Source organism: Acanthochromis polyacanthus, chromosome 2 (assembly GCF_021347895.1).
Source record: "Acanthochromis polyacanthus isolate Apoly-LR-REF ecotype Palm Island chromosome 2, KAUST_Apoly_ChrSc, whole genome shotgun sequence".
Taxonomy (NCBI): domain Eukaryota; kingdom Metazoa; phylum Chordata; class Actinopteri; family Pomacentridae; genus Acanthochromis; species Acanthochromis polyacanthus.
The window spans coordinates 29,391,757-29,534,303 of NC_067114.1; the positions used below are offsets into that span (position 1 = coordinate 29,391,757).

The 142,547-nt window shown below is 39.9% G+C and overlaps 9 protein-coding genes and 2 long non-coding RNA genes across 15 annotated transcripts in view; 4 read left to right on the plus strand and 7 right to left on the minus strand.

The window, feature by feature from the left end:
- The first annotated feature begins 355 nt into the window (after window positions 1-355).
- On the plus strand, window positions 356-16,586 carry LOC110966132 (cytosolic phospholipase A2 zeta-like). 2 transcript variants are annotated; one of them, XR_007947481.1, is made up of 14 exons: window positions 356-569; window positions 1,525-1,635; window positions 4,588-4,730; window positions 5,601-5,787; window positions 5,849-5,954; window positions 7,840-7,980; window positions 10,380-10,445; window positions 10,525-10,665; window positions 10,883-11,029; window positions 11,127-11,210; window positions 11,673-11,827; window positions 12,702-12,873; window positions 15,811-16,066; window positions 16,282-16,586. XR_007947481.1 is itself a non-coding variant. In XM_051960669.1 (14 exons), the coding sequence occupies exons 1-14, from the start codon at window positions 456-458 to the stop codon at window positions 16,331-16,333; spliced, it is 1,788 nt and encodes a 595-aa protein (XP_051816629.1). In that variant the 5' UTR covers window positions 358-455; the 3' UTR covers window positions 16,334-16,586. The 2 variants fall into 2 exon arrangements, 1 of the variants encoding a protein (XP_051816629.1); XM_051960669.1 differs by having other exon boundaries at window positions 358-569; window positions 15,811-15,979.
- Window positions 16,587-17,140: 554 nt separating this feature from the next.
- Window positions 17,141-42,822, minus strand: LOC127537726 (uncharacterized). Its single transcript, XR_007947539.1, has 6 exons — window positions 42,547-42,822; window positions 35,410-35,457; window positions 29,085-29,218; window positions 23,592-27,131; window positions 23,268-23,379; window positions 17,141-18,121 (listed from the first exon to the last, which is right to left on the minus strand). It is a non-coding gene; the product is annotated as an uncharacterized LOC127537726 (long non-coding RNA).
- On the plus strand, window positions 31,390-43,466 carry LOC127537735 (uncharacterized). Its single transcript, XR_007947558.1, has 2 exons — window positions 31,390-31,517; window positions 42,812-43,466. It is a non-coding gene; the product is annotated as an uncharacterized LOC127537735 (long non-coding RNA).
- Window positions 43,467-52,832: 9,366 nt separating this feature from the next.
- Window positions 52,833-55,282, minus strand: timm29 (translocase of inner mitochondrial membrane 29). The gene is made up of 2 exons (XM_022215394.2): window positions 55,071-55,282; window positions 52,833-53,824 (listed from the first exon to the last, which is right to left on the minus strand). The coding sequence occupies exons 1-2, from the start codon at window positions 55,174-55,176 to the stop codon at window positions 53,157-53,159; spliced, it is 774 nt and encodes a 257-aa protein (XP_022071086.2). The 5' UTR covers window positions 55,177-55,282; the 3' UTR covers window positions 52,833-53,156.
- Window positions 55,283-55,833: 551 nt separating this feature from the next.
- On the plus strand, window positions 55,834-65,525 carry yipf2 (Yip1 domain family, member 2). Of its 2 annotated transcripts, none has more exons than XM_022215392.2 (9): window positions 55,834-56,063; window positions 56,287-56,352; window positions 57,722-57,876; window positions 57,952-58,032; window positions 58,131-58,218; window positions 60,452-60,568; window positions 60,652-60,818; window positions 61,714-61,896; window positions 61,978-65,525. In XM_022215392.2, the coding sequence occupies exons 2-9, from the start codon at window positions 56,322-56,324 to the stop codon at window positions 62,056-62,058; spliced, it is 903 nt and encodes a 300-aa protein (XP_022071084.1). In that variant the 5' UTR covers window positions 55,834-56,063; window positions 56,287-56,321; the 3' UTR covers window positions 62,059-65,525. The 2 variants fall into 2 exon arrangements, with proteins under 2 accessions (XP_022071084.1, XP_051816726.1); XM_051960766.1 differs by lacking the exon at window positions 55,834-56,063 and adding an exon at window positions 56,083-56,105.
- Window positions 65,526-72,694: 7,169 nt separating this feature from the next.
- carm1 (coactivator-associated arginine methyltransferase 1) lies at window positions 72,695-105,411 on the minus strand. Of its 2 annotated transcripts, none has more exons than XM_022215399.2 (16): window positions 105,149-105,410; window positions 96,460-96,585; window positions 92,980-93,086; window positions 91,536-91,640; window positions 90,403-90,513; window positions 90,092-90,269; window positions 89,111-89,201; window positions 84,061-84,142; window positions 83,612-83,697; window positions 83,441-83,530; window positions 83,184-83,321; window positions 79,900-79,989; window positions 79,666-79,778; window positions 77,616-77,693; window positions 76,577-76,645; window positions 72,695-75,967 (listed from the first exon to the last, which is right to left on the minus strand). In XM_022215399.2, the coding sequence occupies exons 1-16, from the start codon at window positions 105,288-105,290 to the stop codon at window positions 75,828-75,830; spliced, it is 1,746 nt and encodes a 581-aa protein (XP_022071091.1). In that variant the 5' UTR covers window positions 105,291-105,410; the 3' UTR covers window positions 72,695-75,827. The 2 variants fall into 2 exon arrangements, with proteins under 2 accessions (XP_022071091.1, XP_051816635.1); XM_051960675.1 differs by having other exon boundaries at window positions 75,843-75,967; window positions 76,565-76,645; window positions 105,149-105,411.
- A 761-nt stretch (window positions 105,412-106,172) lies between these two features.
- si:dkey-204f11.64 (uncharacterized protein LOC100537752 homolog) lies at window positions 106,173-110,029 on the minus strand. The gene is made up of 3 exons (XM_022215398.2): window positions 109,886-110,029; window positions 107,129-107,255; window positions 106,173-106,976 (listed from the first exon to the last, which is right to left on the minus strand). The coding sequence occupies exons 1-2, from the start codon at window positions 109,976-109,978 to the stop codon at window positions 107,130-107,132; spliced, it is 219 nt and encodes a 72-aa protein (XP_022071090.1). The 5' UTR covers window positions 109,979-110,029; the 3' UTR covers window positions 106,173-106,976; window position 107,129.
- Window positions 110,030-111,851: 1,822 nt separating this feature from the next.
- On the plus strand, window positions 111,852-119,914 carry clpp (caseinolytic mitochondrial matrix peptidase proteolytic subunit). The gene is made up of 7 exons (XM_022215395.2): window positions 111,852-111,962; window positions 115,189-115,290; window positions 115,508-115,579; window positions 115,668-115,764; window positions 117,342-117,529; window positions 117,628-117,733; window positions 119,354-119,914. Exons 1-7 carry the CDS (start codon window positions 111,951-111,953, stop codon window positions 119,581-119,583), a joined length of 807 nt encoding a protein of 268 aa, XP_022071087.1. The 5' UTR covers window positions 111,852-111,950; the 3' UTR covers window positions 119,584-119,914.
- Window positions 119,915-120,028: 114 nt separating this feature from the next.
- Window positions 120,029-131,317, minus strand: aldh3b1 (aldehyde dehydrogenase 3 family, member B1). Of its 2 annotated transcripts, none has more exons than XM_022215397.2 (10): window positions 131,056-131,317; window positions 127,687-127,856; window positions 127,407-127,517; window positions 126,445-126,565; window positions 125,165-125,250; window positions 123,905-123,986; window positions 123,428-123,820; window positions 121,969-122,135; window positions 121,787-121,886; window positions 120,029-120,637 (listed from the first exon to the last, which is right to left on the minus strand). In XM_022215397.2, exons 2-10 carry the CDS (start codon window positions 127,846-127,848, stop codon window positions 120,450-120,452), a joined length of 1,410 nt encoding a protein of 469 aa, XP_022071089.1. In that variant the 5' UTR covers window positions 127,849-127,856; window positions 131,056-131,317; the 3' UTR covers window positions 120,029-120,449. The 2 variants fall into 2 exon arrangements, with proteins under 2 accessions (XP_022071089.1, XP_051816676.1); XM_051960716.1 differs by lacking the exon at window positions 131,056-131,317 and adding an exon at window positions 130,716-130,806.
- An 817-nt stretch (window positions 131,318-132,134) lies between these two features.
- On the minus strand, window positions 132,135-141,193 carry LOC110945615 (serine/threonine-protein phosphatase 4 catalytic subunit B). Its single transcript, XM_022215390.2, has 9 exons — window positions 141,019-141,193; window positions 139,897-140,185; window positions 138,812-138,863; window positions 138,516-138,566; window positions 137,683-137,784; window positions 136,525-136,698; window positions 136,054-136,180; window positions 135,198-135,387; window positions 132,135-132,968 (listed from the first exon to the last, which is right to left on the minus strand). Exons 2-9 carry the CDS (start codon window positions 140,004-140,006, stop codon window positions 132,839-132,841), a joined length of 936 nt encoding a protein of 311 aa, XP_022071082.1. The 5' UTR covers window positions 140,007-140,185; window positions 141,019-141,193; the 3' UTR covers window positions 132,135-132,838.
- Window positions 141,194-142,360: 1,167 nt separating this feature from the next.
- cln3 (CLN3 lysosomal/endosomal transmembrane protein, battenin) overlaps window positions 142,361-142,547 on the minus strand; it is a 22,181-nt gene continuing 21,994 nt past the window's right edge. Inside the window, exon 15 of the mRNA XM_051960720.1 lies at window positions 142,361-142,547. This exon is cut by the window's right edge and continues 1,366 nt beyond it. The gene's annotated coding sequence lies outside the window, so the exon portion shown is untranslated.

Below are 142,547 nucleotides of genomic sequence, written 5' to 3' on the forward strand. Positions count from 1 at the left end.
GTTGCGGGGGGTGCTGGAGCCTATCCCAGCTGACTTGAGCAAAGGCAGGGGACACCCTGGACAGGTTGCTGGTCTGTCACAGGGCTAGTTAAGGAATCATTTTCTACAATGATATATAGATTTAGTTTTTGGCATTTGATCAGTACAATTATGAATAAAATCAGCTTTAAACTTTGATTTTGGGTTGAGAGCACTGGTGCTGCAGCCAACTAACTCCTCCTTGTTTTTCCAATCTGGTTTGAGTTTGACATCTGATATGTGGTAGAAAATGCAGCAGCCAACACATGGGAGAAATAAAGAAGTTGATGTATGTGTGTGTTATATTTGGTAAATCTGATTTCTTGCGCAGCCTTTGATCAGACAAATGCAGCAGCAGAGAAGCAGACAAAACCAGACTGACCTGTAGATTAATTTGAGGAGTTAGGCAATTATTTAGATTATATCAACGCCCAAACATGAAAACAGGAAATACAGGTTTCCTGGTTGTGGTCGTTTGGTTGTGTCTCTTCATTTCATCATTTCTGGCACAAGAAGGTGACAACATGGAGAGAAACGCAACTGCTTCTGAGGTGAGACATGCATGAACAAAGATTTATATTGGTGTTTTCTGTTAAAAATAATCTCATTTGTAGCAAAAACAAAAATGTTAAGAGCTACTAGCTGTGTACTTTATACTTTTCCTCAGCTTCATTTCAGCAGCACGTACTGGACTTTATAGTTTTGTTTCTTCACAGATTCAGCTTGATAATACAAAGCTATAAATGGAAGCTGCTCTGCAGTATATTCAGCTTTTAAAACTATAATCCCACTTTTACCAGCTGCACCGTTACATGGATTTACACAGTAATGGATGAAAAAATATCAAATAACTTAATTTGAAATGGGGCCATTCTGCATAATTACTGATTCTACTTTTATTACTGTCATTTTTTTTATCTTGATGCTTTCATTGCTTTTATCCAGTTAAATGTGCGAATTTTATACTGAACCCCATCATATTTACGCTACCAAAAGTGTGGACACACACCTTCTCATTCAATTATTTTCTACATTTCATTATTTATACTGAAGACATCAGAACTATAAAAAAATACATATGGAATTATGTTGTAAATTAAAAAAACGTGTTCTATAAACAAATCTTCATAAATGAGGCTGAAAATGTGTTAAGTTTAATATGTCTAATCTTCTACATCTCTGTCAGAAACAAAAGACGATCACATTTCACTTCCTTTTTTATTCAATACATTGTTTCTGAAACACTAAATTGCCAGCTGGCTGAGGCACTGAGCTACATACTGACAGCAAGCAGGAAAAGTAGATGTAATCACGACTCCTATTGTTGAAAAATACTGAAGAAGTGCAGTGGCACTGGGGTAAACAGAACAGGTATTATTTTCTGTTATTTTGCAGCAGCTGCAGGAATATCTCAGATGATTCTTTCACATCAACAGTATGTATAAGAGTGTTTCAGATTCGCCTCTGAGATGAAACCAATGTTCTCCCGTCCTTGATTCTTTGCAGAAAGTCGTCCGTCAGTCCCAGTCGCTGTGTGACGGCGAGCGGGAGTTTGTTCAGAAGAGGAAACAAATAGTTCTGGAGACTCTAAACAATTTGGAAATCAACTGTACTGAGGTAAGAAAGAAACAGCTTCTTCTTTCTTCTTCCTGTCTTCAAATAAAACACCAAAGCCTGTGTCCTTCACGGGTTCTGAGCACAGCTTCATGTCTTATCTGTGTTATTTTCCTGCTCATCTTATTTCTAGTGCAGCTTTTTGACAGTAAATATTAAAATGTCTGGAAGTTTAAAGTCAAGGCTGAACTCTTCAATACAGCTTCTGGAGCAGAAACAACCAAGACGTAGCAATTAACACTGTAGATTTTCAAGTCTTATAAGTAAATATTGTCCACATTGCAAAGTGTAGAAATCACTTATTTGGTGAACACAATCCAAACAGCACTGCCACGTTCAACGGACCCAGGCCCGTTTAGGAGATGCTCCAGGTAGTGACCAGTGCCGATGCTACCAGTTAGCTAGTGCAAGATGCTGAATACTTGGTGCCAACTGCTAAAAAGTGACAAAGAAACTATACTTATAAACTCTCCAAATCTGATAATGCTAAATTTAAATGCTAATGCTAGATGCAAGACTACTTTCATGTTAAAAGCAAACTTATCATTGTCAAGGAAACTATACAAGCCAGCTCACCAAACTTGCTTGTGCTACATGCTAATGCTAACCACTAATTACTAAAATACTTCACTACTTCAGCCAAACTCACCACAGCAGACGTCATCTGGGATGCAAGTACCAGTTGCTAACTGCTAAATGCTAATGCTACCTAACAAGAAAAACAAACAAAAGAAAAAGACACAGCCACTACCTTCCACCACAGACTTACCTGAGATGGCCCATGGTCCTAGAGAGACTCTAACAGGCCATTCCCCCACCTGATCTACACTTTCTCTTCCTGCCCATGATTGGAGGGAAAAGAGGGAGGGAAAAGCAGAGTGAAGGAGAGGGCTATTTCCCTCACCGCCTCCATTTCACCCCCCAACTATTATTATTTCTCCTAATCCATCTCCACCGACTCGATCGAGCAGCGTCATCTGCCATGTCCTCCCGTCTTCCTCAGATTCTGCCACTGCGCTCCTGGCTCCCTCAAAATTAAAACAGCTGACCCTGCAACAAAGCACTGTCCTAGCCATGGTGCATTTAAACTCCTCTGTTAGACTAGATGCTGACAGCTGAAGGATCCCTTTCACACACAAAGCTACACAGCTGAAGCACCTGGGAATACCCAACCATTTCCTCATAGAAGAACTAACTAGCCTTTCCATTTTCTCTGCAATGGATGATGGGACTTCATAAATGGACATTGGCCACATTAATTTAGGACATAAACCAAACTGCAATCACCTCAACCTCAGTTTTTCTGGGATCCCTGTTTTGTCTATTCTATCCAGCCCTTCTGCAACATCCTTTTTAAATTGTACAACTTGTTCCTGATCACTGAGGTCCACATTATACCACCTTCCTGCGCTCTTAACTGACTCCCCTCTACCATCTATGAGAAACGTCTTATCACTTACTTTCCCTCTGTATAACGAAATACTCCTCCATTTGCTAGCCTTGATCCTCAGCCCATTTGAGATTCCTCTTTATCCTATCTAACAACCTCTTTGTACATTTACTGTTGTAGTTATCAGTGTCATATCATCCATACAAGCTCTGACTGGTAGAAGATGCATTCCATTCTGCCATCTCTTTTCACCTACGACCCACTTGAAAGCCCTGATAATTATCTCCATAGCCACTGTGAAAGCTTATGGCGAAACTATACATCCTGTCATACCAACCGCCCATCTTTGCCAGCCTGTTGTAATATTTCCTGTATTTGCACATAATCTGATGTCCTGGAAGTATGCTTTCACCAGGTCAGAACTTGCTGTCGTGTTCTGCCTGTTTTTAAATTTATATTTGAAATATGATTTTACTACTTTTATCCTGTCTTGATGTTTTACACAATTTTGTCATTGCTTGTCTGATCACATGTACAGTACTTTGGTCATCTCAAGCTGTATATAAATCAGCTGGTCTGAATATTGTAGGATCTTATCATTCATAGTTAATTTGATCAGATACATTTAGATTTTATAAATACAAATTTAAGGCTTTAGCCTTAATATTTAAGCTTTTTGAGTGAATTTGTTGTGTCAGATCTTATGTATCTGTAGGAAAGCACTGAAGCTCAACATCTGCTGGTTTAAATGTCCTTCATAAATAACAGTGACTTGACTACTTTGCCTGGTTTACAACCTATTACCATGCAGTGAAACGCACATTTAAAACAGTCCATGTCCCCGTTAGTGACTCTGCCAGACTGTACTCAGGCACCGCAGTGCTAACATTTACTACATGGTGCTAAAAGCAAAGTACACCTCAGGTTAAAGGGAGTGTCATTAGCTGAGCACATGTTTGTTCACAAAGCAGAGTATTTCCTCTGCTGTCATAATTACAAGTCGTAGACAATAACCTGCCACCAAAATACATCGTTGTGGTTCGCAGTAAGCAGCTTGCACACATTACCTTTTGGGTGATTTACTTTTAATGGAGAGTCATTTTGGTTCTAAATATAACTGTAACATATCTTCATAGTTCAGCTTTAGAATTCCCCAAATAAACACAACAATATAGAGTTTCGTCTTTCATTCCTTTGATTTTGTATTTTGTAAATGGAGGTATGTGTTTCAGTTTGATATTTACTGTTCAGTGTCACCTTTTCTATGGGTGAACCAAATGACTTACACCTATTAAAAACTGCACAAGTGTATCCAAAGTAGGTCATCAAGGAATATCAATGCTACATTTTATTTACTTCAACTCCAGCTCATATTCACTTTGTGAACTGCAGGCAGGTGGTTTATTTAAGCTCTGGCTACCATCCAGCTGAAGGGCAATGAGCTCATATTTCACAATCAATTAGTCCCAGGCGAGAGAATTCAGTGCAGATGGGAAAAAAAGCATACTATGATGCGCTGGCATACAGGGCAGCTTTAACTGTCTTTGGGTCATGTCTCCATCCAGAACTCGGTTCCCCACATCGCCTTGCTGGGGTCAGGTGGAGGTCAGAGGGCCGCTGTGGCTATGGTGGGTTCCCTCTATCAGCTGGAGAAGGACAATCTGCTGGACACCCTGCTGTACCTGGCGGGAGTTTCTGGCTCAACATGGTAACAGGAATCCCAACCAGAAGAGTCTAAATCCATGTTAGCTGCTGCGTTAGGGGAAATGGCAACATGCTAACAGTTTCAGCCATAACTAGCTTAGCCTGCCTCTGTTATCTTTCTCATAAAGTACAAATGTTGTCCTTTCATTCAAGAGCATCAACTTCAGCACTTCTTGTTAGAACCTTTAAACCCTTTCCCATTTTAACAACAGTTATTATATGTTAGCAAATGAGAATCCCCCATACTGGCTTTATGGTTAGTTTTTGTTCCATTTGGCTCAGAATACCAGTATCTGATGTTATAATTTACACAGAGTGAAATGTTCAGGTGTTGCTGGGCAGATAAAACATTATCTTTGGTTTCAGTTTGAACTGAGACTTTAATCTGTTAGCATTTGAGCTTTAGCAAGATTTAATGCTAGTACTAAATGTTAGTAAGCTAATATGCTGCTAAATATTAGCTTGTGTCCCTTTTTTTATATATATATATTCTTTCACTTTCAGTCTACATTTTGAAGGCAATGTGTGATTAGAACTATGTAAAACAGTTATCTAGTGAATTATTGATCATTTACTAAAAATCTAAGAGCATTACGTTCTGAAGCGGAGAACGTTCTGTTACCGCTACTGCCTGTATTTCTATAATGTCAACCACGTTCACCATCGCATGAGTCAGTCAATGAAACTTGGACTTTTGTCAGTTTTCTCGAGATGTTTTCTACCTTTAAACAAATAGGATGTGTTAAAGGGATGGTGGAAATTGTTGCTGCAGTTTATTATAAATATTTCTATTTTTAATACACGGCTTTTATTATACAGTACACACCACACTTATCTCTAACTGAGCTGTCCGTTGTCCTCTTTCCTCTGACAGGTCCATGGCCTCAATGTACAGCGACCCAAAGTGGAGCTCCAACATGGACGGAGCTGTTTCCAAGCTGTCAGGTGATGGGGTGGAGCTGGAGGAGGCCCTGGCCTGGCTGCACGAGAGGGCCAAAGAGAAACACTTCTCTCTCACTGATATCTGGGCAGTCCTAACCTCTGCTGGCATCATGAAGGAGGTAAACACATGCATGCTGCTACTTTCTCTTTTGAAATGTCACTCACTCTGTGTTTCATTAGATGTACCTGCGGCGTTTGTCAGAGGAGGCCGACAGGAATGCCACCAACCCTTACCCCATCTATTCTGCCATAGAGAAGCAGTGCTTCTCAGATGGGCCCACAGAAGGTACATACATGATATACACTTGATACACTATTTCCTGAGTGACTTATTAATATACAGTCATGGAAAAAATGATTAGACCATCCTCATTTTCTTCAATGTCTTGTTCATTTCGATGCCTGATACCAGTAAAGGTATCTTACCTGAAGAATACAATGAACATGACAAAAAATGCGGCCGATTCCATCATACTTTATGTCCTATATGACATGCTTCAGCTTCACTGTATTTCCAGGGTATATAAGAGGACATTTCATGTCATCAGCAGCACTGCTCATGTAAAGGCCTAGAGTGGTTTAATGCTGACATTCAAGCCGCAGCAGAACTCAGACATTGTCAGCTCTCATGTAACACCTAAAACAAAATAATTATGTGAAGCTACAAAGGCAGCCATCATGGCAATGCTGGAAACTGGCATGAATGAGAGACAGGTAGCGAAAAAAAACCGAAGATTTCATTACACCAAGAAAAAACAAGCTAGCTGGTCAGGAAACGTCTTTTCCTGTGTCAGGAATCATCCTCAGACCTCCAGGGACCTTAAAAATGAGTGAACACTGTGGAGAAATGGGACTAGATGGGCAAGGACAGTTGGAAACCAACTTGTTGAAGCTGGTCTGAAGTCACACAGGGCAGGAAGAAGCCCTTCATCAAGGAAAGGCAGAGGAAAGCCGGTTACTCTTTGCTGGGATCACAAGGATTGGACTGTTGATGATTGGGCTAAGGTTCTCTTCAGGGATGGATCCAGTTTTCAGTTGATGTCCACTCCAGCCAACTTACTGGTTAGGAGGAAGCCTGGAGAAGCTACAAACCAGACTGTCTGCCCCTACAGTAAAACATGGGGGTGGATCAGGGACCATCTGGGGTAGTTTCAGTCTGGGTAGAACAGGGAGAATGAACCAGGTCATTTTTGGGGCTACTATTGAAAACAGTCTTCTTCCATCAGATGGAAAACTCTTTCCTGCCTCCAATGACTGGATTTCCCAACAAGACAAGATCAGTTAAAGCCTGGATGGAGAACCAGAACATTGGAACCATGCCTTGGCTGCTCAATCACCAGATCTAAATCCAACTGAAAACCTGTGGAAAATCATCAAACGCTAAATGGAGAACCACAAACCCAAAAATAAAGCAGATTAGTTAGAATTAGTGCAACAGGAATGGCTGCTGTGACAGCAGAACAATGCCAGAAGCTGGTGGAGAGTATGACAAGACACATGGTTGCAGTCACCAGAAAGAATGGCTATGAATCAGTACTAACTCCAAGTCAAGTCAAGAAATCTTTATTGTCCCCACGGGGCAATTTATGGTGCAGCCAGCGGCAAAAACAACAAACAAACACAATAAAATGTGATATGCAACAATAAAATACACAGCAGAAACAACAACAATAACAGTAATCAATTAAAATGCAATAAGATACAAGATAAAAATAAAACCTAAGGAAAGTTAAAATGACCACAAAGCAGAGTGCCTTATAAAGGTCTTAAAAACCGTTCTTTATTAAGAAGGCCAATGGCCAATGGGACCCATGATTTTTTTAATCTGTCTGTCCTACATCGAGGCACTTGAAACCTACTCCTGTGTGGATCATGGGACTAATACAGACAGAAAAGAAAACATGTAATGCCTAAAAGCTGTTTTTGGCAGAACAATGCCACAGCTATTGATGGAAGAATTTTGGTTTTGGTTGTTAACAAGAAAACCATGGAAAACATCTAGATATAAGCTCTGAAATTAAACTTTTATGAGCTATTTTTGCTGCTGTCATTATATTTGTCCAAACAAATGTACCTTTAGTGGTACCAGGAATTAAAATGAACAAAAAACTGAAGAAAACAAGGATGGTCTGATCATGTCTTTTATGACTGTATATTGTCTTGTCTCTCAGGGAAATGGTTCGAGATAAGCCCTCATGAAGCCGGATTCCCAGCGTTGGGTCTCTTTGTTGAAACGTCTCTCCTGGGCAGCAAGTTTCAGAGTGGAGAGCTGCTGGAGAAGAAGCCAGAGATGGACATGGTCAAACTGCAAGGTGTGTGTTTCCAGGCTGAGCAGGTTACGGACAGAAGCAGCAGAGAGCAGTTTTGATGTGCAGAAACCAAAGATGTGAAAAGCAGGGCTTTAATTTGTCGCTGAGCAACAGCTTTTATTTTGAAGTCATTTAAGTATTTATGAGGCCTTTCCAATTTAAAAGAAAAAAAAATCAGCTCCATGTTATAAAGAAAACCATCTGAATTCTTAACAAGTCTGATCAGCAAAACCTACAGATCCTGTGCCTGGTAAATTACAAAAAGTGCACAAACAAGCACAATTGTTGAAAACTGTAAAGGGTAGATGCAATATCAAAGCTGGATCAGTTACTCTTTTAATACATTACAAAATGTATCATCTGTATATGTTAGTGTAATGTAGCCTAGCCACGCTACACCCACGTTTCTGACGGCACAAGGGTCGAGGGAAGCTCGACAGGGAGGGAGGCGGGCTAAAAGGTTGTCTATCAAATCCCTCTGCAGCAATTGGGTAGGTATACAACCAATCAGCGCAACGAATAGGCTGACGTAGTTCCTAGAGCACCGGCGGATTGTGGCTAAGTCCCATTAGCTTCCCAACCAGCGGAGCCAACTGGTATATTAAGGATTTGCCATATCCCGTCGGCATAAGTCCAAATACGTCTTTCTTCTCAATGAAACACTTCAGTGCCGTCCTTTGTTTATCTTTCAAGTTGAATTTTAGCTTCAAATCTTTAAGGGCTGTGGCCAAAGCCGAGTCGAAAGATAACTGTTTATTGTGCGCCGGTTGTTTCTGTCAGAATCGTCACGCCTCTGTCGTCACTTAGTTACGTCCGCCTTCTGACTCTACACTTCATGGTGATTGGTCCGGCCAGTTTTAGGAGAATCCAGCCTCGAGCCTTATGGAGGGTAACTAGACCCACCCTGGCAGAGAATTAAATTCGTTGCCGTGGGTTGTCTAGCGCAGCTAGGCTAAGTGTAATGAGGGGTCCACCAAGAATTATCTCTTAACTCTGCAGCTTTTCTATGTCAGCTCATTGCTTTGGTTTTTGGATCAAAGCCCACTTGGTTTCCAGCTGCAGCAGACAATAATTTCTAAGACCAAAACCAGGATCATCTAACAAACAAAGATTCTCATTGGAATTTTCCATAACTTCAATTTTAAGCTCATCTTTCTTTGTGTGTTCCAGATGTATAAATAGGCAACTTTCTGCTAAGATGTTAGCCATAACAACTTGATGAGCTGTCCGTGTTTTCAGCTTGTTAATTGACTCCAAGGGACAATGAATAAAAAGAATTCAAACAATTATTAAAAATAGAACCAATAAACAAGCAGCTTTAACATTAACGGCATGCTAAGAGTTGGCATAGTAGGGTACTTAGATTATTTTATTAAACATGGGAGTATTAAAGACAAATACTTCTCAAGACTGAAATATTACTGTTGAAAGCAAAACTAATAGACCCAACAGCATAGATTTTGAAGCCTCAGGAAATGTTCCAGTGTTTCTCTGTAACATTAAAATCCCCTCCAGACATGTTGGAGCACATCTAGATACTCTGCTTTGAATGAGAATTTGTGTCTGTTATTTCGGTATTCCATCAAAAAGTCTGATTAGTTGGCGACTTTAAAAGTTTAAATATGAGGGCAAAGTTGTGCTGAAGTAATGAGCAACACACTTTAAATATTCAATGCTAAAATCAAAGGTAAAAAGTCACCCGGTTGATTTTTTTTAAGGTTTAACTCAAGAACTCTGTAAATGCGAGTCATTTAAAATGTACGGCTGTGGTTTTCATTTGGCTAAACTTATCCAACAACTCGTTAATTAGTCAACACTTGGTGAACGAGCCTCGCCCACTTTGAAACACCGAGAAGAGAAAAGAGAAAAATGAAAATGCAAAACAGTTTGAAAGAATAATGCGCTGGCTAAACTGGTTTTGTGGGCGTTCAAATGTGAATCAAGTGCATGTCATAAGTCAGTTTAAGGTGGAGTTTGCATCCGTGTTTGTTAAAATGTAAAGCTTATATAATGAATTTAATGGAAAATGAATTCAAAAGGTGAACACCCAAGATTAGTGTCACCAGTTCACTTCCAACAGAAATGAAAAACAAAGTGTTTTTGCAGTGATGTCATGAAGTTGACCCTTGACCTTTTCGAATGAAAAAGGTCATGAATTTTGTGAAAGTTTGTCTATAAATTCTTGCAGTATGGCCTAAAATGTGTTTTGTCAGGTCACCGTGATCTTTATCCTCCAAAATCCAGTCAGTTGATTCTCCAGTTTGAATGACTGTTGGACAGAAGGACAACCTGAAAACACAAAGCTTTTTGGCCACAAGTGTTACTGGTGGGGAGGCTTAAAAATGAACTGATGGGATTATTGGTCATGCATTCATATCAGCCCTCATTCTTTCCCTGAGCAGGTGTGTTAGGATCTGCGATCGCTGATGAGGAGACCGTCAGAGATGCCATCCCTACCTGGCTGGATGGTAATCACAGGTTGAAATTCATATCAGGTGTCTGGGTGCTAGATGTTTTATTTTAAACACTTGCTCTCCATGTGTTCAGTGCCGGAGTATTTGGACAGTTCAGCTCAGAAGTACCTGCTTGTCTATGCTGTCCTTAATAAACTGGCATTGCTGACCAGAGGCACCATTACAGATCCTGCTGCTCTAACTTATCTGGACACGATACAGAAAACACTAAAAGGTAGGAGCGATGAGGACGATCATCTTGCTCCAAGTGCATGAAATCTTATTGCTTTTCTAGCTAAAAGCTAACTCATGAGATTGCAACTGCTGATAGTCAGAAAAGAATGCTGTCATTGTTTCAACTTTCTTCCCAATTCAACTTTTCTTTGCTCCCTGATGCAGCAAATGTCTGATTGAAAATGCCACTATGCCCATTAGATTCTTATCTTTTCCAGACATGGTATACAACAATCAGTCTGCGAGGTTGTATTCGAAGACTTCAGAGGAAAGGCAGGATGCTTTTAAAGCGATGAGCCTGGAGCTGCAGGCAGCAGTCGAGTCCTGGTGTGAAGGTCTGCAGGATGAACGTTTCAAAAGACAAGGTCAGAGGATGGCATGACAAAAACAGCCAGACTTCTGAGTGTTGTTGAGCAAGACACATATTTTATTGTATTTCTTTTCAATGATCCCCCCCCCCAGTTTCTGCCATTTTAAAACAAGTCATTCCTCTGATTCATAAATGGGAGTGGGGAACAACCAGAAACTTCCTCTATCAATACCAAGGTGAGAAGACAGACCTCTGATTCAACTGCTGCACTAAAACTCCATATTTTGTGTCTTTAAATGTGCTGTGATCAATACGCTTACATAAAAGCAATATTATGATATTCCAAAAAATGCATTTGTTCTGTTTTCTGAAGGATTTAAAGTTGAGATTGATAAAACTTTAATGAAAATGAAGCTGATGCTAGCTGTCGGTTAGCTTAGCCTAGTTTAGCACAAAGATTTAACTAGTCTTAGTCTAAAGATACCAAGATCCACCCACAACACATCTGTTATACACCGATTTATCAGTGATCTGATATTGCGTAAGTCCACCTTGCACCACCAAATTTAGCTCTGTGGAGCCTGGACACCAACCCTCTGGTCCCTGGATGATGGCAGCTAATCATAAATGGAGATAAATGGAGATATTTTTTTTTGAAACTATTAATTTAAAATTTATTACTTTCTGTTGCCCTCTAGATCCCTGTGTTCCACCTTGCCTCCAGACAAAAGACACTATCCACCTGATAGACGCTGGATCACTGATCAACGTGCCCTATCCTTCATTTCTGGGAGACAAGAGAGACATCGACCTCATCATTGCACCAGAGTACAGCGCTGGAAACATGTTTGAGGTGCTGTAAGATGAGTCTGTTTCTCAATGCGCCTGAACCTTCAGCTGAAAGTTACTCATAATTCCTACCCTATAGCGCTCATACATGAGGCCCTCTGACTGCAAGCCAGACAAGTCAAACTTATGTTGCAAGTAACAGCAAAAGAAGGAACTTCTCTTGTGAAAGGAAATTTCTTCTTATTGGATTTGATCCAACCAAGTCTAACGCCTCATGTTACACAGTTTCTGACTCAGTTACACTTGAATTTACTCACATCCTGGTGTGGCAAGTGTAAAACAAACTTTCTGGTATGTAGAAATGTTTGAACTAGACTGGAGTCATATAGGAGGGGCCTTAATAGGCTTGTCACAGTGATACTCAACAGTTTGAATGGTGATTTTGTTCAAAACTAGAGATACAACTGATTTTATAAACTTTTTTCTAATGTTTAACCGTTGCATTTGAAGCCTCTTCTGAAAAATTACAGTTTCATATGTTTGATCTTTTAACTGCTACAGAGCATCAGGACACCTTAGAAGCATTTTTAAAGTGACAAACCCACAACCATTTGTTAGAGATGCACGATTTTCTTATATTGTTGGGTATTAATGCTCATGGTGTTTAGGAGATGCTTTGCAGATTTCTCTAAATGCTCAAACGGACAAGACTGTTGTTGTTCTTACATATAAAACTATTGTCAGCCATTAACTACAGCCTAAAATACTCTTACAAAGCTCCTGTAGATGTTTTGTCTCTGTGCAGTAACAAAAAAAGATGGATGACAATTAAATCAACTACAGTCCCTCAGCTGTGATTCACTGAACTCATAAAACTGCACAAAAACTGTGGAGGCTGAAAAGTCTGAAACAATGTTCACTCTCTGCTCTCTGAACAGACTCTGACTCTTGCAAGAAATTATTCAGCCGAATTGATGAAGCCTTTCCCAGAGATAGACGACGAAATCCTGAAGGACAGAGACTTCCCGAAGGACTGCTATGTGTTGGAGGGAGGAGAAACGGCGCCCACGATCATCTACATGCCGCTGTTCAACCAACAGAACTGCAAAGGTCTGTTCCACATCCTCACTTCTTCCTTGACTGGAACTGTGCTTCAGACAAATAGAAACTGTCAAGATGTAACCAAACACAGATGCTTGGCTCAAACTGCACAGGTCCTTTTCTTTCCAGCTTCAAGGAGGCATAAAAATAACTCATCGAGCGTGTTCTTCAAACATCCGTCAAGATCAGGTATTTGGAGAAGTTAGCTGGAGAAGTGTTGGACGCTTCTTCAGTAACAGGCCGGCTTGTCGGGAAACTCGTCCAAAAGACTCAGCACTGAGATTTCTAAGTATTTGCTGCGGTTAAATAACTCTAGAAATAACTAAACTCTTATTTTACTGCAGTCAGGTGATACATACTAATGTGGAACTTTACATATTCAATGAAAGACGGCTGTAGCCGACTGCTTTGGTTGGATTTCTAAGTCTAATGTAGAATTATGAAAGAAACTGAGCAACACTGGGAGACTTTTGGCAGAAATCCTGTTCATGTTAGTCATTATCTGTTTGGAATATTCCTTGTTATTTTGTTGTTGATACCGAGTGATCTGTGATGCAGATGTTACTGGAAGCTGCCACATATATTGCACAAGAGTTCAAGTTGAGGCTTAGTTCTAGAAACAGACTTAAAACATTCTCTACAGCTGCATTTTTCTGACCAGTTTTCACCCATTTATAACAAAAATATACATATAGATAAGTAGGAAGCTACTTGGATGTAGGAAGATTATAAGCTGTTGATTTTTTAGTTTAGTTTTTGTCATTTTGCACAAAACAGACAGACGGGGAACATGGGGAAATTCCATTCAGTAAAAGTCGGGTCAGCTGGGAATCGAACCGGGAACACTTTGTGCTGTGGACCCAAGTCGTACTTTCTGCTGTTCTGCAGAACATATTTGGTCCGCTTTCTATCATTAGCATTCTGCTATTGGAAGAAAAAAATCCTCTGACTTGTTTTTCTCGAAAGCAGTCACAACCATTTTGGCTGGAGCTAAGTGCCCTCAAAATAGTGACTGGATCATTGTTTTAGTGGAGCATTTGTTTGCAAAGCTTCTTGGAAAAACATTTCCATTTTCAGTGTGGCAGAGCTTGTTGTGTCCACAGTAAAGTGGGTTTTGAAAACAGTGACACTTAAATAGCTGAAGTTCAGGAGTTAGCGTAATACTAAGCAAAATCCGTGGCCAATGGGAGGCTTAGATCTACGATCTAAATCCAGTGAGTCAGACTACACGTACCTGAACCTCTCCACTACTTTCCCCCAACCTTCAGAAATGAGCAGGACACCACACCTATTTAACAGAACTAAAGCTGAGAGAGTTTCCAATTGTGCAGAAATGATCTTAATGTACAATAATTTGGCCATTTTATACCAAGTCTGATCAATATTTGTAGAAAGAAAAAGCGTGACAATTCTGACATGGAGCATCATTTTTAGCGACATCAGTCGTTTCATTTCCGTGGTCCAGACTGAAAGATGTCTTTGATGATCCTCTGACTTTTTCTACAGCACCGCCCTGATGATTTACTTTTCTGTTTTGTGAAATGTTTCAATGACCACAGGATGGATTACCATGAAACATGGCATTCAGCTTTACTGGGCACCAGTCAAATGAACTGAAACTACTCTGGTGATTCTCTAACTGTTCTTAAAACATCGTCATCTGGTCAGATTTTTTATTTTGTGAGACACTTCAGATCATGGCCAAATAACTGCTAAACTCATGGCACTCCCATCAGACTCATCTGTACTCTGTGTTGAGTCTTGTTTGGCAAACGTTAACGTGCTTCCAGGCTAAGTGGAGATGGTGAACATGGGAGACGTGATGCGTGTTAAACAGCATTTTGTTAGCGTCGTCATTGTGAGTGTGTTTGCATGTTTGTATTTAACACAATGTACCAGCATCACTCCACTCACGGTGTAAACAAGAGAGAATCGCCTCGCACAACGTTTCCTCTTATCAAGCTTCTATTTTCAGCCCCATTTGTTTTCCTGGCAGTCTTGCAGTTGGCGTACTGGTAGTGTGTACAGTCCATGTGGTCACAAATGTTGGCCTGGACTCAGACATCCTCAGAGGGGTCTGTTGGAACCCTCGTGGACGTGAACAGATGATGAAATTTTACATCCCATGGACCCTCACTGACCTTTTGTAAACCCGTGAACACTGAAAGGATAAATTAGCCGTAATATTTACCCAGTGTCTACATTCTGAAGAGAAAAATGCACCCAGCGTGGTCACCTAAGTCCAACCTCTTCCTGTTAGCTCAAAGATAACTAAAGGTAGCACAGGTAACATCAGCTTGGCCATGAAAAAACAGAGCAACCAGAGCAGCAGTCATCCAGCAATGCCTTCCTGATTCATGAACTGAAACTGGATGGAACCGTGGACACAGTTGTGAAGACGATCAAGATAACAGAATTTAGTTCAAGATGTAAATACAAAACCCACAGATAAAATGTCAGTATCTAGAAACAGAACACAAGTTTACACCTGCTGTTAACGGGCCAATCGTATGAGTATAAGTTCATGTTTCTGTAATAACAAACTGATATTGACCAAATGAGTTGCCTAATTATACATAGCAATGTATGAAAGACCCTGGATGTGCTATAAAAGATCCAATCCTGTGTATGTTGAGCCACTGTTTCCACCTCTGGGGCTGTTTTTTCCCCACATGTTGTTGACTTGTTCTACAAGAATGCTGCAGCTGTAATCTATTAGCTTGGATGCTAGGATGATCATGGATGGAATATACATTGAATTTGGTGAATCTTGTCATTAACGTTTTGTAAGGCAGGCAACAGACTGGATACTCAGTTGTTGATGTGGTTTAGTTTGGATTTGAATGGACAGTAGGACTAAAATGGGATAATTGTGAAGTTCAAGAGGTCACAAGTAAAAGGTGGCAGGTGGCTGGAGCCTAAACAGCTCTTCACTGTTTTCCACAGATGCTGAAGAGTTCAAAGCGAAGATGGACGAGTACAACACCTTCCAGCTGCCCTACACCCAGGAGAAGATCGACTTTGTGCTGGAGACGGCAAAAGCCAACATGAAAAACAACAGAGAGACGCTGCTGAGGGAGATAAAGAAGGCCGTTCTCCGCAGAGAGAAAAAGGAGTAAGGGCGGGTCTGAGTGGGACGGGGTGTAAAGTGAGAGGGAGAGAGAGATAAAGGAATCAGAGATCATCACGCATCACTGTCAATGTAGGTCAGAGCTGAATCTGGCATCTCTTTGTGGCGTGTAATCTGTGAGCTCACTGTGTGTCTGTATGTCTGTAAAAGAGAGTGATGGATTACAAAAGATTCAGTAACAGGGTTTTATGTCATATCTGTGTGTCGGAGTGTGTGAGACTGAGTGAGAGATGTGGACTGCTGATGGATGAATAAGTGGCTCTAACATGTCCTCTCTGTCTTTTTAGGAATCCTACATGGGGGCAGAAGCTTACTTCTTGCTTGACAGGTTTGCTGTGATTCAGCATCTGTGGTTTCCTAATGATCAAAAGGCAGATGCTGTCCTGGCTTTACGTTATTGCTCTCCGCTACACAGGAGGCAGAGAAAACACAACTTATACACAGTTATAGAATGAATATACAAGCATGTCTGCTGGAAATCTGGTGGTTGGGTTTTAGTGGGAGTTTTACTTTAAATATAAATGTGACTGCATCTTATTTTTGCTCTATTGTATGGTGAATAACTACACTATTAAAAGTATCTGGACACCCATTTTTTTAAAGCCATTTTTCTTTAAGCCTTTACTGTAGTAGACAGTGGAGGGAAAGATCAGAAACATGCAGCAAAGGAACGTGAGCTGGAATCAAACCACGGCGGCTGCATCAGGAAGTACAGCCTCTGTTCAACCAGTGGAGCTATCTGGGCACCCTGACAATGATTCAGGTTTTAAAAATAAGGCTGAACAATTAATGGAAATATAATCAACAAAGTGCACTGTGGAGACGTCTCGGCCTGTGTTTTCCAGACGCACAAGACAATCATTCTTTAGTGCAGACTGCAGCAAAAATCACATCGTTTTTAGATTTTCTTCAGTGGAAAAGAAATGAAAAAAAAAAGATCCCGACCACTGCCACTACAGTTGTAGCTTATATCAGAATAGCAATAAATGTCAAAACAATAGAATGTTTTTTGAAAAGTGTTAATCCGTGGCTAAAAGTCTCACTTCCAATGAATGGAAATCTCGATAAAGAAATACCATTAGACACAAAAGTTTAGGGTCACTTAGAAATGTCTTTATTTTTCAATGAAATGAAGCTAGCTTTAAATGAATGATAAATCCAGTGTGGACATTGTTAATGTGGTAAATGACTGTTCTAGCTGTAAACAGCTGATGTTTAATGGAATATCTCCATCGGGGTACAGAGGAACATTTCCAGCAGCCATCACTCCTGTGTTCTAATGCTACATTGTGTTAGCTAATGGTGTTGAAAGGCTCATTGATGGTTAGAAAACCCTTGTGCAGTTCTGTTAGCACATGGATAAAAGTGGGAGTTTTATGGAAAACATGGAATTATCTGGATGACCCCAAACTTTTAACAGTTGTGTACATTATTTAATGTGGATCTGTGTTGTCAAAGCGGACCATTTTGCAGCACAGCAGCTGGCTTTGAGCAGCCTCACTGGAATGAAGCTCACACCTGTGAACCATGTGTTGTGTGCTGCACATCAAAATATGAAGCCCGACTCCCACAAACGACGTTCCCACACAACTGAACTGTAACGGAAAATGTGTTCTGTAGTTGAAACTACATTTAGTTTACTTTAAAACACTGATAATTCATGAGGCATTCGCCTGTTTTATGGTTATATTTGACACTAACAGGACTTGATTATGTTTAGGGAAAGATCACAGTCAGATTTAATAGCAATAAAGTACACAGACTTAAAGATAGCAGTTTATTTACATGTAAGCGAGATCTTTCTCTGACAAACAACCCAGAGAGTTGTATATTTTTGAGCCTCCATACATCCCAACAAGCCCATCGTCCAATCAGAGAGGAGGAAACAGTTTTTCAGCCGGGCTCTTTCCCTTCTCATCATATAGGCACAATTTAGCATCTAAAATACAGGGCTGGGACAGAACATACAGCAGCAGAATATATTTCAGAGGGCTCGTGTTTGTCATCAGCGCTGAACATTTCAACATCCCCAGGAAGAGCTCCTTTACAGCAACAGAGTCAGTCAGTGTGGATATAGGCCGTAAGATTCCAAATGTGTTGTTTCATGGTTGTGATGCTTTCAGTTTCCTGCAGTACAGAAAATAGAAACAATAAATACAGAGCCTTTTAGAAGGATTACGCCTTCTGGAAATGTTCTCCCTTTGATTGCTTTTCAACATTGAAGAATCTATAGAATTTGGCTTTTTTTAAACTTCACATAAAAGAGTCTTTTACATCAAAGTGAAATGAATTTCTACAAAATAATTACAGTTGGTTATATTTAAAATGTACATCTTGTAAAATAGGGCTGTGGTTAGCACTGTCGCCTTGTAGCTTGAAGAAGCCCGGTTCGTGTCCCTTCCTTCCTGGGATCTTCCTGCATGGAGTCTCCATGTTCTCCTGTACATGTGTGGGTTTTCTCCGGGTTCTCCAGCTTCCTCCCACAGTCCAAAAGAAACAAAAAAAAGTCAAAGAACCTTCCTCCAGCTGACTTCAGAGGCTCTCGTGCCTCCTGGTGAACTGAGCTTAGATTTAATAAGCGCTTTTTTAAACCTTGTCTTTCTCTTTGGCTGCTCTCCCATAAAACTTTGACTCGTGAAGAACAGGCAGCAGTTTCTGTAGGCACACACACTTCCATTTCAGCTGCTCAAGCTTCTCCAGAGGAGTGATAGGTTTCTTGGTGGCCTTCGTCACGAGTCTCTTTTTTTGCACGACCGCTCAGTTTTTGAGGACGACCTGCTGTGTTCCAACTTCCTTCTCCTTCTTAATGCCGGATTTAAATGTAACTCTACATCGTTTTTTCTAGAATGTGCAGACCTATCCAGATTCTAAGATCCATCATTTGTTTGTGCAACACTGCATTTCAATGCAAGAAATACTAGTTTAAATAATTTATCTTCGACTATAAATGTTCAATAACAGCCATCCATAGCATGGATTAAAACTAAATGAGGCTAATGAGACTGGTGGCCTTCGGTTCTTCCCACATAAACAAGATGTAGTTCTTAGACAAAGATAAAGGACTCCTCAAAGGAATATAAATATATGAGCTCTTAGGACACATCAGAAAGTACAGCTGAGGCTGATGGGAGTTTCTAATATAATTGTTGGCCTGTTGATGAAACCAGATGAAAAGCTGCTAAACCATTTCTGATTCACGCTGAAGGTAAAAATCCCATCCTCGAGCTTAAATATTTGAGTCTGGTGGACATGCTGTACACTGCTGCTCGCTCCGATTTGGTTCATGAATCCATTAGAGAACAGCTCCACAAGAACATGAAGAAACACGGTAGCAGCCTTTCTGGAAAATGTTTATTTCTGCAACTTTTGTTTTGTTGTTTTCCACAACATTGCTGCTGGTTTCCTCCATCGTAAGGAAAAGTCACAGTTTACTCATGAACCCAGGCTCAGAAACTAATGAGGACGAGGAACCAAAGACTCGGGGGGGGGGGGGGGGGGGGGGGTTCTTTACAATATGTGAAATAGTAAAGTGAACTACTATGTACAGGGATCCAAACCAAACAAAGCAGGCGAGTGAGCAGACAAACAAACTGAACTAAAGGCCAAGCTAACTAACAAACCGAACAAACACAGAGCTGAGAATCTACTGGGGAAACAAGACTTTAACCGACTAAACAAGGAGACAGGATTGCAGCAAAAAAACAAAACTGAGCTCAACAAGGCAAGAAGATCTCCACAACACACCAAGAAGAACTCAAGAACCGACTGGGTAGCAACAGAAAAACACTGACAAACTCCAGGATAAAGGTTTGGAAAAACTTACCTGGCAGATCAGGGAAGGGTTGAGCAGAAAGGTGGACGAGATGTTGTGAAGTTTCAGCAGCAGATGACCCAAAGTGAAGACATGGAAATGAGCAGAGAACAAGGACAGGAACCAGTCAGAACATCGTAAACAGGCTGAGTGAAGCAGGGGTTTAATTACACTCAGGTGTCCACACTTCCTGCTGATCAACACAAACAGGAAGTGAGGGAAAGGAGGAGGGATTCAGACAGGAAATGGGAACTTTGTCCTGCCTCTGTATTGACTTGTCTCATTTCACAGATTTCAGCCTCCTCCACTCAGATCTCTGTGGGAGGGATTAAGTTAGTGAAATGGGATGTGAGACCTCTTGATGGTTGATTGAATAGAGCAATATTGTTTATTTAAAGCGAGGAATCTCACGCTTTGAATCAGTTCTAACTTTGCAATTGTTCAGGCTTTTTCTGTTTGTTTTAATTTTTGCTTCTTTGCAGGTGAGATAAAAGCATGAAACTGAAGATACTCAAGAAGTAACTGTGGTATTGTCTGGAAGTTATATCCACTGTATGTCTGTCCAGCTGACATCAAATGAATCCATTAAAGCTATCTAAAGAGCAGAAAAAGGAAGACTTGGCACGCATTCTTGACCTTGGAAACAGAGGATTGAGCCCCAAAAATCTTAACCCGAGGTCCAATTAGCAGCTTTTCCAGAGCTTTCTCAACCGCAGCCACATTTTGTAGACTTCCTCCAGCAGAGGGAATTACACATTCGCAGCCAGATTTGATAAAGCTGAACAGTGCAGTCGGTTTAATGGCAGACTGACATGAACAGAGCAGCATCCAGGCTGTCTGGTCCGGGAGGAGGTGGAAGAGACAATAAACAAGACAAAAAAAACAACAAATAAAGTAAAACACAAAATGACAGAAATAAGACAAAACACACAAGCAAGACAAAATGGAAACACAAAACGACAAAAAGGGGAAACGAAACGACAAAAGTCAGACAAAGCACAATGAAACAGGACAAAACATTACAAAAATGAGACACAAAACGACAAAAATGAGACACAAAATGACAAAAAGGAGAAAGAAAATGACAACAAGGACAAATGAAACAAAAGTCAGATGAAAAAAAACAATAAAACTGGACAAAATATGAAAAAAATGAAATACAAAATGACAAAAAGGAGAAACAAAATGACAACAAGGACAAATGAAACAACAAAAGTCAGACAAAAAAAACAATAAAACTGGACAAAATATGACAAAAATGAAATACAAAATGACAAAAATGAGACACAAAATGACGGAAAGGAGAAACAAAATGACAACAAGGAGAAATGAAACGACAAAAATCAGACAAAAAAAACATAAAACAGGACAAAATATTACAAAAATGAGACGCAAAACGACAAAAAGGAGAAAGAAAATGACAACAAGGACAAATGAAACAAAAGTCAGATGAAAAAAAACAATAAAACTGGACAAAATATGAAAAAAAAAATGAAATACAAAACGACAAAAAGGAGAAACAAAATGACAACAAGGACAAATGAAACAACAAAAGTCAGACAAAAAAACAATAAAACTGGACAAAACATGACAAAAATGAAATACAAAACGACAAAAATGAGACACAAAATGACGGAAAGGAGAAACAAAATGACAACAAGGAGAAATGAAACGACAAAAATCAGACAAAAAACCAATAAAACAGGACAAAATATTACAAAAAATGAGACACAAAACGACAAAAATGAGAAAAAAATGACAAACAAATAGCAAATGACACAAAACAACACAAAAAGAGACACAAAAACACAAAACATGACACAAGTGACAGAAGTTAGACCAAAAAAACAACAAAAACAACAAAAACAAGACAAAATGTTACAAAAATGAGGCACGAAACAACAAAAAAACAACAAAAAATCAGGTATTTTACTTTAGGATCAAACAACTTGTCATGGTCTATAAATGATTTTAAATTCAGTTTTACTAATTTACAATCTGCAGTTAATGTCTTCTGTGTGATTTTTACGCTTTGAGGGCCGGATTGGACCCTCTGGAGGACCACATGTTGGATATGGAGTCACAGGAGTGCCACATCAAAATATAAATAAATAAATAAATGTGGAAATATAAAGAGAAATAAATCAATAAAAAGGAAAATTTTGTCTTTCCTTTTACCGTTTCAGTTTTTTCCTTTTATTTATTTATTTATTTATTTATTTATTTCTCTTTATATTTCCATATTTATTTATTTATTTATTTCTCTTTATATTTCCACATTTATTTATTTATTTATTTATATTTTGATGTGGCACTCCTGTGATTCCACAGATGGGCACCGCTGTTCTAAAGCTTTCATTGCACCTTACATGAAATAAAAACTTGCTGCTATGAGCCTTACAAGCCACCAGATGTCACTGTTCCTGATTTGTAAATGTAAAGGTTGATCTGCTGTTTCCAACATGACTGACAGCAGACAAACAACAACATGTATTATTGACAACTTTCCATATTTAGAAAGTTATAAGAAGAGTCATAAGAGGACGGAGAGGAAGCTCAGTGCAGGACTCAGATGCGTATTGAGGCTCTTAATTCATCACTCTAATTGCGTTGGACAGGAGTGACTTGTTCCATTACTGCCTTAATGGAAAATATGCCAAGCTGAAATAAACTAAAATGATCTTCTACGGGTTCCCTGTGGAGCTTCTGGCCGCTGCTGGAGCCATGGAGCTGCTTTGTTTCAGTCAGTCCTTCATCCCTTCATCCCTGTGGCTATCTTTAATTACACAGTCAACCTTTAATTATCTATTTTTAACTAAATATGATGGAAACAGTTAAAGCTGAGTTCTCTCTGAATGGTAAATACGTGGGTAACTGCTGGCCCCTGTCGTTTTCCAAATGTAAAGCCCAGTTTTCTTTTAAAATCTTTATTTTTCAGTATGATGTAGACATCATCACTCGCTGCTCCTCTCATCTCTTCTACTGTACCATGACTAATTCTTCTGTCTGTTTGATGCATTCTGGAGGCGACCGCTGATGCATAAGAAGTGATGCAACGCTCTGCAAGTCCGGATAGTATGGGCTGCACTGAGGTCACCGCTGGGTTACTAGAAGTGAAGCCCGTCAACGTGAGATCAATGCAACGATGTGCAATAATGAAAGAAACGGGGTGCATGGAAGCATCAATTCAGCTTCTGAGAATGAGGTTGATCGGACCTCAAAAAGGGCATACTGTACCAATATTTAGAGATGTATGTGTTTAAATCGGCATGACTTATCGAAGCGCTTTTTTCATGAAAAGTTCCTCGCTGACTTCCTGCCGTCTCTCTGAAGACGGCGTGCACGTCATCAATCCTTCATCTACATCACAGAAAACAACAACTGCCTGCAAAACCGCCCTGAAGAAGTCAACAAACGCACACCATGCAGACAAACACAGTCACAACGCAGAACTTCTCGCACTCATCGAAGCTTCAAGATCAGCTCGAGCGACGTTCTACATCAGCGACGTCACATCAGATCCGTTTGTTCTGGTCCAGGAGTTCTCCGCCTTCAGGAGAGGACTGAGATTTAGCTGGAGATGAAGAACAAGAAACTGTGTTAATAGAAATCAACAAAGTACGACTGATTTACTTCTGGATGTATGGATGGATGTGTGCATTTTCAGGCATGAAAAAGAGTAACTAAATGAATAAATTCACAATGCTTTTCCTCTTTTTTAAAAGTTTTCTATCCTCACTTCCCTCCTCATCCAACTTCCTCTTACTTTCATCTTTCTTTTTCTACCTTTTATCCGTCCTCTTCTCATCATTCTCTTCTTTCTTTTTCTTCATCCTTTTGCTGTTCTTTGGTCGGTCCACCATCATCAACATCTTTCTTTTTCCTTTTCTTTTCAGACTTCCATCTCCTTCTCTCTTCATCCTGATCCCACCTTTCTCTCCGTCTTCTCTTTATGTATTGTTCGCATTGTTCTACATTCTTCATCTCGATCTGCTCCATTTATCTTCTTCTTCTCCTCCTCCTTCTTATTCTTCTTGTTCTCTTCCTCTGTTTTCTTCTTCTTCATCATCTCATTCTTCTTCTCTTCCTCCTCCTCCTCCTCCTCCTCTTTCTTCTTCTACTTTTTCTTCTTCTTCATCTTCTTCTTCTTCTCCTCCTCCTCCTCCTTCTTCTTCTACTTCTTCTTCTTCTACTTTTTCTTCTTTCAGGCCCAAACTCTAAATTTCACAGAGATTGCACCAGTTATTTCTCCACCCCTTATAATTGATGCTAAATATTGTCATTAATCACTTTGTTAGTTCGGTTTTCAGCCTCATCGCTGTGATCTGCGTGCAGTAACGTTAATGTAACACTAGAGGGCTCTCTATGTTCACCATGTTTTCACTTCTATCTTTTTCTTCCATGTTGCTTCCATTGTGACATTCTGTAGAACATTTTACTTTTGTTTAGCAAATTCAGATTTGGAGCTGCTTATGGTTGTCTACATCATAACTGTGTTCCATCTCTGCACTGAAAATATATTTAAATCCCATTAAAAAACAGAAACAGTCACACTGGTGGTGACATAAACACACTGGATGATCTCCACAAACAAACAACAATAAAATTAGCAAATTAAAAGTACTAATACTACTTGTTGACCTGTAAACAGATCTAAATTCATTACCTGGTTCCATAATTGATAGGGGGAAATGCACAAACTTGAAATGATCCGTTGTGGGATCAGTCTTGTGAAGCTTCATGTCAGCCAAGCCCAGAAGGAGGACTGTGTGTTCTCTTCTCTCATCACAACGAAGACGGAATCTTTTACTTCCTAATATAAACCAGATGCATGACCAATGCAGTAAATAAAACTGTTTCAGTCTATCATTTTAAGTTCAACCAAGAACTAACATTAACAGACCGATAACTGAAGCCAAATTAGCTTCTGCAGATGTTACCTGACCTGCAGCATTCTCTGAGAGCTCAGATGTCCACCCACAATATCTCTTTTTTCTCTGTCACCGTCACAGATTTCCTCATAGTTTCCACCGGTTCTGTCTTTCTGGCTCATCTATGTCCGTTGAGGCCATTGGCTGGAGATGCCCTGCAGATAAGCAACAGGCTAGCGAGCTTCTAAAAAGGGGCCAAAGGTGACAAAGTACGCCTTCTGTCTGCAACAGGACGCGAGTCAACCCTAAGCCTGACCCCGGGCTATTATGTGGTATTGTGTATCTGTCCTTCTGTCAGAAACACATCAGGTTGTTGCACCAAAACTCCTCTCCTGTTCAGCAGAAAGTTAAAGGGTTCAAGATTCAAAGCAAAAACAGCCACGGATTAATTTAGTCTAAAGATAAAAAGATGCACTTAAATTGTATATGACGATGAGTAATATAGTGCAGACTGCAAACTAAGAAACACAAAATGAGGAAAAAAGGCTGGAAAAGACACAAAATGACTCAATGAGACACATAATTATCATATAAAGACACAAACTGACGAGAGACACACAAAATAAGTACAAAAAGTTGTAAAATGACCACAAAATATGTAAAATTACCATAAACAGACTGAAAACTATCACAAAAGAAACAAAATGAGTACAAAAACACACAAAACAACCACAAAAAGACACAACAGGACCACAAAAATGTACAAAATGACACAAAATGACCACATAAAAGCACAAAAGGGCACAGTGAGACACCTAATTATCATATAAAGACATAAAATGATGAGAGACACACAAAATAACTACAAAAAGTTGCAAAATGACCACAGAGACACACAAAATGACTACAAGACATGTAAAATTACCATAAACAGACTGAAAACGGTCACAAAAGAAACTAAATGAGCACAAAAACACACAAAACAACCACAAAAAGACACAACAGGACCACAAAAATGTACAAAATGACACAAAATGACCACATAAAAGCACAAAAGGGCACAGTGAGACACTTAATTATCATATAAAGACATAAAATGATGAGAGACACACAAAATAACTACAAAAAGTTGCAAAATGACCACAGAGACACACAAAATGACTACAAGACATGTAAAATTACCATAAACAGACTGAAAACGGTCACAAAAGAAACTAAATGAGCACAAAAACACACAAAACAACCACAAAAAGACACAACAGGACCACAAAATGTACAAAATGACACAAAATGACCACATAAAAACACAAAAGGGCACAGTGAGACACCTAATTATCATATAACGACACAAAATGACGAGAGACACACAAAATAGCTACAAAAAGTTGCAAAATGACCATAAAAACGCTTAAAATTATCACAAACAGACTGAAATGGGCCAAAAAAAGTGCACAAAATGACCACAAAAAGACCTAAAATGTCAACAAAACGGACTGAAAATAACCAAAAAAGAAACTAAATGAGCAGGTCATGTGATCTGGAATTAACACGCTGCCTGGAGAGGTGTTTTTGTAACGGGGAACTGAGTGGAAAGGGATTTAATTTGTTATTTTCCGCATAAAATTTGATATATTGCCAAAAAAGAAACATCTGTCATGATTATCTCAACTTCATAAAAGAACACAACTTCTGAATCAGCTCATTTTATTATTGTTTAGCTCATTAGAAGGTGGTTGGTATTAAATTCAGACGTTATTTAGTTGACATTTTAGTGATATCCAGTCATTTTTTATTAATAAGTGATTGTTTCCATAATAAATAATTATGGAATTTGTAAAGACATGATCATAATAAACATAAAAAATTTTTTTTTTTTTAACTTTGTATTTGGACTCAGTATATTCAGTTTGGAATAAAACAATAGATTTCACATTAAAATCTGTAGCTTGCTGCTACAAAATTATTCCATTTCAGCTTTATTTATGCAGAAAACGCTTTCATGGTAGGTTGAAACTGGCCGTTTAGATTGAAGTGGAGTTTTCTGTCTATTTCTGGCAAGGAAATGCAACAAAATGAAATTATTACAAGGCTCAAAAAAGTAAAAATCCAGCAGCAATGTCTGAGGGAGTTGGTTTGTTAGAATAAAGTGCTGGGCTCATCCTACAACAGAACAAACAGGTGCACGCTGGAAAACTAGATGCTGGCAAACAAGCTGGTAGACTTGTCAGGAAAAATCATTTGAATGGCAAAAAGAAAAGAAAAAAATCCCTTTACGGCAAGTCAAGAATGCTCTCCAGGATGTAGGCGGACGTGTTTCCTCGTCAACAATCAGGACCAGAACCTCAAAGGATTCACCAAATGATGCAAACCCCCTGTAAGCTGCAAACACAGAACAGCAGGACGCCGTTCACAAAAAGCATCCGAAAGGAGGCTGGAAGGGTTCTGGAGGGAAGTTCTGTGAAATGATAGGGAAAAAAATAAACCTTTGTCAAAATAAGCTTTCAGAATGAAGACGTGGAAAATCTGCAGTCAGTCGTTTTGACCTCCAGATGAAGGCGAAGAAGGTCTGAGAGCTTCACCAGGAAGATACTAAACGTCTGAGGGCCAGTCAACTAAACCCTAAATATGTCTTCATATCTATCCATTAAACCTTTAAGCACTGTGTGTTTAAATAACTACTTCACCCACACTCTTCTTTCTATATTAACATCAACCTCAATCCAAATCTCTGGCACCTTAACTGAATGTAAAGAAGCACAGAACCTGAAGAACAGAAAATATGTAACCACCCAAATATGTACGGTCTGGACTGTATAGATTCTTGGAAACGGGATTATTAATATGCATATAGTTTAGAGCTAATGGAAAATACCCACTAATGACATCTAACTGGCATTATTTAGTTATCTTTTGGCTCGTTTTTGGGATGCACACTGTGTTCTTTTTTGTGAAATGTGAATTTCCAGATGTTTGGTCAGATTTCAACCATAAATGACCTCTCTTAGTCTTGGGTTACACATTAGCATGCTAATGCTAGCTATTTGGCGGCTACTGCATATAAATACTTACTTGAAACTAATTTAGTGGTGCATACACTTCCATTTATTTCACATTTATGGTTAAAATAAGTTAAGCTTGAGCGTGCCAGTGGTCGCTTGTGACATAATCTCAGCAGGTAAACATTTTTCATGTGTTCTCCTAATAGTCTGCCTTAATAATAAACCATTAGCTCTGGTCAATGATTTCCACTTTTCAGTATTTCAGTAGGTCACCTATCACTATCAATAAACTAGAAGTGAGCTCTTGTCGACTGATTTTAATCATTGCTGTGTTGTTTTGAGGGGAAAAAAATGAATATATGAGTTTAAAAATAGCATAATGAACGCACATACAGGTAAGCTGTTAGCATCCCATCATGCTCTGTGTCTTACATCATACAGCCATGGCCATAAGTTTGGACACAGCATGACTTATGTCTGTTTTGATGTCTATTACAGAACATAACTAATATTTTTTGACAGCACCAGTTTAATTAGTCAACAAATCAACAAGGGATATAATATTATCAATAAATTCCAACAATTGGAACAACTTTGTTCCCAAAACATAATATTAGAAGAAAATAACAAAAAAATGCAGTACTTTCACAACCGAATTTGGTAAGAATAACAAAATGACATCAAACTCTTTGGATGTTTTTTTTAATTATGAAACTTTATATAGTTCTCAGGAGTTGTGGACTGTATTGTAAGTGACAATTTTGTGGTATTTTCTAAGATTTCTAAGAGAAGCGTCATGGTACTTGTGTCCAAACTTATGGCCATGGCTGTAAACATGCTTGACCTATGGTTCATCGTTGGGGCACAGATGGCAGGAGCTTCAGTCACAAAGATGTTCAACTGGCTGTTACAGTGACTAATGTGATATCTGCATTTAGATCTACGGAGAAGACATCAGCGACAAGTCAGAAATGTAAATACCAAGATATTTGTGTTTTAGTGTGTCATGTAAGATACAAATATCTGAGAACGTTAGCTCAGGATGTGATGAGATTGTCAGGAAGAACAGTCTACTAACGGCTACACAGAGAGGGGTATTATTGTTGCTGCATGCAGAGATGATGGCACATCTGAGAGTTCAATAGTGCAGAAACCACCTCAGGCGCTATCTACAGATGAGTCATCCTTCACCATGTTCTGAGTGAGTGCTTGTGTGACGTACGCTAAGAGAAGAGAGCAGGCCTGAACACTTGACCCCCACAGTGAGGGCATCTTGGAGGCTCTCTTACATTGTTAGGGGCAGTTTACTGGCATGGTTTGGGTCCTCTTGTCCCATCAGAGGGGAGGTTCAATGAGAATCAACACAGAGTGTTTCTGAAGGATCACCTTTGTTCTGTACTGAAACACACCTACGCTGATGGAAGGCTCCATGTCCTGTACCATAGACCCTCACAGTCACAAATGTAGGAGGGATGTTCGACCAGGGGTGTCCAACACGAGGCCTGTGGGCCAAAAGTGGTCCTCCAGAGGGTCCAATCCGGTCCTCAAAGTGTAAAAAGTCCAGAGAAGACATTAACTGCAGATTGTAAATTAGTAAAACTATAAATTTAAAATCATTTCTAGACCATGACAATTGTTTTGTCTTTTTTGTGTTGTTTTTTTGTCTTTTTTTCTCTGACTGTTGTCTCATGTTTTTGTCATTTGTTCATTTTTTTTTTATTGATTTGTAATTTTTTGGGCAAATTTTTTCTCCCTTGTTTCATGCCGTTTCTCATTTTCTGTTGTTTCTTGATTTGTCATTTTGCATGCCATTTGTGTAAGATTTTTTCTTGTTTCTGTAATTTTTTGTCTGTTTTTGCCATTTTGAATCTCGTTTTTGTTGTTTGCCCAGTTTTTTGTTGATTTGTACATCTTTTGGCAACGTTTTTTGTCTTTCTTTCTTTTGTTTCGTGTCATTTGTCTCATTTTCTGTCATTTTGTTTCTCCCTTTACTTGTTTTATGTCTCTTGACATGTTGTGTCTCATTCTTGTAACATTTTTTCTTGTTTTTTTGTCTTTTTTTTCTGACTTTTGTCATTTTGATCATAAAGTAAAATCTTGTATTGTTCAGTTCCAGGTGACTAAATGTTGTGTTCTGACGTTTTAATGTGGAAATGATAAACTGAGGCATAATACTGCTGAAACTGAACTTATTTTTCTGAACAAATTTCAGGTTGTTTATGATGTTTTGTAAAAAGGTAATTCCTTAAATGTGAGTATTTTCAAAACATGCATTTTTGCACCAGAACAACGTAAACATCTGGAGTTCTGGTTATTTACAGGTCTTTATGCTATAATTTGATTGGTCACTTGAGATCGAATGGGGCTGAATGTGGAACCTGAACTAGAATGAGTCTGACCCCCCTGTTTAGACAGCTCTCACTATCATCAAAACACCAAATGAGAGGACATCTTTTGCAAGAACGGCTTTCAAACCTCCTGTGCGGTTCCAGTGACTTGAAGGATCAACGTCAAGCAGCACTGAAGCTGTTCTGGTGACATAACTTCTAACTAAGACCGGACAGTTTGAATTATTCAAGAAGATTTTAGTCACTTTATTTAACTCGTCTGTACTCAATTCGATTTTATCCTGTTGTAGCTGTACATTTATCAGGCTTTTCCTGTGAAGTACTTTGAATAACTTGTGCGTATGATAAGATGCTATCGATAGTTACAAATCCCCAAACTGTTTAGACCCAGAATCCATCTGTGATCCGTTTAGAGAATACAAACCCAGCAGGACTCTTAGATCAAGGACTCAGGTCAGCTGGTCAGGGTCAGAGTCTGGACTGAACATGGAGAAGCAGCATTTAGTTGTTATGGAACAAACTGCCAGTGGAGATTAAACTTTCACTTTAAAATCCAGGTTTAAAACATTTCTTTTCTCATGCGCCTATGCATGAAATCTGCACGGTGTCTTTTAGCTATCTGCACCTCACCGTAATGCTCTTAATGTTTTATGTAAAGCACCTTGAATTGTCTTGGACATGAAGGGTTCTATACAAATAAACCTGCCCTGCCTTCCCTATAGAAATAAACTTGCTCGTCTCCCAAGACACTTCATGTTGGTTTTCCTTTAATTTGTCACGCACCGGTGGCTCAGCAACCTTGATGCAAAGCCTGGAGACAATATATCCACACACAGCATGGCGTCGCATCGCTTCATGTCATCTCCACTGTCCATGTAGTCTTAGCGTGTTCTCCTCCTCCTCCTCCTCCACTGTGCTTACTTTCTGTCGGGTTTTAGTCGTGTTTTTCTCTCCACATTCGTCACATTATTTTAACACTGCTTGTCGGCACACTGGTCTGATTTTCACACATTTCTGTCATTTTTCAGCACAGTGTTCTGCAGCGTTCTATTTTTACTCCGTCTGGAATAGCTTGAGGAGTGAAATTTTCAGTTGGTTTCTCGACAAGAAAGTGCAGGTAGAGCGGTTGCAGCGTTTCACAAATGACGACAAAATCCATCCGTTGTTCCAAACTCTTTATTGACGTCGTGATCCAGGTGACAAGATATTTTACTTCCACATAAATGCAAACAACCCATCACATGTGTAGATGCATATAGCTGGACGATCAAGGAAGCGCGGTCATGCATGGACACGGTTGTCATTCATCGACCGGCGAGTTGACGGCATCATCAACCCACCGACAGCGATGAATGTGAACCGGATTTCTGCGCTGGGAGAGGACTGAGCAAATAACAGTAGATCATGAGCAGCCAGTGTGATGCATTGTGGGAGACAGATGGATGAGTGGCCTCAGGGTTTTGAACACAACACAGGAAGCAGCATACATGCTTTGTAAGTACCGTATGTGGCACGCACTGCTAATATTGACCATTTTCTACATTTTTCGATGCTGTAGTTAGATTGCTCATGAGAAAATGTGACTAGACTGTTTAAAGCAGGGGTGTCAAACTTATTTTAGTTCACCACATTCAGCCCACTTTGATCTCAATTTGGTGCAGATTTCTTGCAAACAAAAATCACTCAATATTAAGCTCAATACATAATATCTACTGCTCTGGTTAGTGAGTTTTGAGAAAGCAACATTTCATAATGTGACACTTCATACAAGAAAAATGCTATCTACATGCTAACGCTAACTAATTTCTTTTCCAAGTTTAACTCGTTAAACTGGCAAATATTTTCTTGCTATAATGAGGACAGCAAAAGTTTTCTTGTTATAATGACCAAGCTTAGCATAGCTTCTGTTAGCTTAGATACAGTAACGAGCTATTAGCATGTTACAGAATTTTCCTGTCATTACAGGGTCCTTTTAATGAGGCGCTTTAATGAGAAAAATACAGCAAAGCTTTTACGGATACATGGCTTTAAAATCAGCATAAACTTCAACATTTACAAAAAAAAAATACTCACTTTAACAAGCCTTTTTCTACATGAGACATTTTGGCATTTTTTTTGCAGGAAACAGTTGAAACTAATGACATTAGCGAAAGCTCAGTTCCATTGAAAGTGTGTCAGTAAATACCAGAATGCTAAAGCTACATACACCTGTGTTTGACAAATCAAAACGCCTATACAGTTGTGCTCATAAGTTTACATCCCCTGGTCAAATTTGTGAAATATTGTCCTTTATTTTTTAGCAAATATGTTTGTTAATGGAAACATTTTTCTTTCATTTAGAGCTGGTGTTCAGACAAAGCTATTTATTGTCATGCAATAGTATTTGCTCTGCTCATTCATGTTTTCATTAAAGAATGGAGCACATTTTACAAATTCTGCCAGGGTATGTAGACTTATGCGCACAACTGTATAATGCTGCTGCAGACACGTGGAGGGTTGCTGTGTTTCGGACTGATGCGAGCTCAAGCGTTCGGGTACACTCAACACTCGATGGTTTTCTCTGAGTCACAAACTCACCGACAGCGTTGAATGTTCCCCAACGCTTGAAAAAACTCAGGCTGACAGCGAGCCAACAAACAGCACGTCCTACGGCGAGTGGACAGCCGTGACAGGACGGACGCAGGAGGACGCTAAACCAGAAGAGACAGCAGCTCTGCAGGCGGACACACATTTTAACTGATGCAGTGGACATCCTGACACCTGTTCTGAGACCGTTCTTTCATTATGGGATGGAGGATGGTTTTATTTGTGAGGCTGATATGACAACTCTGTGTGCAGAAGGTGTAAAATCATGACCTTGGATTATGGGACTTATTTATGTTCATCTCGTGGTGGTAATAGGTTTAATTTGCCAATATTATTTGGTGTGTTGCAGATATTTTTTAAAGGATTGGTTATTACACTAAACAAAAATGCTAAAATGGTTGCATCATGATACGCTTTGTGCAAGTTATAAGGCAAATTGTTTCCACTGGCATGAATTTGCTGAATTCTCTCGGTAAAACAAAGATATTATTGAGCCTAAAACCTGAAGGTTTAACAGAGGAAATGTGAGCTTTGTGTTTCTGGGAGGTAAATGCAACTAAATTACAAAAATATGCTTCTAAACCCTCCTGTTTGTTCTCTTTTTTTTAAATTTAAATGTCCAGTTTTGAACTTTCAAAGAATCTTCTGTCCACCTTCTTCTGAATTTCCACCTTGAGCTTTAATTCCACACTGGAAAAAAAAATGCCCCTCTCAAAACGAGAAAAAAAAGTTATTTCAAAGAACTTTTACCTTGAAACAAGTGAAAAAAATCTGCCAATAGAACAAGTGAAAAATGGCTTGGTAGGATTTCTTGAAATAAGATGTGATATTTAGAATATTGGGAGCTTAAAATTAGCTGGAAAAACTTATTTAAAGCCATATTTGACCAGGATTGTCAAGCTGAGGTGGCTTAACTCTCCTGTTGTCTTCATTTACGGCACTAAAAAATATTGTTGCCTTGTCTGAAAAAAAATTCCAAAAATTCAGCAAAAGATTCCTCAAATCTTCAGGAAGAAAATTCCATCAAAGTTTCCCTTGAAAATTTTATTTTAAAAAAAATCCCCAAATTTGGCACGAAAAAAAATTTTTTTTAAATGTAAAAATTGTAAATATTTTCAAAAAATGAACAAAAATCTTTCAAAAAAATCCTAAAAATATCTAAAGGGATTACATATATATCAGTAAAACGTCTAATATTTTCTTTAAAAACATTCCTAAAAAAAATCAACCAAAATCCAGCTAAACTCGCTGGATTTTGGTTGATTTTTTTCTGAATGTTCTTAAAGAAACATTTCTTTTAACATTTCTTTTTTCCACCAAAAAATATTCAAAAATTTCGCCCAAACTTTTGAAAAACTTTTCACTGTGAATATATATATATTTTTCCACATTTATAAACATTAAAACAGTTCAATTTGACACGCAGGACGACACGAGGGTTAAAACAAGATAATTTCAAGATTGTTTTCTGAAGATATTTAAGATGCGTTCTCTTAAAACAAGTCCCTCCTTCTTGCTGAAATGTCATTTGTTAAGTGAATTTATCTTAAATCAAGTAGGACGAGACATTTTGGCTAAAAATAAGACAAACAGACTTGCTAAGATTTTGAGTTTTTGCAGTGCATGGTCAGTTTCTTGATCCGTTCTTAATCAAAGTTCACTAAAGCTGCAACCTCAGCCTTCCAAATGGTGTTCAAAGATCTGCATTGTTTTTCCTCACTATAAATCTGAGAAGTTCTCAGGTGAGGAAGGAGGCCAGCTCATATATTCGGCCAACTTTGAGACCTTTGCGGGTAAGATGAACATTTTAGGGCTCAGAGTTGTACTGTTGCAGACTAATTTCTGTAACACTGTTTGAGGAAACTACACTGCCTGGCCAAAAAAAAAAAAAAAAAAGGCGCCACCTGGATTTAACCAAGCAAATAGTTCAGATCCTTCCATTGGATAATTACTGCAGTGATGGAACCGCTTCTTTAACCCTAGCTGATGCAGTGAGGAGCTTCTCAGTTCTTAAATGTTGGAAGACATATCCCCTGGTTCAGTTGTTTGTTGCCCCAATATTCACATTTCAGCTTGACATCATATTTCTAAACACTTCACATCTTGTACTTCTGGACACTCCAGATATCCTGCAGTTCTTGAATATTGTAGCTCTGAAGGATAATGGCTTCCTGGCCGCCTCATTTTTCTCAAGGCTTTTAGAGTTAATTTGTGCCTTTTCTTCTCCAAGCATTTTTTTTTTTTTGACTCTTCGCGGGGCCTATTTAACCCGAGGTAATGCAGCTGCCTAATAATTATGCACACCTCAAAATAAGCCGAGTTCTTCTGTAGGGCACATCCACCTTCATCACACAAATACACCTGAAAACGATTAAATTCAAGACGCAGTCAAGTTCATATGCATTGCAGTCAGAAAACATGCATGGAAATATTGATGAGGTCAGAATGCTCACTTGTTCTCTTAATAACTGTGCATGCTGTTTGCCTTCAGTGCATCATGGTGCAATATTTTAGCAATCTCGGTTTGAATTTAATACCACCGAATAGAATAGGAAATGCAGAGTCTACCCTCGTTGCTGTAGATCCATGTCATTGTGGGTGAGCTATCCTGGAAAAACCTCACCCCACTTACTGGAATGACGACTCTGGGTTTTCTCAGAGTCTGATTTTAAATGTGATAGTGTCAGTTTGTCTCACTGCAGCTGACGTCATAGTATATATCGTGTCATATTTTGGATTTTATTCCCCCTTCTACTCCTGTGTCATTTTTATCTACCAATACATCCCTGGTTTGACTTACCCACGCTACACTTTCCACGACAACTCGAGAGTCTTCACATAGATGCAGCTGAAACACAGTAACAAAGAAATGACAGATAATTGATCAGTGGAGGCAGAAATCAATCAAGCACACATGTAAAGGCACTGAGGAGGAAATAATTAAGATGCCTTTATGTGAATCATGCAGGAACACTGCAAAAGTGTATTTATTAATCTAAATTATGGGTCATCTGAAGGTGAAGACCTGGTTTAGACGGTGCAACGCAAAGCTAAATCCAGCCATATTAATTTTTGATGAGACGTGTGTGAATTACGGATCAAAGCTCTGTGGAATAGAGGGCAGCGTGGGATTAAGAAGCAGCAGAGAAGCATAAAAAGAAAAAAAAGACGGGGTCATAAGTTGAAAAATATTTACTTCACGGAAGTTAGGCTGAAAATCTGCCGGGAGCGTCGCAGTGACAGTCTTTACCTGCCACGGATGAATGCGGATCAAAAGATTAGCATTGCAGTTTTTTAGGATTTATTTTTTTCCACATCTTCTGCCTCCAAGACTATAGATAGAAACCGAGTAGAAGTGCTGCTGAGCACAAAGTCGCACCAGTTGTGGAAGAGAGTGCAGCTTGTGTATTTGCATAATGTTTGCTAATGACAAAGCTACTCGCCAGCTTGTAGACGACAAGAGTCACAGCGAAGAGCAAGAAGTAGCAGGAAGGTTCTCGCATAAGCTTTTCTCCTCCAGCAATGCAGTGAATTTTAGAGCATGTAGACGCAAAAACACGAGGGAAAAACATTTTTTCCAGAGTGGTTCAAGACGCAGTTGTATTGAAAATGAACGGCAACTTTGCTAAGCTAAAGACTTGCATAGTGAAAGCAGGATGTTAAGCTCGAGACACACATGAATCCTAGCTGAAACCTACAAAAACTGGAAAAATTACAAATTAAAGTGTGTCTGCCAACTTGCAAAGCAGACACCTTATGACTGAGTAAATATACTGAATGGCTGTAGGTGTAAATCCCTATTCTTGTGTGTTCGTGTACTGAAACAAACATGGCTGACAACCAGTGACTTGAAATTTGCTTGGTTGAGATTCTGGATGGTGAAGCCAAATCTGCTCTTTCATTACCTTTTCTTAATGAAAAAAAACAGAAAATAAATCCACTCTTCTTGTGTCGAACACTCTGATTGGCTATTTAAAACGACAAATTTCTGCTCCAGCTACACATATAAATAACAGTCTGTTGTTGTTTTTGTAAGAATGATTTTGCGGTCGAGCCCTTGACCTTTTGAAATGATTCAGATTCTTCATCGTAGCTTCAGCAGACACTCAAGTCCTGTGGAGTTGATTCTGTAAAACCGAAAAGCAAATTCATACTTCTTTCGTCTGCACGTCCACAAGAATCCATATGATCTAGATTTGTTATCTGTACTTAATTGGACTTTGGAAGTACTTTCATTACTCCACCAAGGAACGGCGGAGTTATGTGGCGATCGGCGTATGTTTGTCTGTGTCTGTGCAAAACATTACTCAAAAACGGACCAAAGGATTTGGAGGAAATTATCAGGGAAGGTCAGAAATGACACAAGGACCAGATTTCTGCATCATTGCCAGATAGCGGCACGGCGTCACTGTAACCATGACAACAGGTGAACACTACATCAGCTGATTGTGATCCTACTACAAATCCACCTCTGAGGACTTATCAGGACTTATCCGTCAGAAATGATCCAAGGAACAACTAATTAAATTGTGGGGGTGTTTCTGAGTCCCACCGATTCCCACCGACCGCTACATATTTAGGTGACATGATTCGGTGTCCGTACATAACGTACACATGCAGAACACACGCATGTGCTCAGCATAAGGTCATTTCATTTGTGGGTACATCTGTATTAAATGGTGCCGTGATTTCTGATCATCAATAACTAATAAACAAATGCTGCATTTCTGACATACGGGGGAATGAGCAGCCTTGGAGGAGGACTGATCTCTGTTTTTGTAGTAACAAGCATCATTAATCCAAGAATCTAACAAAAAATGGCCTAAATTTCACGATGAGTGCTGCTTAAAGGCATTATGGAGGATGTTTTTTTTGTTTAATTTGTCTGATTCACATAAAATGAATATACTGACCTTTAGTGGGCTTGTATGTATGGTTTCTAAAAGAATTTAAAAAAAAAAAAAAAAAAACTGTGGACATGGCAGGACCTGAAAAACATCAGCCAATCAACGCGCTCGGACTGAGGCGTTTGCTTTGCTCCCTTTCCTGTCAGTCAAAAATCTTCCGGCTCAGGCCTAGTTACGTAGATTACGTACGCCTTGGACTTACGTGTTTTCTGTATGTGTTGCTTTGGTATAGCTTCGTAGTTAGCTGGCGACTTGTTTTGCTCATCTTTTTTTACATAATGGCAGATAAAGATCCAGGGGGACCCAGCCGTAAAAGAAAGCTTCACGAGTCCTACGCAAGTTTCTGGAGGGGGGGCGTTTCTTCGTAAATGTTAAGAGGGGGGAGGTTAGAGGGGGCTGAGGGAGAGGTTGTATGTGCGCATGCTACGTTCAAAGTCGTAGGAAATTAAATCTCCTCTAATGCCTTTAACGAACAGTTTAACCCAAATGTACGTCACCAACCTGTAGTTTAACTATTATGGGGTTGCTTGTGTGATGACAGAGGAGGCAGTGGGGTGGGGGGGAGAATAAGAAGGGTGGGTGGCTGGTGGTAGTGGGGGGAGCTGGCTGTCTGGGTGAGACGAGTGTTGATCGATTCCAGGCTTGGTATTTTCCAGACAGGCTGAATGGCAAAGGTCAGAGGTCGGCCGCTCTTGTTTCCTATGAAAGAGACGCTGTGTGTGTGTTGGTGTGCATCTGCGTTTGAGCCGCTAACATGCAAGCCTGTTCGCTCGACATCGCGTTAGAAGCTTTTTTTCCAAGATTCCTTCAAACGTCCAGTCATGCGAAGCCGTGCACGTAAAAGGATCCGTCTCTGAATGAAGACGAAACAAGCGTGTGTGTGTGTGGAAGCATGTGGGTGGGCATGTAAAGGTTTATAGCTGAATTCTGATTGATACATTCAGTCTTTGTTAGTTATTTATGCTGTTTTTATTGCAGTGATTTCTTAGCATGCAGTGTTTAAATCTCGATCTTGTTATTTCTAGTTTTTATAGGTGCAACTTGAAAGCTGATTTTTGTGTAATTTAATTTTTTCCCAGTGGTTAATTAATCTGAAGCAACATAATTAGAAGTCTTCATCCTTTTCTTAGAGGGTAGATCATTCTTTATCTTTTAGGACGTAAACTGTGGGCCGATTTACTGTTTCTGACTCTAAACTTTAACTGTTATCTCCCATTGGATTGCCGTGGACATCAGAAATGGCTGTAAAATCAGTTTGAACCCGTCTGCTGCTCTCATCCAAATGCAGGCATTTCTGGGTGAAGCTGAACGCTCTGAGCTCTAACAGCAGCTAATGCGGTGCGTGCAGCCAGGTGGATGGTTGTCTTGCTCAAGGGCACGTGGGGAAAACCTAAAAATAGTCCCGGCTGCTGCTTCTGCTGCTTCAAATCCAACACCTTTGTCCTGTTTGCACGTATGTGTCACTGTTTGGCTGTTTGTGCGTGCCTACATTATACTGACATGATGACAACAGTGTCCCCTCATGTGTGGCTTTTTGCTTTAATTCCTGGATCATACATGTAAACCGGAGCACACGTACATATCTTACACTGTAAAAAATGTTTGTACATTTTACGGTGAAAAACTGTCAAACCATGACGGTAAAAATCTGTGAACTCTAAAACAGTTTGATGCAGTTTAAGCAACACTGAATCACCTTAAACAGACTAATCAGGAGAAAAGTCTGTTTTTTTAGATTATTTATCTCATGAAAAAGTACATTTCCCCGACTCCTGCAGTTTTTAATGAAAAAATACCATAATATGTAGAACAATACTGTCATTTTTGCATTTAATTCTCAAAAAGAATACAGTTTTTCACAGTTAAATGTACATATTGTTGTGCTGATAATGTAAACATGCTGCAGTATTTATAGCAAGGAACATTTCTGCATCTATCACATGTAAAAAATACAGTTTGTTACGGTCAAATTATGTACTTTTGTGTTAATAACAGACATATTCTTTAATATTTATGACAGCTTTAACCGCAATTGTTGCTAAAAAATACATATATTTAACATTAAATACACTAGCTGTTGTGCTGTTGATGGAAACATGCTGTAATATTTATAATATATGGTATTTTCATGTCAATTTTCACATTTTCAAAGGTTAAAACTTTTTTTTTTTACAGTAAAATATGGAATGACGCACGTTTTTTTAACCCTGAAATCAACATCATCGATACATGTCTTTACCATAAATGTAGGAGTTCTGGCGACCACAGCTGCCAGATTTTTACCGTAAAAACAAGTTTTTTTACAGTGTAATTTGACCAAACATCCTGCTTTCCCAGCACACTTCCTGTTTTTACATCCTGTCCTGGTCGTCTCTGTTGTTTTTAATTAAGTGAAGAAAATGTCCTGGTTTTCATTGAGGAACTAAATTGAACTGAAACTAACAAATATTTTTTGTAAGAAAGTGAGAGCTGTTTTTGTTAAAGTTGGATTGCTAATGACCTCTGAGAAGGCTGTCTGAGCTTGTGTCTCTAGTATTTGGTAATATAACTATTTTCTATCCACACAGATGAGGCATACTTTATCTCTGTTGTTGTCTTCATTTACAGGCACCAAAAATATTGTTTGTTTATCTGAAAAAAAATCTAAAAATTCAGCAAAAAAACCCTCAACTTTCTGAAAATTTGCAAAACCTCCAGGAAGAAAATTCCAATAATTCTTTAAAAGTTTCCTGAAAAGGTTTTGTTTGAAAAAGATCCCCTAAATTTGGCACGAAAATTCTTGTAAATATTTTCAAAAAATGAGTAAAAATCTTCCCAAAAAAATCCCCAAAATATCTAAAGTGATTCCATATATATCAGGAAAACTTCTAATATTAACTTTCGCTTGATTTTGGTTAATTTTTTGTGAATGTTCTTAAGAAACATTTCTTTTTTCTTCCAAAAAATGTTCAAAAATTTCCCAGAAATGTTGTAAATGTGGACATCAGAAGTTTCACTGTGAAAACATTTTTTTTTCTACATTTTCAAACTTTAAAACGAGTCAATTTTCACCTGCAGGATGACACGAGGGTTAAATGGACTGAAATTTTAAGGCGTCTTTGACTAACCTTTGAGCATAATTTGAGCATCTTATTGTCCTGCTTTTGGGTAATCAGAGTCTGGTCACCCTAACGCATCCAGACAGGTAGAAATGCAGCTCAGGTAACAGCAGCAGCCAAAATAAACATTTCACACCCGCAAGGAAGCAGGAATACCACACATGCATGCACAACAAAACACACACACACACGGAGTCGCACAATGGCAGGCTGAGTTTACGCCACGCAGGGCTGCATCTCCTGCACAGACACCACTTCCTGCACATCCTCGTGTGTGTGTGTGTGTGTGTGTGTGTGTTTGCGCTCATGGCTGCATGTGAGCGTGTCTGAATGGGAAGACAGATTGTGGCGAGGTGCAGAAAAGAGGCGGAGGGGGAGGGCGAAGGGAGACACAGACACATCGGGAGGGTGGGAGGGTTGAGGAGTGAGTGGTGGTCCTCCTCCTCTTCCTCCTCCTTCTCACTCCTTCGATCACTCTCCCCCTCCCCCACCTGGGACTTGAACCCGTGACCCCCCGGTGAATGAGTTCAAGGGAGGCACCGCCATTACTGAGGAAACCGCCAGTCGGCTGGGCTGGGCTGAGTGAGAGTGTGTCTGGAGGTGACCTGAGTCGGGTTCGCCGGCGTGTTTGTGTGCAGAAGTGTGTTTATGTCGGAGCTTTAGGGCTGATTTTCTGAACGAGAGGTTCGCTTGGAGCTATCTGTGTGTGGGAGTGTATGGAAAAGTGACACAGAGAGAGAGTGTGTGTGTGAGTGTGTGACCTCTGCTGAGTTCACTAGTGTGTGTACTCGTGTTTGCATGTGTGTATTTTTGGACAGAATTCCAGCGTTCTAAAAAAAGTTTATTTTTGCAAAGGGAGCTCTGAATGCAAGGTTTGAGGCAGTCATCAGAAAGACACACAGATATCAGCGAGTGTTTGAAATGCTTTTGTTTAGGAATGACCAGAAATGACTCTGCTTGTGTGTATTTTTGTGAGGTTTGTGCATTATTCTTATTTAATTCATGTTATTTCTATGAAAACTTGACTTATTTACAATGAGAGTTCAGAATTAGAGCGATGTTTTGCTTATCAATAGTATTAATAATAGATATTGGTGCATGTGAACATGTGCATGTGTCTGTGTGTGCAAGTGTGTGTTTTAAAATGCTCTTGATAGGAATGACCACAGATGACACTTAAACACAACATACATCCGTTTCTATGAAAAACTTCACTTTTTTTTCAATGAGAGTTCTGAATTAGAATAGTATTATTAATAGGTATTGATGCATGTGTGTGTGTGCATGCATGTGAGTGTATGCAGTCAGACATAATGGTGTTTGCCCCCCACCCCCCACCCATCCCTCGCTAAACCCCCCACCCGTTTGCTGCTGGGTGTGTGACCGTGTCTGCATCTCGATACCTGGCCCAGACTGGATCAATACTTTAATCTAATTGTCATTCACTTCCACTGGGACACACACACACACACACACACACAGACACACACACACACGCACGCAACACACTGAGCACGTTCAGCATGCATGTCTACATGAGCATCCACATGCATGCACACACACTCCTAAAAAACACTTGTAAAAAAAGAACACACACATCCGATCACATGAGAAAGCATGAATGAAAATCCCCATTGTGTGAAATCACTCGCCGCTCTGATAGCATGCAACCTCGCCGTCCTTTACTACATCCACTCTCACGCTCAACTCTGCTCTCTCTCCCCTGCCTCTCTGGGCGTTCCTCCTCGGTGTTGCATCATGCATGCACATCAGTGTCGGCAAACATCCGCTGACACACTGTCACATCGCATTCATGTCTGCCGGCGAGCAGCCTCTCCCTCACAGCCACAATGGAAAGTAGATGTCAGGAACCCGGCCGCACGCACAACAATCAGCCTGGCAAAAATGTAATAAATGAAGGTGCAAACTTACCTCCTTCATAATCTTCTGCAGGAGCGTCCCTTCTTTCTCTGCATTCCTCTATCTCTACACCTCCTTCTTCACCCCTCCCAGTCAGCCTCCACTCTCTTGATTCTTCCTCCTCCGTACTCTTCTTCCACTCACCACCTCTTCATCCAATCCCCCTACTCTTCTCTCACTTCCTTCCTCTTCCTGTTCCTCCCTGTGTGTCGTTTAACACACTCTTTCCCTTTCTTTCCTCCTCTCCGGTGTCTTCTCCTGCTGCTTTAAACTGCAGACTGTCTGGTTGGAGCGAGGCGAGGGAGACTGAGCGGCGATGGGAAGTGCAGCCCAGGACACACACAGCCTCTGTCAGTTTGAATGAATATTGTGCACACTCGGCTTGTCTCTCCTCCCCCCTCTCTTTCTCGCTCCCTCCTTCCCTCTCTCTGTCTACCAGACACCCCTCCTCCACTCCTCTCCAGCTTTGCCCTCCTTTGCTATCTCCTCCTCTACCCTCCCTCCTCGCTGCTGCTGCTGCTGCCTTCAGACACGTTCTCACTCCAAGACTGGCTGACATTATGGAGCTGCACTTACTGAACCTCCCGGACCCAGACGGTTAACCCTTCTGATGCAGCTGCAGATACCGTCTGTTTATGTTTCTGATCATCTTCCCGGTGTGTTTGGTCCTCCAGGCGCTGCTTTCATACAGAGCCGCACACGGCATCGTTAAATAACCGCTCAAGTTCACGATCCGCGGGGAATTTTTACCAGCTTCCCAAAAAAAGAACGCTTGGGAGTTTGTTTTCATCTGCGAAATCTGATATTTCACTTGTAAAATGCCCCAAAATCAGTCTCTAGCAAATTTGTCACACGTGCAATATGTTGTACACGTCAAACTAACGTGATGTCTCATGATTTATAAGTTGAATATCAATAAAAGTTTGTGCATACCTAATAGAGTTATTTGCATTTTTACAAATAAAAAATGCTTTAGAACAATTTATAAAAATATTGCCTTTTTCGTCTTTTATGCTGTTCAGCCATGGCATACGTTACATCATCCCTCTACAACAGGTCCTCGGTTTACGACGTCCTCGACTTACAGCGTTTTGTCGTTACTTTGGAACTAGTTAGTAAGTGGAGCGGATGAATACTGTAACTCTCTTCATGACTGCAGACGCAGGTAGCCCTTTTGAAATGGGTGTTTATTCTTCACAATCTTTGGAGTGACTTCATCTTTAAACACACGCCACGTTCACGCCACGATCACGCCAGGCTAATGCCAGGTTCATGCCGACAGAACTACAATGTGCATGAGCAGTAGGACTATTTAAAGAACACAATTTACAACAATAACTGTTCAGGCGTGAAAGAAAACATATACACCTCTAGCCAGTACCTCGTTGCACTGCCTGTCAGGAAAGAGTTTCCTTCTTAAAGTCCTCTGAAGTCCATGAAAGTCTCTCTAACATGTCCAAGCTGGGTCGTCTATGCTGTCCGTTACTCAAATCCGTAGCGGATCAAAACATGCAACCTTAGTTCCTACATGGAAACTTAACCCTTTTTAACTGATTGTACAATTTGCATAAATGATTTATGAACTTTAACTCATTAAATTAGAACCACATCAAATTATTTATTATATGAACATAGACCTTAAATAACATTTACAAATACTGTATGTACAGTCGTCACATGGCGCTATAAGACAGCTTTGTTTACATGTTCGCTGATGTTTTCCTTCAAAATTGTTTTTGTGCGAGTTAAAGACCATTTTCGCTACTGTAGTTGTAGAAACGTGTAAACTGATCGATATCGTGGTGCACGGAACAGCTTGGTTTACATCTTCACCAGAGTTCCAACTTACAGCGAAAATCGACTTAAAGGCATTAGAGGAGATTTAATTTCATACGACTTTGAACGTAGCATGCGCACATACAACCTCTCCCTCACCCACCTCTAACCTCCCCCCTCTTAACATTTACGAAGAAACGCCCCCCTCCAGAAACTTGCGTAGGACTCGTGAAGTTGTCTTTAACGGCTGGGTCCCCCTGGATCTTTATCTGCCATTATGTAAAAAAAGATGAGCAAAACAAGTCGCCAGCTAACTACGAAGCTATACCAAAGCAACACATACAGAAAACACGTAAGTCCAAGGCGTACGTAATCTACGTAACTGGGCCTGAGCCGGAAGATTTTTGATTGACAGGAAAGGGAGCAAAGCAAACGCCTCGGTCCGAGCGCATTGATTGGCTGATGTTTTTCAGGTCCTGCCATGTCCACAGTTATTTTTTTTCTTTTGGAGACCACACATACAAGTCCACTAAAGGTCAGTATATTCATTTTATGTGAATCAGACAAATTAAACAAAAAAAACATCCTCCATAATGCCTTTAAGTCGAGGACTTCCTGTATGCTGCCGTTCAGACATAGTTCACTTTCCATAAATGTTCTTCAGGGCTTCATTCATGCAGACCCACCACAGTGAAATGTCTACAGCACAAGCATGATATTTGCCACATGAGAAATTGGACAGAACTTCAAGTGTCAAGTAGTCCCATCTGATAACCTATCTGTTAATACCACTTCCTGCCACTTCGACTGATGCTGTGTTCACAGAGATTCATACATTTTAACAGGTCCAACCAAGACAGATTTCCATTTAGGCTTTCACTGAAAAGATAAGATGAGATAATCCTTTATTTCTCCCCATGCCAGGGGAAACCCACAAGTGAAAAGTGACTGAAATGAACATTTACTCATGAAGCTGATGCATTCAGATTAATGGCAGTGAACTTGAGTCTGAAGGAGGCAACAGGTTTAGATTTTATTTGTTACTCAAATTTGGAAGTAAATCACAGGTCAGCTGGTTCAGGCCACAGTCTGGACTAAACATGGAGAAGCAGCATTTAGCTGTTCTGTTGCAAACAAGTGGAAAAAAAAACTGCCAGTGGAAATTAAACTTTCACCAAATGCAGACACTGTTCAATCCAGGTAAAAACATTTCTTTTCTCATTCACCTATGCATGAAATCTGCACGGTATATTTTAACTTATCTAGACTGTTGCTTGCTTTTAATCATGTGAATTCAATTTAGTTGTACTTGATTTTATTATGATTTATGCAATGTCTTATGCACTTTTTAATGTTTATCTGCACTTCACTATATTGCTCTTAATGTTGTATGTGAAGCACTTTGAATTGTCTTGGACATGAAGGGTTCTATTCAAATAAACTTGCCTCGCTTGTCTGTCTGTTCACAACATTTCTCAAAAACAGACCAATGGATTTGGATGAAATCTTCAGGGAAGGTCAGAAATGACACAAGGACCAAAAAACTGCAGTTCTTAGAATGTCCACTTGAGGCCGACTCCCACAGTGAGTCAATCCCCATAGACCCCTATGTTAAAATGTCTAGCTTTACAGTAGAAGTAAACACGTTTACAGTCAGGTACAAAAAACACTTTTGGCCTCTACAGCTAATTTTTCATTCATGGTCATAGTACCAGGAGTAAGTTTTAATATAACTCACCCATTTAAATTGTCTGAAGGTTTAAAGTTTTGCATAATTAGGGGTATGATCATTTTTAGTAACAGGTGATTCAATGATTCAGCAGCCAGATTTCATTCGACTCACCTCAGCTTTACTCACACTCCACTTTTTTGCTTATTCTTGTTTTAGCGGTGAGTTAAGCCAAGATGGTGGCTTCAAAACCATTCCTTAGGAAACCTATGAATGACATCACTGACGCTACATTCATCTTTGTACACAATCAGCGGTCAGGGCTTTGGGTGCTCTAGAGAAATAAGAATTTGCATGTGATCACAAGTGCATTTATTGTGTCAAACAATAGTAAATGTGTTGCACATCTACTAAAATCAAATGTAATAACAAGTAAATAACTTGTACAATATTCATGAAGGGTGCTTTTTTCATGGTGTGAGGATAAAGTGTGAATTTATCCAACAAAGCAAAGAAAATACAGATAACTTTCACGAAAAGCATGCGCTCGTCTATGGACACTAATCAGAAATGGCAGCGTTGTGCGTCATCTTCTGATATTTCTTTGAACATTCTTACACAGATCCAACTGTTTCACATGGCGTGCTCGTCTAGTTTCACATCAGCTGGAGGCTACGGTTGTTGCACTCTGTAATCTGTGGAGTTTTTCCTTCAGTTTGTGTGGTTTGACTCCATCAGTAGTACCGTTATATTTTCATTTACACCGCTCCTTCACCCTCCATCTCCATCTTCTACAACTTACCCCCCCCCCCCCCCTCCATCATCCTCCCTCCTTCCTTAGTTACACATTGATTAGGCAGATCGGTGCATGTGTGTGCGTGTCATTGTGTGTGCATACGAGCCTGGTCCTGCTGTGGTCAATGAGGTCAACATGGTGGCCAGACAGTCATCCCCACCCCCTTCTTTTTTTGTTGTTTTTCTCCCCCCCGCCTTCCTTCTCCATCACCTCCTGCTCTGCCTTCTCAGGGTTAATGAATGTAGACGAGTCAGAGGAAGCTTTGAACTACACCATCCTTCTTCAATCTCGCGTCACAATAACTCACATCAAAACAGATCGAACCGCTTTAGCGCTGAGCTCTTTTGTTGGTGAACCTCCCAAATCCCCAGATTTGGTCGCAGGAAAGTCAACGTGGTCAAGAGTTGAGTTTCCAACCAATTAGGTGGAAGAAAACTCTGCACATCGTCCATAAAAAGTCAAAAACAGGCCTTTTCTATGCGTGGAATGCTGCAGATTCTTCTTTGAACGCTCTCAGGTGATGGGTTGTGTGTTTGCACTGCTAGGAGAAAAATGCAGTCCTTTTCTTTTTTTTTTTCCCAAACACCACCTGACAGTGACCGCCCTCGATGACCCCTTCGGCTCGACGTCTGCGTGGAGGAGGGGGCAGGATGGATGGGAGCACAGGGGTCGATGGAGGCCATAAGGCAAAGATGGAGGAAGATGCAAACAGAGAAAGCTTGAAAGGATGCAACTTGAGGAGGGGGAGAAGCAGGAACAATGCAGGCTCAGCTGTTTTTTCTACGCTTCCACTGGTGTGTTAAAATGTTGCTGCTCAAGACTTTAATGGAGATAAACAGTCATCACTGGAGAAAAATGTTTATGTATATATTTTATAGGACGCTACTGCCAAAGGTCTGATGAGATGTTAAACAGCAACAGATAGCAGAGCTGAGCTTTAACGCCGAAGATCTCTGTCCACCGATTGGTCGATCCACGCTAAAACATCTGAACAGCTGTTGGATGGAGTGCCTTGGAATTTTCTACACATCAGAGGATAAAATTCCTACAAAACTTTTAGGATGCACAAAGAATCAGCTTTACAGCAAATTATATATATATATTCACTGCAAAAATTAATTTTTAGTCGTCTGTTATTTTACAGATGATCTCACTTTAGTCAAGTTATAAATAATAATTAGTAAAATCACAGATAAACAGTATTAATTTAAATGCTAATCACAAAAAGACAGGCCACAATTGGAAATAATGTCCATATTAAAGTCTTATAGGATTTGACAATAAAATTCCACTTATTGTGTTAAATCAGCAAAAATACTTGCTAATGTACAGATATTTTCTGTTATGTGAATTGTGTATGTTAAGAATTTTTAAACATAAAATTTAGAATTCTACATGAGAGTCAAAAACGGGTAAAAACTCCACCTAATGTCCACATTGTATTTCTACAAATAAAACAATGTATTTTATTGTATTTAAGCCATTTAAAGATAACATTATTTTACATATATTTGCAATTATTTTCACAATTTTCAAAGAATGTTTTTACAAGATTTTTTTATTATGATGATATTCTATCATTTTTTAGATTTTTTTAGGCACCTTAGATGTCAGATTTTCACAATGTGTCCATAATTTTTTTTTTTTACATTTTTTTAACAGTGTCAATTTCTATTAATTATTTGCATTCAGACTTTGCTAACAAGTGATATAACTAGTGCTGTCAAACGATTAACATTTTTATCAGATTAATCACAAGGGTGCTGTGGATTAATTCGATTAAATCTCATTCATTTGTAATCTCTATTAATCACGTTTCATTTTGCATGAGCAAAGAGGCTCAATAAAGACGGGAATAATATATAACATCATTCACATTTCCCACCAAGACGGCCACCGTGGTGTTTAGCACCTTCATGGATTTTGAGTTAAAATTTTTAATCAGATTAATCATGACGATGCATTAATCTGCATAAATGTGGTAATTTTGACAGCCCTAGATACAACTAATCAATTTTCTGTTAAAATTAACTGTGCCCATGGAGTAAGTTGTTTCATTTCTGCCACTTTTGGTGTAACTGTAAAAGAACAATCGGTCTGATGAACAAGCAGACTTCAGCATTAATGTGCATGCGCTTGTAGGAGAACATGAACAGTCACATCTTTTAATTATTTAACCAGAACCAAAATGGTTGTGCCCCACGCTGCCCTACTTTGTGTTCAGTGCTAAAGAGCTGATTAAAGATGCTAAACCTCAGCATGTCAGAGCTGCTGATGCCAGTTATTCAGTCCTACGTCCGTTTGCCTGCGAGCGTCCATGTGACAAACATTATCAACTCGTTCCTACACGCTGTTGAACTGTGACAGAACACGTAGAAGCCGAGTCAGTTTGATGCTGGTTCCACGTTCTTTATGTGTGTCAAAGTGTTTGTACTGTACTCCACATCCTTGGCCCTGTTCTTGTTCAGCTCTTGCACACATTGTTTCCTCTGTTTGCCTGCCGAACACCTGCGTGTACATTCCCCCGATCGTAGCGTGTTTGGATGTGGTTTTCAGTTTAAGTCTGCAGCTGTTAGCAGATATGGAACATGGAAGAAATGAATCGGTCTTTATTGTGAGCATGTTAGCACAGCGATGGTAGAATTATACTCAAAGCACTCAAGTGTATCCTCACTAGATGCGCTTCCATCCACATGCATGTGTGGTTTAACAGGTCGTGCAGTGTTTCAGCTACGTAGGCCGGTTTACTGTTCAATACAGGAATCACCGTCTCTAGAGCTGTGTAATCAATGCACACAAGAAACCTGCTCAAAATGGAAAATATAGATCGATCTGAGGCAGGAAAATTGGAAAAATGACGAGTTTACACTAATGAACGGTCTTCTTATTCATCCCAGTGTGAGAGATGACACTTCAGCCGGCTGGAGGAAGAGACGCGCAGCAATAAGAGCAAACAGGACGAACATCGTGTCCAATCTATGATTTAGATACCGACTGAGAATCAGACTGGAAACATGGGGAGAGATAAAGGGAATATGATATGTAACAAAGGTCACCTAGCAGAGAGAAACCGGCTTGTTGCAGTCTGACAGTGTAAATCTGAATGATTATTTTATTTATAATGAATTGTTTGGTCTCTAAAATGTAACATCCCAATGTCCTAAAGCCCCAGATGTAATTACAGGGCGGATCATGTGTGATAATGCAGCCAACCACATAATAAATAACAGCAGCAACAACAGTAAAACCACTGACGTGTGACGTTATTAACATTGATCGACTCGTTACAGTGTTCTGCTGGGAACCCTTGAACATGTACGTCCCACCTAAACAATGTTGGAGACCGAGCACAACCCGCCATGGCAACAGCACAATACGCAATGAAGCACCACAAAAACTTAAGAAGACGCCAAAGAGTTGAAGTGATCAAGATCCCAATGTGATCAGATATCTTTGGGATCTTTAGAACAACTCTGATCCACGGAGTTTTCACCCTGTAGCCTAAAGGATCCACTACCAACCATCAGACACCACAGGACACCCCGACTGGTCTGCTTTAGCAACACAAAGGGGGCCTACATGATATCAGTCAGGTGCTTTTAAAGTTGGACTTAGCTGGTGGTGAAAATAAATATTTGAAACTCTGACGATTTTGCATGTTTTCCCACTGACAAAGAATGGAGAGGTCTGCAGGTACACTTCAACTGAGAGAGACAAACAATCCAGAAATCACATTGTGTGATTTTTAAATAATTACTTTTTCATTCCTCACCTTTCTCATGACCATTGATCTTGCATGGAGGCCCAGACCAAGGGAGACTGGCAGTCATTTTGAGTTTCTATCATGTTCTAATAATGCCAGCAGCTGTTGCCTTCTCACCACGCTGCTTGCCTGTCGTCCATCCCAGCCTTGTGTCGGTCTACAATTTTGTCCCTGGTGTCCTGAAGCAGCTCTCTGGCCTTGCCCTTGGTGGAGCGGTTAGAATCTGATTGATCGAGTGTGTGGACAGGTGTCTTTTATACAGGTAACGAGTTCAAACAGGTGCAATGAATACAAGTAATGAGTGGATAAATGGAGGGCTTCTTAACACTCGTGTCGCCCTGTGGGTCAAATTGACCCGTTTTAAAGTTTGAAAATGTGGGGAAAAAAATACATTTTCACTGTGAAATTTCTGACGTCCACATTTTCGGGAAATTTCTGAACATTTTTTGGTGAAAAAAATTCAACGAATTTCGGTTCATTTTTTTTCTGAATGTTCCTAAAGAAAATATTAGAAGTTTTACTGATATATATGAAATCACTTTTTAAAAAAATTAGGATTTTTTAAAAAAGATTTTTACTCATTTTTTGAGAATATTTACAAGAACTTCCTGCCAAATTTGGGTGATTTTTTAAACACAATTTTGAAGGGAAACTTTGAAGGAATTATTGGAGTTTTCTTCCTGAAGGTTTTGCACATTTTCTGAAATCTGGGGATTTCTTTTGCTGAATTTTTGGATTTTTTTCAGACAAGACAACAATATTTTCTTTGTGTCCATAAATGAAGACAACAGGAGGGTTAAACACAAACAGGGCTGTGAGAGCCGCCAGTTGGTAGGTGATCAGATACTTATTTCATGCAATGAAATCCACATTAATTATTTAAAAACCACACAATGTGATTTTCTGGGGTTTTGCATACTCTCTCACAGTTGAGGTGTACCAACGCTAAAAATTACATAAAAACTTGCAAAATCGGCAGAGTATCAAATACTTATTTTCCCCGCTGTATATATCATAAATGGTTTTCATTGTTTAGTTTATTGATCCTGCAAGGGAAATTGTATTTTCTCATATTGCAGCTTAGACTGAAAATCAACATTTGTTTGGGTTTTTGTCATTTATCTCTTTAACTGTTTATGCTGGAGCTTTCATAAAGCATTTGACTTTCCTACTTGCAAAACTTGAGCACTGGCATAATTGGAATGAACCAGTCACTAGTCGCTAAGAAAAACAGCTGCATCTGTGTGATAAAGGAAGCCACAGCTAAGAGACAGTTAGCTGTAGTTAGCTTGGTTAGCAGGACGAATGGAAACGGTAATACGGTGCCACAGCGTAGAAATGTCCAAGCGTAAGGAATCTGAAGCTCACTAGTGAACCTGTCTTATCTGTTTTATAAAAATAAACCTACACATAAGAAATATTAGACATCAAGATTTATCCAAATGTTGGGCAGATTCAATCTAGCTATGTCAACACTTCTAGCTGCTCACTGCCTGATGTTTGCCATGCATTTATTATACAGGTATGAGGAGGTTATCCAAAAAAGCAAACACACAATTTCTCTAAGTGTCATTCCAAATATTTCTCTTCATTAAACCTCCATGGCAGCTGGAATATATTGCGCTAATAATCTGTTTTGTGTGCATGTTATGAGCCTTTATTTTTAAAATCTAACTGGACTTCTAGCATTTTATATAAGAGACTGTGCAGCTCCATTATATAACTGTTCTTCTGTCTGCATGATATCGTCTCTATATCGCTGTTTCACTCTATATATTCCTTGTTCCACATTAGTGCATTATGGAGCGTGAAATTCTGGTTAAATGCTACAGTGAGCACTGACAGGGCTCAGCTCCTCTTACCATTATTTTTTTTTTAGCAGCAGAGCGCCCTCTGGTGGTAGAATCCAGTAACACCACTAGTTTGGTGAGCAGAAACCCAGCGACAGATGAACCACAGACTTCCTCCACATGACATCTGGTAGCTGCTGACACTAAGTCCCTTTAGGTGACCTCTGACCTCTTCAAAGTGTAATCTGCTTCACCTGGTGGTCATCAGTGAGGAGGGTCACCGTCATTCTCAGGGAATCTACTGAGGATCTGAGTGACGTCCTGTACCTGGTGTGAGCATGAATCCTCTGACAGTGAGGACAACAATCATATGCACTTTAACACGAACCATACATTTCTAACAGTAAATCCAGGATGTTTAGGATCTTCACCCACTGCTCTCCCTGAGAGTCATTCCATCTCTAACCGTGACGATCGACATCAAGAGGTTAATAGTTCCTGAAGTATTGTTGCTCAAACACAAAGACAAATTTTAATATGAAAAGAGGATGCTGAAAGACGGTCGACATGCAAAAAAAACACACAAAAAACTTTTATCTCGAAAAGTATTTGCTATTTTAAACTACTGGAAAAAGAAATGTGGGCAAAAATGCATCAGAAGTTGAAAATCTAATGTAGATTTGCATCTTAAAACTCCTGAAAGGACTTCTGAACACAGAGGCTTTTACTTTTATTTGATGAATCCAGTTCTGCATGAAATGAGACAGTCCTGGTTCTTACAGTCTCACACACAGCATGTTTTTGTCCTGATGTGTGAACATCCTCAGTTTAAGCTCGAGTCTGCTCCTCCACTGCTACTTGTACCGGTTTCACTTCTCTCTCCTTCTTGTCCTCCACATTCGTGTCTTTCTCCTCGTCCTCCACGGTCAGCGGTAACCAGGACTCTTTGTGTAGCCTTTCATTCCTTTCCACCTCCTGAACGCTGGGCGGTGACATTACCTGCATGTACACCGGCAGGTGCTTGAATTCCGCCTCGTTTACGTCGTAGTCCTTCATCTTTGAGTCCAGGATCCACCAGCGACCAGCGAACCCGACGTCCAGCACCCTCTGAGGGAGCTCCCTCCAGGGCACCGACAGGTTGGAGCACTGGGCCTCGTACAGCGTGACGTCGGGGTCGTAGTCGGAGCGGTACATCAAGGAGAGGAGGCCCAGGCTGGCGTGACGGAGCCGACCCTCGTTACGAAGCTTCACCAGGTTCTGTACGTGGCCATCCGAGGTTCCGCTGCGTATCCACGGCGACAGCAGCCCCAGCTGGTTGGAGCGCTCCAGCAGGTCGGCCTCGAAGGACGTTCGGTCGGGTTTAGTGTAGAAACAGGCGTAGGCGCCACCCAGCAGAGTCCCGTACACCGAGGCTTTGAGCGGCCGCTCCCAGGCACCGACTACCATCTCCCTGCCGGCCTCCTTATAGTCAGAGACCAAGCTGCGACACCAAACACCTGGACACGGGAGAGGAGAAGAAGAAGCTGGACTGAAGGTCTGACACAAGTCACCCATCAACTGGAACTTTGCAGAATCAACAATACAACATTCACTCACAGAGGTAGATACAACAAGGATTTCTACACAACTTCCTTATGTTGCAGTCATTTTAACTATGATATGGCATCTGATGTAACAGCAGCAACAATCCAGCTGTTCTTCTGGTATGATTTCTATATGATGAATATTTAGCTGTTTGTCTCCCATGAGAGCAAATGCTGGAGAGAATTTCACACAATTAAACAGATGTTTAGTAAAAATATTTAAATATGTGCACAGTTTGTTTTAAGTTGCTACTCAGGTTCAGTTTGCAGCAACCAAAGTGATTCTTTCCTCTGATTTTAGTGAACACTTTGAGGATGGCAGAGCAGCAGAATGAATATAAATGTGTCCACAGCGGGAGAGGAACGTGCTTTTATTTACACACAACAGAACACAGCTGTAATTGAATTAATTAATTAGAAGTTATCCCTGCTATAAAGACAGAATTAGTTAACATTTGACAGCCAGTTTATCAACTACATTTAACCATTTACTGCTAAATGCTGAGGTCCATCACCGCTGAATATTATTATACTGTAAAAGAATGATTTGGAAATGTTTTCTGTCATATCAGGGGGTTAGTTATGGTATGTTTTATGATATTCACAGCTGTGACATTATTGTGTGTATGAATGTATTACAGAACAGTACCTTTCTAGTCAATAAAAGTAACTACCAGAAATAGAAACAACACATAAAATAGCATTTTATTGAACCATAAGTTGCTGCAGTTCATTTATCATCACACATGGACATCATGTTTAATGTTAAAATAAAAACAATAAACTATGGGTGAACCAAGGAATATGCAGATGTGAGTGTTTGACTCTCATGTTGACAGTTTTCTACTAATTTGTTTAGCAACATCCGCATTGTACAATTCACACTCTGACATTAAGTTATGGTTTTAGTGAGCCCTTTCCCTATTTTACCACCCTATGCAACATTGGTGGAGACTAATATTGTGTTGTTAACCTGAATATGTGAGTGAAGCATACAATTTAGAACACGTTTTGTGAGGTTATACTTCATAAATAATTTTACTAGTGAACTGGGCAGCAGGATTAATTAGTGTTTAGCTTAATTTACATGATAAAACCAAGCTAACTCAGTGGTGTCCCTGTAGCTTCACGCTAACTAGCTAACTGCTCAGTTTCTCACCGGCTTTGCTGTTCTTCAGCTTCTCCCAGCGGCTCCTGCTGACCGGAGCAGACGCTGCTTCAGCCGCAGCACAGAGAGTTCTCCTCACGACACGAAACGAAGCCATTTCAGCCGCTGTTATTCACCGAACACGGTCACCTTCAGGAAGAACTCACATGCTGCTGATCCAGGAGGGCGCTCACATGGAGCCAAAATGGCGACCACGGCTGATTCGGGTTTTAGTCTTCCGATAAGGAAACTCGCTCACGATTTGAAAGGTTCCGCATTTAATTGCTTAAAGCAAGTAATAGAATAGAATAGAATAGAATAGAATAGAATAGAATAGAATAGCTTTATTGTCATCATACACGGGGGCATGGTGAAAATATAAGTAGCTGCGACTGGACGGTGCATTAAAGCCAGCGAAATTCACAACAATAAATAATAAAATCGAATATACATATAAAACAGTATTTGAATGTTTGCAGGAATATATGTTTGGAGAAATAGTGAAATGGTGTCTCAGCTGAACTTTGTCTCAGCTGTAGCTATTTTTTTTGTAATTTTTTCAAATAATCAGTTTTATTTCTATATAAATTCTGTTCCAAACTGTTTGTACATTTACTACGCTTGTGTGCACTTAATATTAATTCTGTTAATTTCTCTATTTTTTGCTTTATCCATATTTTTGTAGTTATAGTGTTTTGCGGTGCATATTTTTTTGCGTTCGATTAAACTTTTAAATAAAGTTATCTTTAAAAGGGCATGATCATGTGATGGCTTTGTTTACGCGGTGACGTGTCCCGGAACTAGACTGCCTGTCCGCAGCGTCGGTAACGTTACCTGCTGAAGACAGACTGCGTGTTGCTAAAAAAAATTTCAGCTTATTAAACCTATACAGACAGTTATTGTGTCATATTTACGTTAGATTCCTTCTCATATTACAACTAATGCGACACAGCATCGCTGGTTTTTCCTCGCTGCTGTTAGCTGTCATCATCCTGCTGAGGACAGGTTGGTTCTTTTCACATATGCCACTCTGGTCACAACACAGGGGTATGTTCCAGGTTATTATTAGACTTCTGCTACATTTAATATTCTATTTAATTGTTTACTTCATAGGGTTTCCTATCGGGTATCACATGTTCCACGTATCAGCTAACCGATTATCTCGTGTCCTTCCAGCAGGGAGCTTTAATCATGTGAACGTTTTTAATCGATGTTCATTCTCTCTTAGATCTCACATGAGGTTGCCGTCTGTCCACTGAAGGGATGGCCAGTCCAAATGATCTACAATTCCAAGGTAAAGATGACAGGTACCCGCTGGTGTTCCTGGTGAAAGCTGCGCGGACTCTTAACAGGCAGGATTTCAGAGATGAAATCCAGCTGTTGTGGCTGAATAAACCAGAAATCTATACTCCCTGTGGACTCTAACCTGTTTTTTAAATGTGACTGGAAATGACACAAAAGAAATGCCTAAACTACAGGGAACAATTAGAACACAGAGAAATCAGAATCTCTGAATCTTCAGTACGATCAGCTGGACTCGGTTCTTGATTTTTACTAAAGCTCCGGTGATTACCAGGATGACTGAGAATCTTCACAGACATAAATCTCTGAATCATTCACACACAACTATAAACAGATGTGACAAATTGAAGCAAGAACAAACATGAAGCGTCTTAGTAAAGTGTTAGGCCGCCATGTACCACGAGAAGAAACAGATGGATGGATAAGGGTGGACATCATTCACTAAAAGACATTCTTCTCATTTGGTGTTTTGATGATGGCAGTGGAGAGTGCTGACCCATAAATCCAAATTCTCCCCAACATGTTCAGTTAGGTTTGTGACTGTAAACACCGTAGCGTCTGATATACATGATTCTGATGCTCATCAGAGCATTCAGTGACCCCCTGTGTCATCCTAGAAGAGACCACTCACATCAGGATAGAAATGTTTCATCACAGGATGAAGGTAATCATGTTTGTAGTGAACTTTCTCTCTCCAACCATATCAGCAAAATGTCACCCCATAGCACAACAAACCCTTCCGATGTAGGGGTCATGGGTTCAGGATTTTCCTTTAATTCGTCACCGGTCTCTATCTTCAAAATGATTAATTGTTTGAAACATCTGATGCAACATTCATGGTGACACCTGATGGCCATCTCCTGGTATTACACTTATATGTTCAGAGATCCTAATTACTACTTCTGTCAGTGAACTTTGTTTTCTAAAACTTTTAAACTGAGCCGACATTCTGCGTTTAAATGCTGACACGACATGGCAAAAATATTCTGTATTCAAAACCAGAAGGACGCTGCTCTTACATGAAGTTTGGCAGGTGGAAGTGAAGCATAGGACGATCCTGTAGTGTTCCTTCTAAAGGCCAACACTGTGTCGGATTGTCTGCTTTAAGCTTTGAGGATTTTGTTGCATTCAGCTGAGGTTTCATCATCTTTTAATGAGCTAGCTGTTGAAGAGCGATGTCTACAATAAATAAAAATGTCTCGGCTTGCTTAGGGTGTGTCCTACTTTAATTAGTTCTCTTTGTCTTCCCGTCCCAAACCAGTGGTGATCACCAGGTCTGATACACTCTGGATCTGGGCCCATAGCACCAACAGCACTAACCCTCTGTCTGTCCCTGTGTCTGTCTGTCTGTCTGTCTGCAGAGTTTGAGGAAGCTGCAGAGCTGCTGTCTGCAGACCCGGGGGCCTCCACACTCAGCATACCTGCCACAAACTCCCCCCCCACAGCATCTGGAGGAGGAGAGGATGTAAAACTGGACCTATCGGAGGATGAGGAGGGTCAGGAGGAGAGCTCAGAGGTGAAGATCGTTTGTGTGACACGTTGAGGTTGATGTTTTGAGCGGACAGCAGCTGACAGATGTCTGTGCTTTCAGCTCTTAGGAGGACAGAAACCAGCTGGCGGCTTCTGGACCTTTGAGTACTATCAGTCTTTCTTCAATGTGGACACGATGCAGGTATGAGCCCCCCCCCCCGCAGACAGACTCTGCACACAGCCACAGGTGTAATTTCTCAGCCAGTTGTTTTTTGTTTGACTCTTCATCATGTGATGCAGGTACTGGACAGAGTTAAGGGGTCAGTAATGCCGTTACCTGGAAGAAACTTTATTAAACACCACCTTCGGAGTAACCCAGATCTATACGGTGAGCCATCAGAGCGGGATTCAGTTACTGCACATTTAGATTTTCATTTTAGCCTCTTATGTGTGAACATTTCCTGTGATTTTTTTTTTAAAGAGGTTGCACTGCTATGTGTTGTAGTTTGACATCAGCGTCCTCAAAAATGTCAGAATGTGGCGATAACAGATAAAGACAGGAGCTGTGATCGCTCAGTTTGAGCTGCTGAAAGTGATTCAGAATTATGTAGAATTGGTGCAAAATGGTTTAGAAGTTGCCCAGAATTTATCAAAATTTGTCCAAAATGAATAAAAAATGGTTCAAAATTGCTTAAAATTGGTCCAAAATGGTTTAAAAGTTCCCCAAAATGACTCAAAATTAGTCCAAAAAGACAAAAAATAGCCCAAAATGTAAAAAAAAAAGTGGCTAAAAATGACCTAAAATTGGTCCAAAATGGTTTAAAAGTTGAGCAAAATGTCTCAAAAAATGTCCAAAATGACTAAAAAGTGGTTATAAATTGCTTAAAATTGGTCCAAAATGGTTCAAAAGTTTCCCAAAATGACTCAAAATTAGTCCAAAAAGACAAAAAAAATAGTCCAAAATGACTAAAAAGTGGTTAAAAATGACCTAAAATTGGTCCAAAATGGTTTAAAAGTTGCCCAAAATGTCTCAAAAAATGTCCAAAATGACTAAAAAGTGGTTCAGAATTACTGAAATGGTTTTAGAAGTTCCCCAAAATGACTCAGAATTTGTCAAAAATGACAAAAAGAATGTGGAGATAACAGAGACAGGAGCTATGATTGGTTAGTTTCAGCTACTTGTGTAGAAACTGTTCACAGTGACACAAGGTTCTTTTTTTAAACACACATATTAGTAGACATCTTTACAGTACCCTTCAGTAATGAGATAAAATAGAAGTGATGTAAGGGATAATAATACACAGACCTCCTGCTCCGTCCGTTACTCGGTCATGGACTGCTGAGCTTTTACCAAATGATTCCGTTTCTACCAAGGCCACTCGCTGACAAACTGCATTATGTAATAAACTAAAAATACCAGCAGTGAATTTACATTTGCTGCTAGCTTTAATCCCACTTTCCTGTTTGGAAAAGCACAAACGTTTTAGCTGGATGTTGCCTAGCGATGGAAACAACAGAAATGATGAAATTCTGGTTAAAGGTTTGGACACACTGAGTCATTCAAGGGTTTTTTCTTGGAGAAAAACTAAAGTCATCCGGCCTATGAAATAATAAATGGAGTTATGCTGTGAGGAGAAAGTCTGACCAAATAAATGTTTGGAAGTTATTGGTTTCCTACAGTTGGTTCAACTTTGGATTTCAGTTACGGTACGATTATGAAAAGTAAACTTTTGTTCATGCCATAACATGTTCAACATCCTCAGATGTGACAAAACAACAACTCAAAAATTTTCCAAAACAACAAAAAACATCCAAAATGACTACAAAGTGATACAAAATGGTTTAAAAGTTGTCCAAAATAACTCAGAATTTGGCCAAAATGACAAAAACTGGTCCAAAATGACTAAAAAGTGGTTCAAAAGGACTTAAAATCAGTCTAAAGTGGTTAAAAAGTTTCCCAAAATGACTTAAAATTAATCTAAAATGACTAAAAAAGTACTTCAATATGACTAAGGAGTGATTAAAAATGAATGGAAATTGGTCCAAGATTATTTTAAAGTTTCCCAAAATGACTCAAAATTTGTCAAAAATGACAAAAACTGGTCCAAAACGACTAAAAAGTGGTTCAAATAACTTAAATTGGTCCAGAATGGTGTAAAAGCTACCAAAAATGACTCAGAATTTGTTGAAAATAACAAAAACTATATATATATATTCTGTTTTGCATACACTTTTTTAAAATTCCATATGTTATTTCATAGTTTTGATGTCTTCAGTTTTGTTCTACACTGTAAAAAAGAGCAAACAAAGAAAACAACTGTCCAAACTTTTTACTGAAGTCAGGGTTTCTGTTTGTGTCTCTAAGCAAAGAAAAACTAAGCGGACGGGTGTTCGGTTTGACGGTTTTCTACATGATATCATTAAAACTGTGTCTGAGAGGGAGGGGATGTAGAACAGCATTTGTTTGCACGTGTTCCTGGTTTAGTTTACAGATCGGCACAATGCCAGGATCACACCAAAGTCACCAGAAGAAAACACTGCAGTTGGCTTTGTAGTCTGGGATATTTATCTTTCTAGGACCAGGACGTCCTCATTGTGTCTGTATAAATGTGTCTCTGTAGGTCCGTTCTGGATTTGTGTGACGCTGGTGTTCTCGGTGGTGATCAGTGGGAACATCTCCACGTTCCTCAGTCAGAAAGGAGACCCTACATACCACTACAGACCACAGTTCCACAGAGGTCAGTCCTCCTCAGCATCCTCAGCCCGTCTCAGTGGGACTTTAGTCTTCTCAATCATCTCTCCATCTTCTCTTCTCTGACAGTCACCATCGCTGCAGTGGTGATCTTCATGTACGCCTGGCTGGTGCCCGTTGGTTTATGGGGTTTCCTGAAATGGAGACAAGGCACCGAGAGGCAGATCGGAGGTTATTCCATCCTGGAGACTGTGTGTGTTTACGGCTACTCCCTCTTCATCTACATCCCCACCTCAGTGAGTCCGTCCTCCGTCTGCTGCTGCGAGACGTTAGCCACAATCAGCCGAGTTCTGGAAACACATCTGTCCAAATCATTTCTCATAATCCGATCTAAAAACCTCCCGTCATGAAAACAAAAGTCTGGTTTCCTCTCAGACCACTGGAAATACAACATGCTGACAGGTTAGGTTAATATAATAAAACCAGGCTTTATTAATACTATAATAATGTAATAAAATCAAGTTTAAATAATATTATAATAACATAAGAAAATCAGGTTTTGTTATATTATTATAATAAAATAAAACCATATTTAAACAATATTATAATATAATAAAACCAAGTTTAAATATTGTTTTATTATTAGAATAAAATTAGATTTTATTATTAGAATATAATAAAACTAGGTTCAGATATTATAATGTAATAAAAACAGGTTTAAATATAATAAAATATTAAAATCAGGTTTTATTAATATTTTAGTAAGATAATAAAAACTGTTTTAAATATTATTTTAATATTAGAATAAAACCAAGTTTAAAAATTAAAATAATAAAACCCGGTTTTAATAGTATCATAATAAACCAGGTTTAAATAATACAAGAATATAATAAAAATAAAGTAAATATTATAATAATATAAATAAAATAATAAAACCAAGTTTTAACAATATAATAATATAATAAAAAGAGGTTGAAATGATATAATATTAGTTTGAAATACACGATCTACCACAGTGTTGACTTTTCTGAAAAAATGGTTGTTAGCTGCTGCTTCTGAGGCCTGGAATGAACCTCTACGTCCACTGATGCTGTGTTTAATATCTACAGGCAGTACTGATGCTCCTGTTCAGCAGCTTCATTACACTAACAGTAGTCCTCAGTAACAAACATCTAACTCCGTCGTCTCCAGGTTTTGTGGATCATTCCGCACGATTGGGTGCACTGGACGCTGATCCTGGTTGCCATGGTGATCTCCGGCTCGGTCCTCGTCCTCACCTTCTGGCCGGTCGTCCGTGACGACACCAGGGTGATGGCGGTGGCCACGGTGGCGACCATCGTGGTTCTGCACACGCTGCTGGCCGTCGGCTGTAAGGTCGGTGAGACGCCTCAGATCTATCGGACACGTTGAACCTTTTTATCCTCGGCTAAACACTGAACCGCTTCTCTTTTTCAGCTCTACTTCTTCCAGACAGCACCCATACCCATACCGAAACCCACGATTCATGGAGCGCTGAACACCACCAAACCCCACTGACCTCCAGAGGAAGAGCGTCTGATATGTCTGGATTAAAACTGAAACCAAGTACAAACATTCTTTCTGAGGCGATGTTGATTATTGCCGTGGTGTGAGTGCTAGTCTGCTTCCCCGATGAAGCGCTGGATGAGTGAGTGTGGCTCCAATTTATCCTGAGGTGGTTCAACGCTGACAGAATGAACCACGTTTCTACTGTGATGTTTCAGAATGTAGAGCATCCAAAGGTCTGGCATGGCTTCCTGAACAAACACCGAAACACAAGCAGGCAAGATGGTCACTAAACCATTCCTAGTTAGATAAATCCACTGTTGGTTTGGCACAGAAGGTTCTGATCCAAGAAAGCATCTAGACCAGGGGTGTCCAACATGAGGCCCGTGGTCCAAAAGTGGTCCTCCAGAGGGTCCAATCCGGCCCTCAAAGTGTAAAAATTACAGAGAAGACATTAACTGCAGTTTGTAAATTAGTAAAACTATAAATTTAAAATCATTTCTAGACCATGACAAGTTGTTTAGATCATAAAGTAAAATACTAGATTGTTTATTGTTCTTTTTGTCTCGTTTTTGATGTTTTTTGTCTGATTTTTTTCATTTTGTCGCTTCGTATTTTTTTTCTCTTTGCTTTGTTTCATGTCGTTTTGTCTCATTTTTGTCATATTGTGTCTGATTTTTGTAATATTTTGTCCTTTTGTTTGTCCAACTTTTGTCATTTTGATCCTAAAGTAAAATCTTTTGCGGTTCAGTTCCAGGTGACTAAATGTTGTGTTCCTTTGTAGACACTCTGTGATCTGGAAGTCGTAATGTGGAAATGATAAACTGAGGCATAATACTGCTTAAATTGAACTTATTTTTCTTCATAAATTTCAGGATATTCATGATGTTTTGTAAAAAGATAATTCATTAAATGTGAATATTTTCAGAGTGAACTTCTTTGCACTAAAACAAAGTAAACATTAGGAGTCGTGCTTATTTCCAGGTTATTATTCTGTGGTTTTACTGGTCACTTTACATCAAACTGGGCTGAATGTGGAACCTGAACTATGATGAGTTTGACACCCCTGGTCTAGTCTGAACACTGTGCACTTCCTCTCCAAGTAAAACTAAAATGCTTCTGAGTTGTTGTGACCAAAGCAGCGCAAACTCAGTTCTGTAAACAGTAAAATGCAGCGTTTTCCGTATCAGTCAACTGTACAGTTTATAAAATAGAAAATGATCCTGAACCTGGTAGAGAAAGGAAAGCACTTGGAGTTGACAGACGTTTTTGGTGAGCTGGAAGTTGAGATAATTGCAGATGTCCACAGCAGGTCTCCCAGCAGAGGCATCCTCACGTAAATGTTCAGTTTGTAATCCTGAACCATCGTTTAGAGTTTGGACGGATTGTGTAACAGAAGGCGTCCTGGACACACTCCTTTGGTTCCCTCATTCCCTAAAGGCCGAATGAGCGCTTCTTTTCTTCTCTGGCTTTTTATTTATGAAGTGAATGCAATATGTGGCGTTAGTTTTTATGTAATCTGTGTGTGGAGCGCCCCCTGCTGGGATGGAGCTGTTGTGCCGATTAGATATCCAGAATTACCTTCATTTGTGTGTGTCGATTGTGAATTTGCTGACACACACGACAAGGAAAAGTCACCTTGGAGTGCTGCCCGAGTCTTTACAGTTTATAAAAAAGTAGAAAACTGATATTTAGCTTCTCAAAGCCCAAAGTGACCTCTTCGGGTTACTTTACCAAAAGACGTTTGATTAGGAATTAATTCATTTACAGCAGAATTTAAAGGAAAACACAATGTTTTATCATTCTACATTTTAAGGTCTATCCACCTAATTGGTTTCCTGTTATCATAGAATAATCGAAGGTGTAAACATTAGCAGTGGCTCACAGGAAGTAGAATTTGCCATCATTCGTTTTATTATTTTTTGCTGCACTTGTTTTTTCCATTTTCACATCATATTAGTCAAAATGTAACCTGAGGAGGTCAAGTGTGGGGAAACTGTTCACTAATATATAATATCTGTTTTTCCCCGGTGTGTAAAGCGCTACGTTGGTGCGACACGTCAGAACGTTACACAAAGGTCACCTCATGACAAACTGTAGTGATCCTCTAAACCCTCATCTAACCCGTCAAATCATCCAGTATTTGCCTGCAAAACTAAAACATTGCTACTAGCCCTAGTTCCAATGAACATGGTAACGCTCTACCTGCTAAACATCCGCATGTTCTCCTTCTGTTAGCATGCTGACATTAGCTAGTTTCATTAATAGAGCTGCTAGAATGACTGTAGAAGCTTCCTCGATTAACGACGTGCATCAATGCATCAATATTTAATAATTTCCATTTAGCGAAGCCTCAATCTCAGATATGCATTAAGCAGAACAAGCCATTCAACATATCTATAGATCAGGATAGAATTGGTCCAAAATGGTTTAAAAGTTGCTCAAAATGACTCAGGATTTGTCCAAAATGACAAAAATATTTTAAGTAATTGTGAACCAGTTTTTGACATTTTTTTTGGACCAAAATGACTAATACATGGTTCAAAATGACTTAAATTGGTCCAAAATGGTTTAAAGTAGCCCAAAAATGAATCAAAGTTTGTCCTGAATGGTTCTAAAGTTGCCCAAAATGACTCAAATTTGGTCAGAAATGGCTTAAAGTAGCCCAAAAATGACTCAATTTGTCCGAAATAACTAAAAAAGTGGTTCAAAATTACTTAAATTGGTCCAAAATGGTTTATAGTTGCCCAAAATGACTCAGAATTTGTCCTGAATGGTTCAAAAGTTGCCCAAAATGACTCAAAATTGGTCCTAAATGACAAAAGCATTTTAAGTAATTTTGAACCAGTTTTTATTTTTTTTGGACCAAAATGACTAAAACATGGTTCAAAATGACTTAAATTGGTCCAAAATGGTTTAAAGTTGCCCAAAATGACTCAAAATTGGTCCTAAATGGCTTAAAGTAGCCCAAAAATGACTCAAATTTTGTCCTGAATGGTTCAAAATTTCCCCAAAATGACTCAAAATTGGTCCAAAATAACTAAAAAGTGGTTCAAAATGACTTAAAATTGGTCCAAAATGGTTGAAAGTTGCCCAAATTGACTCACAATTTGTCCAAAATTACTATGAGCATTAAACAATGCATCCATATTTAATCATTTCCATTCAGTGAAACCTCAATCTCAGATATGAATGAATTAGAACTTGCCGCTCAACACATCAGTAGATCAGGATAGACAGTTCTTTGGTGTTTCCATCTAACAGCTCGTTGTGTGAAGGAAGCCATCCCAGACTGTGGAAAACATGAAGTGAAACTGGAAAGGGACTCATCGCCTCTCCTAAACCTTCCTGAACGGCTTCAGCCGCTTCTTTGAACAGAGGATCTATTGTAAAGTGAGGAAAAGGTTTATGTCTACAGAACTATTTATTCTCTGCTTTGATGCAATTTAGAGTTTTTGTTAATAAAACTTAGAATCTTTGCTCCTTCTCCATCTTTGTTTGTGTCATTAAACGTGTAATAACTGCTCTGTAGTATTTCCTGAATGATTCCAAACCCTTCACCACTCGGAGAATAGAAAGAGCTGAAGAATGAAGCTGCCAAAAACTGCAGTTCCTCAGATGTCCACTTGGTGCTGCTCCAGAAGTGATTCCTTCCCATAGACCTCCATGTTAAAATGCTCAACTTTACAGCAGAAATTAACAGCTTTACAGCCTGGTAGAAGAAATAGTTTTGGTTTCTATAGCTAATGTCTGTTCATAGCAGCTGTAGAGGGGCTGACTCTTTTTATAGAACTCACCAGTTTATATCGTATTAAGGGTTAAAGTTATGAATAATTAAGAGTGTGGCTGCTTTGAGTGGCAGGTCTAGTACGACCAGCTTTACTGATGCTGCACCTCTTTGCTTAGTTTTGCATAAAAGACACCCATATACCCTCTATAAAAGATGGATGAAGCTATAATGAGGTCGCCCACTGGTTTGTGGACTGATGTTTTGAACCTTCTGCCTCTAGTTTGGCATTTGGTTGGATCAACTTTCAAAGTGATACAGTAGTAGTAAGATCTGAGAATACCCTGCTTTATTGTTCATTTATTTCCTCTAGATGTAAACCAATCAAAACATCGACTTTTATAGTCCGACTCCAGAAGAAATGTTTAACTCTCGTGTCATCTTGCGGGTCGAAACTGACCCGTTTAAAAGTTTGAAAATGTGGGGAAAAAAATGGATTTTCACAGTGAAACTTCTGATGTCCACAATTTCAACATTTTTTCAACATGTTTTGGTGGGGGAAAAAAAGAAATGAGTTCATTTGCAAAAACAGATAACTCCGTTTTGATAAATTTTCAGAAAACTTTTTTTATTGTTTACTTGAGATAATATCAATCAAACTGAAGTTGAGTGGATTTGACTCAGTAGAAAAATACATGACAAAATAGAGAAAAAATAAAATATCTCAAGTAAACAATAAAAAAAATGAATTTTCTGAAAACGGAGTTACCCGTTTTTGCAAATGAACTCTTCAAATGCTAAAAAAAAAAAATTTAACAAATCCAGCAAATTTGCTGGATTTTGGGGTATTATTTTGTCAATGTTCTTAAAAAAAATATTAGAAGTTTTACTGATAAATATGGAATCACTTTAGATATTTTTTTGGAAGATTTTTACTCATTTTTTGAAAATATTTACAAGAATTTTCTTGCCAAATTTGGGGGATTTTTAAAAAATAAAACTTTGAAGGGAAACTTTTAAGGAATTATTGGAATTTTCTTCTTGAAGGTTTTGCAAATTTTCAGACATTTAGGGATTTTTTTTGCCAGACAAGGAGACAGTATTTTTTGGTGCCTGTAAATGAGGACAAGAGCGTTAAATCCATTTCATGTTGGCTTCACCTTTAAGACTTGAAGGCAATGTTTCTTTATACACAGTCTGTGTAATCGAAATGAAAGGGTTATCTCATAGATTTGTCCATTTTTACATGTAATCTGTGTGTTTAATTTGGATCCGACCACCCGGGGTGACACAACATTACACTCGACTGAGCTTTGATTTGTCTCTCGACACGGTCTTGATTGCCATCAGAAATCCACCTGGACTCATCTTTTTTTAACCGATTGGAACTTAACTGACCTTAGACCAGACTCGGACTAGTTTCGACTGACTCAGGATTTGTCTGAGGCTCAGAACATACAGAAACCAGCTGACAAACTAAGACCTTTTGGAAGTAAAGGATAAGCTTTTCACTCACATCACCGCGCTGATTCCACCACCCATGTTTTTATTTTCTTTTTGTCATCCGCTGCTAAACGAGAGGAGGCTTCTGCTGACTCAGTCGGCCTCGTGATCATCTTAACTCCTACTATCTGAGTCACAGAGAAGCCTTCCCACTTTAAGGGAAAAAATAACTCCAGGCAGGGGTGACAGAGAAACGCTGTCAGATGAAACAGCCGGCAGAGCTTCGACTCGTGTCCTGTTGTGTCTTTACTGCACAGAATGATGGGACCTGACTGACTGTCTGAAGGGGGAACATCCTGGAATAAAACTAAATACATAAAGAAGGGAAAAGGAGCCTCATAGTCGGGGAAAATAATCACAGCTATGTACAGATAGATGGACAGTATCTCACAGCGGTCTTGTTGCCTTCTAAGGACTTGTTACCCGACTTCAACTTGATATAAAAAGCCAAAGTGTTGTACCTGGGGCTGTGAATGTAGGCCAGTTACCCTCATCTGCTGCGTAAGCATCTCTTCCCTCATCTAACTTTCAAAACTCCCCAGAGCTCTGATCAGAACCCAGCTGAGCTTTCCAGAAACATTGAGCCTACTGACCCACTAAAACTGGCAAAAAAGATCAAGAACAAGAATGACCAAACGAATTCTTAACCGAATGCGTTCTCAGCCTCATCAGCTCTAATACGTCTATCTCTCACGGTCTTTAACGAGGCCCTGATCTCAGTTCAGTTCACGTTTCCATCAAACTCCATCCATTCATGTCGCTTTCAACTGAGCCTGTTTGTTCGTCTAAACTCAGACCACGTCTCCGGTGTCAGACATCACTGGAAACAGCTGCCGGAGTTCATTAAGGAGACATTAAAATTAAAGTGAAGCGCTTTCATACACGACACCGAGCATCAACGACCGTTAAGCACAGAGAGCTGGCATCAGACCGCTCCGATTCACCGTCGTGTTTTCATTGTCTGTCATCAGGCAGCTCTGCTTCTAATCTGGCATTCTAGTCTGGGTTTCATTTCAGCTCCTTCCTGCACAGCTGCTGGTGTTCAGACACTTAAAAACAAAAAGTTACCTTTGGATGGAGTCACACCGTTTCCCTCTTAGCTGGATTTACACCAACTACCGGCTTCATGTACGATCCCAAAATATCACACTGTTGTTTCACACATGAGAACTTAACAGTATTAATATGTAAACTACCGTTCAGAAGTTTGGGGTCATCCAGAGAATTCCAGGTTTCCCATGAAAACTCCCACTTTTATCCATGTGCTAACATAACTGAACAAGGGTTTTCTAACCATCAATCAGCCTTTCAGCACCATTAGCTAACACAATGTAGCATTAGAACACAGGAGTGATGGTTGCTGGAAATGTTCCTCTGTACCCCTATGGAGGTATTCCATTAAAAATCAGCTGTTTATAGCTACCGGGCTTTGCAAAAGTTCTGTTACACGGTTTCATGATCTTTAGAGACGTTTACATGTCGGAGTGAAAACTTCCATTAAACAAACTGAAAGTTCTACCTTATAGGCAGGTGTCCTTAATACAAATCTGTTCTCAGGTGAAGTTGTATCAAGATGGAAGTCAGAAGAGTTGAGAGGCTCAAGAATGGTGAAGACTTTCAGGTCTTCACCATTCTTGAGCCTCTCCGCGACTCTGTGGACGGTCATCCGGCTGATGTTCAGCTGCTTGGCTCTGTCAGACTTGTGGCCAGCATGAAGGAGAGCAGATATCTCAACTCTTTTGACTTCCATCTTGATACAACTTCACTGGAGAACAGATTTGTATTAATGACACCTGCCTATAAGGTAGAACTTTCAGTTTGTTTAATGGAATTTTTCACTCCGACATGTAAACGTCTCTAAAGATCACGAAACCGAGTGTAACAACTTTTGCAAAGCCCGGTAGAATAGTCATTTACCACATTAACAATGTCTGCACTGGATTTATGATTCATTTAATGCTATCTTCATTTTTAAAAAATACTTTTATTTCAATAATAAGACATTTCTAAGTGACCCCAAACTTTTGAACGGTAAATACTGAAAATGACCATTCAGTATCGATAGCAAAACTCAAGTATTGCAGCAGCATTTAGCAGAAGTAGAATTGTCAGAGTTTAACTGTCATCAAGTCAAATGAATCACCTGTATTTTGGTTAATAGAGTCTTGGCTACAATACTAGCAGCCAGAGTAACTCATGATATAATAAAACTATCACGCTGCATTGTTCAGGATAACAATGGTATCACGATACAGCGATTCATTACTAGACAATCAGCTGTGACACATCGCAATATCCGAGTAGCTTAAAGCTGCTGTCTGGAGTTTGAATCGCAGCGTCTCCCAAAACACTGGTGGTCCCTCCCTCTGATTTCGCCCCTTTATTTGTGCACGCGCGCAGTACATGAGGAGTGCCCGGAGTGCTGCAGCATCTCGCCTGTTTTGCTGTTTTCCCCTCTTCTGCATTTAGTACATTTAGTAAATAATAAAGGAATTACGTTAGAATGCTGTATTGAGTCTAACTTGTCCTAATACCAAATAACATGAATCTGCTAGGACGAACTAGTAAAGTTTCAATATGTGATTACACTCGTGTATCCCTCTGGATGACGTTGTTTATCAAACTTAGTGCATTTACGCGTGTATATGTGTTAGATTGTTTATTTATTTCTATCTAGAGTTCAGAATTGCATGACTCCTCTGATGAAGAGTATGTCCCAGACGCCCCAACATCTTCCTCCAGAGGTCGGGCATCTAAACGAAGCCGTCAGGCGGGCTATGGAGGCCGTGGTCGGGGAGCGACGCGAGCACCCCGAGCCAAAAAACGTCCTGCAGTCTCTTGGCCTGACAAGCCGTGGGATTGGTAACTTTTCTGGAAGTTGCTGATCCCTGATGCTCTCTCCTCCACAAGCAAAACAAATGTGCGCGCGGTTGCGTAGTGCGTAGCTCGCCCACCTCTGCATGGGCTTGCTTGCTGTGCGCGTAACCGTTGATTGACAGCATGACAAAGCTGAAGCTCGAACTTGATTGGTCGGCAGCGACCGGCGCTTTTTGGAATAACATGGGGGTCTATGAGAGGAAGGCGGAGCTCAGGAATAAATTTTCATATCGCGTCATACTAACTTTATATTATAGTATCGAACTAGACTAACACATTTAAGCTTTGTTAAAAAATGATACATAAAACGGAAACTCCGGACAGCAGCTTTAATGGGCGAAAAAATGCCCTAAAATGGCAAAAAAGCATTTGCTAAAACTGTGGTGGAGTTTTTTCCTTCCTTCACCTCAGGTTTAGTCACTCATTTAATAAGCATCCATTCAGATGGCCTGCATGTTTAAAAGTACTGATATTTAACGGCGTTCCGATAATGTGTTGGAGGAGAAAACATAACTCATGTCAGCTCTGCAAGTTACTGCACAGGTACAGGCCTGCATGATTACAGTTGGATAACTAGAGGAACGAGTTTTCCAGATGTGAGGATGAACCCTGCAGAGATGTGAGCTGGTTTGGTTCTTATGATTCTGTATTAGTTTAGAACACTAACTTTTAAGTAAAAGCGCTGTATTAGTGGAGAGGTAATAACATGTTACATTTGTCTGGAACGGAACAGTCCAACGCTGTTTATAAATTCAGAAAAACGTTCCTGACTAGTTCCCACTTCTGTTTTGAAGCAGCCGACTTCCACTGATTGATTTGAAGCTGTTTACGCTGGTTTTCGCTTTTTCACTAATACTTTATTAAAGAGCTTTAGGATCTTATGGATGTCATCAGGATGGGGATTAGTGCCGATATGTGGAAAATTTAACGTGCTGAGTAACGGAGAAGTGAAATAAACAAGCGGCTCTCTGCAGAATCAGTAATGAATAAATGCATTACTGTTTTTTGAGTAATCACCCAAACACTGATTGGTAACATCTGCTATAGGTTCAGACGGTTCAAGTGCAGCTATGTAAATCGATAGCACCAAGGATTTAACCGCAGTCGCTGCTGAAATGTGAGCAATTATCAGCTGAACAGGCACAGCTTGAGCCAGATGGAGCAGCTGTGCTCACAGATTTAGAGATCAGCTTCTTAAATTCAGTAATGAGCAATAAATATAATCATGTGAAGTCTCACTCTGATAGCCAGTGTCTGCTGTGTCCTTAAACTGACAGTAAATCACAGATAGGCAGGCCAAAAAAAACATCTGTTCCTGGACCACAGGGACGGCAAAATCTAATGTGATGCAAATAACTCAACGTAAGCAAATGAAGAAGTTATTCCCAGAGAAAGAAAACTTGTTGAGGGAACGTAAAACTTAAACGTGAAAGGAACGCAACGTTTACTGACAGAAGGAAAAATGTAACGCAAGAGACTGAAAAGTTACTGAGGAGGAAATGGACAACAAAAAACGTCTTCAGAGAGAATGAAAAACAATACAAGGGAATGATAAACTTAGAGAAAAAAACTTAGGGAGTGAAAACTTACTGCAAGAAAAAAACGTTGAGAACACAAAGCGTGAGGAGTCGCGATCAAAGGAACACCAAATTCATTGAGCGGGAAACGATACTCTTTAAGCGAAAGGAACACACAATTTAACACGAGACGAGGAAAACCCACGAAGAGGAAATGCAAAACCTATTGATAGAGAAGGTAAAGTTATTGAAAGGAAATGAAAGACTTAATACTGAATGTGAAACTTTTTGAGAGGGAATGAAAGTTTGAATGGCGGCGAACGCAAAACTTAAGAGAAAGATAAAGAAATAAGAGTGTAAAGGGATGCAAAAGTTAGGCCAGGCTATGTTTAGTTCTAATTAGCAAACATTAGCATGTTAACGCTCTAAGACACCACATCATAATGCTAGCATTAGCATTTAGCTCAAAGCACAGCTGAGTCTCAGACAGCATCTGGTACGACAAACTCTGAATGCATCGACCGTCTGAGAGGACTCTGGTGAGGTTTGTCGAACCGAACAAGTCAAGATGTGATGTTTTCAGCTCATGTTCACCAACAGAACCACTGATTAGACCTTTAAGGACCCGACATTTGGGTTCAGAAGCTCCTACTGAGCCACAACCCAGAGTCAGCCTTCAGAGCCAACGAAGGAACCAAAGCAGGAACAATGATTTCTTAAAGCCTTCTTAGATCTGTTCTCTGTCCAGACATCTTATTTAGGGTGGAACAGAAAGTTCCGCACAACATAATCTCGTGTGCACCTTGAAAGTAAGCCTAAAAAAAGTGGTTCTAATTCTACCACTGTTACTATTTAAAGATCAATCATCTATTTTACATGGATATGGGCTGTTTTCAAGATTTACATCTGCTTCGTGGTCAACGTATACGAACTGATTTAAAGAACGTCTAAGTTCGGTGCTGAGAAAACGCTGGCGACGTTCTTCAGGACAGAGACTTCTGTGTCTGAAGCAGAAGAGTCGGTGTCAGACAGTGAAAAGGTGTAATTACTGGTTGTAAACACACAGAAATGACAGAACATGACACACAGTCTTCCTCATACACGTTTCCATGATCAGAGTGGATGCCACTAATCGACTACACAGCAATGATTCCATGACAGAAGGGACATGACGGCTAACGGCTAGCTAGCACACGGTAAACATCTGGCGTGTCCACAGTCTATTCATTAAAAGTACTACAACACCTGATTCCAGGATGGGTTTTGGAACAACTTTGCCACATTTAATTTGCTCTCTCTCTCTCTTTTTTTTAATCGTTTGTTTTTTGTGAAAGGAAAAATAAAACAAAAAATAGACAACAAAAAGGTTAATCCTACAAAGAGACATTATTTTTTTTTCATCAGCTCTCTTACAACTCGCTAAACTCAGAAATTCCAATAGTTGTGACACTGGAAGCAATGCATAAATGTGTCAGTCCTTCTTTCCTTGACTGATAAAAAAGGGACGAGGGCGTGGGGCGTGTCGGGGAGATGATATGTTGGAGGTCATACGTGGTGAACAGACGAGGAGGGAGGAGGCAGGACAGGCCCCGGCTCCCACGCCTCCACATCCAAGTCTCTTAGCGACAGTCTCACAGTCTCAGAGGAGGAGGGGAAGGATGTAAACTAGGACGCTGCCGATCCAGCACAGCTTCCCTCTTTCTGGCAACCGGCTGTCTGCCTCTGGGTCATTGGTCCTCACTGGTTCGTTCTTCCAATCTGCTTCCTCCAACTGTGCCGGAGCGATCTGGCTCAACAAACGGCTGCTGCAACGTCCTCTCGGCTAGAAACGGCTATCGGGGGAAGAAACCGGGAGCAGCAGAAAGTGCATTTCATGTTTCAACAGGACTGAAGCTTGAACAGAAGTTTTTTTACCAGACTGTCCTGTTGGTCACCTTCCATGTCGGGCATCGAGACAACTCTGGAATCATCCACAGGTTGCTAACAGCTCCTCTGGATGCTTCAACCCAAAGCACACAACATCAGACAAACACTTTGCCTTGACAGAAAATAGCAGATTGTGTAAAAGTGTGAAAGCAAGGTTCCACTTTCCCTCTAAACCTCCCTTTAATCCTTATTCATACAATTACTTCTATCACCTTTTCAGTACAAGCAAGTGCAACAACTGAAAGGCTTTGTGCAATTCATTGCTCTGACAACAAAAACCCAGAGCTCTTGTTCTGACAGCAAGTTTATGGCCCATCCTGAGGTCAGACCAGCTACAAACACGTTCCTCTAAACGGGATCATTCGACGCGTCAGGCAACCGACTTGGTTTGAAGCCTCCTGAGGCCTTAACTCTGCCTACGAAGTGACAGAATCAGAGCCTGTAGCAGCTTTAAACTGTCCAGCATCACACGAAACATGCTGGTTTGCCATCAAACTCGTAGATTAAAAGACTCTATTATTATTATTAATTTAAATGTTTGAAGTTGGGGCTAAAACTGGAGGTGGGACAGGAAATCGAGCCGACACAAAACATCTTCCAACAGCTCCTATGAGTTTGTGGTGCAACTTGCGACCTCACTATCCTGACATCCAGACATCCTACTGCTGGCCCAGCAATGCTTCTGAAGGTACAAGTGATTCTAAAATGTCTTTTTGACAATAAATGAACAAGAAAGTTCAACTACAACATCTGAGAGATAAGCAGCGACAAAGTCAGAGATTATCATTACTTATCCAGCAGTTCAAGTGCTAAAAGATGCCATAAGGTGGAACTTTTTAGCATCTTTAGCTCATCCAGAAATGTGTTTGTCTGCTTTGGTGTACCGGCATCAAGTTTCGAGCAGGAAAATATTTCTAGTAAAATTTTTCAATAGCAACAAATACAGACAAAGCTAGCAGCTACCTGGTGAACACAGAGGGAGCATTCATTTTTGTAGAAAAACTTAAAAAACCGTACGAAACGGATGGTGGACTTTGGACCTACATTTTTTTGAGCTGTCAAAACGTTGTGTCCACCGTAATAACTTTCTGGTTTATCATATCAGTGTTGGGTTCACCGTTTAAATTCATGCAGCTTTAAAAAGAGCAAATACACAACGCTCTATTGAGGCCAGCTATCACTTACAGTAATGTGTGCTAACATGCTAGCATGAAGGCGTAGCTAGCATCCACACTTCCAGTCAACGTAGTGATTCTGAGAAATTAGCAAACAGGATTAGAACCAACGACGGAGACGAAAAGTTCTTCATGGCTCCTGTTTATCTCGATGCTCAACACGGAAGGCGACCAGCGTATTGTTCTCCCAAAACTTTATGTTTATGTGAATTTTAGCAGAATACAGCAACACCAAAGCGTCCGAGCAGAACTTAAAGGATCGGTTTGTCCCAGGTGGTAAAAAAAGCACATTTTCTACAGGTTCCTTAGGGTGCCGGATCATGTATATGGTTTCAGTTTCTGATATATCCGCCTGTGCCTGAAACCAAACTGCACGAGTAAACTAAGATAACGCAGGAAAAATATGTTTTTATGTGACTGAAGGAAGCGTTTTGTCTGGCGTGAGTCAGTCTCTTCAGAGAAGTGCGGAGGAGCCTTGAAGATCGGATCCGATATGAAAAGCCGAGGTGGCAGCTGTGATGATGATGATGAAGATGATGATAATAGTGTCCTGCTGCACAACTGAGAAGCTTCGCTCTGGGGTGGAGGATGGTGGGAACGGACTGATGCTGGTATCTGGCAACTCAGATTCTTAGGAGAGGACAAACACTGTAAGGGTCATGACACACAAAAACGAACGGAGTGGAGGGACTGAGATAGATGTAGAGGGAGGAAGGTGGGACCCAGGGACGAGGGGGGCAGCTGCTGTGCATCTCAAATGTGGTACAGTCTCAATGAATTCAAGAAGAGGGGTGAAAGGAGGCCTCAGCTTTCAGCAAGACAAGAGTCTGGACGGATACGAGAGCGTTCGACCATTCATCTAGTGATGGACTGAACAGAGTAGAAAGAGGGCGACGAATGAGGGGAGGAAGTGCCAGCACAGCACTGGTTTTGGTATACTGGTTTTGGCTGCGGTTGGTGGATCAGTTAGGGTTGGAGGGCGGGGGGGAGGAGAGGGAGGATCGCTTGTCATGCGGGGGCACGGGAGGTCAAATAGGTCTTTGCAAGGTCTTCGTCTTAACTGCCGTAATGCATGGTGTTGCTGGGGATGACCATAGGCGAGGCCATGGAGATGGCAGCACCCCCCATGGTGAACTGGTTGGTGACGGGATAGTAAGTACCGCTGCTGCTGGGACCCGACTGGCCCGTAGTGGCTCCTGGAAGACACAACAAAGCACTGGATTTAACAATCCCACTGAGGATGCTTACACAGAGAACTTCTGTTAAGTGTTAAATACGAGGGATGTCCAATAATATCAGTCCGATATCGGCATAAAGCTGTAATATCGGTTAATATCGTTATCGGGATTTTTTGCCTATCATGAAAACTGATAAAATAACGCCTGAATTTTGCCGACATTTACTCATAGAGGGAGGGAGGGTGGGTGTGGACTGTCATTTGAGACAAACAGAATAAACCAATCTGTCATAAATGTGGCATTTTTTTCGTAACTTAAGTTGAAGTAGTTTTCTTATTTTTACAGACAATCTTTACATCTGAAAGCCTTGTTGCATTCAGAATGCATCCAATGGATCATCACAATAAAATGAAGCATGATGTGTTAATTCCACCACAGGGGATATGTGATGTTACCTGAAATTAGTTAAACAGCCCACAGATATCTGTATCGGTTGATATCGGAATCATAAATTGAGAATCAGACAATATCGGCATACCGGTTACCGGCAAAAAAGCTAATATCGGACATCCCTAATGAATACTGATTTGAATGTTTTTGCTCAGGTTAACTTACGGGTTCACTTACCCTGGACAATTCCTGTGCTCATGATGGAGCCCATCCTGGAGTGGGTGTGGTTTACAATCCCTGTGTTCACTGTGACCAATCAGAGAGGAGAACACAGTCAAGGATTTGCATCAGTGCTACAGATTTTAGAGATTTTAGGAGATGCTAAGAGAGTCCCTGACAACAGCGGCCCCCAACCACCACCGGGCTACACAGAAATAAAAACACATTTTTTTTTTTTTTAATTTTAGTTCCTGCGGAATCTACACAGTGTTTTATTTTGAAAAATGACTAGATCGTCTTCCTGTCACTTCTGTCTGTGCTTGTTTCCTGCACTTAAGTCTGTCAGCTTTCACGCCCGACGGTTAAAACAAACATCTCTGGAGAGTTTCTTTGAAAAGAAGGAGAGGCTGAGACAGAAGCAAGAAGTAAACACATATTTAGTAATTTAAAAAAAGTAATTTCATTCTTTTAGAACACCTTTTTCAATTAAAAAAAAACACTTGAAACCGGTCCGTGGTGCAGAAAAGGTTGGAGACCGCTGCTGATCTGTCGGATGTCAACCAATCAGATGGCAGATTGTCCTCAGTGTTTGCCTTCTGATTGGCTGAGCGGCATTTTAAGAAAAGTGGAGCCTTTGCAGCTGCAAAATATTACACACCGAGACTTTAAGAAGCTTCAATAGACGTGTTAGCGGTGAGCGGAGCTGCAGTGTGATAACCTGAGTGGAAAACGTCGGATGAAGAGACGATGGACAAAGAAATTAGTGGCTTTTTGAGCGTTTAAAATGAGTGAAGATGACTGAAGTGAAAGCAATAGAAAATTCCGTATGAATATGTGAAATATGTGGAAAAGCATTTTGCGGTAAAGTGAACTTTGTGAGCAATGAAAAGAGCTGAAATGTCAGCAGACAGGAAGACGAGTGCAATGAAGTGATTAAAAAAAATCATCTGATAAACAGAAGATGAAAGCAGTTGATGAGCAAAAGATGTGAAAGTAAAGTGTCTGTCTATGTGCTGTAGCATATTATTATTGTCTGTCTCAAAGCTCCGATTCGTACCCAGGGGGATGAGGTTGTTGTGAGACACTGACGGGCCGCTGCCGATGACTGTGCTGAGGTCATAAGCTGCTGGCATCCCTGAAGGGGAGAGACGGGAAACAAAGCAATCAACATTTACTACAGACTGACAGCTCCTCTCATTATACACAGCTCCTCTCGGCCTGCTGGTTGTCTCGGGTCGACAGCAGCGTTAGCAGCGACGAGCAGGGAGGAAAGCCATTCCCCACCGGCACAAATCAGGACACTACTTCTACACAAACACCAACAAAACCACAACATACTGCAGGCTGCACAACAGGTTCAGAAAGCAAAGAGGTCTGTGAGAAGTTCTGTCATCCATCAGTGTAAAATTAAATATCCGGCATTAAATTTCCATCTCACTCTGATCAGAGAGGAAAAGATTTACTTGGAATAATGATTTGGGGAAGAAATAAGAAAGGCAGAGTGGATACACATTTCTATGCAGTCACAGGCTTTAGTTCAAACTTAGACAATATGCAACAGTTTGCCAGAAAATAAGTGGTTAATGAGAACCTCTATGACTTCATGCATGCTACACAAACATCCCAACATCCCATTGCAGCAAATTAAACATGAGAGACAATGACGAACAGGAATTTTAAGGTGGAACATTTGATTCAAAACCACAATCAAAAAATCAAAACAATGCAATTCGCAAATCAGAAAGGCTGCAATTTGGAACATATGTTAAGCAATGAATCTGGTATTTTGCTTTACTTGATTACAGAACATGCAATATTAATACATAATGCAGTATAATATCTAGCTAGCTAAATACTACATCTTCAGTGTTTTTCAGTATCATCAAATGTGCTCTATAACCACAATATCAATATGTCAGTTTTAAAATATAAAACTTTTCATTAATGATTAATTAAGAAGCTGCTCCTGATCCACAAGTAAATGACCTGCATACGTTGATTTGTTTTAAGTTTTTTTTACACTATATTTATTACTACTAACATTATTTTTTTACCTAAATTCTGACGGGTTCTCATGTGATAGCAGTCTATAATGTTTAAAGCGATTAGAGAGTAAATACTGAACTGAAACTTGACTTTGAAAAATAAATATATTTCCAAAACAAATTGCAGTATTTGACAGAAAAAAATTGGACTTTTATTCCAAGTTATTCAGTCCTAAGTAAGGCAAATTATATTATTATAACGTGTAAATATTGAATTTTAATAACGTTTCGTATTTCTACAGACTTTAAAATTAGTAGTGTTTTATTTATAGTATTGTACAGAAAGTTTTTCAGACCGTATATGAACCTTTAATGCTACTAACCTGCCTGTCTTTTGTTATTTATGTTGTTCTATGTAAGCTGCTGAATATCTGAATTTCCCTCGGGCGTAACAAAGTATCCATCTATCATGTAGTTTTATCAAACATGTTTGGAACAAAGTCATGCTTTATGTCTCTAATTTTGTTAGTTATGATGATCCTTTGTGCTGGCAGTGGCTAAAAACACTTTCCAAAAGATGTGTTTTATCTCACAGTATAAAGATGTTATTTACAGACACAATGACAGCACAGCTTCATCTGTTTCCTGTTGGCTTAAGTACTCATCTGTTAAATAATTCACTCGTCTACTTTCCTTAAGAGGAATCTTTTTTTATCAGTGTGTAATCCTCTGTTGGTATCACACATACAGATACATACATAGTGGAAGAGCGGCAAGTTAGAAGAAAAATACAATCAGTTCATCAGATTTTTGTAGCTTTGGGGCTCTCCTGTAAACATAAATCTGTCAGGAACCAGATGTTGGTTGGTTTAATTGTAACCTATTGATCAGTCCCCCCTGGATGTACACTCCAGCACACTCTACCTGTTTCAGCTCAGGTTACACTACTGACCGCTTCATGCTCTTACCTGAAAACATTCTGGATAACGTAACTACTGTGACTTTTCTAAAAGCTCAAATTCTCTGCTTTCCCCCCCATAATTAGGTAACGCTTCTAACAGCTGGAAAACCTGAAGCTGGGTGCCTGATGTTTCATCTAGCGGTGTTTCTGTGTGTGTTCACCTGATACAGCCATCCCCTGACTCATGCTGTAGGCCGCCCCTGTGTTCCACATGTTCTCAGATGGGGAGGTGTAGTGTGAGCCAGGAGGGGGGTTGGGGGTGGTGCCTGTGTACCTGCAAACACATACAACCACCGGTTGGACGTAGAGGAGACGGACAGCGTTCCCACCACGTACTGTGTGGACGACGTGATGCAGATTCAGGCGTGTTTGACGCGGCGAAGAAATCAACTCACCTGAAAAAGGGGTTCTTCAAGTCCAGGAGGTTGCTGGACTTTGATCCTGTCTGGTCCACCTGGGCAACAATACTGATGTCGTAGCTTTGTCTGTCGGGGAGGAGATTATTCGACACATTAACGCTAATTAAACACATATTTGCTTTTTGGCAAAGTGTTTGATGATAAAATCAATGCCACTTTAAGGTGTGTTCAGTAAATACACGGCCATGCAGCCTTTCTCTGAGCAAAGGTCAGTTCATCCATTTACAAATTCTACTCCCATTTAATCCCAAAAAAACATCTGGGATGTTAGTATATGTACGTGTATAGGCATAGTAATATCACATATTTACCTCCATAAAAAAAACTTACACAGGCTTCAACACCAAACCACACATACTTTCGTGTACGGATGTCTGATATCGTCTTTTTTGCCGATAACCGATGTGCTGATATTGTCCAACTCTCAATTTATGATTCCGATATCAACCAATACTGATACATGTGGTATATTGAACTAATCTTAGCTAACACCGCATTTCTCCTGTGGTGGAATTAACACGTCTCATTTTATTGTGATCATTGGATGCATTCTCAGATGCAACAAGGCTTTCAGATGAAAACACTGTCTGTGCAAAATAAGAAAACTACTTAAAATTTAAGGCAGATTTTTTTTTTAATTGTCTCAAACAACAGTTCACTCTCCCTCCTTATCTCCCTCTATGAGTCGGTAAATGTCGTCAAAATCCAGTCGTTACTTTATCAGTGTTCATGACAGGCAAAAAAACCAAAACGATATTAGCTGGATTATGTTCATTTTGTTGTTTCTTACTATAAAACAGCACTACTTTTAAACTGACAAATCAATATGGCTTTGCCTTGCTGACATGTTTCTGGACAAATAAAATTAAAGACATAATCACCATTCCATATATCCGAGAGATAACAGGACCCATACAACGCATAATGAGAAAACACAACATCAACACAGCAGTAAAACCACACAAGACTCCGGCAGCTATTAGTCCATCCAGAAGACAAAACAGAACCAGACAATATGCAACATCATTTATGAAATTCTGTACAAATCATGCGCGAAAACATACATTGGCGAAACAGGCGGATCTTTCAACACAAGAAGAAAAGAACACCAGACAGAATGAGAAAAGGAAACAACTGGACGACTCACAAGATCACAGAAAGAAAAAGCCGATCAAGAGAACAAAAAATCAGCCATCAGGGAGCACTGTAAAAGAAACAACCACATCATGGACCAGGACAGGGAGGACTTTAACATCAGAGACCAACAAACGGACGAAGCACAGAAGGATATAGCGACGGAATTGCTCCTTTCATGTTTGGCTAGTTTCCCTGTGATTGTAGGGCTCATGTTTGGCTAGTTCCACTGTGATTGTAGGGCTCATGTTTGGCTAGTTTCTCTGTGGTTGTAGGGTTCATGTTTGGCTAGTTTCTCCGTGGTTGTAGGGCTCATGTTTGGCTAGTTTCCTTGTGATTGTAGGGCTCATGTTTGGCTAGTTTCCCTGTGACTGTAGGGTTCATGTTTGGCTAGTTCCACTGTGATTGTAGGGCTCATGTTTGGCGAGTTTCCCTGTGATTGTAGGGCTCATGTTTGGCTAGTTCCACTGTGATTGTAGGGCTCATGTTTGGCGAGTTTCCCTGTGATTGTAGGGCTCATGTTTGGCTAGTTTCCCTGTGATTGTAGGGCTCATGTTTGGCTAGTTCCACTGTGATTGTAGGGCTCATGTTTGGCGAGTTTCCCTGTGATTGTAGGGCTCATGTTTGGCTAGTTTCCCTGTGATTGTAGGGCTCATGTTTGGCTAGTTTCCCTGTGATTGTAGGGTTCATGTTTGGCTAGTTCCACTGTGATTGTAGGGCTCATGTTTGGCGAGTTTTCCTGTGATTGAAGGGCTCATGTTTGGCTAGTTTCTTTGTGATTGTAGGGCTCATGTTTGGCTAGTTTCTCTGTGATTGTAGAGCTCATGTTTGGCTAGTTCCACTGTGATTGTAGGGCTCATGTTTGGCGAGTTTCCCTGTGATTGTAGGGCTCATGTTTGGCTAGTTTCCCTGTGATTGTACGGTTCATGTTTGGCTAGTTTCCCTGTGATTGTAGAGCTCATGTTTGGCTAGTTCCACTGTGATTGTAGGGCTCATGTTTGGCTAGTTTCCCTGTGATTGTAGAGCTCATGTTTGGCTAGTTTCTTTGTGATTGTAGGGCTCATGTTTGGCTAGTTTCCCTGTGATTGTAGGAGCTCCGTTTATGCGTCGGTTGTTTATTTTCATGGATGGACGGCGCACGCTGATGACGTTTTATTCTTGCGCGTTCACGTCGACTGGCGTTCATCGTAAGCTGAGATTCAGCTGCGTTTTCATCGTACAATCTGCACAGAGCAAACTTCAGCTCTGACCTGAGACTGTGCCGATCATAACACTAGTCTTGGTCACACAATGAGTCACATGATAAAACTGAGTCTGTTTTAATAGAAAATGTCCCACATGACATGACCAAAAACACTATAAAAAGAAAAAAACATCATAGACAACACCCAAGTTCTTCCCTCATTTACCTGAAACCACATCAGATTACAGAATAAAAGCACTGTTTGCTGCTGTGCTACTCCACCTCACAATACTACAACTGTGACTCGGAACAACAGAGGCTCTGCAGCCCATCTAAAATATTCATGTTCTTGGTTTTATTTTTAACTTAGTAAAGCTGCATGAGGACCCCACTGAGTTCAAAGTCTTGTGAAACTAGTAAAATCACTTTCCCGCAACGTTCTCCAGCCTGGTTGCCATGGCTACAAATGAAAAGAGATTATGAGCTAGAACCACTGAGCGTCTTTAATGGTTTTGTAAGAACGTGAAAGTGCCGTGATCTTGTCTGTGAGCAATAGCCAGCGGATGGAAGCATCTATTAACATTTTAACACCGGTTCTGTGCGTAAATGCTTTGATTTCTTTGCTCTTTTCTTTACTAAATGGTAAATGGTTGTATTTATATAGCGCTTTTATCCAAAGCGCTTTACATGATACGTCACATTCACCCATTCACACACTGATGGCGGAAGCTGCCATGCAAGGCGCTAACCACGACCCACCAGGAGCAATTAGGGGTTCGGTGTCTTGCTCAGGGACACCTCGACATGAGCACGACGGGCCGAGGATCGAACCGGCAACCTTCCAGTTACAAGACAGCCACTCTACCCACTGAGCCATGCCGCCCTCCACATTACTACATTTGATTCAATTGCCTTTAATTTCGGAACCAGCGGTTTGAATTACCTCTTGTTGGCCACCAGCAGTGCAGTGCCGGACAGCGTGTCCCCAGCCTTGGTGAAGAGAGGAGACTGCAGCAGACAGCGCACCTGATACCAGTGGGTGAGAGGCTCTGTGGGTGCCGTGGACAGCCATACCGTCATCCTGCACAGAGGGAAAACGGGGATGTTTAAGTCGAGACAACTGCAAGCTACCAGTGAAAGACGTTTCTTTAGGTGTAACATACTCCAAGCACAGATATCAGCTCTGTCTGGTTGACTTACACTGATCCCATGAATGCCACATCAAACCAGAAAGCCAGGCCGTGCACCAGGCCTGAGTGCATCATGTGGAACTTAAAGGGAATCTCTATCCTGTGACCGCAGAGAAAAGCTTCATTAGAGAAAAGACGTTCAAACACGGAGCCGTACTCGCACGTGAAACTAGACGCGCACCTGTAGAGATCGTCTTCTTTGGCCTCCAGGAAGTTCACCGTGTATTTGACCGACTTGGCCATCAGAATACGGATATCAAACGTGTCCTGCAGGGAAAAGCACAGCAGCACATTATCACAACTCTGATCCAACACGACTGCTCTGAGGTAAACCAGAAACTTAACCCAAACCAGAAAGAGAGTCAGCAACATCTTTTAAATCACTTCTTAAAATCTACTTTTACAGATTTGCTTTAATGTGAGGTTCATTTTTAGCTTCTATTCTGTATTATATCCTCTGTATTTCAGATGTTCTCTCTTGTTTTACTTTAATTTTAGCTGCATGCTTCTTCGGTGTGATGTCGTCTCTCTAATTTTTTTTATACTTAATTTCAAATTTTAACCCTCAATCTTATCCTTTAATTATTATAATACAATAACCCACGCATGCATGTGCGATGGACAACATACCACAATTGGCTGGCGGAAATACTCGTCCACTGCTGCCCCTCGTAGGGCAGAGAGGTCTACACCGTGGAAGGAGGGCTGGTACCTGAGGGCCGAAGAAAACGTCAGAGTTAGAGGTCTAAAATCAGCCCCACTTCAAAAGCTATTAAAGTCCACAATCATAACCACCACAATGTTTTCAATAAGGCTTTAGATGCAAACAACCAAACATTTTGAACCCGTTCAGTCGTACAGAAGCAACACTTTCCTACAAATGGGAGCTGCACTATGAAACGACGACACACAACTAAGACATTTCTGCTGCCACAAACGTAACTCACGCAGAAAACCAAACAACAGTTAATTAGGCATGAAGAGATTAAGCCATTTTAAACACTCAAATCCCACTGAAAACAACAGAACAATTGATTAGAGATGGTGCTAAATCAAATGTTATGCTGTTTTTATTACTAAAAAATAACAGTTAATATTCTGTTTTGTCATGAGAGCAATCAAACAATAAAAATACACAATAAAGAATAAACAAATAAATACATAGAAACATAATTTACCAGAGCAGACAGATGTTCAACAATGGACTGTAAAAGAACCCCAGAAAAGCAGAAAAATGAAGCGACGTTCTGAGCGGAAAGTTCAGAAGGAGTTTGTCCCAGATCGATCAAAGGAGAGTTTTAATAAGGAGGAATGTTCACCATTGATCGATTAATTGACAGTTCAACAGAAAAATGAAAGACAGCGTGTTGTGGGTCAAGAGTCCAATGCTGATGTCAAGATTTAAGTTTAAAACAGTCACTTAGTACCTAATTATTTAACCACAAACGGTCTGGATACACATCCCTTAGAACTCATTCTTAAAGAATTAGGGCCAAGATGCATATTAGGCCAAACATTTTACACTGCAAAAGTCATTTATCAGCATCTACTACAATGTTTTGATCAAATGTTGACGAATGAAACAACGTTTGGCATTTCTGTGCTGCTGTTTCTGATCTACGAGCTCCTTCACTGCAGATAAGTTGGGACTCCAGAGAAGCATGAACAAAAATGAACATTATATGAGGCCGGTTGCTAAAAGTTTAGGCCATAAGTTACTTCAACTGCTGACCTCTTTTCCATATTATATACAAAAGCAGAAGCTTGAAAAAAAGCATGAAGAAATAAACAGCAGAATATAAAAGTGACGGACTGTGGTGTCATTTTTATGGGGTTGTACCCGTACAAATGCAGGTACAATCCGTTCCACTCAGTAATAAAAACAGTGCCCCTCTCAAAGCTGAAACACTCGCAACAGGCAGAACAGGTGAACGTGAAACAGTCCGTTTCTTCATCGTCAGTCTCTGAAAATCGCTGCTCCCTCCCTTGCTTAGGGTTGCAAATCGGCACCCAAAAACTGCCAATGTGTCAAGTTTATTACAGCATTGAAAGCTCCACAAAACATATAAGAAGACAGACAAGCAGTGTGGTAAATATATTATGTTACACACCCAAACTGGTACAGCAGCACACCTCTAAAGGACCGCTCTGAACCAGATGACACGTCTCGTCGCATTAAAACCAGTCAGCCAAACGAAGAAAAGCCCAGAGTAAACCCGTTTGAAGTCTGACAGAATAACCTCTGCCTTCACTGTGGATTCATCAACGCTAAACATGAGGAGTCAGAATGTGGGAGTTCTTCAGAGCTCTAAAGTCCTACACACTCATTAATGCCTACCGTTTTGTTCCTCTGTGAAATAACTGATAAACATCTTTATTCTGCTCTCTCCCGAGCCGACAACCAAACTGAAGGTTCGACCCGATTTCAAAGCTGATTTGAAAACAATGCTTTATCTCAGAGCCAGAATCATTTCAACAGACGCACAGCTGAGGTCAGAGGAATTTGTTTTTTGGTGCATAATTGGTCAGAAAGTTCATTTTAAAACTGTTAGAAACACCACAAGAAAAAACTCACTGTCAATATTTAACAAAGAGGTTTAAGTGCAAGTCCGTCCAGCGGGGTTAAAGAGAGTCTTTACTGAAGTGGGAAAAATGCTTTGAGTTCAGGATGTTTCTGGGTCACCTATGGAGCGATGATGGGATGGTGAGAGGGGTCAGAGTATGCATTTTGCTCTTCTGATTGTGTGAATTGTCTTGGAAGTTCTGTTGACTGCATGCTACAGTTTGTTAGATATGAGGTGAGGATGAAAGAGGCGGCTTTGTTTACTCTGAGCTTTTAACATAACGTGGTCAGTTTTCAGTTTTCCATTTGCCCGTGCTGCTGACGTTGGTGCTAAGACATCAGTACAAGTGAGCGATGATTTTAGATGCTGTTGGCATTGATACAACAGATTTGGGGAGAAATCTGCATCTGAAATCTATCACAAGTTTGCATTTTTTAATGGCCAAAGGTGGAGGTTGTTATTAAGACACCAAGTGACTTTTTTTTGTTATATTGAATTGCTGCATATGGGATGTTAATTGCTTTGCGTAGCTGGAAAACAACCAGGGTGCAAGGAGGCAGCGCAGGTGATATAAAAGACCATTAATCTTTAACCCTCTGTCATGCTCTACTCTAAATATAGTTGTATTGACCTGCAGTTCTTAACCTGAGGGCCACAAGCCCTTGGAGGACACAGGGAGTCTGATGGAAGACACAGGAAGGCTCATAAAATGAGTTGATATGGCTTAAAAGCACGAGGTATTGATTGTGGTGTCAGTGACAGTGGAACAGCTTCACCTATAGATCGCTTGGTAGTATCACACCGACTCCTGAAACTAATTTCTCATATGTAGACACTCCTAGTTCATAAACACGTTTGAAATAATATGATGCTGATTCTAAAAGCTGCCAGTAAAAGGATTATGGCTTCACTCAGAGCTCCACATCCCCAGTGTGTGATTTGTGCTAACACGCCGTCGAAGGAGAACCTAAAACCTTCAGAGACGCTCAGTCTAGGGCTGCAACTAACGACGCGTCGACGAATCGTCTGAGCACGATACGTCATCAAAAGCGGAAGTGAGCGCGCAATGCAACACAAATCGCCGTCCGACCGGAGCACGGAACACAGACGGACATCGGCGCTGCATCATGTCCGTCCATGTTCCGCGCTCCCGTCCGACGGCGATTTTTTTTTTTTTTCGGAAGGTGATTTCTGTTGCGTTGCGCGCTCACTTCCGCTTTTGATGACGTATCGTGCTCATACGATTCGTCGACGCGTCGTTAGTTGCAGCCCTAGATCAGACACCTGCAGACGTGACATGAAGACATGGTTCGTTATCTCTTGATAGAAGTGCTAAAATTGGGAAACCACACAACTCAGGTCAGACTTTTTCCCTGCTGTGCACTAAAGAGATTGTTTCAGTTATGTGTGGGAAAAGAGCAGCGGTGCAGAAAAGCAGCGATGATACCGAGGCTAATGGCAGCAGATGTAAGAATAAAACTGAGTGTGACAGAAGAGGAGAGGCACGAACAACCATTTTGTTGATGGAGAACAAACTACTACGGATTGTGTTTTGAAGAGCTGTTTGGCACGTCGTTAGCACATCGAACCGTGTGGGAATCTGATGCTACACAAGCAACGACCACACAGACTAAAGTACGGATCATTGTGCTGCTTGTGGACAAACTGCAAGACATAAAAACAAGCTGGGGGCTAAGAAATGCTCTAAATAAGTGCAATACAATCAGTTTCATCAAGACAGTGGAGCAAAACAACACCAGCTGCTGCACCTTTTGTGACACCAGAGTGGATTATAAAGTTCTGGTACAATTTTCTGGTGAAATCTGGCTTCCCTCACAGCCTTACTAGGTGACATTTTCATTCATGTCTCAAAGACATCAACAGTGAATTTATCCACTTCTATTCCAGTTCCAAATTGACACACTGTCTGACAAAAAAATAAACACTGTCAGTTTAAATTAAAGTCTCAAAAATGACCGAGGAGTTGGCTACACAGCAATTTTGAGCTGTGACGTGCTGTTTGATTGAATATTTTAAAATGTTTTAGCAGATTTGCATAAATTTATGAGGCCTCCCACTTGAGCTGGAGTGATCCTAATTTTAAGTTCCAGCTGCCTGCATGAAGTGTTGGATTGTTACATTACAAGGACGAACACAACAAACACAACAAAACACCAGGTCTCAACGCGTACTTCGGGTCATTCAGGAGGAGAGCGAGCTGCACTACACAGCCGATAGAGTCATCTCACATGCATCACATTAGATCAGTGCATAATCAGTGCAAGTTTGACTCACAAACAAATTCATACAAAGAAAACAACTTCACACTGCAGAGCTTCAAAGCACAGCTGTGGGAGATATTAAGACCATTATGTGTGAATAATTGTGGCACAAAACCCAATAAATGCGGAAAGGTTACGACGGCTCATATCGAGTAAACGCTTCACCCTGAAGTTAGATACAGCAGAAACCCAGCAAACAAAGGGAGGACACATTCTATCAGAGGTAACATTACACTGTTGGGAGCAATGTTCCCTGTTGTAACCCTGTATAGACCTTCATTAAGACCCCGAGGCTGCTGCTGGAGGAACACAATTTATCTGAGCTCTGTTTCGGTTGCATCTGTGACACAGTAGAGCTGCCATAAAACTAATTTAAGATCTTTTTAATGCAATAAGACCTAGAATTATCTGGTTCCATATCACATTGTTTTATAATTCTCATTAGCATACAACAATAATCTCTAAGAACATAATTTATTACATTAATAAGCGCTGAATTCAGTTGATAGATGAATGGATTTCCAAATTGAATATCATTTATTCATTTAAGACGATCTTCCAGGCATCTGCAGTTGCCAGTAGTGACAGTATTTGACTGAAACTCCCCCAAAAAAGAGCTGAACAGCCTCCTGCAGCACAATGCACCGTCTCAACAACCCCCAGCATCTGCTGACAGGCCACAATCACATACAGAACCATTCCACAACACTGCTAGGGCCTCTGCAGGGGACTGAATTCGATGTTTCAAGATGAAACGTATCTTAAGAGTTTTAAAAACATCAAAACAGTTCAGGCTACAGAATGCCCAAGGTGCCGCCCGGCTTCCCTCCTTACCAGAAGTTGGCCTTGGTGAACTGTTCCATGTAGAGCTGCTCGTCTGTGAAGGGGGCCAAGTGGACGTCTCCGATGGTGGGGAACATTTTACCTGAAACACCCGCACAGGAAACGACAGTCAAGAAAACTAATGCGCCGCCAGCAACACACAACACAGAATGAAATGTGGCATCCAATCAAGTGGGAACATGAAAGCATGTTTGTATGTGCTCACTGCAGCCTCACTTATCCAATCAGGTGACATCTGAGGGGCCGTTTACACGAGGACGCTTGCAGGTAAAAACGTCAAAATATTTCAACAAAACACCCTACCGTTTATACGAGGACGGCGTTTTGGGGGCTTAAAAACGCAAAAATCTGAAACCGGCCTCCAGAGTGGAAAAGTAGAAAACGCTCCGCCGTTACGTTTCCGTCTAAACAGCAAAACTTTGCCGAGATCTGACCACGTCGCGTACGCGATTATGTCACATACGTGCGCCGGTGCTTTGGTTTGCCGGCCGGTACAAGGAAGTAAACAAAGATGTGTGATTATTTCCATCCTTCGTACCTTCAAGCAACTCTGGCAGCTCTATGTACACTACAGGAGTCGTACCAACAAACGTACAGAATCTCTACAGATTCCATTCATGAACATTTACCGCGGCGGAGATCCGAAAAGGGAGATCGTACGCATGCGCGTAGACATGGCAGAGTTTTATCACAGCGCCACCCAGCTGCCTGGCATGCATATCCAATCGAATTCCACACACTATAGAGTCACCGTATATACGCAGATTTCCTTCAAAACCGCTCGTCTAAACGTAAAATGACAAGATGCCACTTTTGCGTTTTCTGTTAAGATGGTCCTCGTGTAAACGGCCCCTGAGGCTAAAGTACAGACATGCAGTGCTTGCTAAAGGCTGCTACTGCTCCTCTTCTTTCACCCTCCACTCTAACATTCAGCATATATTCCCCATTCTCCACGGCCCCAGAGCGCCTCACCGTTGGGTTTGAGGAATTTCTTGGCGTGCAGGTAGCTCTCCAGCATGCGCTCGTTGAACAGCATGTAGCCCATGGGCTCTGAGATGATAATGTCCACCTGCTCGGGCAGCGTCACCTCCTCCACCTTCCCCGGGATGACGACCACGCGCTCCCCTAGACGGTTACTGTTCACCAGCACCTGTGAGGGAGACGATGCCCTCATTAGAGCTGGAAATGCTGCTTACAGAAGTAAACTGAGCCGCTTCCTCTGTGAATGTGCAAACTAAAACCTAATCGGAGTCACTGACGTTAGCATGAATCTGTGTGCGTACCTCGGCATGCTGTGCCATGGTGCTGGCCTCCACAGCGTAGACCTTCCTGGCTCCAGCCTGAGCTGCAAAGAAAGAGAGAATCCCCGAGCCACAACCCACATCCAGCACCACCTGGAGAAAAGACAACAGGAAGCACGTTACAGCTGTGTTTGCATCCAGACGTCGAGCATCAACTCTGGAGAGATGACAGGCATGTAAAGAGAAAGGGAAACCAATACAGGAGGTCCTCGGTTTACGACGTCCTCGACTTACAGCGTTTGTTATGTTGGAACTGATTACGGACCGGTCCTCGGTTTAACGTACGGCGTTTCATCGTTACATGGGAACTGGATCAGTGTCGGTCACATTTTTGCCGGTATTTCCCTACCGAGTTGTCTTTCAGTGTGAGCTAATGACCGTTTTGTCGTCACTGTAGTTGTAAAAACATGTAAACTAAAACTGTGTATGTACATATAAACAGAACTCCGGTGTAAGTCGAGGACCTCCTGTACACTGTTCTGATGAATAAATATCTAGTAAAAAACTGTGTGTTGTTGAGCAAATCAGCCACCAACTCCGAGAACGTTAGCAAGACTTTTTACATTTTTGTTTGCCTCTAAAGCAGAGGACTGCACTGGGATCCTGTGAGACAAATCTAGTGATCGATTTACCGCAACCAGAAGGACGTCAACAAACAGGGTCAAGAAAGCAGATTTGTTCAATACAAAAGCAAAGCAAAGCAAATATGATGTGTGGATTGATTTCCTAGTTGTTACTGACGAATATGGAAGGGAATTCGCTGTGATAAATCTGCCACCTTTGGGTTAGAATCATACTTGTTCCATCCTCCTTAGTCCAAGTAAGCGTCTCTTCCTGCTCATATTTATGTACCTTTGCTATGTTTTTACCAACAGGTATGCATTTCTCTGTTAAATGAACACGGTGAAATAATGTGTTTTCCCCGAGGGACAGGAGAAGACACAAAAATGATGGAACTTCATACATTTGCAGGTGTATGTGGGAGTGGATTAAGAAAACAGTCCCATGTGGGGCTGTCCTCCACTAAGAGAATGTATCCTCACACGTATCACATCCATTTCAAACGCACCTTAACCTTTGTTAAATGGTGCATTTATACAGCAATAGGAAATTACCTTATCCTTAAAGTCGGTGTGGTTCTGGAGAATAGCCCGCTGATAAGTCCCTGTCCGAACATAGTCCTGCATCATGTTCTGTTGCTGGGAGAGGTAGCCATAAAACTGCAGGGGCACGACGAGAGAAATGGTTAGAATCTGACGAACTCTCTTTAGGACCATGAAATCAATAGATGAGTCTGGACATTCAGAAAGAGACATTTCAGTTGGATTTTTGCAATTTAGACTTCATGGTTCTGCAGAAGAGGAATCCAAGTAAATCATTTTTATTAACAGAAGATAAAACACACAACATGAGACATCCTCTAAACCTGTTTTTGGTTTGAAGAGCACAAAGTCAAAGCAGACGGACATGTGCAGGTACAACTGCTACACAAGCACCTTTAAAATGAGGATGAAAGCATCTTTCTCTGTTTGACTGGTTGATTATTCTGCAACTCCAGCTGCAGGACAAGATGAGTGTATATTTGTGGGAAACACACATTTTCTCTGTACGTCTGAAGCTCTTTCTGTGATGCGTGGCAGGCAGCAGCCAGTCATACAACAACAACATTCCTGCTTTAGGCAAACAGTTTGAAAATAAAACGCTCTGATACCTTATATGCAAAACAGCTCTCCATATATTCAGACTGAGGTACACCACATAACGAGTGGCGTGCACAGACATGGCATGAAGCAAACACATTTCTTCCTTTAGGGGATCAGTTTACTCCCTCAGAGGAGAACACGGGGCGGTAATTTACAGAGCAGATCTGCATGCGATGAGAGTCAAAAAAGGCTCTTTTAATGCCTCCTGGAACTGACTTACAATCACTTTTAAAGACAAAATTATTCAGATGGAGCCAAAAATAGACTATTTTCACAACTGAACATTCTTATAATGAGTAAACTGTAATAAATAGTCAGCAAAGAACAAAGCATGCATGCATGGGGTAATTATTATTCTTCTGGATTCTGAAGGCAGAGTGGATTCAAAACGCTTTCATGTTTGAGTCTGCTGCATAATCTTCCATGGTTTGTGTAATCTGATTTGAGAGCTGTGTGTGTGTGTGTGTGTGTGTGTGTGTGTGTGTGTGTGTGTGTGTGTGTGTGTGTGTGTGTGTGTGTGTGTGTGTACTTGTTTCTGCTATACCGGTGGGGACTTTGACCTGACTATTTGCTATAAAGGTGGGGACTTGTCTTACGGTGGGGACCTAAAATGAGGTCCCCACGGGTGGCAACACCGTTTTCTTGGCCATATTGTTGTTAATAAAAAATGTAAAAGTGCAAAAACGTTTGTTTAGGGTTAGGCATTGATTTGGTGATGGTTAAGGTTAGGGTTAGGGTAAGGGTTAGGAGTTAGATATGAATGGGAGTCAATGGTAAGTCCCCACCGGTATAGAAAAACAAACGTGTGTGTGTGTGTGTGTGTGTGTGTGTGTGTGTGTGTGTTCGTTCCGCTCACCTGGAAATACTGTACAGCAGAGGATTCCTCTGTTCTGTCGCTGAAGACTGAGTGCTCAGTAAGATGTCCACGACAATTCTTCAGGAGGTTATAAAAGGACTGAAAGTCTGAAACAGAGAACAAACGCACACTTTTTAGTTTTAGCGTCACAAAATAAATTGTTTTTATTCTACAATGCATTAAATGGACTTTGACTGTACAGAAAACCGCTACTGGCTGATTGTAATCGGCTGTAGCTAACAGATAAACAATTGTTAGCAGCAGACTTTCTGATGTCTTTAGATCACTTATTTAACTACAATAATTTGCCAAGCGGGATCTTTTTGCCCCACAGAGAGGATCTTTTTGCCCCACAGAGAAGCCCCTGAAAATCACCAGCATCAAAATGATACGAACTGAGAATGGAAAAAGTATTTTAACCGGTAAACTGGATGGAGAATAGAAGTCACAGGACAAACATATATTTCTGTACGTACATGGATGCCCTTTGTTAGCTTCATATATGATATTGTGCTATAACAGGAGTGTCAAACATGGGCCAGAAGGCTAGTGTTAAAGTATGAAAAATTCTAAGATTTTTAACTAACTGGCTGCTGAGTTTAGCGAGACAGTGGCAGAGTTATGCTTCACTGTTGACTTCTAACGCCACAAGAGAAAAGGCTTTCAGGATGAACGTGTGTTCAGCAAACACCATGCGAGTATCAGCTTCCCTAAACCAAATAAAGACGATGACCGAGCTGCTAACTTTAGCTAACGCTCTGATAACATCCACAACAACCGAGCGGATGTGAAACCAAAGATGTAAAGAATGGTGTGTTCCTCAGTCTTTGAAGTGCTGCCTGGTTTCTAATCTAAGTAGAAGGTTTTGGTTTTTTTTACATTTTTGACATTTTGACACCAGTGCACTGATAGACAAAATAAACTACAGATTAAGCAAAATAATTAAAGAAATGAAGTACAGGAGATATATTTAATCTGTACCTCTAATTGGTATATTTAGGTGTACTAAAAATTAATAGAAGTCCTGTCAAACATGGGATGTGTGTTTCAGTGACAGGCAGTGAGAAAATTACATTTAGACAGAAAACTGTCATAAAATCTGGTCAGCTCTTTATCCAAGTTACAATTTCAAACTAACAGAGTCTGTTTATAGCTAATAATGCACAAATCATTGTTATGCAGACCGTACAAATTCAAAGTGTACTTTTTGTATTGGCCTTTATTGTTAAATACTGGCCCTTATTGTGAAATACTGGCCCTTATTGTGAAATATTGTCCTTTTATTGTGAAATATTGTCCTTTTATTGTGAAATATTGTCCTTTATTGTGATCTATCGTCCTTTTATTGTGAAATATTGTCCTTTATTGTAACTTACTGTCCTTTTATTTTGAACTTATGTTCTTTTTTGTGACTTTTTTAGGGCTGGCCCGAATAGTGGTTTCTGGTCTCCGAATATTCAGGCCATGTTAAAGATGAATATCCGGATATTCGTTCCGCCCTGTAACGTCTGACGGGGGGGGGGGGCATATTCGGGTCCAGTCCTAGACTTTTTATTGTGAAATATTGTCCTTTTATAATAAAATATTGTCCACTTACTGTCCTTTTATTTTGACCTAATGTCCTTTTTGGTGACTTTTTATTGTGAAATAATGTCCTTTTATTGTGAAATATTGTCCTTTGTGGTGGCCTATTGTTGTTCTATTCTGAAATACTGTCCTTTATATTAAAATATTGTCCTTTATTGTGACTTACTGTCCTTTTATTTTGACCTAATGTCCTTTTTGGTGACTTTTTATTGTGAAATAATGTCCTTTTATTGTGAAATATTATCCTTTAGAGTGACCTATTGTTGTATGTTTCACTGTTTTCTTTGTGTACTGTTTGTAATTGCGACCTACTGTCCTACAAGTCAGGCATTGGAGGAAAGTAACTAAGTACATTTACTCAAGTAAAATTGGAAGAACTTGTGCTTAACTTGAGTGTTTCCTCTTTAGGCTATTATGCAACATTACGAAACTTTAGAGGGAAGCATTATATATTCTACTTTACTGCATTTATCTGACAGCTTGAGCTATTTTTAACAATGAACGTTCTATAACAAGCTTTTAAAATACAGCACACTGAATGATTAAACCAGCGTATTCCAAACTTTCTGCCTTCTGGCATCTCAGAAAAAGCACTGGGTCACATTTCAGACGTCTGAGTGGCTTCACCAAATAGTGATTTCTCCCTCTAAAGTTCTTTATTTCAATAAATGTTCAAACGATTCAACATCTCCTGTCCTGCTGACACATTCATGCTCCATGGTAATGTATCAGTCAGAGGCCTCAAACTAGTACTTTTTGATACTATAGCTACATTTTGCTCCTCATATTTTTACTTAATTATACGTCTTATTAATTAGGCAGTAAAGGACCTGCATACTTCCTTCATCACTCAAACATCTGCAGCACAAGACAAAACAATCCAGATTTCTTTTGCATGAAGCTAGAAATCACTCGCAACAGTTTAGATCATCATCAGTTAGACAAAATCTCTATAAATGGAGATGATTTCGTACAGCACGCACACAGACAAGATGCCTCCAGAAGTACAAGATGCCCAGAGTAGAAGCCGAAGGCTTAGAGGAAATCCTTAGATAATGGCTGAGCTGGAGCAGTTATGTGAGGACCAACAGCAACAAATACATTTTAAAAATCCTCCTGAACCACCAGAGGTTACTGCCGCTAAAGGAGGTTTGATCACTGAATAAATGACCTGCTTTTCCCAGCATCACTGAGATACTTCAACATGAGCACTCAAAAAAAAACGCACCATTCTAAATCTGTTTACATTTAATAAAGATCAGAACTTCTGAGCCCTCGAGTCGTCCTGTGGGTCAAAACTGACCCGTTTTAAAGTTTGAAAATGTGGAAAAAAAATGCATTTTCACAGTGAAACTTCTGATGTCCACATTTTCAACATTTTTAGGAAATCTTTGAACCTTTTTTGGTGAAAAAAAGAGAAATGTTAAAAACGTTTCTTAAGAACATTCACAAAAAAAAAATCAACCAATTTTTTCTTGTGAATGATCTTAAAGAAAACAGAAGTTTTACTGATATATATTTAATCACTTTAGATTTTTATAGGATTATTTTGGAAGATTTTTACTCATTTTTTAAAAAATATTTACTAGAATTTTCTTGCCACATTTGGAAGATTTTTTAAAATAAAACTTTTAAGGGAAACTTTGAAGGAATTATTGCAATTTTCTTCCTGAAAGTTTTGCAAATTTTCAGAAATTTGGGGACATTTTTTTTGCTGAATTTGGGGATTTTTTCCAGACGAGGAAACACTATTTTTTGGTGCCTATAAATGAAGACATTAGGAGGGTTAAGGAAGACAGCGAGGTCTTTCCAAAGTGTTCCTTTGACTATTTACTGCCTTCTAAACGGTCTGTGATAGCCTGTGACGGTCTGACTGTACGGCGGGTTCTGTACCTGCAGGTGAGGAGAACTGCAGCAGGACGCTGTTGCAGCCCAGTGTGATGATGAACGACTGCTTCCCCACGCGGCTGCACTCCGTCTCCCTGGAAACCGAACACTTGAACACACTCGCCTCCTCTCCTGGAAAGAAAGACAGGGAATGGAAAGAGTTAGGATACTTTCATTTCCCACAAAGATTCGTCTAAAAATACTGCCTAAACTTTACTTTAACGGGTAAATTCACCGAGACGACAACATTTAGGTGCTTTATTCTTCTACAGACCACTGAAGAACACAGTTTAAAGAAAATACAACCAAAAAGCACAACTCATTTAAAAAGTGTCTTAATTTTGATAACGTCCAGCATTTTGCCTGTAGGGCAGAGAGACTGTTCTGCTGCCTCTTTAACAGAAAATTCAGCTTCAAAACAACCCTCTCCTGTGTGGGAGAGATGCATTCAATCTCAGCCTCTTTGCCTCCCTCCACACAGGCTGCAGAGGCATCAACACAAACGCTGAAATTTGTACTATTTAAAAGCAGGAACTCATATGCATTAGACTCTCTCAGATAGTTATTTATAGAGAAAGTTTAAGTGGAATAATTCCACACCTGCGGATAATATCAGTGTCAGGTTTGTCCCCGTTTCAGGATTTACATGACTGGTTTGCATATATTTCTGTCTACATAGAGCAGCAGGAGACCAGGCTGAATCCAGATGATCTAATTTTATTATTTTCCTAATGTCAGGAAACCCAGCAAACACTCTAAAGCCAAGCATGTGTCTCTCAGTACTTTACAAACCCACAGTGAAGGTGTAAATGTTCACCATGATCGTAAATATATAGCTCAGTTTTAAGAGGTCATTTCTTAATTTCTCTTTACAGGGGTGAGTACATTTATTACGGCCTTCTCTCTGAGGTGGAAGTCTATTTCAGTGTCATTTGCTGGTCAGTCTGTGTTCATCCACGATCTGTCCTCCTGTTTGCTCAAAGATTCCAGCGCTCACAATGAAACCACAGGCTGAGTTTCAGTATTAAAGATTATTTTTAGCCCTGAATCCTTCAGCCATCTGCTGCACTATATAAAACTGTTTGCGGGTACCTATGATGCCAGGTCTGGGTCCACTACAGCCGCCCCTCTGGGTCTGTGAGTCAAATCGTTTGTGAGAATAAACCCCCGACTCCACTGTGTTTCTCAGTCAATTCATCACCAGGTTTACTCACACGAAAGCTCCGTGCAATAAAACACAAACACAGAATGTTTGAGGGTTTAGTGCCACGGAATATTTTGCTCTGTGTGCTGACAGCTGCAGAAAACACAACTAACGCCAGTTTAAAAACATACGTGTCATCTTTTCCTCAATTCTACACTCAAAAGTGCAATCTCAAGAAATAACTCATGAGGAAAAAAGTAAATAACGCGAAACAAAATCACACAAGGAAGCTTTACAGAATCCCCTCTGTTAAAAACGGCCCTATGCAAATATTTCCCCAGGCAGGAAAAACATCGTGGTGGTGCAGCCGGCCCAGCGTGGACCCACAAAGCAGCCTGAGCTAATCCAGCGTCTATTAACGGATTGAGAGCAGTGCTTCAGATTTAGAGAGATGCATCTTCTGGGAAGAAAGCCAGTCACGCACCTCAGTGGAGTCTCTCCTCAACCACTCGCACTGCTGAATAAGGGTCAAAACACTCGGTAGCACACAACAGAAACACATCTACCGTAACACGAACAGATGATCCATTTATTTTGTGTAGACATTAATAGTGTTCATAAACCTCAGACACGTATCTAATCTCATCAAACATGAGGCAGAAATGATGTGGCAGAGCTCTGGCTGACTGACAGGATCCCTTGGCTCTGCTAGATAATTAACTGCATAAAGCAAGACTATTAGGATAATAAAATATATCAATAAAGCTGTGGAAAGAAACGAAGAGGAGATGAGCGATGCTGATTATCTCAGCAAAACAGTGCATGTTTTATATAATGACGTGGTAAGTAGAATGAAATGAAAACAGCACAATAAATGTGGTTTTGTGGTGCCAAAAGACACATTTAGAATTACAAAAAAAAGCAGCAGAGGCTCACTTGTTCTGACTTTAAGTCTCTGTGTGTTTTCCAAATGTTTCATTCCACACAGCCTCAGTAATCACTTTCAGCTTCTAACAAAGCCTTTCTGATATCAATCTGGAGTCTAAAGCTCAAGCTGAGATAACATCGATGACATAATCACGGTTTTATTTGATTGTTTTTAACGAGCCGGACAACGAACCTGCCCTGCATGGGTGAAATCATTTGGCTTTCAAGGACAGTTTCAGCAACACTCAGCCTCAGTTTATCGTTTTCACGTTACAGAGTGTCTACAAAGGAACACAACATTTAGTCATCTGGAAGTGATGATATAAGATTTATGTTTATGATCAAAACAACAGAAAAACAAAAACAAGACAAAATGTGAAAAAAATGACACAAAACAAGAAACAAAACGGCAAAAAAATAGACTACCGTAACAACACAAGCAAGACAAAAAAACATACGACAAAAACAGTACACAAAAACAACGAATAAAGCAAAACACAAAATGACAAAAGTAAGACAAGAAACACAAGCAAGACAAAAAGGAAACACAAAAAGAGCAAAACGAGAAATAAAATGATGGAAACACGAGACAAATGACAAAAGTCACACAAAAAAACAGACAAAACACAACAAAAACAAGGCAACAATGAGAAGCAAAATGACAAAAACGACATGAAATGACAAAAGCGAGAAACAAAATGACAAAAAATGTGACAAACGACACAAAACTATACGAAAAAAAAGAGGCAAAAATTTGACGAAAAAATTTAGAAAGTAACGGAAAAAGGACCAATGACAAAAATTAGACAAAAAAATGACAAAAGCGAGAAACAAAATGAGGGAAAAAGATAAAAAAAAAACAAATGAGACAAAAAGGAAACAACACGAGAAATAACAAAAAGAAGAGAAACGACAAAAGAAGACAAAATACTACAAAAATGACAAACGACAAAAGAACAATCTAGTATTTTACTTTATGATCCAAACAACTAGTCATGGTCTAGAAATGATTTTAAATTTATAGTTTTACTAATTTACAATCTGCAGTTAATGTCTTCTCTGTAATTTTTACACTTTGAGGACCGGATTGGACCCTCTGGAGGACCACTTTTGGCCCACGGGCCTCATGTTGGACACCCCTGATCTACAGCTTTCATACATCGGACTGCTGGCGTTTCTCTCTTCCTCCCTTCACTTCTGCATTTCAGGGAGAGAAATGAACGCTCCGTCCTGACAATTTCTAGAAACCTCGACTAAATGAGTCAGTGCAGCTGTCGTCTTTGAACAGAATCAACGTTTCTTATTTTTCACTGAGCCGTTTCCTCTCTAAGTCTGTTCTTGCTGCCTCAGCCACGCTGTGACTGTACGAGCTCAGCGGTCACGCAAAGACGAATGAGACGATCGGTTCTGGGGCTCTGCATCACGTATGTACCATATGGACACGGCTGGACAGGATGCTGCTGACAGGACAAATCATCGAAGACAGAAAATCAGCCTTTTTGGCCACATTGCTGAGGTCTTGCATCAAACTTAAGAGGAAAAATGACTAAAATATAGACGTTTATGTTTGGTAAATGCACCACAATTAGCTAATCTGAACTACAAGCATCATATTAAACCGCATTTAACTGCTGAGGTGCAGCTAATAAGTTGTTTTTGCTGAAATTGAGCTTTTCTTCCTTCCAGGAAATAAAGAAACTCAAGCAACTGCCTTCATTTTCTGCATAATTAGGACAAAACGACATGTTTTAGTTGTAGAAAACTCAGTGGAACCCATAAAATAATGACAATAAACTGTATCGAGTCGCATCTGGAGAGGAAAAACTGCAAAACTGTACGTAAAAAGCGGTGCAAGGTTGTGCTACTGAAGTTTTCAAGTCCGAGAGGTGAATGACTCTTTGCATTGCTTTCTCTGACAGGACATGGAAAATCTAACAACAAGAAAGCCTAAAACTTTCCTTTGACAACCAATAGCTCTGAGTTGTTTGCTGTGGCATTAGTCCATCTTTAGCTAGTTTTATTACGATGATCATCTTTTCTTTTTTTTTAAAGAAACATGGCAGGTCTCACTCCATGCATGCCAATGGCAAATCATTTATTCTAAGGTTTTAATTTCATTTTATTTAAGCAAAATCCTAGTGTTAATTGACCTCACTTGGCAGGAGAATAAACTGAATATTTTAGCAGAGGAAGCTGAACCAGTGATAAACAATTAATTGATTTCAAATCGAAAACAGGACTTGAAACAATGCAATTAGCAAATCGCAAAGGCTGCAGTTTAGGACATGCATTATGCAGCAGGTCTGACCCAGGGTGTGAACCGTTGTGTCGATGCTTTTACAGATTCATGCCCGTCCTACTTTAGATCATATTTTTGTGGTAACGCTCCATTATATGTTTTAAATCTATTACACTGTGAATGCAGAGCTAAAGCTTGAGTTCAGAGAAAAATAATTAAAGCAAATGGAATCGCAACATCCGTCAGAAAAATTGTAATTTTATAATTTCCCCCAAATCAATCAGTACAACATGGGTAGGTGTAACGTCACCGTGACTTTAAAGCACGGCCGGCCAGACGTCGGTGAATTATTGTGCTAGAAGCTGGAAAACCGTCTGCTCGAAACAGACTGACCAAAGCTGAAATTGTGGTTTTGATGGAGCGTAAAAACACACTATATGAAGAGACGTGGCCACACTGTTAAAAGACTGATTTAGTACCGCACTCCTACAACAAAGCTGGACTCTTGATGGTCAGCCTGTTTCAGACACGGATCACTTTCTGGCAATTTATCACGTCTGAATAAACACCTAGATCACTTTTCTGTGAAGGCGATCTTACCAGAATAGACCTAGCAGTGTTTTCATATCACTTCCAACACAGGACGAGTCGGGAAGAATGCAGTCAGACGATATTAGTCTTGCTGACGAGGGACAGTTGTAAATATAGGGTGCCTCCCAATCACAACAGCTCAGGAATGATGTTTAAAATCCTCCAAATTAATTCCCGATATCAGCTAAAAGTGGCAGGTTTGACTGTTGTTGTTTTAAACACTAAATCATCTTAAAATACATGCTAAAAAAAATGGTTGGAAACTGGTCATCCTTAGCCTAGCCACGCTATAGCCATGTTTCTGACGGCACAAGGGTCTAGGGAAGCTCGACAGGGAGGGAGGCGGGCTAAAAGGTTGTCTATCAAATCCCTCTGCAGCAATTGGGTAGGTATACAACCAATCAACGCAACGAATAGGCTGACGTAGTTCTGAGAGCACCGGCGGATTGTGGCTAAGTCCCGTTAGCTTCCCAACCAGCGGAGCCAACTGGTACATTAAGGATTTGCCATATCCCGTCGGCATAAGTCCAAATACGTCTTTCTTCTCAATGAAACACTTCAGTGCCGTCCTTTGTTTATCTTTCAAGTTGAAATTTAGCTTCAAATCTTTAAGGGCTGTGGCCAAAGCCGAGTCGAAAGATAACTGTTTATTGTGCGCCGGTTGTTTCTGTCAGAATCGTCACGCCTCTGTCGTCACTTAGTTACGCCCGCCTTCTGACTCTACACTTCATGGTGATTGGTCCGGCCAGTTTTAGGAGAATCCAGCCTCGAGCCTTATGGAGGGTAACTAGACCCACCCTGGCAGAGAATTAAATTCGTTGCCGTGGGTTGTCTAGCGCGGCTAGGCTAGGTCATCCTGCCACCCAAACTAAAGTACTAGAAGCAGGGATTTAATGCTCAGCCTCTGGGCTTCATGGGAAAACACCTGAGTCTCACCTGATTGGTTTAGATGCTGACTCAACAATGTGATGCACACGAGAGATTTTGATTTTATTTATCCGACTGACAGAATGAATGCTGCATTTATCAACCAGAGAAGCTGAAAACAGTCGGATCAGCTCCTAAACTGCACGTTATAAATCAGAATTTTAGTTTAGTGTGTGATCACACTGGTCTGATTGAGTCTTTTAGTATTTACCAACATTAAAACTGCTAATAAGTGCAGTAACTGAAGAATATCTGACAGATCAGTCATGAAAGCAGTCGTCTTGTCTTCTCTTTCACTGTATTTGTTAAAGTGTTTGGTGTATTTTAGTAGTTTAAGAGCTCAGACTTCATGTAAATTTGAGGCGTAGGGATAGAACAAAGATTACAAATCACCTTTAAAGCACTTAAACAGGCTATGCTGCCATAATTACAACTGTTGGGATGTGTACGAACCGACACGTGGGTCAACTGGAATCGGTTCTAACAGGATGTGATTTTTGCTGCTACTTAGAACGTGCAGTTCACCTTGAATTAGTCTTTTTTAGCTCTCAGACCCCATCAATAAAGACTCAAGCCCCAGCCTGGACATGGCTTCCTCTGGAAACGCCGTTTTTTTTTTCTTCCCCCCAACTCTGACAGAAAAACCCCCAACACCTGGAAACAATTTGTGAGTAGAAATCCGTGGAATTCTCCTTTAAGACATCTAGTAAGCCGTGGCTTCCTATACTAGATGTTTGTAAGATAGCTAAGGCAGGGGAATATAATGTGTTGAGCAGGGGTGTCCAACATGAGGCCCGTGGTCCAAAAGTGGTCCTCCAGAGGGTCCAATCCGGCCCTCAAAGTGCAGAAATTACAGAGAAAACATTAACTGCAGATTGTAAATTAGTAAAACTATAAATTTAAAATCATTTCTAGACCATGACAAGTTGTTTTGATCATAAAGTAAAATACTAGATTGTTCTTTGTTCTTTTGTCGTTGTGTCTCATTTTTTTAATGTTTTGTCTTGTTTTTTGTCTTTTTTGTCATTTTCTGTTTTTTGTCATTTTGTTTCTCGTTTTGGTCATTTTGTGTCTCATTTTTGAAAGATTTCGTTTCTCATTTCTGTAATATTCTGTCTTGTTTTAGTCATTTTCTTGTCTAAATGTTGTCGTTTGTCCATTTTTTGGCACTTTCTAACTTTTTTGTCAAATTTTTTGTCTTTTTTTGTGCCATTTGTCACTTTTTAAATCATTTTGTGTCTCATTTTTGTAATATTTTGTCTGATTTTTGTCATTTTGTTGCTCACTTTTGTCATTTTTTGTCTAATTTTTGTCATGTGTCCTTTTTTAAACGCTTTATTTGTTTTATGTCATTTGCCCCATTTTGTGTCTCATTTTTGTAATATTCTGTCTGGTTTTTGGGCTTTTTTGTCGCTTTCTAACTTTTTTGTCTAATTTTTTGTCTTGTTTTGTTATTTTTTGTCTGACTTTTGCTGTTTTGAATATAAAGTAAAATACTACATCATTCATTTTCAGATAGCTGTGACTAAATGTTGTGTTCCTTTGTAGACGCTCTGACCCAGAAGTAGTAATGTGGAAATGATAAACTGAGGATAAATGTTGCTGAAAATGAACTGATTTTTCTTCACAAATTTCAGGTTGTTCAGAATATTTTGTAAAAAGATAATTCCTTAAATGTGGATATTTTCAGAATGTACTTTTTGTGTTAAAACAAAGCTAAATTTTGGAGTTGTGCTTATTTAAAGGTTATTCTTGCTGTGATTTTACTCGTCCCTTGAGATCAAATTAGGCTGAATGTGGGCTCTGAACTATAAAGAGTTGAACACCCCTGGATTAGAAGCGTATCAGAAGAAACCCCCGTCCAGATCTTTACATTTTCACCACCTTTGATGTGGTTTAACACATTCACTCTCAGATGGAAAGCTGAAATCACACATGTGCCTACTTTACACCGCCCTGAGGGACGTGTGGAAGGCGATTCTCTCAGCATTACACATTAAAAGTTCCTCAAAGATCTGCACTGTGCTTTTCTTTCACTGGAGCATCACAGTGGAGGAGGGCCAGCAGGGTTTTCGGCCGTTTCTTTTCAGCGGGACATCCCATTGAATGAGAAAAGCTGCGGAGGAGATGCTGGAGGGAAGAAGGAGGCGGCGGGGGCCCGGCTATTGTTCCAATGAGAACAAAGATGAATGCATAAGTAATGAGGGCCCGGTCCCGCTACGCCACCTTAAAACACCCAGACCGTTTTTTGCCCCAAAAAGTACAAGCTTCAGAAGTGTTTTCTACCATGAATGAGGATAAAAATGAAAAAAAAAGAGCAACGGCCGGAGTCAGGAGTGATGCCCTCCGCTCCGGGCTTCAAAACAAGTCACTGAAGCTAGTTCACATGCCAAATATTAAGATATTAGGGTCTCTGGGGGATAAAATTGGAAGAAGATGTAGTCGCGAAATAAAAGGGCATATTTATGAAGCAAAACATCAAGGACAAAAGACGTCGGATGTGAGCGGCAGCCGCACGTTAGCGCATCCCCGCTGGAGGTATTGTTTAACTAGCATTAAAGTCCTCATTATTAGCTGCCCCGCTCACTGCCGGGACTTAGCTCTGGTACGGCGCAAGATTTATGTCGTAGTCCCCGGAGAGGTGGACTTATGTGGGGGACTCGGATCCTAAAGTTAGCAAACCTCTAAAACATTTGAGTTTTCAGGGCTCCCTCGTGACAAACAGGGGGAGGCGACGTGGTCTCTCAAGATGTGTTAGCTCCGCGGCGGCTAACGCTAGCCGGATTAGCCGTTAGCGTTGCGTAGCATTAGCGGCTAAACACAGGCCGACCGTCCGGGAGAAGCGGCCGCCGAAAAGGTCAACTCACCATTGGAGAGATTGATGAGGGCCGCGTCCTGTGAGGTTTTCACTTCTAGCCGCAGGGGCTGCTGCTCCGAGTGCCGCTGGATGTCTCCGTTCGCGTCTCCGATGGAGAGGAGCCGCACGCCGGGGAACACCGAGACCGCCATCTTCGATCTGGAAGTAGAGACAGCAGCAGGTCGGTGGCGCTCACATCCAACCACTCACCGCTCTCTGCTGGAGGCAGGCAAGCAGGCTGGGCATCGGCGTGGAGGAGCCCGCTGCAGCAGCGCCACCTGTCGGCTCGCAGCGGGGACTGTGTAAACACCGTGGAGCCGGGGGGAGACGCGCCGTACGTCCTGACGTCACACCTACCGTCCAGGAGCTCCTTATTAGTTGATGGATTGAATCTTTCAAAATAAAGAAAATACTATCTAATAATTAATAAATAAATATCTGATAATGAATAAATAAATAAGTAAATAAGACACCAATCTGATAATAAATAAATAAATAAATAACCTATCTGATAATAAATAAAAAAATAAATACATACAAACATAAATAATTAAATAAAATAACTATCTGATAATCAATCAATCAATCAATCAATAAAGTACCTGTCTGCTAATAAATAAATACAAAATAAAATACTTATCTGATAATGAATTTTAAAAAAATAATGGAGGGGTGCTTAAATTTCTATTCTGGAACAGTTTTACAAAATCATCCAAGTGTTTAAGCTCCCAATGCATTTGCTCACTACAATAATTAAATAAATAAATAAAGTAAATAAATGCAATTCTCATTCTTCATATACATTAAATCAAAGCAACTTTATTTACACCAAACAAGCAGCAACAAAAAAAATAAAATCATAAATGAAATAATCTAAAATGTAGTGAGTATTGAGTATTAAGTTCCTCGTAGATCCAGAGAGAGAAGGTACAAACTGGTGCATAACATACAAATGTATTATATTAACATAAATATATTAATAAAAGAAGACAATATGAAGGACACATCAGGAGAAAACCACAACCAGACAAAAATATTGTAGTAATAATTTAATGTTTTCAAAATGACATAGTAGCATCTTCAGAATGAGCTAACATGAGGGTTTACATTTGGAATATTAATTTGACTTCAAAGATATTCAGGTTACAGTCATATAAAACACAGAAGCACATCAAATCTTTATATTAAAGAAAAATATAGTAAAATAACAGATGATTTATGTCTAAAAGGATGAGTCCATTGACTTAACTTCATGTTGACAAATCAATGAGTGAATGGGCTCATTATTGCAGCTCAGTGATTTTTTTAGTTTTCTAAGACTAAGATGCAAAATTCATCCAAGATACAGTTTCAGTGACAGAGATAACAGAACCCATGGTAACGTTTAATTGTTAAAATTGGATCACTAAAGTCATTTAAAGGCTCCTGTTTCCCCAAAACTGGAGCCTTTTACTTTTTAAAAAGAAAATACCAATGCAGTAATGAAAAAAATAATTATTTTTTTAGCTTTCACAGTTCTGATTTGTGTTAGAAAGTTGTAGAAAAGAACAAACACATTAAATTAGATTGTTCTAAGCAACACTCATAAATCTGGCATCTTCCAGTGTGACTTTCATGGGTCTCCTTGTCATCAGATAGAGATGTTTTTCATCCACCGCTGTTGAAAGTGTAATTTTCCTGTAATTCAGTTGTGGTTAGAAGCATTTAATTTTGTCATGAAGACAGAATTATGGCATTAAGGTCTGTTGTGTAACCCTGTGAATGCGTATATAATTATAATTGTCTTCAGCAGTGCTGCACGTGACAGAAATCCACATCGGAATGATCCTTCACTCCTTCTGCAATAAAAGAAAGAAATGTAAATAAACGTAGCTCGCAGGGTTGAGTCTTGTGCTCTAAAAGACAGCAGGGTAGTTGTTTAGCTGGTGCAGAAAAATATTGAAAAAGTAGCAAAAAAAGGATTATTCCAGGAAGAGAGGAATGTCGGCACCTCAGAAGACGACACATGACTTAGGAGGCCTGAACGGGTTGTCACTGGAGGGCACGCCGGTGAGGAGAGGGTCTTTGTGCGCATTTTGCAAACAGAAGGTCTTCAGTTCGGCAGCGGCCTGAGAAACCTGAATAAAACACAGGGATGAGAGGAGACACGGCAGCTGATTATAGTCAGAATCCACTAAGCTGGGGGCAGGTACACTGAGCTAAAATGCAGTCTAACACAGCAGATCCTGCCTTCATGAAGGGAACCATGCTGAGGGTTTGATGTCGCTGCCTCAGATGATTCAACTCTACGCTCATTATACAGCCTGGTGTTCCTGTTATTTTGTCCAGTCCGTTTATATCAGTGGGGGTGGATAACAGAAACAGCTCTCTGGATAATGCAGTGTTCAGATCACTCACTCTGAATATTGAGACCCAGTTTTTAAAATTTCAAAATAATAATATAATTAGGGATGTCTGATATTGTCTTTTTTGCCGATATTGTCCAGTTCTCGGATTCTGATTCCGATATCAACCGATACTGATGAATGTGGGCTACTTCACTAATTTTAGCTAACATCACATATCTCCTGTGGTGGAATTAACACATCATACCTCATTTTACCTCACGATAGGCAAAAAAAACAACCCTGGAGCGCTGCTTTAGATGAGTCCAGTTTTACACTTGGAAGAACAAAGAGTGAATCTCAGAGGCCCTAAAACTGCAGCGCTGCTTCCTGGGAGTCTCTGTGGGGAAAAACCCAAACATTTCCGGTTCAAAGCGCTCTCTGATGTGACATTTATGAGCCACAATCTGTTGTACAGCATCCCCAGATAATAATCTTTTCCTCACTAGATGAATTTTTTTTTCATAGCTGCACTGTAAAAATTGACAGAAGAAAAACATTTAAAAACAATGGAGTATTATAATGTTCAAAAACTATTTAAAAAACTATAAAATGATGACATTTTCAAACTGATTTAAATACCCAATAAAAGTTTAATTTGTTGTAAAAAGAATACGTTTTTGACGAAACAGTTTAGGCCTGTTTCTTATAGTCGACATGTAAATTAATACTTTATTCTGTAATTTTACCATCTATTATCTGCTATAAAACAAAACAGGGCAATTATTATTATCATTATTATCATTATTATTATTTAATAGTATATTTTCCTTTTGTAGCTTTTTATTTTTTTCCTTGGTATTTTTAAAAAATAAACTTATTTTCTTTTTTCATTTAATTAATTTTTTCCTTAGTTTTTTAGGCTTTTTTGTTTGTTTTCCTCAGTTTTATAGTTTGTTTTATTCCTTAATTTTGTAGTTTTTTTTGTGTATTTCCCTTAGTGTTTCAAAAAAATTATACTTATTTTCCTCTTTTTTAATTACATATTTTTCCTTATTTTTTTTGGCTTTTTTCTAATTTTTTTTGCTAATGCTGACTAACTCTTTATTTAAAGAACATTTTTAGTTCTCTTTTAGCAGTTATTAATCCTGTGCTTACAAGTTGTCCCCATCCCCAAGTTACAAGTTGTTGGATTTTAAGCTACTCTTAAATACACAAGATCAGCAAAAGAAAATCACCACAAGCAAATACACTCTAACTTTAGATCTTTAAATATTGCAAATAGCAGAAAACACAGCCTGTATTTCAAAATGTCCCGGGCTGTCATTGCTTTGTATTTGATTTTCCATCTCTACAGTGTCATAAAGTCCAGTCTTTGGTGTGTTTTTTGCTGTTTGGACTGTAATCACGAGAATCTTTATTCTGGGATCTCCCCCAGCTGAAAACTAATCTGTTCTAAAATAAGTAGCTGGCCAACAATCACACCAGTCACACAGCAGCACAATCAACAAAGCCATCAGTGTGCTGCTGTCGCTGAGAAAAGTCTGTTTTCCTGCCATTTCTCTGCACACCAGGGCGTTACACCGCCAGTAACTTCAACATATCTAACAATAAAACATGAAATACATGAGTCTGGTCTGAGTTGATGCAGTTTATGGTTGCAAGTGCTTAAGAGAAGACTCTTTTAGCAGGATTTAACAAGAATTTAGAGAATAAGGAGGTTCTATATGAATTCAAAGCAGTTTTAAGGATGTAAGAAAACACTTTCTGCTGCATTGAAATGGCAAAATATAGTAAATGTATATTTGGCAGATTAATTATGCTCCACATTACGGCTTAGGCTGCGCATAAGAGCAGGTGTTGAGCTAAAAAGTGAGCATTAGCCATAAAAACTGACTTATGAAACTATTTTTTTTCTGCATTGTGCCACATCCATAATGTGAAAATACACAGAACTTTATGCCAGCAGTGATGGCATAAGTGTGTCTTTGCAGAACTTTCTTTGTTTTTAGCAACTTTGGAATAATTATGAGCAAAAAGTGTTTCAGTTTATGTCAAAATCAGGTGTTTACATTGCAAGCAATATTGTTTTTGGTGTACAGACTGTAATCAACTTGACTTACACGTGGTTTTTATATATAAAACAAAGAAATTCTGTCTTCAAACAATTCTCCTGTGGACTGTAATACTTAAAATATTCATTTTAATGCAACATTTCAGGAGTTGCAATCACTTTTTTTGCATTATTTAAGTTGAATTCGTCCTTTAAAGCTACTTCAATGGGTAAAAACAGCTGGACTGGTTATAATCTGATGTACAGAACAGGTTAAATAATGTAAAGACAGAAGACTAACTGCCCCCAGCCAGTTTTGTGGTACTTTTTGTCAGTGTTTGCAGTGAAGCTGAGTGTTGTCTGCTGTTACCTTGATCCTGGGGACGCTGGCCTCCAGGCGAAGCTGCTTCACTGCCCTCTGGGCGATCACTAAGCTGCTGTTGGCGGCGCTGTTGTTTGACATGACTGAGTCCAAATGACAGGGAGAGAAAGTCCAAGTCCACAGTCGGACTAATGTTCAGCTCCGGGCTGAGAGAAAACACAGTGCAGACTTTCAAAATAAAAGGCCTGTTCACTTAAATAGGACCGGATTTAGTTGAGATTTTACATTTAATTAGCAACACTGTGAGATAAAAATACTGGATCACAAAGAGACATATTAGAGTAATTAATCAAAACAATGTAACACTAAAAACATGTTAAAATGCATGATATAACTTTTATTGTCACATTTCTCGTTCATGTCACTTTAACAGCAACATAAACTTTAAATAACACATACTACTGCTAATAATAATAACAACAACAATAATGATAATAATAATGATAATAATACATATTATTGTTGCTACACTACACTTATACTACAACATGTCAGGCACCAACACCATCATATGGACAGGACTTTTACTCTATCTTCAGCTCAGTTTTCTGCAAAAGAAAAAAGATATATCAACAAAATTCAATTCATATAATACAAAACATAGATTCACAAGCTGTTTATATGGGTCCACTTAATTGTATGGTTAACCATGAAGGAGGAGAGAAACCAAACTGGAATTTTGCAGGCTTCTAGCAGCATGATAGAAGATAATTTATTCAGGGTTACAGATCTCTACCACCGTGCCACACCATTCCACCATCGTTCAGTTCATATAAGGGAAAACATAGGTTCACAAGCAGGTTATAGGGGTTCACTTCAAGTGTATGGTTGACCATGAAGGAGGAAATAAGCTTGTAGTACCATGATGGAAGATATTTTGTACAAATTTATAGAGCTCTACCACCTGTGCCACATTGCCTTTTGGCCTCACCAAAATTGGTCACTTTTTGAGGGGTCCATATTTTAGCAGCTCATATCTTTCTATATGATGCCCCAAGAAGTCTCCAACTTTGTAAGTTATCATACAATTTTGTTTAGAATAGGACAGAGCGGTCCTTGGGTCAACATTTATAACATTTCTAGTAATTTTAGACCCCTAAAACCTACTCACGAGTGTGTTTTTCTTAATTTTTAGCATTTTTAGAAGGCTCCTGTGGTCTGTAGAGAGTAGCTAGGAGGCTGTGAGGCTACCTGTGATGTCAGATGGTTTCTGTGAGCTTGTCTGCCAAATTTCAGCCGTCAACAATGTCGAGAGGCTGAGAAATAAGCAGTTAAATAGTGCTAAATCCTAGGCGAGGATTTAGGGGGTGGGTTTAGGTCCAAATTCTAAAAAATTCAAGATCCCATAAGTTTAGAACTAATAGAGCTCTAATTTTTTGCATGGAAAATTGTTTTGCGTATATCTTCCATCACAAGAAAATGTAGCCAATTTCTAGGTGGTGCAGCAACACCCATTATTGAAACCACATGAAATGACCCTTAATAGTATCTGTTAATTTTCATTAAAAAAAACCAAAATGTAACAATTATAATAATAATTGCTATACTACTACTACTAATAATAATAATTATTATTATTATTATTATTAATAACTATTATTAACAGTTAATTTAGAGGTTAGGGCTGAGGTTAATTGTAATAACTTTACTATAACTTAAATAAGCAGCTTCTTACTTTGATAAGAAGATTTTTTTTTTATTTGTTTCAGGGAAATGTTATTGTATAATTCCACATTTATAGGCTGCAAACATTGATCATATTTTTCCTGTCTTTGCTTGACTTTATACTACTGTTTATTTTGTTACTGTTTCATCATCTTTTCTTTCTGTTTTTCATGTGTTCATGTCTTGTTCTGAAGTTTGTACCTGAGGTTCAGTCATGAGCTGTAAAGAAGAGAACGACCGCTGGGGGCGCTGATGCAGCCTGCTGCTCTTTAACCACCAAAAAAATGGAGGAACAGAAGAAGAAGATAGCGGTTCAAAGGTCAGGCTGGAAGTACTTCCGGAGCCGCTGGGGTCACAGAGAGGAGGAGAAACCTGAAATACTACTAAAATGCTGTTACGAGTGAGTACCTGAAGTTTCTCATTAATTTAAGCGTCAGCATTAGTCTCACCGTGAATGAGTTTTATGTCAGATCGGTGGTGAGTGTTGTTAACGTCCTGTTAGCCGGTTAGCTCAGCAGCTTGTGTAACGTTTGAAGGCATCACCTCTAAACCTCACACTGACAGACTCCTCTGTTCATCTAAATACACCCAGTATAACCAGCCGCATGTCACTTTATGTCTGCTTTTTACACTCGTTGCTTCATCTGACTACAGCTCAGCATGTTGTTAGCATGTAGTGTGTGTACATGAGGCAGAAAGGTTTTAACCTGCAGAGCATCGTGTTGTCAAGAAATTTAAAACCTCTTGACTGTTTGAATTTAGTACTAAAATAAATCAAATAAAATTGCACTTTAGTCCAACACACGATCAACAAATCTTCTGGGCTGATTTTTTCACTAGATTTCAACATACTCGGGACTCCATCAGTCTCTCTTTTTACAGAATGTTCCACACTCAGCATCCCATAATATCTAAATGTTTAACCCTAACATACTGTTTGTTACATGGCAATAATCCCTGTTTAATGTCATTTCAATTAGATAATAAAAATAGAACAATCCATCTGTTAAAGATCGATTCAGTCAGTGACAAACAGATGGTGGTAAATTAAAAAAACAAAACTTTTAAAAGACTGAATATACACAAAATGTTCACTTTTGTAACCACAAACAAGAAGAAGGATTTAATATTTTATCCATATGGAGTGTGTGAAAGTGTTACTCATAAAAGCTTTGTTTTGAAATATCACATGTAGATTTTAGAATTATCTGATTTAAGATGTTGTGTTTTTGTCGTATTGAGTTGGACATATGTTGAAAACACATTTTTTAAATCATCTAAACAAACTATATTCCACATCAGTTTTCTTGTATACCTTGTTGACAAATACTGGTTACAGAAGTTGACATAAACCAGTGTGACGACCTGATGGCGCTGCTTTTACACTCAGACCGTCGTTTGTGGAGGAGACCTTTCACCCAGTCTGACTAAATTATATGTTCACAAACAAAACAGTGCCGTTCTAGTGCTATTCTACCAAATACACACGTGGACAAAATTGTTGGTACCCCTCAGTTAAAGAAGGAAAAACCCACAATTCTCACTGAAATCACTTGAAACTCACAAAAGTAACAATAAATAAAAATTTATTGAAAATTAAATAATCAAAAACAGCCATCACTTTTGAATTGTTGATTAACATAATTATTAAAAAAAACAAACTAATGAAACAGGCCTGGACAAAAATGATGGTACCTCTATAAAAGATTGAAAACTATTTGACCAGAGTGACATGATTAACTCAGGTGTGTCATTTAATTGACATCACAGGTGTTTCCAAACTCATAATCAGTCAGTCTGCCTATTTAAAGGGAGACAAGTAGTCACCCTGCTGTTTGGTGAAAAGGTGTGTACCACACTGAACATGGACAACAGAAAGCGAAGGAGAGAATTGTCCCAGGACATCCGAAAAAAAATTATAGACAAACATCTTAAAGGTAAAGGCTATAAGACCATCTCTAAACAGCTTGAAGTTCCTGTGACAACAGTGGCTCATATTATTCAGAAGTTCAAGACCCACGGGACAGTAGCCAACCTCCCTGGACGTGGCCGCAAGAGGAAAACTGATGACAAATTGAAGAGACGGATCGTTGGAATTGTATCCAAAGAGCCCAGAGCAACCTCCAAAGAAATTAAAGGTGAACTCCAAGGCCAAGGTACATCAGTGTCAGATCGCACCATTCGTCGTTGTTTGAGCCAAAGTGGACTTCATGGGAGACGACCAAGGAGGACACCACTGCTGAAAAAAACTCATAAAAAAGCCAGACTGGAATTTGCAAAAATGCATGTTGACAAGCCACAAAGCTTCTGGGAGAATGTCCTTTGGACAGATGAGACCAAACTGGAGCTTTTTGGTAAGGCACATCAACTCTATGTTCGTAGACTCAAAAACCAAGCATACGAAGAAAAGAACACTGTCCCTACGGTGAAACATGGAGGAGGCTCAGTAATGTTTTGGGGCTGCTTTGCTGCATCTGGCACAGGGTGTCTTGAAAGTGTGCAAGGTACGATGAAATCTGAAGACTATCAAGGCATTCTGGAGAGAAATGTGCTGCCTAGTGTCAGAAAGCTTGGTCTCAGTCGCAGGTCATGGGTCTTCCAACAGGACAACGATCCAAAACACACAGCCAAAAACACCCAAGAATGGCTGAGAGAAAAGCGTTGGACTATTCTAAAGTGGCCTTCTATGAGCCCAGATCTGAATCCCATTGAACATATGTGGAAGGAGCTGAAACATGCCATTTGGAGAAGACACCCATCAAACCTGAGACAACTGGAGCTGTTTGCTCATGAGGAGTGGGCCAAAATACCTGTTGACAGCTGCAGAACGCTCATTGACAAATACAGAAATCGTTTAATTGCAGTGATTGCCTCAAAAGGTTGTGCAACAAAATATTAAGTTATGGGTACCATCATTTTTGTCCAGCCCTATTTCATTAGTTTGTTTTTTTAAATAATTATGTTAATCAACAATTCAAAAGTGATGGCTGATTTTGATTATTTAATTTTCAATAAATTTTTATTTATTGTTACTTTTGTGAGTTTCAAGTGATTTCAGTGAGAATTGTGGGTTTTTCCTTCTTTAACTGAGGGGTACCAACAATTTTGTCCACGTGTGTAAATGCAGCCATGTTCAGCTGTTTTCTGTGTACATAAGGCATGAATAGCAGCACGGTGAGGTTGTTTGTACTTACTGACATGACTAAAAGCAATAGAACTCCCGGCTTTGCTTTACCTTCTGGTCCAGTTCAAGTTTTTTGTGTTTGTCTACAGTACGTTTCTCTATTTGCTTATACACTTTTTTATTTTACTGTTGTAAGGCTGTTATACTTGTTCCCTTTCACAGGATAAATAAGCTGTCATTGTTGAATAAAATGTGAATGAACTTTGCAAAAAGCTGCAGAATCTATTGTAGGAGCTTCAGTAAGAAGCAGATGGACTTTAGTTTTAGGTTCTTGAAGATATTTCAGCTCTAAAAACAGAAGAAGCCTCCTGGATGAAAGTGAAATATCTTCCAGAACATAAAAGAGTTGTTTTTTGCTCAAGCTCTTAGGATCATCACGACCCGGTTGACTGAATTTCTACACAGACAGCTTAGAAAACATTTTTTTTTCTGTGTCCTTCAGAGGGCGTTGCACATCGGAGGGTTGACACTGAAACACAGCAGGTCCATCCATCACAGTCCAGTATGGAGAAACCCTCTAATACCCATAGTGGTGGAGCAGACGGTGAGTGCGATGACCAGAACTGTGCCCGGTCTTCAAAAGAGAGACAAAATATAACCCCCAGAAAGTTTGATTTAAGTTTGTCATGTCTAATGAAAAATGAGGCGGATGAAAGTTCACCTTGTGGCTTCTACAGTATCAGGAAATAGTGCTTTTTTTCCAGCACTAGATGAGATGGTTTTGTTGATTAAGATGAAAAATTCTCATTCTTTTGTTTTAGGGGAGAGGAGAACGGGCGTATGACATCTACTCTCGCCTCCTCAGAGAGAGAATCATTTGCGTAATGGGTCCTGTAAGTGTCTTCCTGGATGCTCTTTTCTCCCCCACCATGTTTTCCTGAATGATTCCTAATCAGCTCGTTCTTTCGCCCCTCTGATCAGATCGACGACTCTGTAGCCAGTCTGGTTATTGCCCAGCTGCTGTTCCTCCAGTCAGAAAGCAACAACAAGCCCATCCACATGTACATCAACAGTCCCGGTAAGACGGAAGCACGCAGAAGGGTTTAAAGTAAATGTTGAACAGCGCTGCTAACCCTACTCTAATCACAGCAACAGGGATGCTAATCCATGCTAATGTTTAGTTTTTTCTCAGCAGTAGAAGCTAGATATTTAGCTAGCTGTTACTGCTGACCAAGAGGACAAACTGACTGATGGAAAACAGTCCAAAGAATGAGTCTGATCCTGATAATGAGGTAGAGAGAGACATTCAATCAAGGCTGACAATGGATGAAAAGATGGAAAATAGAAGAGAGGACATAGCTTTGCTTTATCCATTCTTTAGGAAAACTGTTTAATGATAAAAATAAGACACAACGACAAAAACAAGACAGAAAATTACAAAAGCCACACACAAAATGACAAATGAGACAGAAAATGACAGAAAACAAAACAAACAAGACATGGAACAACAAACACAAAAGGACAAAAACAACAAAAACTGACAAAAAAAACAAGACAAAAACGTATGACAGATCAGCGTGGACAGAAACACAGCCTACTGACCATCAGTTATCTTGAAAAAAGGAGCTCAGTGTGACAGTAAGAGGCTTCCAGTAATGTCTAAACTATGTTTTTGTTCTGTACACTTTGGTTTAACCATTTCATCCTAAAACAGAAACAGAATAAAGCAGTGAGACCTTTAAGTGTCTGAGCTCGTTTACCCGCTCACATATTTGTTCTTCAGCTGTTTCCTAAAACATTTAAAGTCACATTAAGGCTGATCTTTGCTGCCATGGGAACATATCTGAATACAGTCGCGTGTATTTTAATGATGAGGAAGTGGAACTGATGACCTTAACTCACATTCACACTCAGCAGTTTGTTTCCTTCCTGCTTTGGCTTTTCTCGTATGGATTGTAACTTTTCATTCCTCATGTGGGTTTAGTTTTTTTCTTTCTTCTGAGAACTACGTCACTCTAGACCGAGATGGATAGATCTAGTGCCAGCAGACAAACAGGACATGATAGAAGCTCTAGAATAGAAAATAAAGGACTTTTCTACATGCCATTATCTGACCTGTGCCTCACAGATTAGATTTTTTTGAACTTTCTGGTGAACACGATGTCTCAGGATCAGGTTGAAAGAATTAATGTCTGACGATCCCCCTGTTTTTGTCTACTTTTTCCATGACGTATTTCACTTTATTCAAGTAGTTTCTACACGGACAGTTTTAATTAGAGCGTTTAAAGATCAGACTTTCATCTTTTAAATGGTTATTTAACATGAGACCGTTTCCTTTATCAGTTTACATTTTTACAGAAGTATTCCAAGTGTTTTTACCACATAAAACATTATTATTATGACTTTCTACCTCATCCTAATTACTACTAAACGTTTGTGAGCAAAGTTTAAGATCAAGGTTTGAAGATGGAGATGATCAAATTTTCAGATCTTCTCTCAGAATTCTGACCTTTAAAATGAGGTCTTTAACTATTTTCTGGTGGATGCATGTGCGTTGTAATTCTGGTTAAAATGATCCTCCACACGTCTGAATGAAATGAGTAGAACTGTTGGAAGCCTCCCTCCTCCTCCTCCTCCTCCTCCTCTCTGATCCAGGCGGTGTGGTGACAGCAGGCCTGGCCATCTATGACACCATGCAGTACATCCTCAATCCCATCTCCACCTGGTGTGTCGGTCAGGCAGCCAGCATGGGCAGCTTGCTCCTGGCAGCAGGAACCTCCGGCATGAGGCATTCACTGCCCAACGCCCGCATCATGGTCCACCAGCCTTCAGGAGGCGCCAGGGTAAGCCGGTCTCAGCACCCATCTGGAGTCAAAGCTGGGGCAGTTAGAAAGTCTCAGAACCAAAGCAGTGTAAATAATATTCAGCTTTCTGTGTCCAGGGTCAGGCCACAGACATCGCCATCCAGGCCGAGGAGATCCTGAAGCTGAAGAGACAGATCAACAACATCTACGCCAAACACACGGGGCAGCCGCTGGAGACCATCGGTACGTTGACGGGTGTTCACCATGAACAGGCAAATTTGCGTATCGAGGTATCAATTTTGAGCCCCAACGTGAATCGCCCAAATTCGATGAGAAAAAAAATATGGGGTGTAAGGGGTATAGGGTTGGATCGCACGTAGTTGTCAACGGTGTGCTGGCAAAAGCACGAGTTGGAAACAACGATTGGAGAGCATTATCGAAAGTTAGATGTAGCTGGGAAAGCGAGGTGCATGGTGTGCGACGATGAGACAAAATACAGCGACAGAGGATGCCAAGCGCTGATAGACCACATGAAAACGAAAAATCATGCCAGGAAATTGTACGAAAAGCGCTCTAACCAACAAATGCCCAGCAATTTTTTCACCCGGCGGAGGGAAGAGATGCGACAACAGGACCAAACATACGGGATCAGTAGTGTGTACCTGCAACAACCCAGTGGCATTGCCCCACAAGTTCCTCAACAGAAGAGGCTCACTCCCATGGTCGATCAGAAAGCACACACAGTGATGACTTCATGTGGCTCATTCAAATTTGAATCCAGTATAAATATTTGGTTTCATCACATTAACATGACTTTGTGCTGTTTTTGGGGGGTGCCGAGAAGGTCCCCATACAGACATTTTTTAAGCCTTCATGTTTAAAGAATTCTAGGTGTCAGAGTTCACCAGAATGCACCATTTCAGCCTTTAAATTTCAAAGGTTTCTTGCTCCGCTCCCTCACTTCCAAGGATTCACTTATTTGGTAATTTCCCAATGACATGCCTGCATGAAGTGAAGGAGACGCCACAAAAACATCCATCCATTATCTAAACACCGCTGAATCCTCGTTAGGGTCACAGGAGCTGACTTAGGGTGAAGGTAGGGGACGCAGAGTCAAACAATCACACATACAGACAGTTTAGAATCACCAGATAACCTCAGCATGTTTCTGGACTGTGGGAGGAAGCTGAAGAACCTGGAGACTGCATGCAGAAAGATCCCAGGAAGGCCGGGACATGAACCAGGAATCTTCTTCTGTGCAGCCCCTCCACAAAACAAAGATTTTAGTCGAGCTACAAGCGGCTGGTTCAGTCCTCTTAGAATAAGATATAGTGACACTCGAGGCAAGTCATGTTCATGTTGAAACAAACATGTTAATTCCACATATTCCTCAGGTAGTTATTCATCAGAATGAACATTTTGGTGGGATCACTGCAGCCTTTGAATCCTCTGAAAGGACCTACCACCCACACACACGACCATCCAACAACGACCGACCCCCCCCAGCCTGTATGCTCCTGGTTGTAGTTTCTGTAGCTTTAAATTCAGTTGCACTGCTTCTGTCCTTTGTGGAGGACGGCTGTAGCTCAGCTGGTACCATGGATACCTCTGACAAACAGCTTGGAGCTCATTGTGTGTCCATGGTCATGCATAGGACAGAGCACTGATTAGAAATAAACCAACAATCTGTTTCCAGAATCACAAACTGCACCTGAAGGCTGTCAGTGAACAGCTGGTCCTCAAAGCTAAAGTGTTAAATAATGGAGAAACTGCTCAGATAACGCTCAGTGTTTGTACCAACAGTCATGCCTTTGTAAGCTGCACACTGCTGGTGAATAAACACACATTTCTCTCCTCCTTTAGAGGGCGTGATGGAAAGAGACCGCTACATGAGTCCCATGGAGGCCCAGGACTTCGGCCTCATCGACCGGGTCCTGGTCCACCCGCCTCAGGCCGGCCAGGACGAGCCAGAACTGGTGCAGAAAGAACCGGCGGCGGCGGCAGCGAGTCCTTCACCTCAGCCAGAGTCTGCAGCTCCAGAGCAGGCCTCCCCGGGGACAAACCCCCCGTCCTCGTATAAACCTGAACCATGAACTGACCACAGCAGAGCAGCCACAGATCTACAAGCTCCTCCTCAGGTCCTGAGCCTCAGCAGAGTTTCTGTTCTTCAGTAGGACTTTCTTCCTCATATTTAACACATGGATCAGATGACAGTGTAGGTTTTATAGCTCTTCATTTCTGTGAGATAAAAGTCAAAGAAACGACTGAAAAGCAATCAGCAGTCATCTGAGTTCACACACTGGTTTGTTTAGAGGAGGGGAAGCCCGTTTCCATGACAACGTCACGTGTTTCTGTAGAGTGAGGAAAGCCTGTATTTGATAACTCATATTTGTAATAAATATGATCATTTTGACCACAAAATAAGTCTTTTCTTCATTCACGCCTCTCTCAGATGTAAACAGTGTCTCACCCCAACTTTTAAAGAGTGATGTTTTTCTTAGTTGTGATTTCTAGACCACGGTGGGGAAAAAAAGCAACTTTTTAAGCAGCATAATTTCAAATTTATTTACATCACTCAATAGTAAAAGACAATCACAATGAATAATAATAAACCAACCGACCATAACTGTATAAAATGTGTTCAATAGTTGTTAACACTGTGACTCTGTTTTTACTGTGTACAGATTTCAGACACACCAGGTGTTCAGGACAATTTAAAACTAAGGATCCAGTGGGCAGAAAGTGGGACTAAAGGTACAAGAAAACACAGCGTTAGGTATGAGCTAAAACACTGTAGATGTGAAACTAAAACTGGTGCGATTGCTTTAGAAGACGTAAAGAGGAACGTTAACCTGCTATTTCCCCGTCAGGCTTGTCAATCGTATTCCACTCACACCGTCACATGCAGTATAAAACCTAGTTTCTCCTTCACACACTCACACACATCCTCAGCCTGCCGTTACATGATGGAGCAGCTGAACTTGGGCGAGGTGGTCCAGCGCAGCCAGCCCAGCCTCTCGTCGCTGTAGGGCGGGTAGCGGAGGCTGTTGATCCTCTCCAGAGCCCAGCCTCGCAGCATGCAGGCTCTCCGGTGGCTGAACGTCTCGAAGCCGAAGCGTCCGTGGTAGCAGCCGAAACCGCTGGCTCCTGGAGGGAGAGGGAGCGCCGGTCAGGAGGGGCTTCCATTACCAGAACTCACACCTTCCAGCATCTGAAGCTGGATTTTTTTGGTAAGTTTTCAATCCTCAATGTGTAAATTACTGTGGTAAATTCACACCAAAAATAAATAATAACCCTCATAATCATCGCAAATTCGTATCATTCCACTTTCATTCAGACTGCAGAAGCGGTGTGATGCAGATACAAAATAAATGGACAAACGACACAAAAATTAAATGACAAGACAAAAAGAAAACAAAATGACAAAAACAACAAATAAAGCAAAACACAAAATGACAGAAAAAACACAAGACAAAGGAAACACGAAATGACAGACATGAGACAAACGACAAAAAATGACAAAAATAAGACACAAAATGACAAAAAATTGAGACAAATGACACAAAACAAAAACAGACACAAAATGTTTAAAAAGCAACAAAAATGAGACAAAAAAATGACAAAAGCGAGAAACAAAATGATAAAAAAAGAACAAGACAAAACCACAAAATGACGAAAACATGAGACAAACGACAGAAAACAACAAAAACAAGACTAAATATTACAAAAATGAGACGTAAAATGACAAAAAATTAGACAAATGATGAGAAACAGAACAAAAAGACAAAAATTTGAAAAAAACGTTAAAAAGCGACAAAAAATGGATAAAACAAGAAAAGAAACGACAAAAGCGAGAAATAAAACGCAAAAAAAGACAACACAAGACAAAAGAAGACAAGATGAAAAAATAAAACAGGAGACAAGTCAGACAAAAAAATGAAAAAAAAATTAGAAAAACGACATGAAAAACAAAAAAGAACAAAAAAACCACAAGCGAGACAAAAAAAGAAACAAAACAGCAAAAACATGAAAAAAAAACCAAGAATCAGACAAAAAAATACAAAAACAAAATGAGATGCAAAATGACAAAAGAACAAAGAACAATCTGGTATTTTACTTTTTGCTCATAACTGACTTTTTATTAATCATTTTAAATTTATAGTTTTACTAATTTTTTACACTTTAAGGGCCGGATTGGAACCTGATCTTGAGCCCTCCAAGCTACAGTTTAAACCCACCGTGGTTCATATTAATACGATAACCGCATGAATGATGTCATTGATGAGTCACACCTACCGACTCCTCCAAAGGGCAGGCTGGGCAGGCTCATGTGGATGATGCTGTCATTGGAGCAGAAGCCTCCACTGCTCGTCTTCTCCATGACCGTCTTCACCGCCTTCAAACAGAAAGAGGAGCACCAGAATGAACACCAGACGTCACGTTTACCGCTCCGAGCAGGAAGATCTCTGTGTTCTTACAGAAGAGTCGTCTGAGAAGGCGTACAGGGCCAGAGGCTTCTCTCTGCTGTTGATGAAGGCGATGCCTTGATCCAGGGACTCCACGGTGAGGATGGGCAGGATGGGGCCGAAGATCTCCTCTCCCATCAGGACATCGTCTTCAGCCACGTCCACCACCACTGTAGGAGCTGAGAAAGCACAAAGACAGGAGCCGATTCCTTCTTTATCAGGCATTATTGGTGAAGATTAAACAGACTAGAGCCATTCAGCCTTTCTATGTTTAATTAATGCTAATAAATCCAGATTTATACGACTTTTGGTCACTTACAAATGATGATTTTACTATAGAAGCTGCAAGGATTAATCAAGGAGAGGCTAATAAAGAATCAGCAACTATTCTGATAACTGATTAATAAACTTCAGTCATTTTCTTATTAGGGAAAAAAAAGTTAAAACAAGACACTGAAGAACTTCATCTTTAGTTTAGAGACACACTGATGAACATTTAACCATTTTATCATCTGTTCAACTGATCATAAGAAAACAATCAACAGATTAATAAACATTGTAAACAATCAGTTGATATGGTGAACAAATTCATTTAATATTTACATATTTTACTATATTTTTACTGTAGTTTTAATATATTTTTGTACTGCATTTTAATGTATTTTAATTATATATTTACTATATTTTTAATGTATTTTTTAAATTGTATATTTACTATATTTTTCTGTTTTACAAGATTTCTACTGTATTATTGCTATATTTTTTATTAGATTTTTATTGCATTTTTGCAAGATTTTTATTGTATTTTACTATATTTTTCATGTATTTTTTAATTTTATATATTTACAATATTTTCAATGTAGTTTTGCTATATCTTTGCAAATCTTTGTTATATTTTACTCTATTTTCACTATATTTTTAATTGTATATTTACTATATTTTTTACAGTATTTTTGCTATATTTTAATGTATTTTTTAATTATATATTTACAATATTTTCAATGTATTTTTGCTATATTTTTTACTGTGTTTTTGTTGTATCTGTTATATTTTACTGTATTTTCACTGTATTGTTACTATATTTTTGCTATGTTTTTACTGTACCTTTCTGTATTTTATTACACTACTGATCAACAGTTTTTAGTCACTTAGAAATGTCCTTATTTTTGAAAGAAAGCTTTTTTTTTATTTTTCATTGAAGCTAACATTAAATGAATGATAAATCCAGTGTAGACATTGTTAATGTGCTAAATGACTATTGTAGCTGTAAACAGCTGATTTTTAATGGAATATCTCCATAGAGGTACAGAGGAACATTTCCAGCAACCATCACTCCTGTGTTCTAATGCTACATTGTGTTAGCTAATGGTGCTGAAATGCTCATTGATGATTAGAAAACCCTTGTGCAGTTATGATAGCACATGGATAAAAGTGGGAGTTTCTGTATGACTGTACTGTCAGCCTAACCCACCTATATATTTCTCCTCCTGGTTGCTCTCTCCTCCCACCACCACCTTGCCGCTGGTCTTTCCCAGCATTTCCATCAGACGAGTCCAGTGTCGGGACGACACGATGCGTGAATAGTCGGGGCATTTCTGCGGCTCCTTGGTGTAGAATTCCTCCAGAGCTTGGCGGATGGCGGGCAGGATGGCGTCCCGGATGGCCGTGGAGCACAGCATGTAGTCTGGAGCCACGCAGCTCTGGCCGGCGTTGAAGAACTTGGCCCACACCAAGCGACGAGCAGCATAGAGGATGTTTACCTGACCGTAGATGAAGCAGGGACACTTCCCACCCAGCTCCAATGTCACCGGGGTCAAATGGACGGCCGCTGCCTGCAGGATGGAACGGGCCACGTTCTGAGAACCTGAAGGAGGGAAGAGTCGCATTTATACGTTTTCAGATCAATGCATCAGCTGAAGTGACACGCTGTGCTCCTGGAGGGTTTTACCTGTGTAGAGGATGTGATCAAATCGATTCTTCAGGAGGGCTTTGGTCTCTTCTGCTCCACCACTGATAACCGCAAAACAGTCCTGAAAAAACAAAAACAAGAGTCCAGTCAGTGTCACATTTACTCAGACCAGCTCTCAGGTCTTCCTAAATGCTCTGAATACTGTGTATAAGACATGAAAGCTTATTTAGTCCAGTATTCATACAAACAAAAATAGAAGCAATTAGAAACAGATTTTTATTTTGGTCAAAAGCCAGATGTGTGGAAATAAGAGAACTGAGTTGATTCCCAGACCCGTTTTTCCCTCATTTCGTTCAGTTCTGAAGCAGAGATTGTGGTTCTGGGAATGCATGAGATCTTATATCTGGAAACCATGGCAAGGGAGACAGCTGGGTGTTACTAGCTCCTTTAATTGACTAATATATGCCCAAATGCAGGAAGCAAATGAGGAAAAAGCAGCATCTTACTGAGCACTAATAAGACGTTGCTGTGTTGAAGGACACAAAACATATTAAAGATGTTTCCCTTCAATTTAAGTTGTATAGTAATGAACAAAATGCAAAACTAAAACATGAGTTTTTGCAAAGAAATCTATTAAAAATGACTGATATTCCAAAGCAATCCTCCCTTTGCTTTCTGTCAGTCAAAAACCAAAAAAGATCTGAAGGTGGACAGAGAGCAGGAGAGGTGTTCAGAAAAGCAAACTGTAAAGGAGATGGTTGGGAATTTTAAGAAGTCTGAAAACTATAAATATGGAAGCACAAAATGGAAATGACCTTGATTTAGAGATTTAGAGAACAGAAACATGTTGTGAAGCAGCAGCTAGCGATTAGTTAGCTAACCTCAGCTAGTCATAAATTCATTTTGCTGTACAGTTTTGTCGACTCGAGTCTTTTTTTTTACTTTTCATATTTCTTTTTGTGTTAACTTTGCCCTCAACTGGTTTGTGCTCTTTGAATTTTAAAATGTTTAGAGTGAAGATTGATTCCAAAAGTTAGCTTAACTTAGCTAACACAGACAGGCAGGGCGCTAGTGTCACATTAGCTTTTCTCCACGTTCATTTGTCTTTGGCATATTTTTTACTGTCTTGATTGCAGGAAATGCATTCAGTTTTTCTTTTTTGTTTTCACAGAAACTGCTAAGTCATCTGTCACTGAAGCTAGTGACAGATGACTTAGCAGTTTCTGTTAAAGAACTGAGATTATTTGAAATAAAACCCTGCTTTTATCCGTGTCCTCTGGTTGATAAAAGTTCCTTCACCTGATGCAGGTATTTGGGGACCAGCTCTGCTATCAGACTGTCGGTGGCGGTGGAGACCTCTGAAGGCTTCAGGATCACACAGTTCCCTAGTCAGAGACACCAAGAAAAAAAACACATCCGTGACCACGCCGACAGTTGTTCATTTTCAGATTTCTACAGCTGTTTGCTGTAGGGAAATGTTTTCTTCCAAACTCACTGTGATAACGGCTTCATTTACTGAGAAAGGTTTAGTTTAAGAAGTGATAAATCAGGCACATTTTCAGGGAAACTGAGTCAATCTGGGACTCTGCTGGTGTCTGTTTGCATGATTTACATTTTTAAAAAACTCATTATTTTTCTTATACTGGATATTTATGCAGCTTCTGTCTCCCCAAAGGGTTCCAACTCTGCTCTGATTGTCGGCTTTCTCCAATCATACCGGCCCTGGAGTCCATAATACACCCAGAATAATAGGTGTCCACTTCTTTTTCTTTACCTAAAACATCACCTTTTTAAATAAATTCATATGAACCCACAGTGTTCAACAAATACTGGATAGATGCTCCGAACAATTTGGCGTCTCAAGTACTCACACCCCCAAAAGTATTCCATTTTTATTGTTGATTGACTCTTTTGTGTCCAAGTGAAAACATGTTTCTACCAAGTAATGTCAACTCATCAAAAATATAAAGTGTAAAATGAATTATTGCTTAAGTATTGGCCTTCTTAAAGTCAGTATTTAGTTGATCCACCTTTGGCTAGAATCGCAGCATTGATCTTATCAGTACTTTATTGGCATTCTACGTGTGGTCACCTAAAGTTTCCTCTGTTCTGAAACCCATCTTACATCAAATAAAGCTGCTGAGAGTCCAAACTATCGCTACAGAAGGATCCATGAGACTGAAACGCAGGTGAACAGATTAACAGGTCTTTTTTTTGTCTTAAGGTGGTAGCATTTCAACAACAACTTCGATCATCCAGGAACCTCCCAGGTCCACATTCCATAACAAGATGTTTACACATAGCATCATACAGATCATCTCTTATCATCTGACCTCACATGTCTTTCCACTGACTGATCTGCGAAAGGTGTTCCTACTCTGACATGAAGTGATTTTTATATATTCTCATGATAAAATTTGACTCCAAAGATCATTCACCCATCAGTCTGAATCTAAAGAGTCTTCTAGCTCGTTGTTTTGGTTCCATTTCCTAGAATTAAAGCTGTGTTCACGGTTTCTGATAGTTCTGTGTCCCAAGGGCTTGCATTACATGTTGTCATCCGCTTTAGTGTGAGATACCTGCAGCGATGGCTCCAACCATGGGCAGAATGAGGAGCTGTAGAGGATAGTTCCACGTCCCGATGATCAACACAACTCCTAATGGTTGCCTCTGAACAAAACAGTCATCGAACTTTGTGGCCTGGAAACAGAAAAAGAAATATTGAAAATAAATCAAGTAGCAGCATAACGGTCATTCCAGAAGTGGAGGACATTCTGGCTCCAAAATGTCTCTTCTAGTTTTCTCCTCCATATTGATCAATAATAGGTACTGATTGGCTCAGCCTCCACATCAATGGTAGCATTTTTATTCCATGTTTTATTCATTGTTTGTTAACCCTACTCTAATCCATGCTAATGTTTAGTTTTTCTCAGCAGTAGAAGCTAGATATTTAGCTAGCTGTTACTGCTGACCAAGAGGACAAACTGACTGATGGAAAACAGTCCAAAGTATGAGTCTGATCCTGATAATATGAGGTAGAGTGAGACATTCAATCAAGGCTGACAATGGATGAAAAGATGAAAAATAGAAGAGCGGATATAGCTTTGCTCTGCCTATTCTTTAAGCCAACTGTTGGATGATGTTAATGATAAAAATAAGACATAAAATGACAGAAACGAGACAGAAAAAACAGAAATGAGACAGAAATCAACAAAACAAGACACAAGACACAAAATGACACGTTTTAGCATTTTCTACATGAATTATTTGAAATTTGATGTAAAATGTCCTCCAGCTCTGGGCTGAACCATAAGTCCTTAAAGATATCATGTAGGATCAACAATATCTGTATTCTAGAGGAGCTCAGCCAGCAGGAGCCACAAAATCATTTCACAAACACCAACACAGAGAAAATAAAGACTCTCTGACAGCCTCCTGTGATCTGTTTCTATTTTTTAATATATATAGAGCTCATCTTTTTGTCAAAGACAGAAATGCAGATGCTTTTCTCGACTTCCTTAAAATAAAATCTTGAACCTACCAGGTTTTTCTGGACGTACTCCGGCTGCATCCAGCTCGACAGGTTAGAGATGGTGTGGTGAAGGTCGTTGATCACGATGTCCACCTCGGAGAGCAACGCCTCAAATCTGGGCTGAAGTTCAAACGCAAGTAGGTTAGTGTTTACTGTGGTGTAGCAGACGGATAGTCGGATCAGGCTTTTAAAACATATTACAGATGCTACAACATGAGCAGTTGTGTGGTCACGTGTTGGGGGATTACCTCATGGTGTTCATGCGTCTGAAATTTTAACAGTCTCGTACCTTTGCCAGATCTTTGTGCAGCGCGACTACGAACTTCTCCTCGTTCTCTTTGAGCATCGACATGAGGTTGATCAGCTGCGAGCGACGAAACTGTTCTGACACCGTGACTCCTGAACGAAACGCCGATCGTAACCTTTCCACGACCTCACCGTAGGAGTCCATACTTCCACCTGAGAGAACAACAATCTCAACTTTCAATTAACTGGACATGAAGAAAAAGAAGATGTCCCCATTTGAGAGGCTAGAACAGGTCAATGATTGTTTCTTAATTGATAAATGGCAATTAATCAACTCAGTGATCAATAATTCGTGACAACATTGAGGCTCAATCACTCTGAGTCCTTATTCAGGGTTTCTGCTTCCATCATACAGGAACCTACCAGGTCCACCTTCCAGAACAAAATGTTTACATGTATAATTTGTTGTCACCTTACCACACTAGTCTTTTCATTGGCTGACGAGTCAAATGTTTTCCTACTGTGAGATGAAGTGGATTTTCTCATATAACAGATCTCATGACTGCCGGTATGTGAAAGCCCGACTCCAAACACCGTTCACCTCTGAGTCTGAATCTAAAGTGTCTGTTTCTTGAAACTAAAGCAGTCTCCAGGGTTGCTGATAGTTTTTTAAAAAAGGAAAACAAGAATATTTTCCCATTTGAGAGACTAGAACAGCTAAATGTTTGTTTCTTAATTGATAATTATTCAACCCAGCGGTCAACAAGAAAAGCACTCAGAGAGCCCAGTACTCCACTAAGGCTGCTCAGTTGTTGTAGGATTTTTGACGGATAAAGGTACATGTCCACTAGATCCGTCAATTTCCTGCATCCCATTCATTGTCTATGTGAAACACACCACGTTGCATGCTGGTTCCATTGCGGTGCATTTCCAGCTGCAATCTCTGGAGCGAACAGCGCCTTTTCATAAAATACTTCTACTTTACGCAAATTCGATGCAGAGTGCAAAGATTCAACACATCGCGAAACTTTGTTCAAACTAGCCGTTGTTGAACGAAACCCAGGACAGATTCAGCTGCTGCACAGATTACCGGTATTTCTCACCTCAAAAATGCTTTCAGAAGCACTTTAAGCAAGCTGCCATGTAGGTCCAACATACACCCCCTGTCAACAGTTTTAGGACACTTTCTCATTCAACTAAAGTAGAACCTGTCCTACAACTTTTGACAGGGGGTGTATCTACCAAATTTGGTACACATATGCAGCACATCAGGCTGAACAAAAAAGTCAGTGACAGCCACATTCCAAACCCAACAGGAAGTGAGCTATTTTGCGTTGAATGTCAGATTTTGTCCATTTTTCATTTTTTTTCTAGAGCGAACTCCTCCTAGGGGGAAACTCCAATTCACCTCAAATTGGGCCAGTACATACAGGAGGCCTTAATGATCCAAAGTTATTAAAATCTTTTTCCAAAGTCAAAGGGCGTGTCCGTGGCGGCCTCTGGAATTTTGATCCTTCGCCATGAAATTTCAAATGCTGTGTAAATGCCCTGAACATGCTCCAATCTGCCTGAAACTTTACATGTATGATCAGAGTCCTGCCCTGATCACATCCATGTGATGGAATACACCCCCTGTCAAAAGTTGGAGGACAGGTTCTACTTTATTTGAATGAGACAGTGTCCTAAAACTTTTGACAGGGGGTGTATCTGCTGGACTATAAAGCTGAAAGCTGTCATGTGACCAGTAGTGACCCACTAGTGACCGCCCACCATGATGGCGATTTTCAGATGTGGAACGTTTACACAGCAGTATGTAACATGATACCGTTCTCCATTAACATGGAGGAAAAATGCATCGAGTGGACACACGACTTAAGTCCTGATAAGGCCTCAGCGGTGGATCTGTAGTAGGATCACAATCATGTGACGTAGTGTTCACCTGTTGTCATGGTTACAGTGACACCGTGCTGCTATCTGACAATGACACAGAAATCTTTAACAAATCTCCGCATTTGTCCAAAATTAGTAGAAATTTGTCCAGAACTTGCTCAAAAAAAAAATCCTCTTTTCCTGTTTACAATTTGTCCGTAACGAATTAAACATCTAGGATGGATTAGAAGGGTTCCAGAAATGACTAAAAACAATAAAAACACATCCAGAGTTATTCAAATTTAACCTCAGAAAATAAGTGTGCTGTCTTAATTTGTGCAAAATGCCTCAAAATGACTAGAAATTACCCAAATTTTTCCAGAACTTGCTCAAAAAAAAAATTCTCCTTTCCTCTTCAAAATCTGTCCAACATGAGTTATTTGTCTAGGATGGCTGAGAAAGGTTAAAATAATTACTAGAAATGGGTCCAAAATGACTTTAAAATACTTTCAAACTATCAAAATTCTTTTACAAGTAGGAATTATTCACAGTCATGGTCCTCAGCAGTGGATTTGTAGTAGGATACAGAACTCTTTAACAAATCCATGGATCCAGACTTTAAGTCGCATCACTGCTAAAATCTAATCACTTGGTCCTTGTGCCATTTCTGACTTTCCCTGAAATTTTTATCCAAGTCTGTTTTTCAGTGATGTTGCACACAGACAGACAGACACAGATCCTCACATAACTCCTCTGAAGCTCTGACTCCGTTGCAGAGTAATAAATCGTCGCAGCAGTGCAGCATTAACACTGGATCACTCTGAGTCCTAATCAAGTGTTTCTGACACTAATTAGCAGACATTAATTGAATCATTAGTTAAATGGACCTCTGCATGTTCAGCATTCCTTAAATCTAGAAGCAGCTCCTGGATGTTCACCTTCAGCCTCACCTGGTGATACTTAAACAATCATTCCTGTGGCTACATGTTGGTGCGAGCTGTAGATGAGACACCCCGTTTATAGACCAGATGAGCCGGTTAGTGTGACTCGACAAAAAGACACGTATGGCAGAACCCAACGAGAACACATGAACCAGACACTTAGAACAACAACAAGATAAAAAAAAAACACACAGCAAATCTAGAGAGTGTAGCTCTGGAGCTGCTGATTTTAATAACCTCAGCAGGCAGTAGTGGAGCTCACCTGAAGGTAAAGCCAGTGAAGACCTAAATAACCTAACGACTGTTCGGCAGCTCTGGCTAAATGTGCAGAAATAAAAACAAACAGCTGAGATATTTCCCACAGTAGCTGCACCGGAAACCGCGCATGCAGATAACTGACAAATTAACTTAAAAGTAAACTTTCAGGGCGATTATTTCTGTAAACTCACAGCTGACTCAAAGCAGCACGTTGTTAGTAAATCTCCTTTACAGTTAAACGTGCAGCTATTTTTCTGTTTACTTCGGATATTTCCCGGCTTAGACCCGACAACTCGCGAGCATTTATGCGTAAGAAAACAATTTGAATTCAGAATAAACCTCACCGTGTTTAGTGTCTGTTTGTTCCCGTTCGTCCTGCTGCAGAGCCGAAGATGAGCTCTGATTTCCGGGTGTTGCTCCTTTATCAGCTTCTTCGGAGCTTCGGAAGAAGTGGGTGAGGTCTGTCGAGCCAGAAAAACTGGACTAAAACTAGTCCAACAGAGGGAAAGAGGTTCACCCCGTCTCCCTGTCTGACCTGTGGAGGAGAGGTGGTGGATCGATCTGAATATCAAGGGTACCGATACCAGCCTTGGTGTTGATACTGAACGATATCAGTGTAATAAGATCTATTATTTTATTATGCCAATTACAAAGACAACAGAAAACCTATCCAGGAATTAGCCTGATTCTTAAACCCTGTGAGCATTTACAATCACATCTTCATTCCAGATGTGGACGACCATATACAGCACCTAAGCTTTGTTCTAAACCTGGGGTTTCAAACTCGAAGCGTTATAAATAATGAAAACTCCATATTTTTCCTTTTAGTGCAAAAAATACATAATGAAAATGTTCACATTTAAGGAATTCTTTTTATGAAACATTATGAACCTGAAGTTGAAGAAAATTAAGTTCAATTTCAACATTATGCCTCAGTGTGAACAAAAATGGAACACGACAAATAAATCAACAAAAACAAGCGGGACTAAAAGGAAACACACAAGGACAAAAACAAATCGACAAAAGTCAGACAAAAAACAAAATATTACAAAAACAAGACAAAATGAGCAATCTCGTATTTTACTTTGTCATGGTCTAGAAATAATTTTAAATTTTTAGTTTTACTAATTTACAATCTGCAGTTAATGTCTTCTCTGGAATTTTTACACTTTGACACCCCTGTTCTAAACCTACTAACTTAAACAGTTAGTCTGGAGTATTGGTATCGGTGATAGCGGTCCTGTACACTTGGAATCAGATTGATACCAAATCCTGTAGTATGGAACACCACTGAGCTTTACTCTGCTCGGTGGTCCCTACAGAGGGCTTTAGGACTTTATCTTCATCAGAAAGACTCCTCTGAGAGTCTAACTTCATGATATCTGCAGTTTCTGTGACCAAACATTTCTGGACACCAATGGAGCAGCATTGATACAAAACTTTATTCTCACAATATCAAAATTGACAGACCTACAGAGATTTGTAGATTAAAAGGAATTAAGAGAGAAAACGACGGTGAATACAGCGACCCCTGCGTAGGAGTCGGTACATTTCTGGTGTTTATTTGCGGCGGTGCTGAGCGGCGGCAGCACTGTGTTAAATAGCGACGCACATGACGGTTAAACAGAAACAGAAGAGCAGAAAACAGGGCAGCAGGGAAGTGGCCGTTTCGTATTTCATTCTGGCAGCGACAATTATACAAAAAATCAAAAACAGAACAGACGCGTCGAAGGAATTCCTTAAATGGTAAAAGTGTGAAATCTCCTACAACTGCATGTCGTTGCAAATAAACAGAAAACGCCTAACTCCTTCCAGATATTTCTAAAACTAAATGACAACGTTCATCATAAAAAAAGAGAACTATGTGGGGAGGAGGTGTTTTATCTACAGAGAGAGGAGGGAGGATGGAGAGACAACAGTCATGGGCCCGGGCTCCGCCTCGCCCCGACACCGTCCACAGCGACCGCTCCGTCAGGCAGAAAATCCAGCGGTTCAGGCTCAAGCTCTCTGGCAGGTTTTCCGTCTGACTGCTGCGAGTTCGGGCCGACAGGAGCGTCCGGCGGCGGGGTGGAGGGCGGCTGGTGTGAAATGGTACCGGAGGTTTGGACACGTCGCGGCTCAAAGACTTCACAGGAAGTAGTCGGCTACTGGCTTCTTGGAGGGGATGCCTCTGGTCTCCTGGGGCGCCGCCTCGAATATGATGAACTCCCGCTGTAGATGCTCGTCCAGCTCCAGGATGGCCGCCACGTTACCACACCTGGTGGACAGAAGAGACGATCAAAGAGCTGTGTGTCAATGGAAAGTCATTTAAACGGTACAGAGGTGCAAAAAAAGTTATCAGACATCCCACACATTTGCATTTATATGGCATTAATCCTCCTGTTGTCTTCGTTAACGAGCACTAAAGAATACTGTTACTTTCTCTGAAAAAAAATCCGCAAATTGAGCAAAAAATTCCGCAAATCCCTTCTTTCTTTTGTGAACGAGGCCTGGAAAAGTACAAGTTGAACCCAACCAACCAACCATCATTCAGATGGAAATTTACTGTCCTTCCACTGTGAGGGATTCAAACTGCTGTTTTTTCCAGCGCAGTTAGCACAGCAGTTTCCTACAATGCATGAAAATTGGCCTCTACCGGTTCAGTGCAGAAGATCCCATACAGTGTTCACTACAGTCGTACATTTGTGCCACTTACGTTTATTTACTTGTGTCAAACATGTTTGTGAGTTGAGGAAAAAGACATGAAAGTATGCTGGGGAATGTGGTCTCTCAGATGCAGAACTGAAATGCTGCACTGATAAAAATAAAAAAGGAACGTCTGTTATCAGATCTGGGAGACAAACGACAGAAAAATGTGGCTGACATATCTCCCGTTTAGACGGAGCATTAAAGCTGCAGCCTGAAACATGTTGTAATGACTATTAAATATAGTTTACAGTATCATTCAGACAGGAGAGAAATGTACATTTAAAAACAAAACAAGTTGTTTTTACGATAAAATTCCAGGAGCTTTGGTCTCCACAACGCAGCTGTATAATTACAATAAAACATTTTCTACATTTACAATAAAGATAAAAATAAAAACATGCTTCCTTCCAAATTTTACAGCAAAAAAAAAGTTTTAACCTTTAAAAATTTACACAGAAAAAATAATATAAAATATAGTTTGTCTAACTTATTATAAATATTACAGCATTTTTCCATCATCAGCACAACAGTTGGTGTATTTAACATTAAATGTGTATTTTAAAGCTGTCAAATACTAAAGCAGTTGTCCGTTCATCAGTTTGAACGCTAACAAACTGTGTTTTACATGTAATAAAGACAGAAATGTTATTTGTTACAAATATTGCAGCATGTTTCCATTATCAGAACAACAATATGAACATTTAACGGGGAAAAATCTAATTCTTTTCAAGAACTAAATCAAAAATTACAGTATTGGTCTACATATTACAGCATTTTTCCATTAAAAGTTGTGCAGGATTCAGAAAATGTTTTTTAAGAGAAAAAAAAAAATCTAAAAAAAACACACTTTTCTCCTGACCTTTACGGTGATTCAGTGTTAAATAAACTGCAACAAACTGTTTTAGAGTTCACAGATTTTTACAGTCATGGTTTGACAGTTTTTCCACTGTAAAATATAAAAACATATTTTACAGTGTGTTGCAAAACAGAAGTAACTGATTGGGTAAAAACAGTGAAATGTGCTTTGATGGAGAGTTTTTGTTGTTTAACCTCTTGTCTTCATTTACGGGGACCAAAAAATATTCTTTCCTTGTCTGAAAAAATCCAAAAATACAGCAAAAAAATTCCCATTTTATGAAAATTTGCAAAACCCTCAAGAAGAAAATTCCAATAATTTCTTAAAAGTCTTATTTTTAAAAAAATCCCCCAAATTTGACAAGAAAATTCTTGTAAATATTTTTTAAAAATGAGCAAAAATGTTCCGAAAAATTAGTAAAAATATATAAAGTGATTGCATACATATCAGTAAAACTTGTAATATTTTCTTTAAGAACAGTCACAAAAAAATCAGCCAAAATCCAGTGAATTTCACTGGATTTTGGTTGATTTTTTTCATTGAATGTTCTTAAAAAAAACATTCTTTTTCCATCAAAAAATTTCCCAAAAATGTTGAAAATGCCGACATAAGAAGTTTCACTGAAAATCTTTCTACATTTTCAAACCATGAAAGGAGAAAATCCACTCATGGGGTCCAGTTGGAGCAGCAGGTTGACGTGTGTGAAGGCTTATCAGGTGCCAGAACAAAGACGCCGTTTCTGTTTCTTCCATGAAAGCGGCTCGCAAAAGTTCAACCTGTTTTTGTTGTCGTTTGACCAGCATGGATACATGGCGCCTGCTGATAACCACTGCCACAGATCCCATCTTTGCGGCAGTGTTTATAATTCACTGAAATACCTCAGACTGCTTCTGTGCTGACGGGGTGACATCGTGTCTAGCTGAGGTCACCATAGCGACCTACCTGTAGCAGTAGTTGGGCGCCGACCACACAGTGAGCACGGTCTCGTTGAAGTGCCACTTGTAGCCCTCCATGACCAGCTGATGTGCTCGACAGATCATGTGGATGTCGTTGGCGGCGTTGAACTGAGCCACCACGTCGCTACCGAACAGGTAGCCGGCACCTCTGGGACTCACGCCCCACCCTGTGGTGTCTGAAGGTGGGAACAGGAAACCGGTCAGACAAACATCAGCTTCTCACATCGCATCACTGAAAGTTATTTCTCTACATCTCAGTGGAATCACACGACTGTCAAAGGCTTCTGTAAATATTGTGTAACCCTCGCTGTCCTCATTTACAGCCACCGAAAAACATTGTTTCCTTGTCTGAAAAAAATCCAAAATTCAGAAAAAAAAATCCCCAAATTTATGAAAATTAGCAAAACCTTCAGGAAGAAAATTCCTGAAGTTTTCCTTAAAAGTTTTATTTAAAAAAAAAAAACAACAACAAATTTGGCAAGAAAATTTGTGTCAATATTTTTTAAAAATTAGTAAATAATATTCCAAAAAATCCTAAAAATATCCAAAGTGATTACATATATATCAGGAAAAGTTCTAATATTTTCTTTAAGAACATTCACAGAAAATCAACCAAAATTCAGTGACATTCACTGGATTTTGGTTGATTTTTGTGAATGTCCATAAGAAACATTTTTAACATTTTTTTCCACCAAAAAACGTTCAAAGATTTCCCTAAAATGTTGAAAATGTGGACATCAGAAGTTTCACTGTGAAAATATATTTTTCTCCACATTTTAAAATTTTAAAACGAGTCAATTTTGACCCACAGGACGACATGAGGGTGGAAAGTGTCTAGATACCTTCAGGGTCCGACCACAAGAGGTCACACATGGGCCCGTCATGAGGAACCTCCTGCTTTCTGTCAATGGTCCTAATCTGGTCCAGGGTCTGGATGGAGGGAGACAAGCCTCCGTGCACACAGAAGATCTGAAGAACATTCAGAGAATACAAATAAAATGAAACAGACAGAATCACACGTGTAGACTCATCACGCTGTCTCTGCGAGAGCTTTGTCATGATCATATCTTTATTTTTTTTTTTTAGACCTGTTGTACTTCTTTCTATCTTATCTGTAACCAGCTGCTCTAACATGTGACTTTCCTTGAGGACGGATCAATAAAGTTCATCTTATCTTACATCAGAAACTGAGTCAGCTAAGAAGAGAACACGCTCACTCAGAACAGCTGCATGTCGGGTAATTCAGCATAATCATTTTTATTCTCTTCAATGTAAAAAAACAAAACAAAAACAAACACAGTGATGCACCTCACCTTCCCATCGATGATAGCAGAGAGGGACAGGTAGTCAAATATCTCCGTGCAGTATCTCCAGACAGTGACTGAGCCGTATTTACGGAGGCACTCGTCGTAGAAGCCGTAGACCTGGGTGATTTGCCGGGACTCGTGGTTACCCCGGATCAAGGTTATCCTGTCTGGATAGCGCACCTACGGGGCAGAGCAGAAGGAAATTCATTAATATATGCACCTGACAGATGCGCATACATCATTAACAGGCGATTCTTTACCCACACTGCTTTCATCTTATTTACAGGAGGTCCTCAACTTATGACGGAGTTCTGGTCCTACAGATTGATGCAAGACGATTTTAGCCATAAGTTGATAGCGATCAGTTCTTCATAGAAGTCCTGAATACCAACGACTTTCATGCATTTATGAAACATTTTACCAGGAGAAAACAGAAGATGGTCCACTGTTTTTACAACTTGATCTAATAATGCAGATGTTCGTCAGTGTTTCAGTTCCCAGCGTTTTATTAAGTCTAATTTTACTTCCATGGTGTGTTGCTCTTAAGGCAGAATTATTGATGTACTTTTATTTTGAAAAAGCCTTTACGTTGTAGTTGTCACTTCCTGTCTGCTATTTGTTGTTTAGCTTTTCTGGATGCATGGCTCTGTACTTTGCAAACACCACAGATCGAATGTTGTAAGTAATGAGCTTCATTTTTGGACTTACTGGTTAAGACAAAAGGATTTATTCACATGAATTTATGTTGTTTTATTCTGTTTTTGTTGCAGTTTTCACTCTCTAATGTGGATCAAGAAGTCAAGTTTGTTGCGACTCATGATTCATTTTGCAGCACGAGTTTAACTAGTCAGACAGCTGCAGCTTTTACTATCACCATTTTCGTTGCCATCAGAAGAATCTGAATTACGCTGGGAGCCATAATGAAGGACAAAAAGTTAGTAATGTACCACAGTCCAAGGTAAACACAACTGGAGAATGTAAACAAAGCTGTCTGATAGCAGCACATGACGACGTATTCATCCGCTCCACTCCTCAACTAGTTCCACATAACGACAAAACGCCATAAACCGAGGACTTCCTGAATTTCTTTGAAACCCACTTCTTCCATTCTTGCCAAAAAAGGAATTGGTTGGGATTCAGCATTAGATAAAAACTCATCAGTACCTTAAGAGCTAGCAGCAGAAGAAAGGTCTCCACACTGTAGAAGCCTCTGTCCACAAAGTCTCCCATGAAGAGGTAATTTGTCTCCGGGACGTCCCCACCAACCTGTCATAAAAAATATTTAAAACAGCTTAACAGCGGCAAAATGCAGATTTAATGTAAATCAGTCGTCCAGTCAGCATCTTAAATAATGCAGGCAGCGTTCTCTGTGGGTTTGGACCTGCGTCAACCCGACCTAGCATCAATCTGCCAGCAGCACTGCTCACCAACACACCCACATACACAACAACAGTCTGTCCACCAACTCCAGCTGTCCTCCAGGACTCACAATACAAAGAGATGAAGATGCATCTTATTTATCAAAGTGTTTTCACCCTAATGGCAATTCTGATTAGACAAACATCCAAGGTACAGAGAAACATACACCCCCTCCATTTATCACATTGTTCAGCTACAGATGAAATCCAGCAACCAGCGTGAACAATAAAACCCGAGTCAGTTCCAGACAATCACATATTTTCTGTCAGCCACAGCTCTAAGAGCTATGCTGAGGTGTCTTAAAACTAGTCTTTTAAACAGTTTTTGGACTCAATCATGTAGATTTTAAGGCAATGATTATTTTTAATCACAATTGTTATCATAAAAAATGCTAGAAGATGAGGATAGACTAAACAAACCATCATTTAGAGGTTGTGCTAAGCGCTCTATTGCATCTGGATAAAGTCACAGACGTCTACACACACCAGCCAGCTATAAAATCTAACACGCTGACATCTAAAACAAAACAGGTGATCAAGTCTGTAGTTAGCAGTATGTAAGAAGAAAATTAAACTTACTCTAAAGAGTTCTTTCAAGTCATAGAACTGACCGTGTATATCACCACACACCTGTGAGAAAAAAATAGAACAAACACAGTTAAACCACATTTAACTGACTTCTAGTCAATTTCTCTGCAAACACGAGCCAACAGATGCACACTTCTTATACTTGTAGCATTTCTTATGTAGAATTTTCAGATTTAGATTTGTATATTTATTCTTTTGCTGTCTGTTGTTGTTGCTAGGTACTACTCTCTACACACAAAGACAAATTCCTTGCCAATAAAAGCTTTTCTGATTCAGATGTTGCTTACCGTGACAGGAGAGTCTACTCTCTGAACATTGCTTTCTTCAACCAGAATCTCTCTGAAAAAACACGCACACATATATATGATTATTTCATGTTCTATTACAGGGGCGGAACATATATGAAGACCTTCTATAAAGCTAAAGATGTCCAATGTTCTGGTTAGTCGTGCTCCGTTTCACTGCAGCAGAGAAACAAAACATAGCCGAGCAGAACAAATGATACTACAACCAACTCTCAAACAACAAAAACAAGACAAAATATTACAAAAAAACCAAGGCAAAATATCACAAAAATTAGACAAAAAGACATTAAACAAAAAAAAAAAAAGAAAAAATGGCAAAAAGTCACAAAGCAATTAAAAAATGAACACAAGACAAAAAAATGACAAAAAAAAATATCACAATGTCCCGCCAGCACCTTTTGCTACTTTCTGCCAGGCAAGACACTTTCACACCAGCAACTTAGAAGTCATCCAAAAATTCAGGCTGAAAATTGACTTCTTGCAGCAGAAGCAGCTTTCAAATTAAAGGTTGGACTGATAAATAACTCGAGCCTGCATCCCAATCTGAGTTAGCTGATCATCTGCCAATATTCAGGTGCAATCCGAAACTTAATAAATACTGAAAAGAGGCCAGAGTACATAATTAAAGGACATCACAGAAGGTAGTTAACAAAGGTAAGACAAGCTTCTGTTTAAAAGAAGGTGACCTGTAAAACAGCTTGGGTCCAGTGGAATAAATATGGATATATGTTTGGTATCAGCCATGAAAAAAAAACCACATACTGATCGATGACTTTAAGGTAGGCTACAAAAAATATAACTAAAGAGTGCTAATTCTAGACAGATAACAATGTAAATAGGCTGCAGAAAGTCTTCAGACCAAAACAATAAAACTTTGACATCTTGTTACCTCAAAGACAAAACTGAGTTCACTGCAGTGCAAATTATAAACAATTATTCCGTAACTTAGCTTCCTAAATCAATAGGTGTATCATGCATGATTTAGATGATGCTCTCCATACGTATTTATCATCTCTAACGCTCAAACTCTTTTCTCTGTCATTATAGAGGCTGGTTTGATTCATTACCTGGCTTTGGCACACAGTGCTTTGACTTCATTTTCCTTAATGAGCTCACAGCGTCTGAGCTGCTCTATCTGTCGGTCCAGGTCACTGATGTCCCCCATTGTCACACACATAGGGAGAGCTGCTCACACGCTTCGTTCACACACTCCTCTTCTCACACTCCGGGGGTTTACTAAAACACCAGCCTCCCTTTCCTCAAGGCAACGGTTTCAGACAGCCACCACGAAAACAGACGGGGCTCTTCAGCTCTTCAACGTCAGGCTCTTGATCTGAGGCTGTTCAGGAGAGGAAACTGTTGAGGAAAAAGAAATAATGTCAACAGATTAAGCTACATATTCATAAAATCTACATGAAGCAGCAGTTATCATTCTGCACTACTGTGTTTATATAATCCTTTGTAGCTTGTAAATATCTGGATATATTGTGTTCTATTTATTTTTATTACTACTATTTTTCCCTGTTTTTCTTCCTATCGGTTATTCTGACTATTCTCTTTCCACATTCCTAGGCTGACACCGACAGCTAAAACCAAATTCCTTGTATGTTGTGGACATACTTGGGTATAAAAGCTGATTCTGATGAACACACACCGGATAAACCAGTTTAGCTTCCGTTTATTATATAACGCATTAACTAGAGTTTCCTTAAACCGGCTCTGAGCTAAACGATTATCAGAAAAGTAATTAAATCATTATGACATATTTGTCTGTCTACACAACGTCCAGATGACCAGAGCACCTCAGAGAGCTGACGGTCTCCGTCCAGGAATGTGAGGCCTAGGGGCGTAGCTTAGCAGCGAGCTACCCGTTAGCACGTTAGCTTACATCACTGTTAACGACGTCAGAGAACAACTGATTGTTTGATAAGTTAGCCGACCATTTTGTTTGGGATTCTGCCCTACACACTAGCACAAATGTCTGCCAGCCAATGCCGAACACATACACACACTTAACCGTGCTAATGAAATGTTAAAATAGGTTAGGTTACGAAACGCTGTATGTTAGCGGGCTAACCAGGCTAACTTACTTAGAATACGGCGTCAATGCTGTTCGGCGAGCTAACGTTAGCAGCACACATTCAAACGATCCGCCGCTAAGTCGACGAAACAAAAGAAAGAGTGTTTACCGGAAAGAGAGCGAAAGCAGAACTTTGAGAAACAAACATCAATATGTTTCATTCCGTGAATGGTGGGTTCTCTCGCCGTTCACCGGCCCCTCTTCTTCCCCCGGTGTCGCCTTTGCCGGTTCGCTCCTGCCGTGCTCATGAACGCCAGCGGCTCCACTGTCGCTTCCGCTGTAGGGAGCGCGCATTGCTAGTTCCCGGCAGCTGCCGGTGACGAGCGTCAGCGTGGAGTTCACAGTCCACAGATGACTTCATTCTTCAGCAGGGTGTGAAACTCATTCTATTTCAGGTTAGTTCCACATTCATCCCAGTTTTACCTCGAGTGACCAGTAAAATCAGAGCATAATAATCTGTAAATAACCCCTAACTCCTAATGTTTCCTTTGTTTTAGTGCAAAAAAAGTACATTCTGAAAGTACTCACATTTAAGGAATTATCTATACACAAAACATCATGAACAACCTGAAGTTTCTCAAGAAAAATAAATTCAATTTCAACAACATTCAGCATCAGTTTATCATTTCCACATTACAACCTACAGATCAGAGTGTTTACAAAGGAACACATTTAGTCACAGACATCTGGAACTGAACAATACAAGATTTTACTTTATGATCAAAATGACAAAAAACAAGACAATATATGAAAAAATGAGACATAAAATGGCAAAATGACAAATGACACAAAACAAATACAGAGAAAAAATTTGACAAAAAAGTTACAAAGCGACAAAAAAAGGACAAAAACAAGACCAAAAAAATTACAAAAAAGGAACAAAATGACAAAAAAAAAACTAGACAAAAAACACAAGTGAGACAAAAAGGAAACAAAAAAACAACACTCAAGACAATGAATAAAGTAAACACAAAATGACAAAAATGTGACAAAAAACACAAGGGAGACAAAATGGAAGCACAAAACAACAAAAACACGAGAAAAGTGACAAAAAAATCCAAAAACAAAAATAAGACAAAATATTACAAAAAACACAAGTGAGACAAAACAACAAAACAACAAAAAGAGACAAAATATCACAAAAATTAGATGCGAAACGACAAAAGAACAATGAGCAATCCAGTATGTTACTTTATGATCAAAGCATGTCATGGTCTAGAAATTATTTTAAATTTATGGGAAAAATAACTGGTTGCAGCCCCGATGATAACAGCAATCCTCGATTTCATTTTATAGCAAATGGTTGTGAATGAAACTGTAAGTTATTTTTAGTCCAAAGGTGCCAGGCAGATCGCTGTGACTCACAGACACCTCAGTGTTTGAAATGACTAGATGGAATAATCACAGCATCCTATACACACGCTATAGACTATTCAATGATCTCACCCAGAACCAGCCCCCGGAATATTTATTTATACACAGAAAATCAATTACACTGAAGTAAGTCAAAGGTAAATCTCACTGTTCTATTCATGTTAAACTCAGGACAGGCTAAACAAACAAAATTAAAGTCGTCATTCAGCAGTAGCAGCACAACATGGTCGTTAAAATGTCAGCAGGAATGTACACATTAGTAGT

Coding starts and splice junctions, on each gene's coding strand:
- LOC110945615 (XM_022215390.2), bottom strand. CDS start 140,006: ATGTGTGTGACAATGGGGGACATCAGTGACCTGGACCGACAGATAGAG. Junction 138,864..139,896: donor GCACTGTGTGCCAAAGCCAG/GTAATGAATCAA, acceptor GTGTTTTTTCAG/AGAGATTCTGGTTGAAGAAA. Junction 135,388..136,053: donor CTTGTGGTCGGACCCTGAAG/GTATCTAGACAC, acceptor TCCCACCTTCAG/ACACCACAGGGTGGGGCGTG.
- yipf2 (XM_022215392.2), top strand. CDS start 56,322: ATGGCCAGTCCAAATGATCTACAATTCCAAG. Junction 56,353..57,721: donor AAATGATCTACAATTCCAAG/GTAAAGATGACA, acceptor GTCTGTCTGCAG/AGTTTGAGGAAGCTGCAGAG. Junction 60,819..61,713: donor TCATCTACATCCCCACCTCA/GTGAGTCCGTCC, acceptor CGTCGTCTCCAG/GTTTTGTGGATCATTCCGCA.
- aldh3b1 (XM_022215397.2), bottom strand. CDS start 127,848: ATGGACTCCTACGGTGAGGTCGTGGAAAGGTTACGATCGGCGTTTCGT. Junction 127,518..127,686: donor TGCACAAAGATCTGGCAAAG/GTACGAGACTGT, acceptor TTTGAACTTCAG/CCCAGATTTGAGGCGTTGCT. Junction 121,887..121,968: donor CCTTCTCAGACGACTCTTCT/GTAAGAACACAG, acceptor TTCTGTTTGAAG/GCGGTGAAGACGGTCATGGA.
- LOC110966132 (XM_051960669.1), top strand. CDS start 456: ATGAAAACAGGAAATACAGGTTTCCTGGTTGTGGTCGTTTGGTTGTGT. Junction 1,636..4,587: donor TGGAAATCAACTGTACTGAG/GTAAGAAAGAAA, acceptor GTCTCCATCCAG/AACTCGGTTCCCCACATCGC. Junction 11,211..11,672: donor CTTCCTCTATCAATACCAAG/GTGAGAAGACAG, acceptor GTTGCCCTCTAG/ATCCCTGTGTTCCACCTTGC.
- timm29 (XM_022215394.2), bottom strand. CDS start 55,176: ATGGCTTCGTTTCGTGTCGTGAGGAGAACTCTCTGTGCTGCGGCTGAA. Junction 53,825..55,070: donor GCTGAAGAACAGCAAAGCCG/GTGAGAAACTGA, acceptor TCCCGTGTCCAG/GTGTTTGGTGTCGCAGCTTG.
- clpp (XM_022215395.2), top strand. Junction 115,580..115,667: donor TCATTTGCGTAATGGGTCCT/GTAAGTGTCTTC, acceptor CCCTCTGATCAG/ATCGACGACTCTGTAGCCAG. Junction 115,765..117,341: donor CATGTACATCAACAGTCCCG/GTAAGACGGAAG, acceptor TCTCTGATCCAG/GCGGTGTGGTGACAGCAGGC.
- si:dkey-204f11.64 (XM_022215398.2), bottom strand. CDS start 109,978: ATGTCAAACAACAGCGCCGCCAACAGCAGCTTAGTGATCGCCCAGAGG. Junction 107,256..109,885: donor CCAGCGTCCCCAGGATCAAG/GTAACAGCAGAC, acceptor TGTTTTATTCAG/GTTTCTCAGGCCGCTGCCGA.
- carm1 (XM_022215399.2), bottom strand. CDS start 105,290: ATGGCGGTCTCGGTGTTCCCCGGCGTGCGGCTCCTCTCCATCGGAGAC. Junction 90,270..90,402: donor CCATGGCACAGCATGCCGAG/GTACGCACACAG, acceptor TCTCCCTCACAG/GTGCTGGTGAACAGTAACCG. Junction 79,779..79,899: donor TTGAAGAACCCCTTTTTCAG/GTGAGTTGATTT, acceptor ATGTGTTTGCAG/GTACACAGGCACCACCCCCA.